The 144,179-nt window shown below is 41.9% G+C and overlaps 2 protein-coding genes across 10 annotated transcripts in view; one reads left to right on the forward strand and one right to left on the reverse strand.

Moving 5' to 3' along the window:
• The first annotated feature begins 27,742 nt into the window (after nucleotides 1-27,742).
• tle2b (TLE family member 2, transcriptional corepressor b) lies at nucleotides 27,743-103,902 on the forward strand. 4 transcript variants are annotated; one of them, XM_069522131.1, is made up of 21 exons: nucleotides 27,743-28,286; nucleotides 28,503-28,616; nucleotides 38,486-38,583; nucleotides 40,782-40,845; nucleotides 55,114-55,158; nucleotides 76,536-76,598; nucleotides 77,954-78,028; nucleotides 80,165-80,345; nucleotides 81,848-81,864; nucleotides 84,208-84,348; nucleotides 86,429-86,482; nucleotides 91,530-91,697; nucleotides 91,910-92,060; nucleotides 92,413-92,582; nucleotides 93,635-93,711; nucleotides 94,862-95,111; nucleotides 95,397-95,644; nucleotides 96,215-96,362; nucleotides 97,304-97,454; nucleotides 97,835-97,911; nucleotides 100,390-103,902. In XM_069522131.1, the coding sequence occupies exons 2-21, from the start codon at nucleotides 28,593-28,595 to the stop codon at nucleotides 100,495-100,497; spliced, it is 2,310 nt and encodes a 769-aa protein (XP_069378232.1). In that variant the 5' UTR covers nucleotides 27,743-28,286; nucleotides 28,503-28,592; the 3' UTR covers nucleotides 100,498-103,902. The 4 variants fall into 4 exon arrangements, with proteins under 4 accessions (XP_069378232.1, XP_069378235.1, XP_069378234.1 ...); XM_069522134.1 differs by having other exon boundaries at nucleotides 92,482-92,582; XM_069522133.1 differs by having other exon boundaries at nucleotides 80,168-80,345.
• Nucleotides 103,903-106,083: 2,181 nt separating this feature from the next.
• The window catches only part of tle2a (TLE family member 2, transcriptional corepressor a), a 40,757-nt gene continuing 2,661 nt past the window's right edge, over nucleotides 106,084-144,179 (reverse strand). The window contains exons 2-20 of one of the 6 annotated variants that reach the window (XM_069522130.1): nucleotides 135,008-135,171; nucleotides 122,859-122,922; nucleotides 119,532-119,576; nucleotides 117,317-117,379; nucleotides 116,947-116,988; nucleotides 116,205-116,415; nucleotides 115,818-115,834; nucleotides 114,890-114,985; nucleotides 113,948-113,992; nucleotides 112,717-112,878; nucleotides 112,161-112,287; nucleotides 110,787-110,986; nucleotides 110,360-110,439; nucleotides 109,016-109,265; nucleotides 108,463-108,710; nucleotides 107,525-107,672; nucleotides 107,214-107,364; nucleotides 106,877-106,953; nucleotides 106,084-106,709 (exon numbers count right to left, since the gene is read on the reverse strand). In XM_069522130.1, coding sequence (XP_069378231.1) covers nucleotides 106,602-106,709; nucleotides 106,877-106,953; nucleotides 107,214-107,364; nucleotides 107,525-107,672; nucleotides 108,463-108,710; nucleotides 109,016-109,265; nucleotides 110,360-110,439; nucleotides 110,787-110,986; nucleotides 112,161-112,287; nucleotides 112,717-112,878; nucleotides 113,948-113,992; nucleotides 114,890-114,985; nucleotides 115,818-115,834; nucleotides 116,205-116,415; nucleotides 116,947-116,988; nucleotides 117,317-117,379; nucleotides 119,532-119,576; nucleotides 122,859-122,922; nucleotides 135,008-135,171 — 2,298 coding nt within the window. In that variant the 3' untranslated portion in view covers nucleotides 106,084-106,601. Of the gene's footprint in view, nucleotides 106,710-106,876; nucleotides 106,954-107,213; nucleotides 107,365-107,524; nucleotides 107,673-108,462; nucleotides 108,711-109,015; nucleotides 109,266-110,359; nucleotides 110,440-110,786; nucleotides 110,987-112,160; nucleotides 112,288-112,716; nucleotides 112,879-113,947; nucleotides 113,993-114,889; nucleotides 114,986-115,817; nucleotides 115,835-116,204; nucleotides 116,419-116,883; nucleotides 116,989-117,316; nucleotides 117,380-119,531; nucleotides 119,577-122,858; nucleotides 122,923-135,007; nucleotides 135,172-144,179 lie in introns of all 6 variants that reach the window. The other 5 variants (XM_069522129.1, XM_069522128.1, XM_069522126.1 and 2 more) reach the window with 5 other exon arrangements.

Genomic DNA, 144,179 nt, shown 5'->3' on the forward strand with positions numbered 1-144,179 from the left:
AAAACTGAAAATGAACCGATAATTAAAATAACAGCTGTAAATTCTCTATTTGGAAATTCTATATATATAAACAGAGACACTGTGACTTTCTGCTGGAATCTGGAAATCATGTTCGGCTTCCTGCACGCTCTCCAGATGCCACCTCCTCACCTCAGATATTCTCCTGGTGAAAGAAAAACTCTACAAAATGTTCAGAGGGACTTTTCCGGAGTTGAAAAAGGCTTTTGTGAATCTGGGAGACAAAGATTAATCAAAACGGTCATTTAATTATTGAAGAAATTAAGAAAAAAATGAGAGGGTTTATTTCAGACTTTATTACTGTTATAAAATACCAACTATTTTCAACTACTGAAAAAAATCTGTAAAGAAAAGTCATCTCATTTTCACACTGAGGAGATAAACACTGTGATGGGGTCACACCTGGACACAAAGAGCTATACACGCACATTTAATATATATCTTATATGTATTCAAAGCTTCCCCCCCACCAGCATCATCATCATCATCATCATCATCGCTCCTCCAGCTTCACTGGGTCCAGCTCTGTTCTCTCAATCGAACAAAGTTAAAATAGTTTAGGATCCTCAGATTTAAAGAAAGTGACAGGTGTGTGTGTGTGTGTGTGTGTGTGTGTGTGTGTGTGTGTGTGTGTGTGTGTGTGTGTGTGTGTGTGTGTGTGTGTGTGTGTGTGTGTGTGTGTGTGTGTGTGTGTGTGTGAGGGAGATAGAAAGAGAGAGGGAGCAAGTGACAGAGAGCAAGAAGCGTCTTGATTGACTCATTCAGAGCCCACTCGTCTTTTCACCCTCGCTCCCCCTCTCCTTTATGGCTTGATTACGGAGATGTGCTCTATCTCTCATTACCTCCCCTCCTCCATCCCACATCCCTTCTTCTTTTTTCCTCTCCATCTTTTCTCTCTCTCATCCATCCCACTCCTCCTCCCCGCCCCCCGCTGCGCCAGTTTATTCATCCGTCCCCGGGAAAAAAGGAGGCTGTCAATCTCCGTCTGCCGCCTCTCCATCCTCTCTAACCCGCCGCATGTCCCTTCATCCATCCATCCCTCCTTCCATCTACATCTCTTATCCATCACTGTCACTGTTTTTCCACTCTCCTTCATCTTCTTTTTCTCTCACTTTCACTCGTTCCTGTCACTTTCAGACTCTTGTATATACCCCCCTCCCCTGTTCAGACCTCCTCTATTTATCTCCACTTGCTCTCTTCTTGTTCTTCTCCTCCTCTGCATTCTCTCGCTCCCTGCATGTGTGTCAGGCACATTAATGAGAAAAAAGTCAATACACAAATTTGACTTCCCATTTTTGCTGTCACAGTCTCTCTTCCTCTCCCTCCCTCTCTCTTTCTCTTTCTCCCTCTCTCCCTCCCTGTCTCTCTCTCCCTCTCTCCCTCTCTCCCTCGGCCTCAGCTGGAGGAGCAGTCTTTGTCGACACAGCTTCGTCTGATACAGATGCTCCCAGAGATGCACCATGGGAAAGTGTCTCTTGGCCCGCTTTTCTAATCTTGTCTTCTCTTTGTACTGTTTCTCACACACACACACACACACACACACACACACACACACACACACAGAGAGAGAGAGAGAGAGTATTCTCAGTGTGTTTGCGATTTTGAGGCATGTGTGTAAGTGTGCACATGTTTGTACGTGTGTGTGTGTGTGTGTGTGTGTGTGTGTGTTTGTGTGTGTGTGTGTGTGTAAACAGAGAGAGGGATGAGACCTATTCAAACTTTAATGGAGTCATATGAGATACAGCCCCCACCAGTCGTCCTCTCTCCTTCACTGACCTTCCTCATCTCCCTCTTCCTCTCTGATATTTTAATCTTTTTTTAATTTCACTCTAACATCTCTCTCTCCTCTTTCCCTCGCTCTCTCTCTTTTCCCTTCTCTCTTTCCTCTCTACTCTTCTCTTTGCTCATTTTCTATTCTCTTCATCAGCTCACCCCATTTCTCTCACTCCTCTTTTTTAGTTTTGTCTCTCATCTCCCATCCCGTCTTCACGTTTGACTCATAACTGCTCTCGTCTAATCTCTATTAGTCACTGTCTGTCTCCGTCGCTCGTGTCTGTCCCTCCAGTCTCTTTTCTCCTACCCTCCATTGACTTTGCTTTTTTCAACAGATCCCTCACTGTTTTCATTTTCCTGTCTTTTGCTCATACTTTCTTTCCAGGACAACGTTTCCTGGTGAAATTATTGACGCTTTCTCCTTTCTATTATTGACTGCTTTTTTAGAAAAACATGTGAAGGAAGAGTATGTGGAAAACTCTTAAGATGAAAACCAGGACATGTTGAGTATAGCGTCATTGAGTTCAGCACAAAGATGGAGGATCATCAGGAGTCAGCCTGTAGATAAAGATGGATGACACGTCTCTACTTTCTCCCGTTGAACAACAATTTAGCTGAAATATCTAGTTTACAGGTGCTATCTTGCACTTTTGACATCACCTCGAGAAAAGAGGACAAATAATTTCACTAAACTGTGAACTGCTCCTTTAACCTTTGACGGCTCAGGATGGATGCTGTGAAGTTTTTTTCTCGCTTTAATAACAACTAAACAGATTTCCTCTGCAGCCCACATGTCCTATTTTTTCCTCCTATTCGATTCATCTGTGATGTTTTTGTTTCCTTTCCCTCCTCTCTCTCTCTCTTTCTTTCTCCCTCCCTCTCTCTCTCTGTATGTCTCTATAGTCTCTCTCCCCCCACTGGTAATGTCGTTCAGTGTAGAGCCCTCCCCTGTGTGGTTAGTGGGCTGTTACCCAGCTGCCTCTGATACTTCCTGCCTGTCACTTCCAATCCTGGTGACATCACGCCTGAAACACACACACACACACACACACACACACACACACACACACACACACACACACACACACACACACACACACACACACACACACTCACACACACACACACTCACACACTCCTTGTCTAATACACACCATTAGGTCCATTGTATAGTCGCCTTTCCGACAGATACGCACAAACGTTCACACTAATTTTTCTCCCACACACACAATTGCAAAATGATTTGTGTATTAGTGATACACCCCAACACACAGACATACAGACACTCACTCAGCTGCAGATGCACACACTCACCGGTGGCACTTGAACACACAGGCAGTCATACATGTAGATATGAACAGGCGTGTATACATACATACACACACACTACTGGCACAGCATTGGTGTAGACTTCCCATCGCTCAAAGCCAAATTAATTTAACAAGAGCCTCTCTCTCTCTCTCTCTCTCTCTCTCCCCCCCTCTCTCCCCCCCGTCTCTCCCTCCCCCCAGCTCTATTTGTAGCCTGCCTCCCCCTCCTCCTCTTCCTCCTCCACCTCCTCTTCGTCTCCTGCTGCCAGAAGTAAAACCAGGTCTTCTCTTTCTCTTCTTCTATCCTCCCTTTCCTCCTCATCTTTGCCTCCTCCCTTCACATTTATCTTTAACTTCCTCTCTTTCTCGGATAATATGAAACAGTTTATAATTAAACACGCAATTAATTAACAGGCTACAACCACGTGTGCTGTATTAAAAAAAAAACCTCTCTGTGTATTTTCCACAGTTTGCAGATTTGTCTCTGAAGATTTCTCAACTTATTTTAAAGACCTGATGATGACATAGGAAGCGCATGAGATGTGGTTGAAAGCTCCATAAACAATCTGGTAAGTTAATCTTGATAGGTAAATAAATTTAGGATTTACTGACATCAGTCCTGGTATTACTGTAACAAACACAATTCAATTACATACATTTTAAATAAAATGTCTTACTTAATATACTTAATATATATCATAGACTGTATATGAAGATGGTCAACACATGTCCACTTCCTGCCACCATTCAGAAATGAAGCTTTAATACCCTGACACCGCTGACACGCAATAAATAACTAATTAAAAGCTTAAACACTTAAACAAACATCAGTGTGATGAGAATCGAATTACTTAATGAACCTAATATGATAGAAACCATATTTGACAACATTTTATTCAATGCATACTTTTAGTTTGGTCCATGTCCTATCTATTAACATGGAGGAGGTAAGATATATATGACATATACTGCAGCAAGCCACCAGGTGGGGACGGAGATGCTTCGACTTCACTTTAGGGGAGCTGTCATGTCGTCCATCTTTATATTCAGTCTACGATCAAATTTCTACCAGAAAAAGTGACAGTAATCTTCTGTTGATTTTCTGAGAAACATAAAATATATCAACTGAGAAGTTCTTAACAAAATAGCGTGGACGGATTGTTATTGTTATTTGATATTGTAAAAAGTACCAGATGATAGTTAAAGAGTACATCTTGCCATAACTTTATTCCTGCTGGGGCACTGATGGTCAGATCAGGCTCTGTGAAGGGGAAGTGTTTATTTTCTCTGGGGCCCTGCAGAGCTGAGTTTCCAGCCCCAAACTGGAGACTAAAATCCAGGGATCACTGGGGCTCTTTAGACTTTGTAACAGCCAGATCGAGGAGCTTAAGTCGACTCAAACAGTGTCAATTTCTGAATCACTTCTGAAACTCTCATTAAAAGATTTTCTGCATCAGCATCAATCATTGATTCTGTCACAACTCACTGTTATGTCTCAGCTTTATGGTGTTTTTCATGCTGATGTTTTCCTTTGTGTTTTCTCTCTTGTTATGAGTTTTAAAGCTATAGACGATATAATAACTAACAATTCTTTATTAAAATGAATATATGTTATATATTTTGTTAACATTTATCCAAAATGTTTCCAACAATGTTCAAACCAAAGAAAAATCCCCAATTTATATTCACAGCACGTTTCATTTTGGTCACCTTTTATTTTTGTCTTATTGCTTTACCCCGAGGCTTTGACCTTCTCTGATACAACCTCTAGGGCGACAACATGTCAGGAAGGAAAAACACACTGCTCGACCATTAGCCAGTTAGCCAGTTAGCCAGACGGCTGTTTTTTCCTTCCAGTGTCAAATGTTTGTGGACAATATTCACTATTTTAGGTTCACATCCAGACAACACCTTACCCAGAGCACCCCATGTTTACCAAATAAGGTCCAAATTTGTTGTGGGATATTATTTTACAAGTGGGCCATTATAGGCTCAAATCCATTAGTCCTTTGTTTAATTGTCGTCTTCAGCAGCAGTTGCACGGAATTATCATTATCAAGCTGTCATCAAAACAAATCTGGGGGATACAAATGAACGAGGAAAGAAAAAACTGTAAAAATGTGCATCTAAAACACAGATTACACATGAATGACCTTCTATTTGCACTGAAGAAAAGATCATACTTAAAGTGTTATTGACATGTATGATACCTGCACCCCGGGCCTACCTGTATCCCCCATGTGCCCCGGCTCTGTCGAGTTGGCACTGTTGTTTCGGGAAAGCACTTTCATCCTGATCCTCATCACTAATTCATCGGCATACGACCTCCATCCATCAGCTCTAGCTCAAGTATGAAAACACCTCGGGCTATCTTATAACATTAGTGGCCTGGCTTCCTCCCCACGCCATTAAATCCACTCTGCTTATTTTCTTTTTCTCTGATATACCTAAAAAAAATAAAACCTCCTGCCCTATCTCACTTTGAGTCTCTTCTTTGAACTCTCTTTAGCCACATCTCTGTTTTCTGCATTTTATACTTAAACTGTTACTTCTCATCTTTCTTTCGTCCAAACGCTTTCATTCAAAGCTGGTGTCTAAAGAATGTGAGTTCCAATGACAAGATAATGGTCAGCTTGCAGTTACCCTGCTCAACACAGTCGTGCTAATGTTAGATCGTCTGTTTCACAAATCATTTCCTTCTGAAATTAACCTCAAAAATTCCAATTTTGTTGATTTTCATTTTTTTTCCTCTGTTTTTCATATTGTTAATTTATATGACTCTTCTCCTGCTCATGAATCAAAGTGACAGTGTCAGTCTGAACTGCTGCGATTTTTTTTTACTCTGGTCTGTGAGAACGATTCACTGTCTTCTGTATGACTTCATAAATACATAGCTGTCGGGCTGAAAAGTGTTAGCTTCGCTCAATTGCTGGAATGCTGATTCTTTGTTGATACAGGTGTTTTCAGCTGTCATCTGCGATATGCTACCCAGTGTTAGCTTTTGCAGTCCACGTCCCAACACTTCAATTTGTGTCTGTCCACGCTGGTTCTTATCCACACGAGCATAGAGGCCGTTGGGATGTCTGTCGGGCAGCTGGTCGATGCACCAATCTGTTCACACTGAAATATCTCATTGACATTGATGGATTTAAATTCACTACAAACATTCGTGGTGCTCAGAGGATGAATTCTAATGATTCTGATAATTCCCAGATTTCTCTCCTAGCAGCAACACAAGGCTGAATTTTCTGTTTTTCCATAACATGTGGAATAAACATTTATGTCATTCTCAGGATGAATTAGAATAACTGTGGTAGATCCTGATGTTTCATCATCATATGCCATCAGCAGTTAAGAAATGTAAAGAAAATATCACAGGATCTTTAAATGTTTGGAACTTTTCAAAGTAGTTTCTCAAAAACGTCAGTCGATTAAATGAGCTTGTTTTTTTCTAAGATCTCTGAGCAGGTTCATGACCTTTTATTCATGATGGACATCAGAGATAATTGTATTGTCAGCACGTTTAAGAGAAACTGAATCTGAAAATGATTTGGCTTGGTCATGATGTACATACTTACCAAGCAAAGGTTTCCTTACTGCAGACTCCAGTTTGTTGGGGTGGGAATTTTACCGTAAAGCCTGTGCAGCTCCAGGCGTTATGTGAGCACTGTGGCACTGACAGTCTCCCCTATTATAAATTTGAGTACCATCCAAATTATTTTAAAGCTGTTATTTTAAGGTAGAATTGTTTTTGCTTTAAAAGCCACCAAAAACACAGATATTCAAAAGACCATGACAGTAGATTTTCACGACACTGCTGAACAAGATTGTGTCTTAAAACTGCATTTAAGTTATATTGATTTTGATTGAAATCTTGATGAAGTGAGCAGAAAGAGAAACGTGTAAACAACCCTGCACCATGTATTTGTAAATCTAAACCACATATTAAATATTTTTTAGCCTTTTTAAAGTTTAGTTTCAACATGAGACTGAAACAGAAAACTGAAATATAGTATACACTGGGAGCATGTGCCTGGATACATAGCATTTCTGGTCACCTGAGCAGTGAATCATTAAGGAGTACATGTGGATGGCTATTTGAATTGAATCGTTTCTCCACAGTGAGTCTGCTGCCAGCTGAATTACTCAGTTGACAGTAGTGAATCTAGCTGGCTTCAGACAGGGAGAAGACGGAAAGCTAAATTATTTACGAAACGCTCAAATTGGGCTCCTGGTCTGTGTAAATGTCTTTCTCCTTCCAATCTGCCTCTCTGCTTGTGTTGTCTTTCTTTTGCTCTGTCGTCAGTCTCTTCTCACCTCCTCAGCTGCATTTTACTCTCTTTTCCATCCTTCCAACTCTTGTCCAGTCACCCCACTTTTTCCTCTTCTGCTTTTTTTCCCTCTCCAATCTTCCCCCCCACCCTCTGACCCATCGTCTTCCGTCCTCCTCCGTCCTGCAATCTGTCCCTTTTTTCTCTTCCCTCCCTCTCTCCCTCGCTGCAGACAGGCCAGTAAATGGCAGGGTGCTGTGTGGTTGTGATGTGGTCGGGCTGTGGTCTGTTTGCACTGCCACTGCGGTTCAGCCTGCGTACAGGCCTGCTGCTTCACCCCGTCTGGACCCGGCTGTCTGCCTGGCTGGTCTGGCCCAATGCTTGACTGACTGACTGCTGCGTCAATGCATGCACAGAGACACACACACACACACACACACACACACACACACACACACATACACACACACACACACACACACACACACACACACACACACACAGACTAACATCACCGCAAGCCTGTCATAAACTATCCTCGTGTGTCACTGGAGACACAGACCAGCCGTCAGTGTCCCGTCGCTGCTCTGTTCCCAGTTTAACGCTCTCTGTTGTCTAAATACTCCGACAATACCACCAAACACCATTCATCATCCTGTAATTACAACCTGCAGAAAGCTGGTCAGCAATAAAGCTGAAAATGATTAACACGATGACTCATGGTAGTTTATGTGTTAGTCCAGCCGATGGGATCTATGATTTACAGTATTAGCGAGAGGCAGACGGCGCAGCCTGTGTGTTTAAAGTGTCTGTGTGGCTTCATGCAGCTATTAGACCAGATAGATCTACACATAGCAGAGCGGCTAGTGAGCAAAATGAAAAGGCGTTGATAAGGAAAGAGAGGGAGAAACAGAAATCTGCAGGAAGACAGAGAGTGAAAGGTGAGGTAAAGTGCAGTAATGCATGTTTGTTCACATGTGTGAGGAGGCAGGAGAGAGAGACACGGAGTCAGACAGAGAGCAGACAGAGAGGAAGAGGGAGCAGGAGGAGGGCTGCTGCCGGAGGGTGAATGTTGGAACATAGAGCATGCTGTGTTGATTTGATTAAATTCAGTTCTGTTCTATTTGCAGTAGGCCTAGTTACTCAGCTATATTTGTACAGTGCTGTCTGCCGAGTTTTAACAACACTGCCACAAATCTCTCGGAGAAGGGAGGCCTGGGATTATACTCCAAAATACACTTTTAAAAAGGATACACAAAGTTTTTTCAGGGGTGGGATTAGCCCCATTTTTCAGTTTTATGGTTTATCTATTGCTGCTGATTCTAAATAAATCCACGTGTCCCCGGTTTGCTCCTGCGCTCAGTGTGAGTACACTTTATCAATCATTGTGTGGTTTAATAAGAACAGACACCTGACACTATCAGAGACTGGAGAAATAAGAAGATGAATTGTAAATATCAACAGCAAATATTCAGCAGCTTGTGTGCACTAATAGACCAGTTACACAAACTGATTAAGAGTAACACACATGAGTTTGAGCTTCCATGTTATTTATGCTTTAGCATTAGCATGAAGCTGAGGAGCATATCATAAGAACACATTGATGTCTTGGATGTCTGCAGTTATAAAACTTATGAATGGAGCTCAGTTTATGAAATCCCCTGTTGCTAGACAATTAAGCAGCTTAGTAGAGTAGAGTGTAACATCACCCTGTATAAACTGACTCTGTGTATATGCTACTACTATACTCTAAACAACTGCAGCACCCTACCTACAGGTTACATGGACCTCACCTCTACTTGCTAACAATTAGTCAAAAGACAATTATTTTTCATTTCCTTCTCACAGTTGGTCAAGCTTGTGTGACGGCAGAAGTAGAGATGTATACATATACAGTCTAAGGTGTATGTATGTGTGTTTGTTCATTGGCCGCCTTATGTTGCAGTATATTCTCACTGTTGATTGATCCACTCTTACAGCTCCTATCCAGATTATGATATTAGTCTTTCTGTGTAAAGTCAAGATCTAGTTTCAATCGACTGTTGAATCATCTGTATCTGCCCCAAAAATATGTCAAATCATAGCTTTTGTCATTTGTGATGTGACATTTGATTTATTCCCTCTCCTGCCCACTACCTGTCACAGCCTTGTGTTTCTGCTCATCACTTGACCCAGTCAGTCGCTTCCCAGCTGCACCTCCTCTGCAACTCACCCTGGTATTTAAAGAGGGCACGTTCACAGTCTCTGACAAACTGATTGTCGTTGTAGTGTTACTCTCTTTGTTTTCTTCTGTTTCTTCTCTTGTTTGTACTAATTCTGTGCACGTTTGATTGTCTAAAGGGTTCACTGAGGCTGCAAAAGTACAACATGTTGTCCAGTTTGATAGTTGTTCTTCATGGCCACATTGGAAGGTGAGGCAAGAAGGCTGCTGTCTAAGGATATACATCCATGGTACTATGTTTTTATTTGAGAAAATATTCCCCATCCATACTTACACGCCTAAAAAACCTTATGATGTGACCACTCATGTACACATGCTTGAAAAATAGCTTGTGTCCTTCGCACGTAAGCAGTTGTAACATTGTTTAACAGCACAACAGGTGCCAGCAACACTTTTAATTCATTATCCATGTTGCGTTCTACACTGGTAGCCGAGGCTGCTGCCTGTTGTTTTCCTCTGGAAGGGGTCATGTGATAGGACCCTGGTGAATCAGCAAAAGGAGTTCTCTCTTTTAAAACCTCTAAAACTCCAGAACAGTTTGGACACCAGGCGTATCAGTAGCAGAGTTGATGTGCTTTAGACTCCTCTTACCCTTCCTGATCACTCCTCCAGGACAGTCTCTCTGCCAAAAGGTGTGTGGGATCACTCCACCAGCCTGATTCAGTGGACAACCTGGTGCACCACCTGTGCCACAGCCCCTCCAGAATCTACCATGAATACCTTTGAGGGCGTGGTTGGATGACACGCTGTAGAAAATGGTTCACTTCAACCACTCTGAACCCTTCAGACAATTGTAACAGGCATTTCATGTGAAGCACGCTGAGGCCGTCGCAGCTGCTGACAGTGCTGGTGCCCGAAAACAGGAGGCAGAACAGGAGGCTGAAAGAGGTTTAATATCCAAGGCATATGAGTTGTGTGTTAGCAATGCAACCAGTCAGTTTGTGTCTGTGTGTGTGTTTGTGTGTGTGTGTGTGTGTGTGTGTGTGTGTGTGTGTGTGTTGCACAATATCTCTTCTACTTCTGCAACTCCATGACAAAGTACAACAGTAGAACATTTAGCAGATGCAGCAGAATGATCAGTAACAAAGCAATGTGGTCTGAACGCACAGTGAGCACTGCCAGTGAAATGAGGCCTTAACAGGACCAAATGCTTCCTGACGGAGAATTCAGTGAGCAAATATTTCCTGAAAACAAAATCAAATTCTGGGCATAACAAGTGTGACATGTGAAAAGTGCTCTGTAATATAACTTATTTGAGGGAACGTGAGCAAAATGACTTCAGTCGACTTTCTTTGAATGTGTTTATGAACTTCATGGATAGACGGACGGGGCTCGGTGAGTCAGTGTGTGGATGGTGAGTGTTTAGTGGACTGAGTCAAACCAGCCAGCTCCAGTCCCACGGGACGCTCAGGCAAGGTCACACACACAAATACACGCAAACACAACACACACACTGAGCCCAGCAGACTGGCTTGATGCTCACACTGTGTCACTTTGACATTTACTCTCTGAGGGAGCGCTGCTGTCACTGTGTCACAAAAATATGTTTTATTTACTTTTTATTTTATTTATTCTTTTACAGTTTTACAAAGTAGTATTCAAATGAAGAAATGTAGAAATGTATTGTGCCCAGAACAAAATATATATGGAAACCAGAATTTTCTACACTGAGTGCTCGAAATGGTGTGTATGCACCATAGACTGTATATAAAGATGGATGAGATGACAGCTCCCAAGAGTGAAGCCAAAGTGTCACCACCTGAACACATTTTTCTCAAAGATGGTTTTGGTCATTTTAGGTAGTTCTTATCAAACTGATGTTTGTTCAAGTGATAGTTTTAGTTAATTTTGGTTTTGATTCTTTGTTTGATGCTGGAAAAACCGGGCAAAACATCATGATTGACAGCTGAGACTGGCTCGCGATTGGTCGAACACATGCACTGGGGCACCTCACTGCCATAGCTTATTATTATATTATCCCACTGATAAGATTATATTCCATCATCCAACAGAAGTCCCTGTGTTTCCATGTATTTTGGTCTGGACTTACACCGTATTTTAGTGACATGCATCCGTATGGTAACTTCACCATGTATAATTTTGATACACTTGGTATGTGAAGCACTTGGGTACAATTAAGATTTTGCAAAGTGAGATAAATAAGAGCATTAAGTCACTAAAACCTGGATGACATCTTGTTCTAGGGAAGGCTGCTGTGTTGTACTGCCTCTCTATGTATAGACTTATCTCATGCACATGAATTAATCAAAACATATCTCATGCATATAAAATAACATTCTGAGCACTCAATATGGTAAAACATGGCTTCAATATAATAATATATGTTTCTGTCTCCATAAATATATATTACAACAAGGTCATTTTTCATTTCTGAACTTTGTTTGACAATAATTTCCTGTCTAATTTTCAGAAATAATAATTCAAAGTTTACACCCTTTAGGTTCATTTTCCAAAAATATTACAAAACTGCTTTTATGTCCCCACAACGTCACATACAAAAACCCACACATTCACATAAAAGTCATTAATAAATCACACAACTTCTCTTCACGTGCCCTCTCGCATACACACTTCTACCACACAATTTATATGATGGAGACATAAACCTTAAAACTGATGAAAATGTCTTCACCTCATGGGGGACTTGCTTTTTGTCCCCATAAGAAGACAAGTAGACAGCACGCACAAACGCACCCACACACACCCTTGGTGGACCATGATGTCCCAGCTTCCTGTCAGACGGTGTCATCAGCCAGACATGGTTGCTCTGCTCCATTTATCTGAAAATATATCTGTCATAACAAGTTATTTAAAGGGTCATATCACCCAAATTGTTAGCAAAGCTTGGATAAAACTACATTTGAAAAAACTAAACCTAAACAGGCACAAACAATGTGACCATGATTATTAAAACAGGATGAGGATGATCTAGAGCTCACTGCTGATAGTTAGGAACTGAAAATGTTTCTGATGGATTTGAATTGGCCCGTCCTTACGACCAAATGCCAAATTCAGCGCTTCCTTTTCAATTCCCTGAGACAGTTTTCCATCCTTTCCACATCCTGTCCTCCTCCTCACCTTCCACTAACACACACACACACACACACACACACACAAATATTCATGTTCTTTCCACCTCATATCCGTCAGCTCTAGATTTTACAATTTCCTCCTTTTCACTTTACCCTGTCACAGATACGGTTGCCACGGAGAACAGAAATGTTGGAGCTTGAGTTACGTGTGTGGGCGGATTAAAATGTGTGTGTGCGCGTGTGTTTGGTCTTAGTTCAGGAAAGGGTTAATTTTGAGGGTTGGGGTGGGAAGCCCAGATGGAACGCTTTTAGTTTCTGAACTTAATTGGCATGACATGGCCCAGACAGTGTGCCAAGTTCTGTGTGTGTTTGTGTGTTCATGTGTGTAGCATAATGTTGTGTATATCTGTGTGTGCATAGACAAGTGATGATATGTGTGAACATTTGCCTGCAGTCACACAGACATGCAGTATGTGTTCCTTTCTGCGTGTGAGTACATGTTTGTGCTGCTACTTCTACAACATATATGAATCTGTATTGTATGTATTTGTGTGAGCAGAGGTGCGTGAATGTTTGTGTGTATATGTGTGTAGATTATTTACTGCATGTGTGCAGACATGCATGAAAGGAAATAGAGAAGTGGTAGGCGCCACAATGTAGAAGCAGTATCTGATGTCTTTAGTTCCTCTTCCATCAAATTCAAACCAGAGCCACAGCAGGAAAGCATGAACGTTTCTGTACATGTGCATGAGCTTCAGAAGTGGCTAAAGAATGAACATGATTCTCCATGGAGATGTTCACATTTATTTTTTTGCAAAATCCAGTCAAACTTCATGATGCCAGTGACACAGCAAGAGTTTTGTACAGATTTAAAAGGGGTTAGTTTCATACCATGTTGTTTTTTCAAATGTTGCTGTTGTCTCTCTATCCGTCATGCTAACCTTATTTTGCGTTGTAGGGAACCTGGAAATCAAAGTGTAGATAATATTACGCCAAGCTGTGTAAGCCTCCTACACCTTTTCAGGTTAATGATTTTAACACAAATCATTATGAATGAGAGCTAACAGATGTTGAAAGTAGCTGATGATCATGGCCACATTTATGGGAAATACTCCAGGTGGAAATAAAGTGGAATTTTTCCGAGGTGTAGTGTTGACAAATGAAATTGTCCCATCCTCATTGTGGGGGTGTTAGCTTAACTTATTTGAGGTTCCTGTTCGGGCAATTACTTTCACTGGGTTCACACAGTGCCGCCCTCCCCAGTATTATTATTATTACAGCGGCTTCCAGTCGCATGTAAACCTAACTTACCCACAATGAGGGTGGGACAATTTCACTTGTCAACAATACACCTGGTATTCTATTGGTTGGAGAATTTTGACACACCAAGAACAGAAATGAAATCTGAGATCACGGAAGCATGAGAGCATTAGCAGAAGAGCTGAAGCTGTAAACATGGAAATCTGTCCAAGCAACAAAATATCTGAGAGCAAGCGCACAGTTTGAGCACAAGCAGAACAAATCTGAGCACAAGCAGGGGCTATTTGAGAGCGAGTGCAGGGTTTTGAGTGAAAGCATTACAAAATCTAGATGTCCTGCCCTCAACCTTGAATAAAAATAGGAATAAACCCCCATAGAAGTGGAGCTACATCGTACATCTTTACAAACAGTCAGTGGTCAGCAAGAACACATTTGGGCTTTACCCAGGCAAGGATTTGATGCTCAGTAGGGACGTCAGCTGTGAGGTAATGTGGGACTCTGTGACTGTTTCAAGTTACATTCAACAATTGACTGCAAAGAAAACAAAAAAAATATGACGCCATCAAAATCTTTATTTCTGAACCGAACCAAACAAGGGTGCAAGAATTCAAGCCAGTAATTTCATTTTGATCTGTGCACTGAGATCCAGGATTACCTAAGATAAAGACAAACACATCCAGAGCAAATAACACTGCACTGACTGTGACCATGTTGCAGCAAACAACTCTGTCTAAAAAGCTAATGCTGCAGTGTCTGACAAAAAAAACAGAAACAAAGTAGAAATTGGGGCTGTAATGAGAACTCACACTTTTATTCAGCTTTGTGTGAGGCTGTGCGTTTGTCATGCCGGTCGCTGCCAGTTTCCATTACCTCGTGCAGTCAGAACCTGCTCCACTTGGGCTTGGCGCGCTCCGCTTGCACAAATGGTCTTGGCACGCTAATGTGTCGTACACCACACTCAACAAGCTCTGTGTCGAGGGAGCAGCCGTGGACTAATGTGTGTACTAGTGAGTTAGGATCACTTTGTTCCTATGAAAAACTTTACTCTTCTTTCTAACTGGTTCTCTGTCTTTCACATACATGTAGATATAAAAATAATACATGAGGAAAAAGAAGTGTCCGCGTTATAAACAATGAAATGTCATGAGGAGTTGCTTGAAGTCGCTGAGCTTCTGCATAATTCAAGAAACCATCTCTGACTGTTTCATACTTCTGTTTCTGTTCCTTCCTGTTTCCCTTCCTGCTTTGTTTGTTTGCTGTTTTTTAGCCATGCCAGCGATACGACTCTTTGTCAGTCTGATGGTCAGTCCACTAGACCAAAATATCTCAGCACCTAGGTTACTGAATGGATTAACATGATGTATGTATGTATGCTGTATAGAAATTCCTGTGGTCCATGAATCCTGATGACTTTTGTGACTCTTGAGAAACAATATGAGGATACATCTGTTTTTGCACAGTGTCCTCTTCTGAGTGAAAGATAATGACCTTGGTGCCTACCTGACTTTCCATATAGACCCCCATCAGGTCCAAGTTTCAACTTGATCATATTTTGACCAAATACCTGCAAAATTCCCATCAGCCTTAGCTGCATGTGGTGTTGGTGCTAATTAGCCAATCTTAGATAGAAAGTTAACATGATAGCATATGTTGGTTAACATACAAATATTACACTTGCTAATAATCAGCACGTTAGCATCATCCTTTTTAACATGTTAGCATTAAGCTCAAACTACTGCTGTGCCAAAGAGAAGAATTTCCAAAAAGATCTTGTTCAGTCAAAGACATTGTGCATCACACATATGGATTCTGTGAATGGGATAATTGCACACTACATGTCAAATTATGACCAAGACTTATAACTATTGATTCCGCTTATATGGTGCAGTTGTCTTTATTCCACAGCTGCTGGCTTCGGACATATCGCTGCTCACTTTTAAGTACTGGATGAAATATAACATGAATAAAGGACAAAGTAATCTTTTCTACTTGTGTTTTTGTGAGTTTGATACAGATCGAGGTTACACTGGTGTGTACGGCCTCCACGAAATGTCTCCTTCTCCAAAATAAGTTATAAGTCTTTATAGCAGCAGATCATAACAGTTTTTTAGCCATTCAATACACGATAACTCAATACATAAAGTGAAACAAAACAAAGATGTTTCAAATCTTCTTCTAAACTTTAAAAATCTAACTCTGTCTTTGATTCCATAACTTTTAACACACACACACACAAACACACACAGTGGAGTTCTGTTTGCAGTACTTGCCTGTGCTCTGTAAGGCCAGTTGAACAACAAGATATCCCCCAGGAATCTCCAAACATGGCATCATGAATATTTCAACACTGACATCCGCCATCTGCACCATGGCCAGCTCACATACACACACACACACACACACACTGATCCAGCATTCCTAACACGCATACATGCATCTGCTCTCTTTCAGTCAGTCTCACCTCTCTCTCTTCCTCTCTGTGTGTTTTTGAACGTTCTGCATCTGGTCGCAGGAACCCCTGCCAGTACGTTTTACACTTACATAACGCATTCTTCTGTCAAAATGTTTAAAAAGAGAGCGACAGGCGGAGACAGGAGGAAGGAAAATTGAGAAAAAGAGAAGACAACGTGAGGGGCCAAGGCAGAGATACCGATGTTCCAGTTTGACGAGTGATATTGATAAATCAGTAAACCATTTTTTTGCCTGTCCAGTGAGATATATTGAATTCAAGAGAAACCTTAGAGAGCGACAGCCTGAGATCGGTGGAAACTATCTGGTATGCACTGCGAACAGAGCAACATGCAGAGATGAGAGACACAACACAGTGATTCTTTGCTGCTGGATAAATGACCAACGGCCACAAAGTAAAGAGCTGCATGGATTTATCTGCCTGGTATCAGTGGAAGTGATTAAGAAAAGGGGAAGGTCTCACAGGTCTCACAGATTTACCTGGACACCTAACCTAACCCTCACACTTATGAACGACATTAGGACAAATAAATGAATAAATAAAAGTACATTTCTACATTTATATATTTCTGTATTACCACATTTTTTACGTTTATTCATTAATTTATTTCTACATTTATTTATTTATATATTTCTCTGTCCGTCTGTTGATTAGGAAAATTGGGGAAAAAAAGCCAGATTGGTTATAGCGGTGTGATCTTCTTCTTCTGTCTTAAGTTAGCCGCATATCCTAATAAACATAATGACACGTAAATAAATAAATGTTGAAATACAGAAATAAAGAAATAAATGTATAATAACAAACTGTAAATGTTTTTTTTCTATCTATTTATTTATTGAATTATTTATTTGTTTATTCTTATGTAATCCAGAAACCCTATAACCACTGACACAAAAAATAGCCTTTTCTTGACTGGGGACACAACTTTTCGTCCTAGTTGACTTTTTTTTAGCTGAAATTTATAGCGTAGCCTGTAACAGAAACACATGCATCCATGTAATGTGTGGTTGTCATTCTGACAGTATGAGCTCAGCAGGGCTCTGTTATTTGTTATTGACTTTGACTGCACCGTTAGTGAATTCCAAAAATACATAAGAATGCATCTTTGTGTGTTTGAGCGAATCATGAATGTGAAAAATGGAGCTTGTGCGTGTGACGAGAAGGAAATATTGTTAAATGCATCCCAGGAGACATATAAGCAGAGATATGATGATGATGATGATGATGATGATGATGATAGTGATGATGATGATGATGATGATGATGATGATGATGATGATGATGATGATGATGATGGAAAAGGAGGAGGTATTTTATTCACTGCAGTCTGCCTCAATTCCAGTCACACAATTGGCTTGTGCCAGAGGCAGGCTGATTGCAGAACAGTCTACCACAGCCTGCAGGAGCTGTACACACACACACACACACACACACACACACACACACACACACACACACACACATGTAAATTATGCACATGAAAATACAAATACTCGCAAACACACATGGATACTGTGCTTGCAATCTTTCATACTTTCACACACACACAGATTTATGCATGAAACATAAAGTTGCAGGCAGGCACACACAGTATTTATATTTTATACAAGAAAGAATTGAAGTCTCTGTGCGCAAGTGTCACATATAGAAAACAACTCAAATATATATAGTACATACACAGACATACAGTACATGGAAATGCCATTGGGCTAAATGGATTCATAGAGCATGTGCACTGGGAGACACATGACACACACATGGAGCTGGCTTTCTCTTATTCTCTCTGTCTCTCTTTATTCATATATGTCAAAGCAGGACAGTGACTGACACTGACTTCATTATGATCAGTTGCACAGCTTCCTCATTTCCTCACAATCTGATCTTGACCTAATTTACAGTAGAATGATTTCACCGTTTTTTTTTTTTTGTGCTCCGTTCTCCAGGAGAATTGAGTGAAATCAAAACAGTATGGCCTTGAGATTTTTTTGGGGAATCGTAACCAGTTGTGTTGTTGTCGGGGTGCTTGAGATGATCAGATATACAGTCATATTTAGAGGAAAATCATTTGCGGTTATTTACGTACTGATGTCTGCGATCTGTTCACATCAGCACACATTTAGTATCTTTACTGTGGTGCTCTGTGAGGTCTGAGCTGCAGCCGGCTTCATTTCTTTTTTGCCCTCTTTGGTCATTGGTCAACAAGCCTTGTGTCCCTGAAAATGATGTCCATTTGTGCAATGTTCAGTGCCTCACATCGGAATTGGCGAGGGGAGAGGGAGGGTGTGGTGGTGCAGCCGGTGGATGGGTGTGTGTAGCATGACTTTTGTGCAGTAAACCAAAGTCTGAGTACCATCACAGATCTGCTAAATGCTCACATTTACTCTACATTTGCACATTTCCTAACCAAGCCTCAATGAAGAGTTTTAGTTTCCTAACCCCTTCTACATTTGTTTTCCATGACGTGAATATCTCCCTCACCTCAACTATCACACGACTTGACTGACTGAGAGTAAAAAAAACCTGTGGTTGAAGATAATCCAGGCTTTTGCAGGAGCGCCCAACATCAACATTCTTGTCTGGCATTAGAGTTGAGTCATAGAGAGAGTTTGAAGATGAGCAACATGACAGCTCTGCAAAAGTGGACCTAAATCCTCTTGATCTCCCTCTCGTGGCTATCAGCAGTAGAGGCCATGAATCCTGCCTCCTCTGTGTTACTGGATGGGACACAGACCAAACTAAAAAGTTGAAGAACGCGAACCATGATTACTACTGCACAAGTTCTGGCTCTAAATGACATCAAGAGTCTAAGATGGCGGCTCCCATTCGGGTCATTGTGAGATGGACTAGAGAAGAATTGTCCGTCTTTATATACAGTCTGTGGGTTGAGTGCAAATCCAATCAATTAAACTAGGGTCAGTTGATTGTGAGTCAAGAACGTCACATTAAAAACTGCCTGGGCTTTGTATTCACAATATTTGTCCCATTGCTAAAGCTTTGATCAGAGTGTTTACACAAGATACCAACTGAAGCCTGAAGTCCTCACTCTAGAATCAGTATGGATGACCATGACGCTGAAGTCAGCACTATAACCTCATAGGTTAACACACACACACACACACACACACACACACACACACACACACACACACACACACACACACACACACACACACACACACACACACACACACACAGTGACACAGTTCTTTCCTGAAGCCAGGAGCAGGCAATAAGTTGGATGGAGCTAATTATGGCACAAAGTGTTACTGCACATGTCCCACTCTTAAGGACCTGCTAGATGCAGAGCCAGGAAGTCACACTGATCCCGCAATAACATACACAGTCACACCCAGTCACGTCAATGCATGCACAGGCAGACACACACACACACGCACGCACGCACACACACACACACACACACACACACACACACAACACACACAACACACACAGTATAGCCAAATGTTTGCACTACGAGGTCAGGAGATCTCATGTTTGCAGGCGCTTGGGGACCTGTAACACACCGCAGGTACATACACATGGCAGTTATATACGCCTGGTGTGTGTGCGTCTGCCTGAAAGTGTGTGTGGCTGTGTTTCTCTGTTTGTGTGGGTTTGTGTTTGCTGATGGGTGAATAGACGTCTATTTATCCAGTCAAACCAGCGCAGAGTTTATCCAGAGTCCCACATCATGGGGATAAGGTTTCTCCTTCTGCCGCTTCCTATTACTGAGTGCAGATGATTTAGAGCTCTGTGTGTGAGTGTGTGTGTGTGTGAGTGTGTGTGTGAGTGTGTGGGTGTTTGTGAGTGTGTGTGTGTACATTATTTTATAACAGAACAGTACAAAGTAAAAGCCAGAAACAGACGAGAGTACAATATTTGACAAATAAGTCTTTAAACTATGTTGTGGTTGAAAGCTCCAGAAAAGCAAGTAAATGTCTTATTTATAAAGTGTGTGGGTTTTTACACCAGAGGAAAAGGGGCTTTGAATCGGATCACTGGGGGAAAAGGAAAAACATGTGACGTGTGAGGCTGAAGATACAGGAATAATCATTTTTTTATATTTGAATTTCAGTTTTAATACATTAATTGGTAGATATTACAATTGAAAAACAGCACAAGATAAGCTAAGACAAGATAATCCTTTATTGATCCCCAAGGGGGAAATTTGGGTATTACGGAATAAATGCAGATACAAAGAAAATAATAAAAACAGAGTTGAATAAAATAGAACTAGGAACAACTTGCCGTCAAAATCAATTAGATCAAAAATAAAAGCACAATAAAAAAATCATCACAAAAAAATATTTTTTGTTCTGCACAGTCAAACAACAGAAACCATCTCAAACAGATACATATTTCAGAGGTTTTCTGAAGAAGTATCCTGTTTTTAAGTTCATTTGTTGTTATGTCCTCTTCAAATGAGAAGGAGAGTGTGAGTGTGCAAGCGTTTCAAGGCTTGATTGATTTTAATAATGTAAAACAACAAAGGTAAATGTCAGATTTAAGTGGCACAGTTTTGCAGTCAACAATCACAGCTGAAGAAGCAAAGATGCCACATTCTCCATGAACTGCAGCTTTAATAAGCAGGTACCACAGCCGTGCATGTGAGGGCAGGTCAGAAACATTTTGGTCATCAAAATCACTAACACTGCAGGAGATGGAGAGTGTGTGAGGTGAGCTGAAGAGGAGCAGGTGTAGAGAAAGCCACTGACGTGTTTGTGCCATGAACAATGTTTCCTTAAATAAGCAGATATACAGTCAGGACCTCTTTCTCCGCCATGCATTTTGCATTCCACAGCCATACATTCTTAAATATGACAGCATCCTCTGAGAGAGACACATGTATGTTCCCTGTCCATAAAGCTTTGGGTCAGCCTTCTGCACAAGTGAAGACAAGACAAGTGAGTGAGTAAAACGGGAGTCAGCGGGTTTTTATTTTCACTCTGCTGCAGCCACGTTGTAAAATGTGTTCAGTGAAGGGAGCGATCATGGTGGAGTGTCTAGTATCACTCTGAAATGAGACGTATGCAACAAGAACAGAGGAGATAGAGTGTGTTACAGAAAACAAGAGAAAGAGGGAAATTAGGTACAACTACATGATCAGACCAACCAGTTGTTTGAAGTGTACAAGTGTAGTTATACATTTAAAGCTTTATAGCAGGAAGGAATGAATGGAGACAGCAAAGAACGGTAGAAATGAAATGAAAGAAAGCTGCAGTATTTCTAATGAACAGAACCTGAAGGTTATGATTGTATATATCACACCTGGGTTCAGGCAGGTTAGAACAATGTTGTTTCATATTTGTAATCATTTTTAATTTATGAATGCAAAGGCCAATTTACTTATTTAAAATTGTCAGCATTGTAAATAAAGAAAAATGGTAAAATAAAAAATTCATGCAAGTAAAGGCTTTTTAGATTTTTCAGTTTTTGAAATAAAATAAAATAAAATAAAATAAAGAAACATGGTCAAAAAAGTCTTTAATTTCAAAAGGGACTTCACTTCACTCATAAATGTAGTGTTTATCTACTGTGTGTGTGTGTGTGTGTGTGTGTGCGCGCGTCTCTGTGCGCGCAGCGGGATTGACATTAACGGTGGAATTTACTGAGCATTTATGTAGCGTGACTGACAGCGTGCGTGTGCATGTGCGTGTGCAGAATAATTGGAACTTCAATGCCCACAATCCCCCACAGACTCCTCACCCCCCCTCCCCCTTCCACCCGCCTCCGCCCACACTCATTCAGCGACCGGGTCGTCTCGCGATTGGTCCGCTCGCCCTCGTGACATCGAGACCCAACGTGGGGTTTCTCGATGCGGATTGGATAGGAGGAAGAACGCTGTCGTCCAATCAGAGCGCAGAGAGAGCCCTGAGACGAGGAAGAGCTCTTAAGGTGGAACGGACGAGTTGAGGTCGAGAGTGTGTTCAGGCTAAATTGAGACGTGAGAGCATGAAACATTGACTGTTTATAAAAAGGCATGAAAGCAGAGTCTGGTTCCACGTTAGAGCTCGTTGTTGCTGTAAGAACAAACACAGATCAACTGGTCCGGTCTGATCGTCAGGTGATGTGAGAACAACGTTAAAGGTTCAGTGTGTAGGATTCAGGTTGAAGGGATCGATTGGCAGGAATTGCATATAAAATAATCCTGGTGGTGTTTTCACTCTTGTGTTTCATCGAAACTGTAAGAATTGTTTGTTTACCCTAGAACGGGCCCTTTATATGTAAATACTTTATATTTACTTCAGGAGCGGGTCCTCTCTTCGGAGGCTGCCATGTTTTTTATAGTAGCCCAATATGGACAAACTAAACCTTCTGAGTTTTTATGACATCTGAAGCTGCCACAGGTTCTCCTTCATGTTTGGAAGGGGAGTCTTAGGCGAGTGGTGTTCAGCTGCAACATGTAACTTCACAACTAAATTCTACCACTCACCTCTGGTTTTGTCCTTAACTTTATTTTAAAAAAGTTTGAATACTGCTGTTTAAGGCCTTGTGTGCCAAGATCATTATGTCTGTGCTGTACCTGTGTTATGAGCTCATTCCATTTGTCTATGTTTCAGATGCTGAAGGTGATGATGCTCCTCTGTGGATCATCTCAGCCTGCTTCTCCTCATGTTTTACCAGAGGTCAGCAACATTTATATTGTCTTCTCAATTCACTTTATCTATAGAGAGGCAACAGTCTGATAGTTTTCAGCAGCTCTTGGGAGAAAAATATGGTACACAGCTGCATTGAAAACATTTACATTAACCCCTCTCTCATGTCGTCTACCTAAGGCCACAAACTTGTCAATCACCCCTCATCATTTCCGTGCTGTCTTGATCTCTGTGCCTGTATACAGTCTATGGTTGATGTCTGTGCCTGTCTGCCTCTGTGTTTGTATGCCTGCCCATCTGTCTGTCTGAAACCCAGTGTGCAGAGTTTGGGGAATAATTACCTACGTAATCCATTTTAGAAAATTAGATAATGCTGATTAGTACAAAGGGCTATGTGGGGAATGGTGGTGATGGATGTGGTGGTGGTGTTGGTGGGGGGGGGGCTTGCACCATTGAATGACAGTGTGTGTCTGTGTGAAAAGAGAAGGCTGAAAGAGAGCTTTTGAATGAAGGCAGATGGGAAGAAGAGCAGGACAGAGAAGGAGAGCGAAAGACAAATAGAGAGTGTCAAAAAAGTAAAGGAGTCGTGCTGTAGAAATCTTTTCTGTTTCCCATCTGTGAGGATGTCTTTCCAAGGTGTGTGTGGTAACTAAGGCCCTGTTCATACTTGTCATATGACAATCATGTCATAGGTGGAGTGCGCTAAGTACATCAGTTTACACCTGACAGTAAAATCTCCACATGCATCTCGAGTGACCACTTGTGATCGGATCTCACCTCCCTGCTCTATATTCAAATAAACACGTGCATCATTGCTGTCTGCAAAGACTAATTAAGTTTTTGTCTGAGAGCGAGAGAGACAGAGACAGAGCTGGATAATGAGGGGCTGCTCTGCATGTGTTTCTACAACAAAATAAGATTTTAGACCTGTCCATTTGTGCTAATATCACCAGAGACATTTTTATAGGTATGGACCAGGTTTATTAGGTGTGAAAGTGCTCTGGTTCTGCCTCGCAACCAGTTTGTGCTGGGCTAGGCTGATGATTTGAATATGACTGATTTGGATGGCTAAGTGTTTACAAGTGGAAATTTTGAGCCAGATGGTGGAACTGTTTTTGGCAGCTGTTACTGTCTGACTCCATACTTGCTTTCTAAGAGTGGAAAGGCTGTAAGCTCAAGTTATGGAGGATTCAAAGTGTGAGATGACAAGAAGTTCAGGAACAAAAAATAATACTGGCCAATGAGGGCTACTGTTACTGGCCAGTGGGTTGTTTATTTATGTATGTATCATCTTTTAGTTTATTCCATTGACTACATCTCATATTGACACTGTCTTTAAAGGGACCCTTTCACCCTGGGCCCTGGGCATCTCTGAAGTAAACAGAGATGCCAGAGAAGTTCTAAATAAGCAGACCAGAAACCAGGTGACACTCAACACCAGCATAGAAACTCTATCGCCACTAGCGCCTCTGCCCCATGCAGAGGCTACCTGCGTACCTGCGGCGTAGCTTCAATGCCTTAGAAGACACAATCAACATTAACTCCAGGATCAAATGCCTCTGCAGTACAAATAGGTATTGATCAGCTCCAACTACGATCGTCTGATGTAAACATGACATAAACTAATTTCCACCTTTGACCTTTACTGCACTGTGAGTACCAAAACACCCGTCACCTTAAATCAAAATGTACTAACTGCAGTGGCTCAAATATTTGCACGTATGCATTTGAGGCTTTCACTGAAATGCTGCTCATTCACTTTGACTGAGGTGTCGCCATGTGTTACTGAACTGCATTGTGGTTCCAGCCAATCAAATCATGTTCAATACAAACTAGCCAATCAAATCACAAAAGAGGGTGCAGATGCAGCTGTCCAACCTGGTTTGTGTTCATCTGGTTGTGGATTTTATTTCCGGTCTACTTCTCCATAGCATTGTATTGATTGCTAGCATAGCACGTTAGCTCGAAATCCAGCTTTGCTGTGTGTTCAGTATGAAACTTTGTTGTTGTTATGGCGATCGTACCCGTACTGAGCATCAGACACACTCACCGTCAAGTGTTACCTCGATGCATATTTGTGGGTCCAGCGTTACAAAAGCATTTACCAGAAAAAATATTAACCACTCTTAACACAAGACTGCATTAGGATTCCCAGAAAAAAGCTATCTAGTGTTTGGTAATAGACTGCATTGGATAATACAGTGTGAGTATGTGACCTTAATGGAGGCTTTGGGTCTGCCCTCTGGCTAACTCGCTTGTTATCAAATGCAGTTTCTGTCTTACTGGAAACCGTCCACTGATGCCAAGACTGACTGTGTCAGATTCTACAGAGTCGGATTAATGGCCGTCTGATCAAGTTCAAAGTGGGAGCTGCTCCGGTTAAACTCATTATAGACAGCGCCAAAAGACGGCACGGCCAGACTGCTGTACTGTACATAGAAAGGCTTAAAATACCAGGTCTTAGTTGGTCCTGGTCCATTCTGGGCAGTCCTGTAAATAACATGTGCACCACAGCCAGCAGTCAAAAGTAGGCAGGCACATTTTTATCTCGCTGTAGCAGGGATATTTGTGGGGTGTTACAGTAATAATCCTCCAGATACTCGACATATTGATTTTGATGACATCTCTGGCAGTAAGTGGACGTTGCCGTGGCGTTTCTATGCTGCAGTTTTGCCAGATATCACTTCACAGTATGAGACTTGTACTTTAAGGAGCATTTTCTTGTCCTTTCTGTTGATTGGGTTTATGTAGGTGGCACTCTTTCTTGTTGGCTGTTGATTTTTATTGGTAGCTGCCCAACTCGTCTGTTTATTCCAAATAAGCCACTGTTGCTGCTGAGAGAAAAGTTCATTGAGTGCTGCTTTTTTCTCCACAAAAGATGCCATTTAAGAAGTCCAGATGGTGTAAACAGCGGGGACAGAATATATAGTGAAATGAATAGTAAATTATCATCTAGCAATAGAGAGCGGCAAGAAATACAAACTTATATCTTTGACTTTATTAAGTTTTAAGAAGTATCCCTTATGTTTGAATTGTCTTCTGTTGAGACTGTTCCATCTTAAAGCCATTGTCGAAGATTTTGTGCAAGACGCTAGCTGGTTTTCCACTGCACCATTTTAGATCTGTATATATAATAATATCAGATTAAGTACCTTCAATACTTTTGTTTGGGTCACTGACATAACATTATTGGTTTAAATATGTTGAATACAGGTAAGAGAAGTAAGAAACCAATTGATCAATAGACGTAGATTACTTTATCTTATTATTTATTGCACTGAGGATGGAGTTTGTCTTAATGTATTGATTGTATACATAAGAGGTTATACAATGTGAGGATTTTCTACAGAAACTGCTTCATTTTTATTAAGTAATTTAATTAATGCTATAAATCACACGCACAAATGAAGTGCCTCCATTTCTGATCTCCTGTTATTATGTGTTAGGCTTTAACCTGAATTTAGCAGCTCAGTCCGCAGTGATGGGGAGTAGTTCTGTGTTCTCACGAGATGTATCTGGGAGGAATGGGGTGTAGGTGTCCAGCATGTGTTACATGGTTCTCGACAAACATCTGGATGCGATATAAGTTTCGGATCTGTGTGTTTACACCTGGATTAATTTGTAATTAAGTATGATTGGATAGCTACCCAATCATCCAGGACACATCTCAATGCGAGGTGTAAACTGGGTAATAAACGTATCACTCCAAACAACTGTTATGTGTGTATGTATTTGTGTGTTTCTTTGACATACAGTAGGCTACCTTTGGGGACACATTTCAGATTTAGGACCAGATAATCGAGGATATAGCTGTGTCTCTAAAGGAAATGGAAAGGACAGATTTTTGGACAAGTTGTAGTAATGGTTAACATAACTGTGCATTCACATGCTCCCTGGTTGTTGGTTAGACTTTGATGTGTTCATGAGCTTTGAAGTCAAATGTGGAAAAAAATCTGGGTGCTGTAAACAAAATGGCTAAATGTATGTACAACATCTCGACACCTCTTTCCAATGTTTATATGATAATGAAGGGCACGGAAAAGGGATCGGGTGTGAGAGGCAGATAAATAATTAAAACCTCTGCATGTCAATTTTAAAAACATTTGTACTTGCTAGAAAATGGCAATGAGATGGATGTGCAGTTTGCAAAAGACAAGAGTAAAACATCAGATAAGTTCGCATTAAAAACTATGAAGAGCCAACTGTAGGATTATGCTAACTGGTTTATAAGTGATGAGGTCAGCAAGTTGTGTACTAATATTTTCGGAGTGGTTTCAGGTAGCATTAACGAGATGTTTACCCAGTTGGGAGCCAATTTGTCCGATTATTGCGACAGCACGTGAAAGCACATAGTCTCCAGTAAATGAATGCAGGTCTATGTAATGTCCCCAAAAGTACGACTACGACAATGTGTGTGTTTGTGCTGTGTCCACATAGCTGTCATGAATTTGCGTGAGTGTCGGTGTATGCGTACGTGTGTGAGTGTGTGAATCCCGATTCATATCAGTTTGAGCGTGAGTCTTTGTGCATGACTGATTGCTTTCTCTGTCTGACCACAGTTGAAAAGAGATCCATCTCCATCCTCCCTCTGCCTCTCTCTCTCCTCCCTCCCTCCATCCTCCCTCTGCCTCTCTCTCTCTCTCTGCCTCTCTCTCTCTCTCTCTGCCTCTCTCTCTCTCTCTTTGAGTGTGACTGGGTGTCTCTATCTACTCAGTTCTACCTTAAGAGGAGCTTTAGCAGCCTGTCATGTTTGTGTTGAAGCCAACAGGCACAATATATTACAGTCTAGGGCTTGCTGCTGAAAAGCCCGCTGGATCCTCCACTGACCTGCTGTTCTTTCCTGCTTTCCTCTCTTCCTGCGTTTTTTCCCCTCCACATTTAGATTAAAAACAAAGCTCTCTCTCTCTCCTTATCTCTCTCTGTCCCTTCACCCCTCCCTCCTTCTTCTTCTTCATCTTCTTCTTGTCCTCCTTCCTCTTCTGTTTTCTGCGGCAGTAGTTAACGTTGAGGCTTCAGTGCATCAGAGGAGGAGGAAGCAGAGACTGTTTGGACGCGTGTGTTTATGTTTGTGTGTCCTGCCATTGGACGGCCGGGTGAAGGGGGCACGAGGAGGAGGAGGAGAGAGGAAGAGAGAGGACTTGCCTGGATGACATTCTCTGTGTCATGTCACTACGTGTGGACCTTGACTGATCACAGGGTGAGGAAAGAGGGAGAGACACTGAGAGGAAGACAAGGAGGAGGAGGAGGAAAAACTGAGACTTTGGTTTACTGGGAAAAGAAGAAGCAGCAGCAGGAGGAGGAGGAGGAGGAGGAGGTAAAGTCTGGTGCTCTGTGTAATCATTACAGTGTTGGAGAAACCTACCGACGGATTGAGAGCTCTTTAGCTGTGTGTCAACAGAGATTCTCATCAGAAGACAATAAGAATATAAAGACGGTGGAAAAGTGAAGACTGCTGTGTCCAGCTGAGGAGCAGAGACTGGACTTACTGATAGAGAGTGTGTGTGTGTGTTTGTGTGTCTGTGTGTGTTAGACTGTGTAACCGGTGGAGGGCAGAGGAGTGGAGGGCCAGGGGACTAACCTGGCCATCAAACGGACTGGCAGCCTCTCCTCTCCTGGGATCATGTACCCTCAGGGCAGGCATCCGGTAAGTACCTCCTTATGTCTCTTTCTCCTGTCCGTCTCACTCTTTTATTCTTCTGTCTCTCCATCTCTCTCCATGTCGGTCTCTGTCACTTTTTATGTCTCTAATTTGCCTTGTTGCTTCTATCTCATGTCCTCTCTTGCTCCCTTTCCCTTCATGCTTCTCTACTTCTCTTTTCTTGTCTTTCCTCTTTTTACTTTCACTTGGTCTCTTCCTCACATGTCTCTCTGCTCCTTGGTCCATGCTTGAGTCTTCATGTCTTTCCGTCATTTTTCATCCTGTCTCTTCTCTCTCTTGTTTAGATATAGGGACTGTACTGTAACATGAGGAGTGAGATGTGAGGGGAGGGGGGTGTTTGGAATAAGAGATTCCCTGTAATGTACACACACACACACACACACACAGTCGTGTTTCCATGGCTTCAGAGGACATTACATTAACTTGCGTTGATTTCCTGGAGACTTAATCTAACCTTAACCACCGTTACTACTCGTCTAACCCAAACGCTAACCTTAACCCAACCTTAACCTCACCATAACCTTATTTTTCACCATCTTAAAGAAGACAAGTCCCCATATTGAGACTGTTAAAATAGATTTAGTTCCCCACAACATGAGCAATATCTGGACCACACACACACACACACACACACACACACACACACACACACACTCACCAACACCTTTGTCAGCTGCAACCAGGGGCCTTTGAAATCTTGTTGAGGGTTAACCGTGTAGGTGGCATATAACTGAATCTGCACTTCTCATGTGTACATTTGTGTCCATTAGTGTGTGGTGTGTGTGCACAGTGTGTGTGTAGAACTGTTTGTGTGCATGGCAGTGTGTGTGTGTTTGTGTGTGTGTGAGAGAGAGAATAGATCTGATCGTACTAATGTGTGTGTGTGCAGGTGTGATGAAGTGTTTTTACGCCTGTCAGCTGTTCATTTGCTGATTTCTGTTGCTAAGCAAATGCAAACACACACACACACACACACACACACTGACTGTTTAATTGATAGTTAAGTTCAATTTAATTCATTTTCATTACCACTAAGAAAGGTCATGAGTTCTTCCTGTTTAATACCTGTTTTAAGTCACTTTGGCCCATTCACTTCTACCCGTCATCAGCAGTGAGACTCTGCCGTTGATTTACCTGGCAGGATGAAGTGAGGGTTTAAAGAACGGGATGAATGGCAGCTTAGGCTTGGTCAGACTCGGGCCATACGTTTCACACAGGCCCCAGTCCGGTTGATATCATCACATTTTACTGTCAGTCTCTTTGTATCTGCTACAAACTGGGTCTGTGACCACTCAGTCCGTCAGCCAGCCAACCACTCACCCAGCCAGTCAGCCAGCCAACTAGCCAGCAAGCCAGCCAGCTAGCTATCACACAGAATTATGAATGACATTTTCACAAGAGGAAGGCATGAGGAATCAATTATATGTACAGAGAGAATGCTAATAAGCCAGCCGCTGGAAGAGAGGCGCCGTTCGAAACAAGAGAGAAGTGAAAAACAAAGGGAGAAAGTGAAAGATGTAAGAGGCGTGAGGGAGAAAAAAGAGAGAGAGCGACTTCTTTAAAAAGGCTTGGCTGGGGGTGGAAAGAGAAATGAAAATGAATGAGAGATGCAAAGGAAGAATAGTGTGAACATTCCTCTGTTCTCTCCTTTAGAGGCGTATCAGAGAGCTTCCTGCTGCGATCTCTGTGTTTGTGATAAAGTTCAATCCCAGATTGAGCCAAATCCAGACAATCGATAGCCTCTGTCTCTCACTCCTTATTTCTCCCTTCTGTTTTTCTCCCTCTGTCTTTTTTCTCTCTCTCTCCCTCTTCTGCAGCCCTCTGCTGCCAGTGGAACTTTATTTCTGGTGTTGCTATGAAATGTGATCTGTGTAGAGGTGTGAGGGTGCAAAGAACAGTTGTGTGTGCACACATGCATGTGTGTGTTTGTAAATTCAGATCAGGATTTCTCACTTACTTATTCTTACACTTCCTCTCGCCCCCTTTCGTTGTACCTTTTCAAGTACTTTAATCACGCATATTTCAAGGAAATAGTCATAGCAGATATTTGTCATATTTTTTTATTTTGGCTGTATTAATGGCTTCAATTTCACACAGTTTTAAAAATGCATGCTTTAGCCATTGCACTGCAAACATAATAAACTTTGAATTATTGATTACCATTATCCAACAAAAAGAAAGGTGTTAAACAATCACTAACATTAACATATCAGATGTCAGATAATTTGTGATTGAAGTCTGCTTTTGCTGCTGCACACAGTCTTAGCAGACCTTTGATCAAAAAGTAATTGATTTTTAATCAGGAGCACATTTTAGAAAAAATTCCAAGTTAGCTTTTTATATCAATGTGGCATGATCTGAAACTAGAGGACAATTAGAAGGTTGGACATTCAACACAATTATGAATTGTTTGCGATGAAAAATAGTCACAGTCATGTAAAAGATGAATACACATCACACTAGTTCCCACTAAAACAGTAGAGCTGCACAGAAAAGATGAGACTTGAGATTCTCTCCCATTATCAGAGGGGGTTTCTGCTGGAGAATTATTGTTCATATGTTCTTAACACAGAGTTTTCTCCACTTTTCTCTTGGTCACAATATTTCACTGGCTTCCTGTTTCTCCGCACTACGTGGGGGAACACTGTGTTGTCATTGGTTGCAGGGAAAGCAAAGATAATGCAGCATTTAGTGGGTGGTAGGAGCAGCTGATTAAATTAAAATGCAGCAGAGTTGTTGTTAATTAGAAATGTGATCGCATATGGGTGTAAATGGAGATCATGATTTTTATGATTAATTGTGTAGTCCTAGTAAACAGACTGCTCTCTGCTGAGTAGATTTAATGTTTCAGTCAGACACCATCGTCTACATGTAAGCTGCAGATGTGAGAGCTGCCCTGAATGCTGCTGCTTTTAACTCCTCTCTATCCCTTTGGACTTGATGAGAACAGTGTCTTCTGTATAAATAGATAAAATGTACATTCATGGCTGGTGCAGCGTTATTTTTTCTACTAGATTTTTGTGGCAAGCATTATCAGAAATTGATCCTCAGTGCTGTGTGAGTGTATACATTCTTGTATGAACAGTGCGTGTTGCCTTGTTTACTGAGTCAGATGTGTGCACATGCATGTATGTATTCTCATATTTGAGATGTTTGTGCGATTTCTTTTTAGAGTACATTAGCTCTTAAGTGTGCCTCTGTGTGTACGTACATGTGTTGCTGTGTGTATGCACCAAGTATGTGTGTGTATCTCTCTTTGTGTTCCTGTAAAAGTACTAGTGCGAGTGTGTGAGTGTGTAGCTGTTAAAGTGCGTGATTGCATCTGGAAGAAAAAGGGGAAGAGAGAGCGATGGTGGTTTTCTTGTGTGTCTTTGTGTGCACTAACAACAATAACAATAAATATTGTCCCAGTCTGACCTTGACTGTTGCTGTGAATGTACAAGCCCTTGATTGGCTGCCCCACCCCAGTGACACACACACACACACAGACACGCACACGCACACACACACACACACACACACACACACACAGGTTTGGGTTTCTCTGTACATTCATTTTAAGCTGCAGAAAAGGAAGCTTTGGCTGTGTGTACACCCACAAAGCTGTGTGTGTGTGGCTGTGTTTATGTATAGTACAAATATTCCCGCAGCTGTAATAGTTGTGGTGGCTGTAGTCTGAAGAATGAAGAACAGACCGTTTATTCAACATTCCCACAATAAAGAGAGAGAGAGAGAGAGCCAAAGAGAATGAGAGGCAGAGTTTAGTTGCTGAAGGTGTTTAATTTTGTTCCAGAGATGCGGAAATACTGAATAAAGAACTGCTCTGATGATCATTATTACACTGTCCATTAAAATCATTCAGTCACTCTCTGCTTTGTATATGTGTGTTATGACACCTAAACAGCTGCTTAGATTTTATCAGGAGGAGAGAGGGAAATGCCAAAGAATCAAGAGCTGCCTGTGTGTGTGGTACAGTTTAAGAAACGGTTTCAAAATCATGGCAATCAAAATATACAATCATCTGACTGTCTGTGTGTGTGTGTGTGTGTGTGTGTGTGTGTGTGTGTGTGTGTGTGTGCGTGCACGTGCGTGTGTGTGCATGTGTGTGCGTGCTGAGGGCTTCCTTCTCCTTTGGCCATGAGTAGGGTAACACTTTATTTTTACGGCCAAGTAAACAAACCAATGCCAAATATGTGGCCACAGAAATCACATATGCTCGGTTAATGAGTGCAGAGCCCACAGTGAGATTGTTTGTGTGTGTCTTTACGTTGGATTCTGATGTGTTTATGTATTGAAAGTGCACGGGATGGAATTTGCAAGTTAATTTCATGTGCATGTGATTGCTGGAGTTTTTTTGTACTTGCAACTGTGTGCTATTTGCTCTCGCATAAACTGGACCAGTCTTGTTTTCTGGCCGTGCGTCTCTCTTGGGCAGTTTGTTTCCCCCCCAACATTTGTGGCTGTAATGAAATCCATGTACGGCAAACAGCACAGCGCGTTGCTGTCACCTCCTGCAGATGACATTCTCCCCTTCTTTTCTTTGTCCTCGTCTTGTTTGCATTTAATTTCATCCTGCATTTCTAAGGCAACCCCATAAAATGGCAAAAAGTCAAGTAACAACAATACAGCTGCAGTGAGACGACCCCACAGAACAAGCAAAAAAGTCTGATCAGCCAACAACTTCTACTCAGACATCAGCAGCCACCCAGATTACGTCTGCTTTCTGATTTGAAAAAACAAGTCATTTTCAATCCCCAAATCCTGTGTTGTGTTCTTTTCTTTGTCATTAAAAGAAAATGATCAGAGCGAGGCTTGGATGGAGTCCAGGGTCTCTTTTAGCTGCCAATCTTTCCCTGATTTGTAATCCAGCGCTTCGTGGCTGACTGGTGAGCTGCAGCATTAACTGGATAGCTCTCTGATTGACTGACTAGTTAAGCAGTGGACTGACCATCTGACCATCCAACTGACTGACGGTCTGACTGACGCATTGTGTTTCTGATGCGTTGTGTTGCTCACGCTGCGGGGAGAAGTCGACACAGAGCTCAAGTCTTCGCACTGAGGCAACAACCAATGAAATAATGTTTAAACCAACACACAAGTTCAGATGTGAGCCAATCAAATCATGTTAATGTGTAAGAGGGGACAGGGCCAGGTGGTGAACCTGGCGTGTGCTCATCTGGTTGTGTTTTTAATTTCCTGTGAACCTCTGTGTAGCATTGCATTGATAGCTAGCATTAGCACGACTATGTTGTGTGTCCCAAACATGAAACTGTGATTGTTATGACCAGCACCAAGCATTGGTCACGCCCACCGCCAAGCATTGAATGACTGACTGTCCTCTTACAGTCTCACACACACACACACACACACACACACACACACACACACACACACACACACACACACACACACACACACACACACACACACACACACTACTCTGATACTCCTCTGCCACACTTCTCATATATTCATATGACTTTTTCCTAAATATTTCACTAGTCAATTACTATTTCATGTGCTATCACAGTGTCTGCGCCTGTCTCAGTCACACACAGAAAAAAAGGAAGAACAAAGGAGGTTAAAGAAGGAGAAGTGAAGAACAAAAGGAGAGAAAATGAAGCGAGGTGACAGAGAGAAGCAAGAGAAAATGTTTTGTTTATGGCTCTTTTGTTTGAATGAATGCGTCCATGCGTAGGCATGCCTGCTGATTCCGTGTGAACACTCATGTGTTGGTTGGTAGAAAGTGTGCCAGGGGCTAAACGGATAGACGACAAGCAGACAGATAGAATAATTTCTTTCTCAATCACTCCCAGACCTGCATCTGTTTCACAGTTACACAGCTCTCTCATGCAGCCGCTGCCACTGCTGGAAAAACAAGCAGCTGCTTGAACAGAGGACTTCCACGTGAGGGACACACAGACGGAACTGATACTCAGACAGGAAGTAGAAAAAGAACAGTGAGAACCAGACACTGTATCTTTAAGTATGCTGCTTATGCTTAGTTTATAATAATCTCTACAAATCTTCAGATCTTCCTGCCACTGATTGATATTGATCTCTTTTTTTTAAATCAATAATGCTTGTCTGTAATCAAGTCTCATAGACGGACAGACAGGTGGATCAACCTACACACACACAGGAAGACAGACACTGACAGACAAGTAATGGTTGTAGCCACTGGGTCCCACTTCCATTCTGTTATGTGATCCAGTAAAATAGGCTTCACCCGCCACTCCTCCCTTCTCCTCCCCCCTCCCCCCATAGATAATCCTTCCTAATTCTCCGCTTGCCCGTGCCAGCTCCTCCAAATTGTGATTGACTGCTGTCCCACATGGTGTTTATGTGTGTGTGTTTGCTTGTGTGTGTGTGTGTGTGTGTGTTTGTGTTTGTGCACAAGTTGTCCTTCTCACTCCCCTCCTCAGCCTCCACCTCCTAGATTAACCGGATCAGTATTGGGTTTCAGGATCCCCTATGCTGACTACACGTACACACGTACACACGTACACACGTACACACGTACACACGTACACACGTACACACGTACACACGTACACACGTACACACGTACACACGTACACACGTACACACGTACACCCACACACACATACCACAAACACATACACACTTAAACACAGGAGGCGGTCGGCTGTTTTTGGTCCTACATGATGTGCTATTGGACCTCTAACAGTCTGGGCTGCCATCTGTCACAATACAGAAGAGACCAGGATACACACACACCCTAACCCACACACACACCCTAACCCACACACACACACACACACACACACACACACACACAAACACACACAACAACAAATGTTTGCTCTGGTGCACATACGGCATGACTTGCTGATGGCTCCATCTTTGTAAACATTGCAGACGGATGCACATTTATCCCCTCAGTTTTATACTTACCTGCTGAAGTGTCCTTGAGCTAGACCATCTCCCATTGCTAAAAAGCATAAACTCATTTGCAGGGCTCAGCACAGGCAGGGAATTTCTCCTTATAACTAAAGGGCTCATTAACCTCAGTCAAGAAACTGTCAAACCAGAAGAAAGGGATTCTACAGAAATAATTCAAATAATTCCCAACAGCACACTACAGAGGACATTCTGTTGACACCAATGGTTATCACTCGCAAATCGCTTGTACCATCCTGATCTGTGACTATGGGCTTTGTCACGTGACTTTGTGCTGCTGATGTAACTTGCCAGCACCACTTTGTTTGTGTGCATTCGCATGAGTATGTGGTCTGTGCTCTCATGGCAGCAGATGGTGGGAGCAGTGTTGCCACAGACGGACGGACAGAGCACAGGGCAGAGCAGCCCGGCTGTGTTGACTAAAGCAAAGGCGGCGTGACTCCATCCCTCTCTCTCTCTCTCTCTTTCTCTCTCCGTCTTCCTCCCATCCCCTCGGTGTCAGGCGGATGAATCGTCGCCTATCTCTCTCAGTCAGTGGCGATGCCGCTCTTTTATCATCTGTCTCTTTGCTCGTTCTTTCATTTCTCTGTAAGAATGTCAGACTAGTCTATCACTCCCTCCATCGTTCCATCCATCCATCCCTCTGTCTGTCAGGTCTATCTCTCTCCTGCCTTTTTTTTGCCAATCAATCCATCCATCCCTCCACCCCTTCCCATGTGTGTTCTATGTGTGTCCTTAAAGTGGGAATCTGCAGGCTCAGTGCATTTGTTTGTGTGCCTCTCACTGTACTTGTGGTTATGTGTGTGTGTGTGTGTGTTTGTGTATCTGCGTGTGCCAGATCGCTATCTATCTGTCACCCCTCCTTCATCCCCCTCCTTCCCTCCCCCACTGAGTGTGTGTGGTGTGAATCAAGGTCAGTGGGGATCTGTTGGCAGACACCACCCCCGCCCTCTTCTATCACCCCCTCCCCCACCACCACTCCTTCCCACACCAGCCAGAGGGTTTGTGTGTGTATGAGTGTGTGTGTGTGTTGTGCCCATCCAGCCATCTAGATGTCCCCGCTACGCCTGCCTCGGCTCAGTTTAGCTCAGCTCAACTCGGCTCCGGATTAATTACTGGGGAACCCACCGCGTCTCTGACCTCCACCGTTGGACTAATTGAAATCTAATTGAATTGTGCTTGTCTAGACTAATGAAGCCCCGCCATTGAAACCGGCAGTCTTTTAGCCTTATAGCTGCGTGCCGATAGCCACCCAGCTGCACTTCAGTCACAGCACCATGCCACTCAGTGTGGATGGATGAATAGGTGAATAGACAGTTATGTGAACAGATGAACAAAGGGGGCGGAAACATGGATTTATAGCTGCCTTTGGTAGTTGAATCACTAAAACATACTTTATGTTTTGTTACTGTAAGATAAATAATTAACTGTCTACATTATCATCAGTGGCATGAAAAGTCCATCAGTTTCCTCACTATGACACATCCTTCATCACATCCTTAGCTCAAATCAAGGTTGAGCTTTGCATCTTCATCTGAAAGCTGATAGCAGCTTATTTTCAATCAGAAGAAAATATCAGAAGATATCTCACAATTTTGCGTAACTTTTCCTGCCAGCTGCTAGTAAAATGACCAGCAAAAGTTAGTCAGCCCTATACATACTTTTCTGTGGTGAGTTGTGACTTGTCTCAATGTTTTCTGTTTCATGTGATGTTCGGTAGTTTGCCTTTGTCTGATGGGTCTCCTCTGCTGAAATGTGTCCTTTCTTATTGATTCCACTGAAATGACTGTGAAAACCAGGGGACAATAAAGTCTAAAGTCATATACAGCAGGAAAATATCTGTAAAACTTACAGAGTTGCCATGTCCATGATGTGGACACGCAACAGACACAAAACTGAAAAAAACCAAACCCAAAATAATACACTGTATCAGGGAGAAAAAAGGTACGTACGAGATGTCGCTGAGGCGGGACAGTGTGGACCTCAGGATCTTCTTGGTGAGACCTGGTCGTCTACATCCTCCAGGTTAACAGTGGTCGAGTCCCACAGTGGAGGAGAAATGAGTCAAAACAAATAGGGGGAGAAAGGCAGAGGATTTGAAAATAAAAAGAATCTCATTAAAACCCACATTCACTTCTACTTATCCCAGACCCGTTCCCAAACATAAACAGCTACAGCATCAAAAAACATCCACGGTGCCCTTGTTTCTCAAACTTCACGAAAATTATGGAGGAGGGTGGCTGTTGAAATCACTTTAGACAGATAGGGAGGGCTGAGGGGGGCCCCTGGGAGGTGCTTGTTTTGTTGGGCCTTCTTTAGCTTTTAGCAGGTGAGAGACGGTGCCGTGATTCCCTATAAGTTATTCATTTGACGTTTCCTCCCTTCTCAGCTCTTTGTAGGCTGGAATACATTAGCAACCTGGCAGAGTGGAGAGGATGCTAATGTGGAACGGAGGGAGAGGCAGAGGAGAGGAAGAAAGGATGGGGGCAGTGAAGGGAAGGAGGAAGAGTCATTAGGAGGAGGAGGAGAACAGAGAGAGAGAGAGGACGAGGCTTTATGATGTGTGGGAAGGAGAAGTGACCTTCCCTCTCACTTTCATCCTGGCTTTTTTCTCCCCTTACCTTGCTCTCTGGCGCACACACACACACAAAAACACACACACACACACGTTATCAGTATTGTGGTGGTGAGAACACTTCTTAACATTCCACAGCCTCTTACCCTAACCCGAACCATTAGAACTAAATGCATGACCCTAACCCAAACATAAAATCTGATCCCAAAACCCAAGTTTTAACTTTATAAAAGCCCTTTAGTGTTTTGCGATATAGATATAAATCATACAATCTCGAACAGGCACATGCACACATGTGTACCCCAGTGTCCGTTTTTAATGCTTTCTTTCTCTCCTTCTCTTTATCTTTTCTCAGGTCCCCCTGCAGCCTGGCCAGTCTTTCAAGTTCACAGTCCTGGAAACTCTGGACCGCATCAAGGAGGAATTCCAGTTCCTCCAAGCCCAGTATCACAGGTACACACAAAATATTACATTGCACACGTTACTCACACACACATACATTCATATACACTGATGTCGACTCTGTAGTTCTTACTTCCACAGAGGAGGTAATGTTTTCATCAGCATTTGTTCATTTGCTTTAAGCAGGATTAAGCAAGAACTCCTCAACTGATTTTCATGAAATATTGTGGAGGAGTAGGGCATGACCCAAGGCAAAACTTGTTCAATTTTAGAGTGGATCCAGATCAGTGGGTGGATCCAGGATTTTCTTTTCTCACTTTTATTTTCTTCATTTTAGTTGATTTCTGATTTCTCAGAAAGTAAGCGACTGATCAGGCCTGTTTTTATGACTGATATTGAGAAGTGTGTGCAATTTGGTGCAGATCTGGATCTTGTAAATTCAAATGTTGTTTCATAACAGGCCTTGTTTGTTGGATAACCAAGCAGCTTTGTGGAAGGATGTGGTGTGGGTCAGGGAAGAGTCCATAAAATCTTGGTGTGGATCAGAATCAAGGGGTGTTTTTTTCACTTTATAGGGCATTTTTCTACATTTTTGTTGATTTCTAACAATTCATGAATCTTGATGAAAAGACAATTTTGGGAGTGTGTGAAATCTTGTGCAGCTTGATTTAAGGGGACTGTTGATGGTCAAAAACATCAATTCTTTCTAATAAAGAATTTCCAGTTGTAAATCTAATGAAGAATCATACTCTTCTATTGTTTAAGTACAATATATTCTACTCTATAATTATAGAAACATCACATTGTAATTCAGCTCAGTAGAAATGGACTTTAAATTCTTGGATCTATGGACTAATAAGATAATTTGGCAGCATGTAAGTGAGGAGCTTTAATCATTATTACGACAATGGGCTGATGGTGAGTTGCAGCCCCTCATAAATAATTCTGTCTTTGCCTAAATCGATACATCACCTTTTGTATGAGGTATTCATTTTTTGTAATAAGGGAAATCTTAGCATCATAACTTTTTCTCTTCATAAGTTTACCTCAAATGTCTCTTTTCTAGTCACTGTCTTTTTTTATAGAGACACTTCCAGTTTCTCTTGTGATGTTAATAAAATGAAACAAATATATTTTTTATCTTATCTTAAAATTGAATCATCTCCGCTAATCACTCTTTCCCGAACACTTTGATTCAGTGTGACTGATGTGGATAATTAATTTATTAGTGTGTCACATATCAAACAGAGAATGATACAATGCAGCAGTTTTTCCACACCCAGAGGTCACATACGGTCACGTTATCGTATGGCTGACCAGAGGTGACCTTGGCTGAGAAAGATAAGCCATTATAGGTTAAAACATGCAGCCTCCGGCTCACACCTCAGTGGTCATGCTGCACAGCCTGCTGGGGTGCAGCAACGCTCCTTTACTGCTGCACTGATGGATCTATGTATAACAGACACGCAACGATGCAAACGCCAACTCAAATCTTTTCATGTTCATTGTGAGTGGTTCTGTAATTAGTGTACAAGCCAGAGACCATGACACCATATCTTTTCTTTATAATAATAATCTGATATAGTTTGACCTTTTTTGATAGTGTCAGAAAGGATAAAAAGAAAAACTCTGTCCCACCTCAACTGGAGAGTTTAAACAGTCCAGAACCAATACATGTTAATAATGTACATGCAGTGAAGCCTTAGCTGCATAACTGAGGTGTTTTCAGAAGCTTGCATTTGCAGAGATTTTGCTGTATTTAATCCATTATTGACCTTTGCAAAGAATTTGAACCCCGTTTGAAAATAACCTGAACTTGACCAGAGACTAAAGAAGAACCTATAACAAAAAGGCTCTGACCTGAAGCCCACCGTTCTTTGTCAGATGCTCGGTTTGAGCTTGGTATCAAAGCTCAATCAACAAAGGGATGAACACATGACACACACAGCCAGGCACCCTCCCACACACGGGTACAGTAGGTGTGATGAACTGCAGTAGAGAGAAAGACACACCCTGCTGGCTTTCGCTGCCATGAAGGTGATATATTTTTCAGTGTTACTGTCAGCAGTAATGTGGAGCCTTACTGTACGGTTAGAAATAACTTTTCAGTATCCTTACACAGCCTTAAACTGAATTTGACCTCACCACATCTAAGCCCTGTGGGAATTATAATTCATTTCAATGCATGCAAATAAAACATTTAATCTTTATGTGTGTGTGTCTGTGTGTCCTTTTTTGTCCTCGTGCAGCCTGAAGCTGGAGTGTGAGAAGCTGGCCAGTGAGAAGACGGAGATGCAGAGGCACTACATCATGGTGAGTCCAATCAAACCTTTACTTGGAGCTGTACTGTGATGTGTTACACTGAGTCAGAGTTAGAAAACTGTCTGATGGGTTCTTACGTAATTACAGTCAGGGGAGTTGTGTCTGTGCTTTTGAACAGCTGGATTTATGTTGTTTATTTCTAAAGTCATTTAGGAGTAAAAGCTGTTTCCTCTTATCTATTGTTCTCACTGTTTTCCTCTCAGTCTTTCCCCCCCGAGTCATGTAATTTATTTCTCTCATTTTATTCACATTAATAATTTGCTAAAGCAGTAAACACAGTGTACGCTTTCAAAACCCATAGAAAGTTAATACATTGAAGTCGTATCATGAAATGACAGTGTCACAATATCTCTAATAACTGTGCATCATTTACTTTAAAGAAACTTAATTTTCATATAGGAACAAAATCATGAATATATGTAACATTAAACCCAATTAAAACATTTCCACAATGCACGTATTGTACAAACCTATACTAAACCATTAAAGGTGTATCATACGTTTTCACGTGCACTGTTTATCTTGCACTCTCATACCTCTCCTGGATTTGTACTGTCTTGTTTTTTTCCACAGCCCTCTGCGTATTTTTCATCCCTGAGACCCTTGTATTTTTCTCAGTCTGTTCCTCCCGTGTCTTCCTCCTCTCTCTTACTTTTCTCTTGTGCGCTAACAGACAGAGCTCCCTCTGTGTCGTTGTATCTGCGCGACTAAAGGCTCACATGTATCGTAAGCCTTCGTCTGTGGTGCAAAACCCACACAGAGCCGACCAGAATACGATATGCACCATCTGCTAAGCTGCTCGCATTTCATAAACCTGGGAGAGCAGGCGGGATCAGGGCCGTAAGCTAGATAGACACACAGATGGATAGACGGAAAGAGAAAGAACCAGAGAGGCAGATAGACAGATAAATACAGTTGGAGAAAAAAAGGCGAGCAGACAGACAGGTCAGCTGGCAGACAAAATGAATATATAGAAGAACACAGGCAGGCAGGCAGGCAGGCAGGCAGGCAGGCAGGAGATAACACGCACACACACACACACACACACACACACACACACACACACACACACACACACACACACACAGAAACACTGTTGTTGCTTTTTTCTCAAGAGGATTTTCCTTTAAAGGTCTTTATTTCTCAGACTCCAGCTTTTCCTGATTCTAATTCTTGTTCTGTCTGATGATATAATAAGAGCCAAAAACATCAACATCGTAAGCTGTTGGATATTGTAACATTTTACATATTGTTATCTCCATTTTATAAAAAGGTGTTAACATTTATGATATAATGATAACAAAGTCAAACATTGCAGAAGTTATTCTTCTTCTATTATTTCTGCCAGTTAAAGCCAGAGTATGGAGTTTTTAGAAGGAAAAAAAACCCAGTCTTTCTGTGTCAAATGAGAAAGTTAATTTATAAGCAGAGGTCTAGTTGTATATGTTTGTGTAGCTATGACACATTCACATTCACATGCATGGTTATGCAATCACTGTTTACAAGTTTACATACATTACTCAACAAAAACTGACCACCTGATCAAATGTTGGACGGACGCCATGAGTAGTTGCATCATGCTGAGAATATTATTCAGCAGTCAAACATATAACGAGGTAGCATTAGATGACACCGTGGATTTAGTTGCTCATTCACATTGAGCAACATAGACAAACAAACACAAGTAGTTTGTGTTTTGAAAGATTTCATTCACTTGCTTGTGCCGAGCAACTGAAGCTGCATTAAAAACATCCATTCTGAGGAAATGTTGCAGTGCAAACAGAGGTCAAGCTCATCTAATAGGCTGAAAACGTTACTCAGCAAGCATCAATTCCAGCAGCACAAGCTGTCCAAGTTTAATCAGCTGACTCTGACATGTTTCTTTGCAAATGCATCACAAAATAAAGACGTCAGTAGAGTGAATGATGAATGAAAGGATACTTTGCTGCAGTGTAATTTTTACTGGTTAGATTTCGTGTGGTAGGAAAAAAACACTCTGCTTTTTGTGATTAAAAATGTATGTATGCAAATATTCTATTTCCTTACTCGGAGAAAACTATGCCTGCAGTTCAGTTTAATATTGTTCAGTTTAAGACACTGGGGTGACATTACGGTGGCTAATGTGAGTGAACAAACCATAGGTAGATATTGCTTTAAGTCTTGTAACTGACATTGCTGAGTCATTTGTTGATTCTAATGTTCTTCTCTCCTTATTCTACTGTTACTCTTCATGTAATATGTGACAGATAAACATTGAAGCTGTTTTTATTACAAAAGTCATAGGTTAACAGTAACTGTAAAAAAAACAATTTGTACCTCTACATAACTTAAAACTTTTGTTGATGATACAAAAGTCTCAACTGGTCCTCAACGGAGAGTCAGATTGAACTTCTTTTGTAAAACAGCCTCAGTATTGTGAGATATCAATGCTTCTCAAAGTGGAAAAACACCCACAAACATACACGTGCATATAAATGGCTCACTGCAGAACTCACACAAAGAAAAAACCTCAGAAGACCACAGACCTCTGAGAAAGAACCACATCTGTGATCTCAGACACTCCTCATTTTAGCTGAGGTTTCACTAAATTACTATGTGGAGCAAATAGTGTAGACTTCCACCTTCTCCACTGCAAATCCCTACCAGCCTGAGCTGATACAAGAGCAGTGGTGGTGTGGCAGCATGGATGCACTAATGTTTCTCTCCATAGGCAAAGCAAAGGATGACATTTAATCAATCTTTTTGCATATTTATTGGCCTTTGTGACCACCGCTCCTCTGAGAAACTAAGGAATGGAGAACAACCACATGAACGTCCTCTGCTGAAGTTCTAAGTCAGTTTTCAGTTAGTTCACTATGGCAGTTGGTCAGATGCTGATGACATATAAGGTTATCATTGCAGATGGCTATCACTCTAGGCTATTTAATTGAACATGGGTGCAGAGCATGGCAAGTCGTAGTGTGTGCGCAGTGCTACGCTACTTCATAGGCATAGTTCAGAAATGAGAGGGAGGGGAGTGAAAGAGAGGCTCAAAAGGAGAGATAGCTTGACTGGAAAAAAGAGCAGAGACTGTCAGACAAAAAAAACAGGGAGCTGCTCAGGGAGGGAGGGAAGGATACAAAGGGAGGCAGAGATAAAGAGAATAAAAGAGGAATGGTAGAGAACGATAGAGGCAGGAGAGAGATACAGAGGGGAAAGAGAGAAGGAGAGAAAAACGCTGAAAAGGAATGAGAAAGATGTACCAGGGGACAGAATTGCAGAGAGGAGAGATGGAGGTTTGAGGGAAAAAAAGATGCTGCGAAGGGATGGAATAGAGAGAGAGAGATAGAAAGAGGAGAGAAAAGAGTATGCAACACAGAGTGCAAGAGAAAGAGATAGTGATGTGTTTGTGTGGGGGGGCGTGAAATGAAAAAAAGGGAAGATAGAGAGAAAAAGAGAGAGAGGGTGCATGCACAGACACGTAAATAATGTGAAGCAACAACGGACTCGCTGCGCCCACAGAGGAGATAACCCAGAAGGCTATATTTAGCTCGTTAGTCCTGTCATCCATACTGAGGCCTGTTTCCACAGGCTGGGGCTGTGCTCACCACGCTGCACTGCTCCTGCCTTTACTATTCATCAGTTGTAAGCTCTTTCAGCGTAAGGGCGAGGGGTTGGAAAGTGGCGAGATGGTTGTGCAGAATTTTACACGGCTGATGCATGTGGAATTTTTGGGGAACTTTTTAACACCTGAAGATTTTTCTCTGTAAGGTGGCAGACAGAGGTTTCATTTTCATTGTTTGTGGTGTTTTGTAGTCTGACCTTTAGCAAGACTTTGGTGAGTCATTTGGGCACCAGCATAAAAACAGTATCTTCATGTGAAACTGACAATGACCCCCAGATGCCATCTGGAGCAAAGGAGGAAATAATATACAGTTGTTATAGAACCATTAAGTTTATATAGGGAGGAGGACGAGGCAGTTTAGTGAGTCATCATAATGTGTGATTTTCACCGCTCCCTTCTCATTTCCTAATGACGGTCATCACTGGTTTCTCATAACAATCACCACAGGTCTTTCCGACTCTTAACTCAGAAGTTATTTTAACTCAAGCCATTATCATAACCCAACCCTACCCAACCCGTTTTTCTACCTTAACATAGCACAAACCTTAACCTGAAGAAAGGGTGCATACCTCCGCCAACGCCAAGGCCCTACCTCACCATGTCAAACCAGTGTTTCTCATAAATGATCCAGACTGCTTCAGTTTCATAATGGACCAAAAAATAGACACTTCTCATAATAACATAATACAACACAACATAATAGATCGAAGTTGGTGTTTTCCATTGCTGCATTGTATATCTGTATGCAGCGCTATTTGCCAAATGCTTGTGCTGTTGTCCAGAAAGTTGTTAGCATTCATGCAGACAGGTTAGTTATTGTCACTTGCAGTTTTAGAAGGTGCTGACAGATCAGATGAGAAAACTCTTATAAATATCACTGTGGAAAGCAATTACAATCAATGTGTATTGATCTTAAATGTAGAGGATTTGAATTTGGCTCTTTTTCCATACAGAAAATAATAATCAGTTGTGTGATCATATACTAGTCTTATGAATACAGGTGGTTTAGGGAGTCATTGCGAAAATCACATACTAGATGCTAATGGTAATCAGGGAATAGAGGTAATTATGCTGAAAATGTCCATAATTAATTGAACTATTGAAGAGGACATACAAAAGGCAAAATGCTGATGTTAGCCAATACCTGCAGTTGAATTATATTTACTAAAGAGCTGTACTTCTCTATCCACCACCATGTACACAGAAGGTGTTATTTTTGCTCTGCTGCTAGAAATCTCCATATGGCACTAAACTTTTCAAAGTTGGTAAGTCTATTTTCCTCGCATTTACCACTTTAAATCTAAAACTGCCAATGAGCAAGTTTCAAACTTTTCACACTTTTCACAGAAATGATGCCATAACCCTCTCAAATTGCTCCTGTCTAAGGATTGTTGCTGCAGTAAAGCAGCACAGTCAGGTTTGGATATACAGTGGTGTATTTGTATGGTTGGAAGACCCACTCCCTCAGCGTTTTGGACAGAGTATATGTTTTATGTTGGCTGCTGCGCTAGACTGGCCCATGTGTTTCTTTGTGTAGAGAGACACTGGCGGTATGTAACGTCAGCGGTGGCTGCAAACACACAAACATGGAGTCACACACGTTGAGAGTGTCTGTGGGCGTCTTGCTTTTCTCTAGCTTTTGTATTTATAATTCATGGCTCTCAGATTTCACTGCTCCCCTTCATCTTGGAATTCCACTGTGTATTTTTAAGGTTGCATTGTAGCCCTGGTTAATCAGGGGGCGTGGGCATGTCGGGCACATTCTGACACAAAGTGCAAGCATGAATCCTGCCTGGGGTGTTTTTGGGGAGTTAAAAAAAAAAGCTATTTCCTTAAAGTATTATTACCAGAAGGCACCTGTCCGTAGCCTGATAATCAGACTGAATTTTCATCTTTTCTAGTTTTAAATCTCTGAATAAATCTGAGATATGAGTTATGATTCAGAGGTTTGGGGAAAGCGAGACATGTTTGCTTACCCTCGTTGTGTATATTGGATATTTGATGTTTGCTCAGCTTGCAGTCAGCACCTGCAGCTTTTTACCTACCTGCTCAGTGTGTGAAACTGATCCAGGAATGGGTAAAGACAGTCAAACCGAACCTACTATCAACTACAGAGACTTTATTGTAGGACTTTCTGCTGTGGATTCCTGATTTATTGATTTATTCTTCTGCTTTGATCACTTACTTGACATTAACAAAGACTTCTACCCTCCTGTAGAGGGTGATAACAGCATACAAAAGCAGTTAATCATTAATATTATGACTTATTATTTCAAACTATGTCTCAGTTGTGTCTCTTATTAAAAAAAACGGTCTCAGTTTCTTGGTTGTGGACTGAAACAGATCTTTTTAAACGTCTGTGATTGGTTCCATTTGCAGAACAATTTGATAATATATGTTTCTGCTTTCCTTGTATGAATTTATCATTTTAGTTTATCATGGCTTCGGTGTATTGTCTCATGCCTGCCATGCGGTCATTTGTTGGAACGTGTGTGTGTGTGTGTGTGTGTGTGTGTGTGTGTGTGTGTACATATATCTGTGTCCATTCACTACATCCCCTCAGGCAGAGATGAAATGGGTTTGTACGTGCGTGCATCTCTGTGTGTGTGTATGTGTGTGTGTGTGGATTAATGCGGTGCTCTCAGCCTCTTACTCCAGTCCCAGCTCATCTGTCTGATTCAGCCTGACACACTGTGTTCTCTTTAGCAACATTACAGTCACAGACTGCTCGAAAAAGAGAGGAGAGAGAGAAGAGGGTAAGAAAAAGGGAAGGAGAGAGTGAAAAAAAATGAAGAGAGAGAATAGAAGTAATAAGGCAAGTGAAGAGCAAGACAGGGACACTGAGAGAGGACACAAGGGCATTGGCAGAGAGACAAGGAAAAAAAGTAAAAAGAAAAAAAAACTGAGAAAGGACACTGATGAGGAAATGAAGGAGAAAAGAAAGAAAAAGGGGAAAAAAGACAAAAAGAGTTCATATTATGACAGAGCAAAGGAGATGGAGCAGGGATTGAAAACAGAAGAGATGAAGGAAAAGAGATGCTGATAATTGGAGAAAGAGAAGAAGAAATTAAAGTGATGTAAGAGGACAGGAAGGAAGAAGGATTGCTCCTCTCTAAGCTAAACGTTGCTCTCTGATAGTGGGAGTTGGCCAGGGGATTTAAGCAGGGCCAGATGTAGGGAAGGATTGAGTCTGTTTTAAGAGTCTTAAACCTGTCTGAACTGTCTGGAGCCGGAGAAACAAACAGGGCTGGCATAAAGATGGACAGGGTCTCCCCCCACTCTATGTACACACACATATAAACCCCTTCACATTCAAGGTCAGTATCTACCCAGTTGTTCTGGCGCTGCCTCTGATGAAACTGGCTGCAAGAGAAGCTGCAGTGAGGCTGAGTGTCTGCCGTGACTGATTTAGTCGTCACCCGCTGACAGGGCACAATGGAGGAGTCAGAGCCTGCTAACCTAACCTCTGATGTGGGTTAGCGCAGCATGCTAATAAATGTTTTAACATCGGTGGTATGTGTGTGTGTTTAAGTGTGTGTGTGGGCAGGCGGATGAAAGAGACAAGCTCACCCGAGAGACACTGACGAACAATGCTTTGGTTTAGGTTTTCACATCCACACCTGCACACTCGTATAAACACACACGCACGTGCACACACACACATGCACACACACACACACACACACACACACACACAGGGAAGAGTAAATGCAAGCTGCTAACACACATATTAATGTGTTATAAACAGGCTATAAAGCCACACATGCCTAAATGTACAGTTGCACACACACATGCATATGTCCTATTTAGATAAATCACCTTGGATTAGACCCACTTTCTAAAGCTCATTTTAAAGTCTGCCAGCGTTCTTCGCAGAATGCATAGAGAGATAGAGAGAGAGAGTGAGAGAGAGAGAGAGAGAGAGAGAAAGAGAGAAAAAGAGAGAGAATCTGGCACCGTTGTCTGACACTCTCTCAACACCAGGGAGGTGGAGGGAATGAAAGAGCAAACACTCCCTGAAGAATGGAAGAGTGGAAAAGGAGGAGGGAAACACGAGATTGAAGAAAGAAAGAAATGGAGGGAGAGAGAGAGAGAGAGAGGAAAGGCTTGAGAGAGAGGAAGAGAGAGCGGCTTGTTGAGAGAAATGCAGGAATGCATTTTGCCTGTGTTGCCCTGATGATGACAGTGCAGTGTGTATGTTATTAGTGGCAGATACACGTTGGATATGGGCTATGTTCAGAGGAGCGGAACATTACAGTGCGATCAGATAAACAAGAATCACACTGCAGCCTAATTTATCTGAAGTAACCTGTCTGCTGAACTGACACGGCGAGCCCGAGAGGCAGGCAAAGACATGGAGAGATGATAATAATGTCAGTGAGTGAGATTTAGACTCACTATCTGTGGTGTATGGGCCAAAAGTATTTTGAACATTTTAAACATTTAAAGTTCCAGAGAGTAAAATTTTTGCCTTATTACACATACATTTTTATAACAAATAGCGCTGCACATGTAAAGTTTTAAAAAGCCTAATATGCAGTTTTTCATTCAACAAATAACACTGCTGAAGCTTGCAGACTCTTTTCATATGTGTCCTTGTTGGAAAAGAGCAGCATTCATATATTTCTTTGAGTCAAATAACATGAATTCAGCCAAGCTAAATTATCCAATGTAATCTGAATCATAAAATATATTGTAATTTAAAAAAACATATAAATGCAAGATCTGCAGAATATATTTAACTTTTAATCTGACTTTTGATTATTATTATTTTATTATTATTATTGTTATACATATTGTAAATACACAAAATGCAACAACCATCTAGCTTTTTATATTACTTTACAGCTCAGTGAATAATAGAGCCTGAGCAATATGGATATTTGGGGCCTGATGTGAGTTAAAGTTAGTGAGTAAAAGATTCATTAGCGGATATATATAGAGCTTTTGCAGGGATTACTAAAATGTTGTTATCAAACCTTTATGATGAATAAGATTTACAGTTTAACCATGAACTTTATCGTAAACAAATATAAACAATGATTATAATGATTACTGTTATTTGTATTTACTGTGTGATGCATGGTGTTTTGACACCATTGATATTCTCCTAACATCTAACGGCAAAATGCATTTTGTGAGTTGTAATCCAACACATACTCGTTCTCTTTCTATACTGTCTGGGTGGGCAGTGCTGGGTACTCTTGGTAAGTGATGTCACCCAGCCGGCCGAGTGTCCTTCCACAAGGCTTAACAAATAACACTCACGCACCCAGGCACACACACGTCTACCACATGCGATTCGCAATCTGCTACTCACACATACACACAGCCGGCGCAGATAAGAGTTCTTACAGAGTGCTGGATGAGAACACAGTGTCACAACAAAGGGATTATATAAGGCAAAAACTTCAGGCGTGTGGGGGTGGGCGGGGTGGGCGATGGGTTAATTGGAGTTTCGGGGGGGTGCAGACAGTTAAGAGAGGAGGGACCTATTAAAAACTGACTACAACAGACAATACACATAGTGTAGCACCACAATTTTAACTACTTTATGCAGTACAGTTATTACTATGCTGCAGTGTAGAGGACAGCAGTTAATACTGACCCACACAATACAATACCGCACTGTATCCCATTATATAACCTTCTATTGTTGTCTATATGACTTTAACGTGTTTGTGTTGCCTTCAACGTGAACAGTAATGTCAGTAGACAACACTTAACTACACTGTATCTTTGCTTTAAGTCATGTACTGAACTCTGGATAATCTCTGGACATTTTCTGGTGTGAGGAGGCAAATGTCTGAGTGAGAACCTCCAGACCTTCTGCAGAATTTCTTCTGCCAAGTAAAACCTAAATGTCAGTTGAAATAGCAGGAGACCCTCTGCAGGATCCCCCACAAGCGAGTGTTGGTGATGTTTCTAACTTCTAAAATAAAAGAATACAAATATCTAAATTCTGCGGACATCCTCCTCAAGTTTAAGTGTATTTCTGAGTCACACAGTGTTGAGTTGTAACTGACAATTGCTGGTGAGTGTTTACACACCACAAGGCACAGTTGTGACTCCACTACAGTCCAGACCAGACTCCCATAGTGTTGTCACGAGAGTGCTGTTCAGACTGTAAAACAGAACAATAGTCACTTCACTGCTGTCTAGCCTACACCCACAGGACAACTGTTACTATATTCCATGCACTTATTCTATTATTTTCCACCTCTTCACAGGAAAATTTCACTGTTCCAGTCTGAATTGGTTGTGTAGTTAAAAGAGCAAATGTCCAGCTGGAGCAACTTCAAGCACCGTAACTGAGCGATGTTGAAACTGGCTTGGTCATATTACTCAGTCAGCTTCTAGCTTCCTGTCACATGCTGCTGTTTCGAATCCTAATAACGTAACACCTCTCTGGGTCTGACAATCGCTGCTCTGTCTTTCTTCACGCTGAATGACGTAGGATTAAATGAAAAACCCTCTAAAATGTTTTTCTGTGCTGTCCCGAAGGTGACGATGGTCTGTATCTTACCTCGCAGCATTTCAAGTCAGCGTTTAAAGAAATTATCCTGCGGGGACCAATAACTATTTGCAATCTCATATTGTTATCAGCAATATGGGGCTGTAGTTCTCAAGTCGCAGAACAATGAGGTGCATTTGCTCAAAATTATTTTTGACCTCCTGCTATGTGGGGAAACACTTTGACTTGTATGAAGCCCAAAATATTGAAACGTAATCTTTATATTCTGTAATGGTGGAAGAAATATTCAAACTAAATTTAATTAAAGCTTAAATTTAGCCAAAAGTAAAATGTACTCTAATAATGCAGCATTTTATGAGTATATAAATTATATTGTATTTTATTATTATTTGTAATTGCAAGAGGTGTTTTATTGGTGGAGGTGAAGCTAAGTTTAACTTACTTTTGTACATCTTTTACCATTTTATAAATACTATAAAGAAACATTAAATAGGTTAAAAATGTTTGTATCAGATATAGGGACATTTGAATTGGTCACTTTCTATAGTATATGTCAACACTTATATATCCTGAAGAAATGCAATATTACTTTCTACTACAGTGTCATCATTTGACCATATTCTCTATTCATGTTTGTCTACCTGACCTATACTTGTCGACAAAATTCATCTCTTATGTGAAACTGTCACTGTTCTTTTATTCATGACTGTTCCCAAAAGCTAACCGTGTGTTTATTATTGTTACCATGACAACAGGGGTCCAGTACACTAGCTGCTGGTACGCTCCTATGGCTCGTATCTGAGGTCAGGGATGGGCGACCTATTTGGTCATTGAACTTGGAGGAAATTACTTTCTACTGTTGGCATATAGACATAGACAAAAACATTTGTGTGCAGAGTTTTTAGAATTCACACGTAGCTTTTTTTTTCTTAGCCTTTGCCTTGGATTCTCTAACTTGAGAGATGCATAGCTGAAGAAAAATGTCTCGCTACCTGACTGAGGTATGCATTGACGTGAATGGCATTTTTTAATCAAACGGTCTCAATGGAACTTGATGGAAAGCGACTGAACGCCTTCACCACTACACACACACAGTAGCAGCATCAAGGCTCCTTAACTTTTACTGTCGCAAACGCAAACCCACTTGCTCCTCCTCTGGCTCTACAGAGCAGTGTCCCATCATGGCTTTGTTAAATTTCTGTCCTTCTGGTTATATGTAGTCAGCTGCTTCCTTTTAGTCCAGAGTGGGGAGCCATTGAAGTGAGCTATGTTCTTGCAAGGTTGCATTCAAATGCTAGGGCCTTGGTTTTTAGCACTAAGCCGTCAGTGTAGTGGGCAAAAGTGAGACACTAAATGTAAAGAGGATGTTAGCGAGGAGGGAATGAGAGAGGAGCGAGTGCAAAAGAGACACGGAGAGTAATGACAGAGAGGTGGAGAGGCTGATGGGAGAGATGGAGGGAGAATTAATAAGGAGAGACAGACAGGAATTGAGTCAAAAAAGATGGAGAGGGCCGAGGAGAGGTGTAATGATGGAGATGTGAATAGAAGGGCTGATGAGAGATGGAGACAGAGAGGGAGAGAAAGATGGAGAACAAAGAGAAATGTCACATGTCTTTCATGGTGAGAGGGCTGGAGGAGAGGCAGACATGGAAACACACAAAGAGCAGGCTCAAGCATGTTTTTGGGTGAGGGCTTAAATATATGTGTTTCAGGTGTGTGCATGTACTTGTGTGGAGTGTGTTCATTTTTTCATGAGAAAGAGATTACAAGATTTTATATATTTTTGTGTACTCAAAAAACATATTTTGTGTGTGTGTGTCAGTCAGGAATAGAAAGAAAGGAACAGAGTACACAGTCATGAGCTCGACAGGGGGAGAAAAAGGAGAAGATATAGACACAGCAGTTGACAAGGACGAGAGAGAATAAATACAAAGCGAATGAGCCAAGTAGAAAATGAGAGAGCATGAAATGGAGAGAGAACATAAAGGAGAAAGATGATTGATAGAAATGAATGAAAGGAGAAGGGATGAGAGAGTAGAGTGTAAAGGACGGAGACGAAAATGATACAGACAAAAAAACAAGGGGAGGATAATGGAGAGACCGGAAGATTATTAAAAAAGTGAAAGAAAGATAATCGGCAGGAAAGGTGTTGACAGCAGAGTGAGTACACCAGAGGAAGTAGGTGCCAAAGAAGTGACAGGTCGCATCGAAGGAACAGCACATAGCAAAGGAACGTTGGATGGATAGAGGAATGGATAGGTGGATGGATGGTTAAATTAGGGAAAGACCATGGTTGTGAAAAAAAATCTTTAAAACTGACAGCTTGGAGCTCATTGTGATTAATTTTAAGTAAGGGTAAGAGGAGGCCAAGGATGGGTGGGAAGGTGGGTGCCCAGCATAGTTAAATGAAAGGAACTAATAGAGGAAACACTTAACTGTTAAATAAGAGTGATAGAAAGATAGTTAATTTGTTTAAATGCTTAATTTTCTGAACTAAAACTCAAATACAAATATTCTTTTTCAAACCAAATGTTTGATGTTTACCTGGGAAACCCTGACGTTGCTGCTGAAGCAGCAAAATATGTGACACCATGCAACAGCCTGAGGGACAACAAGAAAAACTAAAATCTGCCACCTTTTATTTTTATTTATTCTCAAAAATATATCTATTCCTCATCATAAATATTCCTCATATTCCTCATATGCACTCACTTGTTTTTCTTTCATTACAGTACAAGTATTGTGTATGTTATGATTTTTACTGTATGTGGTTTAGTGAAGGTGGCGTCTGCACCTAATAATGTTCATAGAAATAACTTTAATTTGAATTTAGATAAATGGGCGCGTGCACGGATCGAGACAGACAAAGATAGCCAGTGAGTAAAATAGGACAGGAAATAGACTAAGGAGATGGACTGAAATGGAGAGTGAAAGAACATCTGACAGCAAGAGAGAAAGAAGGAAGGGAATAACCAGAGAAAAGGAGGGCAGAGAGAAAAGACAGAGTGACAGCCTCTGAAAGAAAGAGATGGGAGTGAGAGGGAGGAACTGTAAGAGAAGGGGAATAAATGGAGAGAGAGAGAAGACAGTGATAGAGTGAAAACTAACAAGAGAATGCAGAGAGGAAGCGAGTCAGTTGCGTCTCACTCTCATCATTCAGAGCGTTGCTCATCTGGTGGCAGAGGCTGCCTTTGTCACCTTGACGGATCCTTGCTGTCTGTTTGCCACTCGCCACCAACACCATTACAGCACATTACTGATGTACACACACACACACACACACACACACACACACACACACACACACACACACACACACACACACACACAGAGGAGAGTGAGTAACAAATTCTTCAAGTGAACATGTGCGGAGGTACAAGGCATTTAACAAGCTCAAAATGGGTATGTTTGATTTTGTGCTATATATCTCTATCTATATGTATACTATATCTATCTGAAGTGCAGTCAGGCAAATAGCCGACTTAAGAAAACAACAAATATTCACATTTAAGTAACTTGAACTTGTGAACTTAACACAAGTTCAATAACTTCAACAAGAAACTGACATAAAATGGTTTGTCTCCCTGGGTTTTTTCAGACAGTTGCATTTAAGTATATAAAAAACGGTTGTGTAAAACATGTCAGGAGTCTGTGGACAAAACGGTTGAAACTATTGTTTTTCTAAATGTTTGTTGAACAGGTGGTTTGATAAAGTATGTAATTGGCCTTTTACATTATTTTGCGCTGACATTAACGAGTGTAGTCGTCAACTTGAGTTATCTTCACTTCACCTGGTTCACTGCCTCCACTGCAGCCTCTGTGCTGAGTGTGAATTAGCAGAGGGGCAAACACACACAAACTTGTTGCTCTGTACACACGCTCGCACGCACACACACACACACACACACACACACACACACACACACACACACACACACAAACTTGTTGCTCTGTACACACGCACACACACACACACTCCTCTCTCTCTCTCTCTCTTTCTCTCTCTCTCCCCTCACTCTCACTTTTCTGTCTTTCAGTAAAACCACAGTGACAAACAGCAGCATATGCAGTGACTCTGAGCAGCAGATGTTCAATGGGAGAAATTGTGTAAGACTGAATGTTAATGTGCTCCGTGTGGAAAATGCTAAAGAAGCTCTTTCATTTGTGTTTGTCTCCACAGTACTATGAGATGTCCTACGGTCTCAACATTGAGATGCACAAGCAGGTAAGAGACAGTTTTTTCTTCTCATTGTCGACACGATGATGCTCCTGTGTGTGTGCGGGTTGTGTGTCTCATTTTCTGTGTAGTAGTCAGTGGGAGGAGGTGAATGTGATGCACACAAACTTTGTATGCCTGTGTGTCATTACGTGTGGGTGGGTTTGTATCATATATTTTCTTGCTGCTGTCCTCTTTTATGTGTGGTGTTTATGCTGTAGTATTTAGCCCAGGGTTGTTGTCAAGCATATAATACATGTGTCACTTAATTTAAACTACATTAGCAGGATTTGTTTCAGCTTAAGCCTGTGTTGCCATGATGAGAATGGGGGACTTGGTTGAACACTGAGTAATAGATGGCTGGTTTATAACATTTATGGGTCACTGCTCAGACTGCAGCTCACCTCTGTGTGCCTTTCAAATGAAAACAGAAGTCAGGAAATACAAGGAGAGTTGGTTTTTTTTGCACTTTATTGTCTATTTATATCGATTATTTCTGTGTGCAGTCTCTTCCATTATTATCAAGCAGAACAAGTGAGAGAATACTGATGTTAGAATGGATAAATAGTAATACTATTAAACCAGCTTGTACAGATGGTATTCATAGATATGGTAAATGTTTTACCAGCTATTACAGAACAATGTTGACAGACTAAGTTTAACTCTAGATGTTTAGATATTTCTGAAAAGGCAAAGGTCCGCTTTGTTCACTTACTGCTCCTAAGTTTTCCTAGTTGGCATTAATATAAAACCTTTCTGAAAAAATTTATATTATGTTGGCGGTTTGTTTATAAATTTAAGTCTATGAACTGGATTTTCTCCTATTATTAACCAGTAGACCACTGCGTTTATGGTGAATGCTTTTAATGTTTGTGTATGCAAATAAAGATATGGAAAGATATGGAAAGAAGATGATGTTTATAGATACAGGCAAACAGTCAGATAAATGGATGGACAGACAGACAGACAGACAGAATAATTATCCAGTTAAATGGCAACTTACTTAAAGGTGACTGCTTCCTCTCTCTCTCTCTCTTCCTCTCTGTCTGTGATGCTAAATTGCTCTCTGCAGTTTACTCAGACACTGTCATGGAAGAAGAAGAGATTAATTTTCTCATTTTACAGCAAGCACGGCCCAAGATACACATTTGGAAATCAGCTCATTGTTTGAAACGATCTTTGAAAACACCTTCAAATGAAAGGCTCTGCATTCTGCACTTTAACCTCATAATCATTGTGTCACTCTGCTATCAAAGTAATTACAGCACAGAAAGATCAGTCAGTGGGGTTCAGTCCAAATACAGAGTGCAGTGTGTACATGATGAAGTTATGTCCAATTACTGGCTGAAGAGTCTTTGCTGTATCTTTAGTCTGATGCAGTTGTCATTTGTCATCTAGCGCCCATGTTGTTTAGATGGCAAATATACTTGTGCCCATCTGAGCGCCCATGAGCCCGTTGGTCTTAAAATGAGGTGTGGTCATTGTTGGTGCATTTCTATCTCAAGGCAGCAGAAAGAAACTGACCAGTGAAGAACTGCGGTCTTATTTCACTGTTGTTTTAATGGCACCTTATGTTACACACACAGCGATTTGCAGCAGTAATAATGAATGAAGTCATCTGAGAGGCTGTTTTCCAATCTGGCAAATCCACCAAGGTGCAGGTGCAACCTGCTTTATAGTGCAGCTCTTTTGAACCATGTGTCTGGTGCAGCAACTTTTTTTCTACTGTTAAACTTCTACAAAAGTAGATTTAGACTCAAATTAAATGCACTGGCTCCTTGTGATCTGAACCATGCAGTTTGTTAAAATATGTCCAAACATCTTATCAGCTTCAAATTAACAAAACAAGATGGTTTATACATCCACCAAGGCCCAACGGTCCCCATATGAAACCACATTCAAATTCACTTTTCATCTTTTTATTTGGTTCTGCACACATTGCACACATAGTCCCCTACACATCGAATAATACTCTGAGAAAACAGAAATCTTACAAAATGCCCTATCCCACCATGTTAAAGAATGAAATAAAAAAATCCTGGGTCATGCCCCACCCCATTACAAAATTTCATGGAAATTGGAGTAGTTTTTGCGTAAACTTGCTGACTAACTAACAAACAAAGAACCCAGATGTAAACTTTCCTTGGTGGAGGTAAAACTAGAAAAGCAAACGATTATAAATGTACTTTCTTAGATCATTCAATCTGTGACAGAGATAAGGCAACGTCTGTGAGACATGGTGCGATTCAACTGAGATAGCATGTAGCTCGTAATTTACCTTGATGTAATGTTTAATGTAAAGAGAACAAAAAAATGCAGGTTACTCAGGAGTATGTCAGCATAGGTCTGCCTTCATCTTCCTTTCTGCTGCCTCAGATTGGATTTGAAATGTTATGCTTGAAACAGAAAATCATCATCTCAGCTCTTCATTCACATTCAGCTGTGAACTCATAAACACAAGATGTGAACCACTGCTGAGGGCAGGAAACCCCCAAAAGACTTAATGTTGAAATAGATGCACTGCAAAAAAGGCATTCCACATACATAATTTAAAAAAATGACTGGCACAGTTTGATTTCTAAGAAGATATATTTGAAAGAAAGGGAGAAAGAAAGTCAGAACAAATGAGAGAGAGAGAGAGAGAGAGAGAGAGAGAGAGAGAGAGAGAGGAGGAAAGAAAGAGACCTGAGCATTTATTGGAAGAGTTTTGTTGCAAGCTGCTGATCATTGCATCCTTAATATGCCGATAATCATATTTTGCAGCTATTAACATTTCCTTTTAGTAAAAGTTAATATGTAGTAATATTCAACTAAAAATGGTAAATTTTGTCGATTCAGCCAAACCACCAAGCAAAATGAGTGCAAGTTGTACTTTAATTCCAAGAAGAGAAACTATTGCCCAGCAGTCAAGAGACAGGAAGGGAATGGAGATAAAGAGGGAAAGAGTGAGAGACACAGGGAGAGAACAGAGAAGGAGAGAGAGAGAGAGAGAGAGAGAGAGATATCTGGCAGCAGAGACTGGCAGAACTGGACTGTCAGCTCTTGTCGCCAAAAAGAAGAAATGGACTGGGGGGCTGGCTGCACCTCTGAGAGATGGAGAGAGGAGGAGGAAGGAGGGTTAGATGACAGAGGGAGGCCAAGGAGGAGGAGGGGAGTGTCGAAAATAGGAATAGGAGGAATGGAGAGAGGGGAGGCAAGGGATAGGTGGTGAGGATGACAGGAGACCAAAGGTACAGTCAGGCCAATAATTGTTAAAAAAGAAAGACAGAAATGAATGGGAAGAAGGAACCAGGGAATGTGTGGAAAATGTTTGAGCCACAGGAAAGAAAACAGTATATAAAAAAAAGGGATAAGAGAAGAGCTACAGACACGAGCTAGAACAGATACGTGGTAAAACTTACAGTATCACAAATAGAAAAGGAAACAAAGAAGCAAAAATTATCAGAAAGAATAAAAAGAAGAAGGAATGGAGAGTATGTCATAGAATATAAAATGAAGAAACCAACATAAAAAGGATAGAAAGAAAGCAGAGGTAGCATAAGAAATTTGAGGGGGAAAGAATGGACAGGGATAAGCCATGAAAAGAGAGGTTGTAGAAAAGAGGACGTGACAAAGGGAAAGGCGATGGAAAAGTAAGTGGGATGGTTTGAAAAAAAGAGAAAGATCATTAAAAAAATCGAGGACTCTGAAGATATAAGAGACCGCAAGAAAAAGCACGGGAGAGAAGAAAAAGGCAAGTTATAAGAGAGAGGGGGGGGACGGAGAGATGGTGGTGGTGAGAGAGAGGCTGGAAAAAAAGTGTGAGAGCTGGGATGAGAGGAAAAGAGGGGATGAGATTAATTGAACGGATGAAAGAGAAGAGGGTAAACAGGAAGGATGGAGCCTTAGAAGAGACGGATAAAGACCTCAGAGAACAGATGAGGGGGAAAAAAAGAGATGGAGGGGAAAATGAGAGCCCAGAAAGGAAAGCAATGGAGGGAAAAGGAGAGAGAGAAGGGAGGGGGGCAGCCTGAGAAAGAGAGGGATAGGAGAGGGAGAGAGACATCAAGGGAGGGAGGGGAGCTTTGAGTTGCAGTCAGAAATAATGAATCATGAATAGATTTAACAGTATCTGCTCTTATTTCCTCTCCTCCTCCTCCTCTTTTCTCCCCCCCAGCTTCCTCCTAACATCCTGTCGAGATCACTGCTATTGCCTCTCTCGCTCTCTCGCTCCCTCCGTCTCTTCCTCTAACGCACGCTCTGTCATTATCAGTGGCTGGGCCATCTCATGTCCCGGCATTAATTGAGCTGTAACAGTCATCTCCTATACCCCGTCTTCCTACCCTCTCTTTGATTCTCTCCTCCTTTTCCTCCTCTCTGTCTTCTACTCTCCCTCTCTCTTTCGCTTGGTAGATTTCACACTTGCTTTTTATCTTCAAGCCCCCCTCCTGCCTTCACCTCTCATTCGCTGTCTTGATCTCCCTTTCTATTCCTCTCCCTTTTTCTCTCCTTCTTCTTTACAGATGATTTTATCTGAACTATATGAATGCAGAAGAAAGACAACATCTCTCCCCCCACCTCCTCCTGCGCTGAGCTGTACGGAGACATTGAAACACACGCGCCATGCATGCACACGCCACATTATCTCACTTGGTTCACTTCCATTATCATATAATATCATATATAGCTGTATCCCCAGGAGGAGGGAAGGAAGCTATAAGGACTTTACACTGCTCCCTGTGGTTGTTCTATATTCATTGATATAGCACTTCTGGGGCCGGGGTAGTTATTGCCTCTATCCCCGACGATGTGCCGAGGCACAGCATGTATATCAGCGGCTTTATAATGCAGACACGTCCTGTGGTTGGTGTAGGGATATGATGATGTTCACGATGCACGGCTGTCGGTAGTGTGGTGAATAGACTGAGGCAAAGTTATATTGACAGCTGAATCTAGCAGAAGGATAACAGGATGATGGTGGGAGGTGAAGGAGAATGGTAGCTTTGTTAGATGTGTCCAACAAGACTAAGGGGCAGCCCAGAAACTTGTGACCTGAGTGCAGGCTGGGAAAATCTAAAAAAAAAAGGCAGGAAGTGAACGAGATATGATTTTCCTTCCATCAGCAGTTCAACTTCAAAGGCCGATTAAGACGCCAAGCCCCCGACTGCTCTGTGCTGCAGCCACAGCAGCAACAAACAGCTTATCTATTCTTATCTATCATCAACATTACAACTTGGTGCATTTTTCCAAGTAGTTCACTACATAAAATAAGGAACTTGATTAAGAAGGACCTGGGGATAGTCAGATCTATTAATGTTTTAGGTAAATACAAATTTAGCGACCACACTGCTCCAGCCACCTTCATCATGACTAAAGGTGTAAACAAGCATTAGAGCCTCATGTACCTGTTCAGAGGCATTAATACTTGTGGAAACTGTTGCATTTACATACAGATATACAACATTTGTATTGTTTTTTCAATTAAAATTACCATCCACTGTTTATAAAGATGGGCGACACTTCACTACTTCTTCCAACTATCCAAAATGAAGCCAAAATATGTCAACGCTGAGATCTTGCGCTGAGGAAGTCATTTAGAGGCAAAGTCTGCTCAGTAGCAATCAGGGGATGGAGCCAATACACTTGGTCTACATCTAATCGCTACTCAGTCGCAGCTGTCAATCACGTTTCATCCCATTTATGTAGCATCAAATAACTGTATTAAAACCAAACTCGCCAGAATAGATCAGAACAGATATGATCTTTGAGAACAGTTTATGTGACGTTTTATTTTGGTCCATGTCCAATCCACTAACATGGATGTGGTGAGGTTTATGATCAATACTACATCATGCCATCAGAGTGTGAACAATATACTGTCTTCACTTATGGGGATCAGTCATGTTACCATCTTTATATACCATCCATGCAAAATACCAATTAATATGTTCATATATATATATATATATATATATATATATATATATATATATCTTTATAATTGCAGCCAATCACAGATAGCATGTTTTAATTTGCTTTGCACTCCTCAAGGCTGTGATCGATCACAGTGAATAATCTAATGCAGTGTCTGGTCTGAATGTTCAGGTATGATACTATTTTACTCACCTCGCAGATTGAAATGACATTGGAGTTGCAAATGATATCATATTACTTTCCTCTATCTTTCAGTGAAATGTGCACACATACACACACACTGTGCATCTTCATAGCTGTATGCAGCAGTGAGGTCCATTATTTCTGTGCTGGGATAGCATCCCCTGTATACCCCTGGGGCCAGCAGCAAAGCTACTGGGGCAGCATTTCAATAACTGCCTAGGTAAGTGTGTCTCAATGACTGGGACCTGACAGTGCATGACGAAAAAATAGGGAGAAAGCTGTAAGGTTTCAGCCTTATACTGCCACTGTTATATACAACAAACCAGCTTCCTCAAAAAATTAAACACCATATGTCAGTGTCTTAATTTTAGCTGAAAAGGAAAGAGCAGTGCATGAACATTGCACGTTGCATCACACAGTTACACTCCTCAACAGTAATTCACCAGTCTTATCACTGCAAACAGGAAAATCCTGTCTTTGACTCCAATTTGAAGGAGTCTGTTTTGTCAATTCAATATTATTATGCATGTACAATAATTACAGCTTTTAGGTGTGTGTGTAAATGTCTCCCCGGTTTATTTAGAAATCGATATCGCAAGGAAGGCTGCCTGATGGCTAATTGAAATACTGTGGACATAAAGGTTAAAATCCTTCAAACAAGATGTGCTTTTTACATAAGGTTACACACTGAGCAGCTGTGACACCTATTTAGATGTGCAGGAGAAGCTGCTTGTAGGCTGTGGCTGCCAGATACAAGAGGATACCCAGCAACAAGGCTACTGGGCAGCAAGAGCACGATAGAGACTATATAGCAGGTCTCTGGAGACGTCTGTGGAGTTGAAAGATGGGTCATAGTTAAACTTTTAGTTCTCTGTATAACGTTATAGTTTTCCAGGTGGTTAGGACATATGCATATAAGTAGAATAAAAAAAATGCTTCTTAGTTAAACTCATAAAATAAAATGCTGTTCAATTATATAAAAAGTACAATAAATCAATGATACAGTTATATGCTAAAGCACTCATAATTCTATTACTATTGACAGTGAAGTAATAACCAGTGTTGATAAGAAAATAGGAAATAAAGGAATAAAAAAGCAAAGGAAAAATTATGAATAGCTAAATACTGAATCCACATTCTTCTGTCAAAACTCCCGACTAACTGAATATTAAATAAATGTTTCCAAACCATAACAAAATCTCAAGCACTCAATCAAATGGTAGGATATTGAATTGTTTGAATGTCAAAATAAGTCTATCAGCACTTTCACTCGGGTGCAAGTCATCATAAATTTCCTGTAACTTCCCAACACCGCTTTGTATTGTCAACTTAATTCTGCCTCTTTTAGATTCAGCCACAGCAGGAGAAAAATCTGCAAGCACCGATGTCCTTAATTGTTTTGTCCTTTTTATGCTATTGATCTCTCTCTCTTATGTTTTTGCCCATTCATCGTTTGCATGATTGAAGTCTTTGTTCAACAACCCAAGGGTATTGGGCAAGGGTATTATTCTTAAACACTTTTTAACAGTGAATAATACATTCAATCTGTGAAATCAAATATTATAAATACATTTTTATATCTCAAAATTAGTTTTGCATGTAAACAGCTCTGAATTAAAACTCCTGGACCCTTCAATTACATTTTTTATTCAATATCTCCATAATAATTTAACAGACAGAAATGTGGATAGTGTTGAGAGATAGCATGACATTAATGAAAGGTGACTATGTGTCAGGACGTCCTTGAGATTGATATCAACCCTCTTACTAGTCACTAATTTGGAGCCATTTTAGATAATAAGAGAAATAGATAAAGCACTGAAAATCTGCAGCTGGAAATAAACAAACAACATAGGACTTGCATAATACTATATATATCAAACTGGTTCTTACTTAGGGGGCTTTACTGCTACCAATGTCAAGTATGGGTCCGAAACCTCATTGAAATCAATACTAGTCTAGATATTGAAGATGTTTTATCATTTCTACAACCGCATATACTTACTTCATCCGAGAATGAAAGAAAAAAACACAATATTTAGAATTGTCAGACTCACATACTATAGACAGGATATTATAATGGTCAGTCTTATCATATATACAGTGTTCACATTGTGTATCAGAATGCTGGATAGAAAGAGTGTGCGGTTCACAGACCAGGCAGCAGGATATTATAGGAAGCTGTGTTTGATAGTCAGGATGCTCGGCAGCCAGACTGTTTCCCCTGTGGACTCCTGAGGACAGATGAAGCAGCTGGTTGTCCTTCCTTCCTGCTCCCTCCTTTCATTTCACCACCACACATATGAGGCTGACAGTGTGGGAGTATGTGTGTGTGTGTGTGTGTTTGTGTGTGACAGAAAAGAGAAGTCTTTCTTTTGCACTCTTTTTGTATAGTACAGTCATATCACAAAACAGTCGTGGCATTTTTTCTTTGCAGTCATACAAATGAAAATAAAAAAACAAACCTTTAAACTGTGCTGAAAAGAAAGTGAAAAGTTAAATAAAAAAATGATGAGAAGAGAGTGAACATATTGAAGAAGTAAACTGAGAAAATGAGTAAAACAGAAACAGGGACTGGGGAAGATTAAGACAGAGTACAAGCAGACGAGGGAGATCACATGAGGGAATGTTTATCTGTTTGTGTTGCATAAAAAAAACGGTGTGTGTGTGCATGAGCTTATCTTTCTGCCTAATTAGCCCGAGCTGTCCGGCCTTTTCATGCATGTGTTTTTGCACATGTGTGGAGTGTTTGTGAGCGTGCATATGTTGTATATTTGGCTGAAGTTGTGACCTGAATCCTCATCTCATTTGGGAGAAGAGAGAGAGTTAAGGGGAATGAGAGAGAGCGAGGGAGCGGCAGTGAGTGCGAGCAAGGGATGCCTTCATTTTCAACTCACCGCTTTGGTTCATAATAGGATTGGGCTTCTCTCCCTCTTTCTTTTCTCAATCGCACTCTTTCCATCCCCTCTGTCTCAATTTCTTCCCCCTCTCTGTTTTTTCCACCTCCCAGTCAGTTCTGTAATTCTATTCCACACTTTTGATTTGAGATGTTTTTTTCAAACTGGTTTCACTTAAAGAGCTGGATTAGGACAAGTCTGCATATCTGGGTCAACTAACAAGCTTTGGAGAGGTCAAATGACAGTGTGTGTTTATGGTATGTGTTTGCACTCCCACTGATCAGTGGTGTATGCAGTCCCTCTTTGCACATGTAGCATCTGTGCCATGTGTTTGTGTGTGCAGCTTTGATGTCTCTCCCTCTCTATCCTTCTCTCACTCTCTCTCCTCATACAGCATGTGTGTGTATGTATGTGTGTGTGTGTGTGGGGGGATACATACATGTGTAACAGAGCTAATTTGTGAATAACGAGGCATAGAGAGAGAGCAGGAGAGAGTGTGATATAACACTTTAGGAATGATAGAAAAAATACTGAAAGATGAGATGAGAAAACGAGTGATCAAATTCTTGGGAGCTAGCCTTTTAGCGTAATAGCTTTGTCACTCTGGCAGAGGAGCCCTGTGAAAATACGACTGTATTGGATTATCTGTGTGTGTGTGTGTGTGTGTGTGTGTGTGTGTGTGTGTGTGTGTCCGTGTCCCTACGAAGGACAGTTTGATGACTCGGTGGTAGGGCTAACGTTAGAATCAGTTTGAGGTTATAGGCGATAGGGCGTAGAGTAAGGGGTCATGGTTAGGCATTTAATTGTGATGATTTAGGTCAGGGTAAGTTGTTAGAGAATGCATTATGCCCTCATAAAGATAGAAGCACAAAGATGAGTGTTTGTTTGTATGTGTTTTTGTTACCTCTTCAGTAACAGTAGTCCTCATGGGGACTAGGGCCTGTCCCTTATCAAACAAAAATGACGACAACAGAAATACGCAACCGAATGAACACACTCCAGGTCAACAAGCGCCTCCTCTTTCCAGGCTCATTTTAACAGGTGATGTCAGGCAGGACTTGTTTTTGAGATAACGTTGCAACCACAATGCAGTTCGGTAAAGTATGACATCATCCCATTCAAAGTGAATGATCAGCGTTTTCGTTGAAACCTCCAACATTTACCTGAATCCCGAGTTAGGCATATTGGTAATGTTAGGGTTAAGCATTAGGTTTTGTCTAGACTGTCCACAATGAATGGAAGTCAATGCAATGTCAAAGTATAGCTGCTCAGACTTAGCAGTTATATGTGCAACCATGTTCTATGACCAGTGTCTGAACTGACAGATAAAGAGCCAGTACTCAATATGCTGCTGGCTGAATTTATTTTTGGTACACAGGCAGGTTCAGTGTATAGTACATTCCAGTGCATATGAAATCTGTGGCTGAATAAAATTACATAAACTCAGTGTCATCAGAATCTGAAACCCAGGCCCAACAGTTCCCTTTAATTCAATCAAGTCGCACCAAATTTCACACACTCATAGATATCAGTTCCCTAAATAGATCCATTAATCATGCCTTGGGAAATTAGTGAAATATCTCACAATGTTAAAGTGGAAAAAAAAGTCAAAATTCAATTGGTTCTTCCCTGACCCGTACTGCGTCTTCCCACCAAGTTTAATGGAATTGAGTAGTTTGTGTAAATTCTGCAGACAAAACAATAACAAACAAACAAGCGCAGGTGAAAGATCTTTCAAGGATTACAGTTTTCTTTTTATACCGATGTTCATTTTGCCACACAATGTATCCTTTTGTGATATTGGGTGAAATGTGTACAAAGATACATTTAGCCATTAGTTCTGTGAGTCCTATTGAAAATATTTCATCACTTTGATGAAAGATTTTACTATAATAACGACTACCACTGTGGGCATAGGCCATGTTTCCAACAGTGAGGCCAAATGAAATGTCATTTTGAAATATAGTGGGTAACCATAAAGAGGGGATTCTCAGTGTTATCACAGGTACAACTGCCTGTACCCTTGGTATGATTTGCACTGCAGCAAACAATTGAGGTTAGCAACAGGGGTTGCCACAGTAGCAGCTGATTCCAGTGGTGGAAGGATTCAAAGATCTCTTCTTTAGTCTCTGTGAGTTCCACAGAGGTGCAGTTGGTTCTTATTGCTCTTGGCGAGGATCCCTTGACTTGATTTGAGAGGTGTGTGAACTGCGCCTGCATTCACCAGGACAGGAAGTATTTCAAAAGAAATAACAATTCCAATGTGAGCAAAGGTCTGATTTCCCTGTACTTGGTGTGCAGTCCAATTCAAGCACTGTACCTGTGGATTCAAAGCGAGAAACTGCATCCCAGTGTGTGTGCAAGCTCCAACGCCTCTTACACAAAATCAATGAAATAGGTCATAACAAGATTCATTAGTCTGTCTTTGTGGGTGTTTGTGTGCGATGTGCACATGTTTTCTTTTTACATGCGTGCATACAGTGCAGCCAGTCTTGCTACTCTGTGTCTGATTGCATTGCAGAAGACATGAGTTTGAAGCCGTATGCAGTCTGTCAATGCAAGCTGGTGAGCTGGCACAGTGTGAATATGACTAATGGCTTAGTGTATAATATAGACAGAGCGAGAGAGGGAGAGAGTCAGAGAGAGGTCTAGTTGGTTTGAGAACTACAACCCTGACTGTGAGGCACAGATTTTGTGTCTCACAATCACATGCTCTAGAAAGATTCCCTGTGTAGGTGTACAGTAAGACTGAGTGTGTAATTGTATATTGCAGGGGGGCATTCATAGAACATGCATCTGTGTCCTTGCATACAAGCTTATATGTGTGTTTGTGTAAAGTCATAATTAGAACATGTCTGTAACTGTGCTGGACACCAATGTGTGTGTGTGTGTGTGTGTGTGTGTGTGTGTGTGTGTGTGTGTGTGTGTGTGTGTGTGTTGGATGAGTGAAAGTGAGCTGTCTGCCTGTATTTTTCATTCTAAATGTTTCTGCTGTCTGCTCCGCTTCTTGTATCTTGTATTGGTTCTGCACTGAAGGTTGAATCTGTGTCTTTATGTGCGTGTATCTGACTGAGGAAGTGTGTGTTTGTGTGAGTCTGTGCACGTGCATGCTTGTTGGGCTCATGCTGGGAGGGTCTGCACACAGCTCATTGTTTGTGTGCTCTATGCTCTGTTTGGATTGGTTCTGTGTGCCCTTGTTATGTTTGTGTGTGTGAGCGTGTGTGTGTGCCATTATTTTTGTGAGCATAGTATTCTGTGTGTGTGTGTGTGTGTGTGTGTGTGTACACGCGTCTGTTTGGCTTTCGTGTGTGTGTCTCTTTGTGTACAATTCTTAGGGTGCTTCTGTGTGCGCGCCTTTTTCGTGTTTTTGTGCGCGAGTGTGTGTTCGATCCTCGTGTGTGCTTTGCTACTCCCTTTTCCTCTCTGTCTTGCTTTTTCTCTCTTTCCCTGTTTCCCTTCCACTCCTTCTAGAATAGAGGGGCCATCAATCAGAGGCAAGGGGGATAGAGGAAGGGAGGAAGGGGAGGAGGAGGAGGAGGAGGTAAAAAGGAGAAGAGGAGTTGGCTCAGCGCCAGGGAAGAGGGCCTGGCACGCTGCCCAGAGGAGAGAGAGAGAGAGAGAGAGAGAAAGAGGGCGATAGAGAGACGAAAAAACAAGACTGAGCAAGAACAGAAAAGAGAGGGAGGGAGATTCTGAGAGAGAAGCAGGGCAAAGAGATAGAGCTAGGGGAGAGAAAAATGAGAGCAAATGAGAAGGAGGGCAGAGAGAGAGAGCAAAAGAGCAAGGCCAAGTGCATTGAGGGAAAACAGAGTGAGAGGACACAGAGAGGGAGAGGGAGAGAGATACTGGGGAAGTGGAAAAATGAGCCAACAGAATAGAGAAAGAAGGAGGCTGATAGCATGGAGACAGAGAGAGATAGAGAGAGATAGAGAGAGATAGAGAGAGATAGAGAAAGAGAGGAGGGGGTGCAGTGTAGAGATAGAGAGGAAGCAGGAATGGCTGTTTTCATTCAAAGCTCTGCGCCTTCCTGCAACTTCAATCAGTGGGTGATTAGTACGTCACTGGCTACAAATATTTACCTCAAACTGTTCACAGAGGGGCGAGCAGGCCAATTAGAAAGCAGAGGACAGTGATAAGCTCCAGGATTGTGTTTGCATGTGTGTTCATGTGTGTGTGTGTGTGTGTGTGTGTGTGTGTGTGTGTGTGTGTGTGTGTGTGTGTGTGTGTGTGTGTGTGTGTGTGTGTGTGTGTGTGTGTGTGTGTATGTGTGTGTTTGCATGTGTCATATGTGCCCACCCTCTGACTCTTAAGAATAAATGAAGGATTCTGCAGCCATAGAAGCATGACAGCATGACTTTATCAAAGTCACTGCAACACAAGCTGGATGTAAAAGGTAGTTTGTATCAGTTATGACGCAAAATTGTGATGATTCATAATATTTGAAATTTCTATTAACTAGAGAGTGAACTATACACAGAGAGTGAACTGTATACAGAGAATGAATGGTTTGTGTTATTACCTCCGCCAAGGAGGGGATCTTTTCAAATGTGTTGTTTGTTGGTTAGCATTCTAATTCAAAAACTACCGATCACCCTTGAAATTGTGTTCCTTTGAATTTTTGGAGCAGATCCATATAAATGGGCAGATCCAGGATTTTTGTTTTCACTTTAACGTTGCTAAGTTTGAGGTAGGCGCTCTCAAAATTATCATATAATCTTTTTCTAATTTTAATTTTCTAATCTAATTTTTCATTAATCATTTCTTATAGCTAAAGCTAAAGATGATATTAAATCCAAAGTTATGCGACGATAAGTAATGCATCAAACTTTCACTTTGAGAAGGTGAAATTTGGAATAAAAAATTAGTCAAATACATTTGAAAATTTACAAATAAGTTGTTACTGAAGCTGTTATTAATGTTGAGCAAGTGCTGACCATAAATATTGCTTTGTCACCATCGTGATATGTACGTGTGTAATAAATGAGTTGAATTTTAAAGAAATTATTGGATTTACATTCACCCTGCATTCACAGATGGTTTTTAGTACAAATACAAGCCTTAGCTGCAGTGCCCGAGCCAAATGAACCAGACAAAAATATGCAGAATTTTCTCTACTGCGTACTTTATGGACTATACACACTCTCTCTCTCTCTCACACACACACACACACACACACACACACACAGGGACAGCACAGAGGCAGCAGTGGAGAAGTGAAGACTTTACTCGAGTTGACAATGATTCCCGTAGCACTGTTAGTGTAATCAAAACCTATGTGAGTAAAAAGCCAATAAGAGCCACTCCTTCATCACGCCACCTGTTCAACAAGATTCAAACACATAGAAAAGCGATATTTTCAACTGCTCCCATCCACTGTGGTTCGGAAACAGAACGATTTCTGTATGTACTCTGTTCAATTCATTAACCACACATCCTCACATGTCTGTCATATTTTTGTAAACTTAAAGCTACAGCAGAAGCAGCCGCCTGCTCTCTGGCTTAGTTACCCGCAGGCGATGAATCCACATCAGCAGCAGAGGGAGGACGGAGGAGATGACCGATAGTGACTGATGTATCAGAGAAGAACCAGAGAAGGTGAACTGTATTGATAACATAAGATAAATAAAACATTATATGGCAACAGCCTGATGCAAGATCCTTCACTGCTTCACCACTGCAACCTCCATATGAGCTCGACAGGAACTTGAACATACAAACTAAGATGTTTGTTTGGATTTGGTTTGATTTTGTAAATCCTTTTTGTTCTTTCAAGGTAAAGTTGACTTGGCATGTATCCTTCTCTCCATTAGCATCATGCTCCACATTGTGACTGTGGCAATCATGCACTTTGAAGTTGTCTGACTCAGCTGGAGTCCTCTGCAGTTGGAGGTGAAGCACTTTGCTCCACAGCTGCTCATCCTGTTTCTAGAGCTACATCCAAGGAATCAAATCAGCGATATCTAGCTGAGAGAGAAGGCAGAGATGTTTGTCGACAATTGTTATAGTGAGAAGAGGGGTATCGCATGCACACTGACACACACACACACAGCAGAGCTCCCCCATAAAGCTGGCTCACTCAGACATAGTGGTACTCAGAGGCTGGCACAGCTGGCAGCGCCCGAGCACACTGGGCACCGTCTCCCTCCTCTCGGGCCAATCTCGAGCCCACGCTCATCACATTCAAATTCACCGAGCTTTATTGGCAAGATGAACGTGGTCACTGTTGCTTTGCCGTCATGCTGGGAGACCAAATACAATACTGATCTTTCACAGGGAAGCAGCTTCCCCAGTTGTTCCAGTTCAAGATCACTTTAGAGTCAGGAGTGAAATGTTGAAGGAAAGCAATTTTTTCTTTTTTGTCGGTTCATCCCACCGTTTGAGTTTCATGGTCTTGATTACGTTACATACGAGCACTCATACATCACTTTTTACACCTCCTACAGGCCTGCCAGCAGGCTGCAGTTACACAACGCCTTGCCATTCCCAACATTTGAGAGAAAACAGCTGGGGGGCAGATCCTCCTCCGTTAAGACCCCCTTCCTCGTAAAAACAATCTTTGCCTTTATCAGAACAATCAGACGCTGGCATGTTAGTTGAGGAAAATTCCACATGCAGAAACAGTGTAACACCATCGCTCTGTGGTGGGTACTTTGTGCGCCTGTCTTTCCTAACTTTTTGGTATTTTTTTCATACCCTCCACCTCACATACCTGTTTCTATGTCGGTTCTACATTTCCCAGAATGCCTTCACTGGAATGTGTTGCAGTAGTGCTGTGGGTTAAACATGTGGGTGGAGAGAGAGAGCAGGAGCAATGGTGATAGAAATTGCAAAGTAAGTGCAGGAGAATGATTTTTTTTCCCAGTCAAGAAAAATAGTAGAATTATGCCTCTCATGCAACAAAAGTGTCTGCACTGCATTCGGCTCAACTGAGCTGAGTGATGGTGACGGGATTGGCGCTTCTTCTACTCTCATGTATTTTCTGTATGAGTGACTGCTGACTGCAGGTTAAAGTTAGGGTCAAGGAATTAAATTACAGTAACAGCAAATATGACCTTTACTTTGTATGTCTAAACCTGTATGATAATTTCTGTCAGAGGTTTCTTTGTGATCATTTATGGTTGAGCAGATATTGCAGAAATTCAAAATTCATTGATGACGTGCGGTAGAAAATTCAGTTCCTGTTATTTCTGCTGATACCACCCACATTTAAACAATTTTCTTTTCTAACATTCAGATACAATTTTAGTTTTTTGCATTTTCATTTGCAATCACTGGTCTGTGCAAAATATACAACACTTGCCCACACAAACCCACAAACATGTGCATGGACTCTTTTCCTATTTACAAGTAATGAGAATCATTTGCTTCATGTTTTACATGTTGAAGTCGTTGTCTGTAGAGCACAGGTTTGAATGGAATCAGTCAAGTGTAAATACATATAATTGTGAATGAATGAATAGAGACATTATTTTAGATTGTGTATATACATATATAAAATACTATTACTACTAATAATAATTATTATAATAATAATTATAGTTCTTTAAGAATGGTCATGGACACTTTACATATAGGTAAAAATCTGAAACAGAAAAATACCTAGAAATATAATTTTTTTCATTCATTATATAAAATGTTATTTTTTATGATCCTTGACAATGTACTCATTATAAAACACAACAGTGTGTGTGTGTGTGTGTGTGTGTGTGTGTGTGTGATATGTCTGTGTGACGGCCTCTGGTACAACTTGTCTTTTTCCTACAGTTTATTCCTCCTTTATTCTCTCCCTGTTTCCATTCCTCCATCTTTTTGTCTTTGTTGCTGAGAATAATTTGAGGGATTTTTGTTCTTCTGTATTAAAAGCTGTTCTGCTCCTCCTTCTCTCTCATCTACATTTTATCTCTGTTTCACGTGTAGCCTCTCTCTTTCTCTGCTTCTCTCTGTCCCTGTGCCAACTGGCAGCGAATCTGCCCTCAAGTGTTTATTGACCAGGCCCCCCCCCTTCCTTTGTATCCATCCCTCCATTCATCCCTCCATCCGATCATCCCTCCATCCGGCCAGTCTTTGCCAGTACTCGTCCTTTGTGGCTGCGCTTTGGCAGGGCTGTAGAACGAGACTGTGCTGTGTTGTTTCTGACACCTGGCCCGGCTCGGACCACTTCAGCTCAGCTCACTTTCACTCTATTGTAAAACGCACCGGCTGCCGTGCAACCAGAATGTTGAGTCGGGGGGATGCTGATGTGTTGTTGCAGACTTATACATTTATGAAGCATGTACAAAATGATTCTATGTATTAACTGATATTTTTTTAAATAACGATAAATCAAAAATAATGTGATGTAACAGAGCAAAACATACTGAGAGTCAACACTTTGCAGCTTCATGCAGCTTTAGGTTTGCTGTTTCAATCACAAGTTCTCATTGTAGCTTACTACAAATTGTAATTAGCAGCCAAAAGCCCAACAACATACAAAAGATAGAAGTGCAAGCAGATCCTAACATTTTTACCTCCGCCTAGGGGGTTATGTTTGCATTTGTGTTTGGTAGTTTGAAGTTTGCAGGGTTACTCAAAAACAAATTAACCGATTTCCATGAAATTTTGTGGAGTGGTGGGGCGCAAAGAAGAGCCCAGTACATTTTGGAGTGGATAATGATAAAAGGGCAGATCCAGAAGACTTTTTAAACGTTTTTTAACATTGTGAGATAAAGCCTTGGAAGAATGCGCTCTCCATGTGCCCTTCTAGTTTTAAAAACGGTTTCAGTTTGTGGCTAAATTATTATAAAATTAATCAATATCAGAATAATAATAATCACTTGAAGTTCCATGAAGCAATTAACTAATCACTCCATTGTTACTAAGTAAAGTTGTGTTTTACCTCAGCCAAGGAAGTTTTGTTTCCATTGCTGCCTGTGTCTTTGAGCAGGATTATCCACTACTCAACTACTCAATCAATTTCCTTGAAACTTGGTGGAAGGTTGGGGTATGGACCAAGAAAGAAGTAAGGAAGCCGATTCAGGAATTTTCTTTCCTGTCTTTACCGTTTGAGAACAGGTGTAATTTGGTGCTGATCTGAATGCATGTGATCTCAATGCATGTATATATGGTAATAAAGTGCAGAGTTAGCTGTGGTGGAGATATGCAAGTGCCCTTCTTGTTGGATCTTATTTAAGCAGTGCAAAATGGCTGATTTGTCTTAGGCAGTAAGATAGAATTGAGCAAATCCTTATTAAATCTGCACTGGATTTGTATTTGTATTTGTATTTCTTGTATTTGTGAAGCTTTTATTCAGAGTTACGACCTATTTAAAAACAGTTAATGAAAGGAGCTTAATAGACACATTGTTCAGGTCAGCTCTGTGTCTCTGTTCAGTTGTGACATATGGTCCAGCTCCACTCCTGTCGGATTATTTTTTTTTTCTTACCAAATCTGAGCCAGGTCATTTGAGGACATGGAGAGAATCTGATGAGAGATATAAAACTGGGGGGAACAGTTCATGTAAAATCAATATAATACATCTAAGTGAATCAAAGGTATGTGTGTATTGCATGCCTTGTAAATTCACAGTTTTACCATTTGTCCCTGGAGTCACATATTTGCATTGAAGGTTAGTCTTCATCGATCGTGAGCCTTCCACTTTTTCAGTGTTGAAATATTTCAAAAGATGCTGTTCTTGAACTGTCAGTTAACTGATCCTGGAAGCCTTTGTCAGGGTTGGGCAATGTGCTGATTGAATTGCTGCCAGATTGCAGAGACTTTTACCAGATAATCTCAATCCTCAAACTTGAAGCTGCAGGTTAATTCCAACGAGGGAACAAATCTATTTGTGAAGGAACCTGTCAAGACAAGATTTTGACAATTTTCTCGCATTACATTTGGACAATCAGCTTTTTCTCTGTAACAGCCACACATCAATGGAACAGCCTGCCAGACGAGGTGTGGAGCTGCAGCTCTATCACCACTTTCAAAGCCAACCTGAAAAGTCTGGTAAAAGCTTTCTCAGCTCTGCACTTACTGACTTTAACATTCTACCTCATGGTCTTGATGACTTGCCTTTATTTGGCTGTGTAGTTTTGTATTGAGCATCGTGTGTATTTCTTCTTGTGTAATTTTGAATTCTGTTTCTACCTTGTGCTGTTTGTTGTTGTGTTGTTTCTTTGTTCCGATCATCTGAGGAACTGTGATGCAAATTAGTTCAGTTATATTCTGGTACAGTGCATCAAATGGTGACGTCTCATGTTTGAGCTTTGTACTGTCCCCTTGAGATAAATAAATAAATAAATATAATTGTATAAAACAGTATAGCTACCAGATAATAAAACAATGGCATTTATATAGTCTAAAGATCAGCGCCAACATAAAAACAATGCATATGATACAGGTGTATCCTTGACCAGAGAAGTAAACCCATGAACGTGTATTTCTACCCCACTTGCACACATTTTGAGACTAAATAAACGCCATACAAAACCAGCACAGTTGACATTTAGGCGTACCTCTGTTGGGATCATTATTAGAGCCCGACCGATTTTGAGGGCACGATACCGATTTCGTTTTCAGACCCTTATGACAAAGAAATGTAATTGAAGAAATGATAAACTATAGTTGAAAAGAAAACACAAATGCAACCACATTTATAGAACTGGAATTAAGAAAATAAACATATTTTATGTATACAATATAAACAACAATGCACATCTTCCTTTATTATTTAAACTAAAAGATTTCACATCGGTGCATATCACCAAACATAAACATAGATACTGATGTGTCACGAAAGGTCTTTATTTAGGTGACTTTTACTGGTCAACCAATAATATCATTGTGTGTCCCAACCATGTGACTGCCTCATTTTATTTAGCTATTATCTTGAGGAAAAAAAATAAATAAAGGATCGTCAAGCAGACTGATCAGGGTTTCAAAAGATACTTGTTGAACACATCGACGTTATTGTCAATGACAACAGTTTAGTACAGACACAAAAAGAAATTTGGGGGTTTGTCTGTCAGGTTCGTCACTCTCTCTCACTTTGAGAGGTCAGCAGACACACACACACACACACACATGCATACACTGACATGTATGATCTGATGAGGCTGTGTTTGTCCTTGGAACAGTGTTGTGTGTCTGGTGATAGCTAGTGCATGAAGTCATGATGGGACTGGCTATAACTGACAGGTTGGCTGATTGTCTGTGTGTGTCTGTGTGTGTGTGTGTGTGTGTTTGTGTTTGTGTGAGCCTCGATTTGATGGTGCAAACAGCCTTGTCAGTCACTGCTTCGCCCTCCACCACCTCCCCCCTTGCTGTCTTTCTCTCATCCTCTCCAGTATCCTCAAGTGCCAGGAACATGTGTTAGTGAGGATAGAGGGATACAAAGCAAGGGTGAAAACTAGATAGATGGAGGGAGAAAAAAACTGAAAGGAATATGAGTATGCTGGTGGTAAAGTGTGACAGCAAAGTAACAAAGGGGAAAAAAAACATAGAGAAGGACTGATGTTAAGAGGAAGAAAAAGGCCCTTCTGAGGGAAAAGAGGGAGGACAAATTAAAACGGAGAGACAGAGCATAATATAGAAAAAAAATAGAAAGATGGGAGGAAACGAGACAAAGCGACCGAGGGAGGGGGAGGGAGAGGGATGAGGATGGGAGGAAGAGGATGAATAGGGTAATAATGGCTCAGTGTGAGAGCTGTTGTAGGAAAAGAGAGAACGGCTGAGTGAAGAAGAGAACAAAATGAGGCTGAGGGCACTCAGACAGATAGAATTAGACACACCGCAGAGGTTCAGTGTGTGCGTGTGTGTGTGTGTGTGTGTGTGTGTGTACAGGCGGCTGTAATCTGTGGATGGTTACTAGGTTTGCCAGGTGTGTGTGTATGTATGTGTGCATATGACTGCAAGAAACCTGAGAGCAAGATGTTTTACACAATTTCCTGTCCAAGATAAAGCTCTTTTATAGATTTTACAAGTTTGGAAATGGACAAATGTAATGGCACTGAAGAGGTGGAGAGCTGGAGAGAGAGGTCTTCCGCTCTTTGTCAACATGTGTGTGTTTCCTTCATGTGTTTTTTGTGTGTTTGACGACTGAAGTGTAGAAAGGTGCGAGCTAAATGAGAGTGTGATGGTGCTAAAAGACCACATGATGATGCCTGGGGCTGTAATGCTGCCTCCATCTCTTCACCTCTGCTGCTGCTCGCTCCCACGTTTTTCTTCTCTCTGACAAAACTTGTCGCTCATCAAGAGTGAGTTTTAATTCAGCGACGGCCTAATGTGCTGTAAAGATGCATCATATGCTCTGTGTTCGTTGTGTTCTTGTTATCTTACGCCACGCGACACACAATCATGTATCCCTCTCTGCTCTCCTTCTGTTTCTACCCTCTCGTTTCTCTCTTTCCATCGCAGGCGGAGATTGTCAAGCGTCTCAGTGCCATCTGTGCTCAGATCATCCCCTTCCTCTCTCAAGAGGTGAGTGTCACACTTACACATGTACACAAAATATGCACACACGCAGTCAGGAGAGGGATACTCACATCAGGCTTGAAAATATTTTTTGCATTCAGGGTGGTAAATAAACCGGATTATAACATATATGGTAGAGCAAGTTAAAATACAGAAGTTTCTGTTTGATAGAGGAAAATAATTAACATATGTGCATCAGGTTGTATTAGAAAATAATATTATTGAAACAAATATTGCTTTAATAGTTTTTAGTTGTGACAAAAGTGTATCAATTTTAAATTCAGTTTTCAGACTGTAGTTTATTATAGTAGATTATATTTGTGCTTTCAAATGCACTGATTTTTAATTTACCGTACTGACTTGCTGATTGATGCAGATCTTTTTAATTTAACAGATTCTGCATATTACTGAAAACACAGCTCATTAACTTTCAGTATTTTCTTGTCAATTACTTCAGTGGGCTTTTCATCCCAATTATTGCAGCTGCTACAAGTCACCCTCTGTTCAAGAAGCAAATCTATCAGCAGATCTGTTGAAAGCTTCTCATCACCCCTCGTCAATTTCACTGAATGTATCATTATTTCATCTGGCTACTTTTAAACAGACAAACAGGAATGTCACTCAGAAGGGTGCATATAAGGCCAATCAGTCCCCTTATGAATCCACATTTAAATTCACTAGATTTTTGTTTGGATCTGCACCAAATTTCACATACTCAAAAATAACTGTTCTTTAAACATGTCTACTTTTTTCATCAAGGTCCATGAACTATTCTCTGAGAAATCAACGAAAACGTAAAAAACTTACAATGCTAAAGAATTTGGAAAACAAATTCTCGACCAAAATTTAATATTCCCTGACCCACACCACCAAGTTTAGGAGTAATATGTCCAGTAATATTTGCATAATAAAAGCAAACATAAATTCTATTGCAGATCAGCGGCTCCAATGCTCACCTGGTTGAGAAGGCCACCAATATATTAAGGCTTAACCCCTCCCCCCCTCCCTGCAGCAGCTGCAGGTTCATTTGTCGCTGTTTGCCAAATGTCTTCCCCACTCTCTGTCCCTCTTTAAGCGTAAAACTGTCCTAATGCCCAGAATATATCATTAAAATAAATACTGCACATGGGCAAAAGCACTCAGCTCAATGGAGCTGAGATCCATTTTTTGTTTTTGTTTGTGTGGATATTGTTGGCGTATCCATGATTATGAACCAGACATTGAGTTGATTCACATTGTAGAAGCAGAGTTTGGATGTTCTAACACTTTTTTCAGGTCCCGTAAAGGTTCCTGCTGTGTGAATACTGACCTGACACACAATGTGTGTGTGTGTGTGTGTGTGTGTGTGTGTGTGTGTGTAGCACCAGCAACAGGTGGTCCAGGCAGTGGAGAGAGCTAAGCAGGTCACCATGGCAGAACTCAACGCCATTATCGGGGTGAGTCACTTTCATTCGTCATGACAACAAAGACGCACACACACACCTTCACACACATTAAGCATGTTCCAACCAATCTGACCCTGAGGTGTGAGAAAGCGTTGATGACATCATTTCATCACTGGTATATAAATATGGAGATCAGAAAAATGTATCATCAAATAGGTGAAGCATCAATGTGAACAACCCCCTGGATGTTTAGTGTTTGTGTCTCAGGTGGTGATGTTGATGGTGAACATTCATTCAGGCAGATATTATTTTAGAAGCTAATGCTGGGAACCTTTGATGCCATGATATGAGTGAACATGGCTAATGGACAATATCAAAGTGTTTTCCTAAAAATTAAATAAAGAATTAGTCTTTGAAGTATTCTGTTTATTATGTTTAGGGGTTAGTGTTCACTGAGTAAAGTTCAGATATGAAGAAGCGTCTCATCCAGAAGACGTATTAATACGTTGTGGGAACAGCCCTGCATATTTGCATCTTTTTTGAAAATGTTCGACTTACCTGTTTTGAAGAATGTAAGTTAACTGCTCGTTAAGGTTGGGGGCAGCAATTGACAATGCTCCCTGCTGCTGGTAGTGTTAGTAAGTAATGTTAATAAAGAGAAATATATTGAACCCCACATAAGGTCAATATACTTCTCTATATTAACAGTAGGCTTCTTTTAAATGTGGTGAAAGCGGAAGATATCAGTGATTATTATCGATTCTAATGACACTTAAGTTCATCAGAGCACAGATCACATGACTCACAACAGTGTGAAGTCCAATATATTATTACAACCCAGTTGTGTGCTCTGGTACCAGAATTTGTCTCTGTTTAATTTAATGTGAATCGGTACTCTGTAGTACCAATCTAATCCGGTCGGTACCCTTAAATCTGCCCCCCCCCACACACCCGCACACAGACATACACACACACACACACACACACACTGTAGGTACACACATACAGACACTGTGAGGCTCCTGAGTGTTGTAGTAGATGGGGCTTTCCAGAGCTTGTCAAAGCACTGATCACATTACTGTCTACTTAAAGCCCTTTGTTCCTCCCAGCATTACAGACACTGCTGTCACTAATGTGTGTGTGTCTGTGTGTGTGTGTGTCTAATGCACCTAAACACAGACACTGCTTTTGCTTAGGTGTGTGTCTGTGTGTGTGTGTTTGTTTGTGTCTTACACACCAGCTTGACAAGACAACACATGAAAACACATCATAATGCTCCCCTCAGGATAATAGCCTTTCTTTATCTGTAGCTGGCTCTTTGCTCTCCTCTCTCTCTCTATCCTCATCTATCTCTTTATCCTCTCTCTCTTTCTCTCCCTCCCCTATGTGTTTTCATGTTCCGTCTGGATTTTCTCACCCCTCCTTTTGTAATCTTTTATCATTTTCTACCTCGTTTTGTGTCCCTGTCCTCATTTCTCCTCTTCCATTGTTTTTGCTCCGTCTTATCTTTTGCTCTCTGTGCCACACACTTTCCGTCCCTCTTCCTTCCTGCGCTCATTTACCCTCGCTCTTTCTATTTTCTCTCTTTGTTCATCTAATACTTCTGCACTTTTCACTGCATCTACCATCATTTCCTTCTGTTCCTCCCCATCGTTTACTGTCTGACTCACACATTTTCCTTCCCTCTATTTTTCCCTCTCTGCCTTTTCCCTTGGCTTCTTTCTCTCTTTTTCCTCCTGCCTTTCTTTCAAAATAAATCTCGCTCATCGCTTACTTTCTCCACTTCTTTCCCTCACTTCTTGGTGTCCATTTCCAATTTCCCTATGAATCCTGAACATGTCTTTTCCTTTTTTCCTTCTCTCCCTTGCCTCTTTCTCATCCTTGGTATCCATCTCTTTCACTTCTTTTAATCCAATAATCTCTTTCCCATCCTAACTATCTATTTCTATTTCTCTCTCACTGTTGAGCTCTCTACGTTGATTTCATTATATTCATCTCCTCTGTTCCTCCTGTCTCAAGTGCAATTTTCCACCTCTATCTTTCCTCTTCTCAAATCCTTTTGTACTGTTTTCTTTTTCTACTGCTCATTTTCTATCTCTCTCTTTTTTAACCACCCACCTCCCTTATATGATACCATCCCTCCCCTACCCACCTCCCTCCCGCTCCCTCCTTTCCATGTGGCCACAGCAGCAGCAGCTCCAGCACCTGTCTCACCACGCCCCCGGCATCCCCCTGACACCACACCCGTCAGGCCTGTCCCTGGGCGCTGGAGGATCGGGGCTTCTGGCGCTGACCGGGGCCCTGGGGGTCTCAGCCCACCTTGCATCCAAAGATGAGCGCAACCACCTCGACCATGAACATCTTCGAGGTAAAGCACTGTGGACTTTTAATCCTTAATTTTATCACTCAAATCATGATTTTATGTTCTGGCACCTCAAGAGACACATTCAGGATGAGCAACAAGATAAAAAACTCTTTCATAATATTTCATAACTGCTTGATTGTCATTAACCCAACCCAAAGTTCATTGAAGGAATATTTTGATTGTTATTAGAGAAACTGTTAAGTATTTACGGCAGTATTTGACCCAGAAAGTTCAAATGTTCTTAATTTAGACCTTAGAGGTGTTTTCCTTAAAAGACTCTGCAGCCCTAAAGTAAATCAAAGTTGTTCTGCAGTGAAAATCTGTATTTTGTTTCAGGTCAGTCTACACAAAATGTTTCATTATTGAAAATCAATTACATCATTGAACCTTTTGAGAAGATGTTTCGCAAGTTCAATACAAGATGTACAGTTACAAACTCATAATAGCTGCTTTCAGACATGCACTCTGGATCATCTCCTGAAATTATCCGGAGGGGGTGGATGTGAGAACACAAATGTTCAAGTCAGTTGCTGTGGACAGTTTCTCCTGCCAGCCTCTTCCTAGTCCATGTGAGAAAACAGCAGGGGTTCTGCGGACGACTCTCCCCTGTGATGATGACGTTTCTAACACGCGACAGAGTTTGTTTCTGAAAATGGCTAATGAAAGCAAAAGATATCACACTTTGAAAAATTCTCTTTCTTTCCTTTTAAAATGTTTGTTTTACTGCACGTACATGTGCATGTGTATTCCAGTATTTTTATTTCAGAACAATCTGCACAAAGCTGCAGAAATAACAATAGATCATTTTCTGGTTTTATGGTAAAGCTATAGATTTCTTGTGGCAAGCAGTTTTTTGTAATTTGTACAGCAGCTCACCTCTTGGACTCATTTTGAACTCCCTGCCTTAGATCGCTGTCATAATGTGGACAGACGTATTCATGGCGCTTGTGTAAATGCAGCAGAGACTCTTTCTCCCAATGAACTTTCCTTCACCCTGATAGAATATCTTATCTTTGCACTCTGTTTCAGGCATTGAGCCAAGAGAGACTTTCTCATGAATAAACTGAAAGCTAGAAAGACGAAAAAAGAAAGGGGTAAAAAAAAAAAGGAGGAATGAATGAGAGTAGAAAGGGGGAGAGATAAAGAGATCAATGTGTTCATATTGGCGTGTTAAGCATCTGTGTGTGAGAGCGTTGCATGTCTGCAGCTGTGTGTGTGTTTCTGTTCCTACATACGAGATGAGAAAAGATAGTGAGCGCTGAAAGAGGCAGCAGGGGAAGACAGCAAGCTTTGTCTGGTTGGGAACAAGGGAGGGGAGACTGAAAAGCACAATAGTGGGTCTGTATCTTTATTAGAGAAGAGCAGTCACAGTTTGGTGTAACCTTGGCTGACGAGGGGAATGTTGTTGTTATTATCTGGACTGACGTCAAACTTTCTTTCTTTTCCCCTTTTCTCCTTTCTTTTGTCTCTACTCTGCTCTCTTCCCTGTCTCTGTCCCATCCCAGAGGGAGCACCCAGCAGGGTGAGTAGTTGTGTTTGTGTACTCCGCTCTGAGATTTGTGTGTGTATGTGTGTGAGAGAGAGACAGTGATAAACCGAGGGAAATTGAGACGCACTGTAAAATGGCCCCTAAAAAGGGCTGTGCATTGCTGGAGTTCAGCCAGGAGCAGCACAGCTCTAACACCAGCACAATGGCTGCTCAGTGCCATCAACCTTGAGCTTCTCAAGGTTTTCTACATCACACTAACATCTGATCTCACTGCATTTCCCTGTTATCTGGAGGAAAGTACAAACTGAGTTAATAGATGAACAAGCGTTTGTTTATCAGCGCCACAAATGTTCCTGTAATCTACAAGATTTATAGAACAAATGAAAGGATTAAAACCCGGTTAGTTTGTAATGATGCCCCAAACACCAGTTAGTGTCTGAAAGAAAAACAAATAAATTAGATACCAGAGCAGAAGTTCTTCAGTATTAAGTCACCAGATATTTCCGAACAGCGAATGCCACTCATTTCAATTTAAAGATTCCCAACAGAACCTGATCTGCAGTATCACTAAACATTTGCATTATTTCATTCATGCAGTGTAGTGAAACGACTGAATGACAAAACCACAGTGTTCAAACAATGACAAATATCAGACTTCTAGAAAAACCTGCTTTTCACAATATACTTAGGCTCTTTTGTATTTCCACGTCATTTCTAGTGAAAACTCAGAAAAGAGTAAACAAGCAAAGACGATGAAGTGATAACACATCTCTCATAGTCGAGAGAGGAACAAACTTATTTTGTCATAATAATCTGAGAAATAAGTTCCCAGCATGGGAAAGTTCATAACTGAGGGACTTCAAAAAAATCACCCCGAGTCAAACTGAGTGAGTAAGTGCAACATGCAGTGAAACAAAAAATGAGCAAGTGTTCATCTTGCCTCACAGGTTTGCTTCATATTTCATGTCACTGGAGTTAAAAGTCCCTGATAATCGCCATGTGAATTAATGCAGTGCAAATGGGGTGATTGAAATTCAGTGGACATCTACAGCTCATCCTATTCTCTCTGACTGCAGATTACTTGGTGAACAGTGTTGTACTGAACTGGCTGCAGTGAATCTCAGTCATCAGTGTATCTGTATAACACAGAGAGAGAGAGAGAGAGAGAGAGAGAGAGGGAGGAGGATGGTTAGAGAGTGAAATTGGAAATAGGAAGAAGAGAGAAACTAAAAAGGACAATAACTAGAAAAATAAAGAGGAAAAGGTTTAAAAAATACCAGTAAGTCTTTGTTGTAGCTTTTATTGCAAAATGAAAATGATTTAAGAGCACCACTGACTTTACTCTCCCTCCATCCCTCGCTCTCTTCCTGTTCGCAATGAAACCCTCAGCATAATTTAATTGCCAAACACAATGCTGATTGTTAAGCACCAGGAAAATAGTTTTCACATGAGCTGGGGTTTGTGCAGAACTTAGCCAAGCATTACTGTGTTTGGGAAGGGAGGGGGAAAAGAAGGGGGCTGGGGGAGAGATGCATATCAATTGGCATTTGTTGGAGAGCTCCGCACGAGTAAAACATGTTGGAATTTTAAATGGAGGGGTGTAAAAAAAAAAGGGACAGGGGAAGTCAAGAGAAGCGAGAAGAACAAGAAAGAAGAGAGGGAAGTTTGTTAAGCTGCACTGAGGTCCATTGTGCAGTTTCTCCTCTCCTCTGTCAGCACTCCTTCCTGTTGGCCCCGTGGGCTTCTTCCTGTGTGAGTCATTGGTGTGTTAAGCCCTCACTGTTCTTGTCCTGCCCACATGGGGACAGAGAATGACAAGTGGCCCTTGCCGAACCTCTGGCCCCTGCCCGGACGCAAAAAACAACACAATGCTTTAATCGGCTTCTCTGAGTCCTGAGCACCAGGCCGGGCTGTAGTGTAAATTTGCCTGCACAGCTTTATTGCCTCATAATGAGAGTCATATTTTACATGAGGGCTGGTGTGTCGAGGGGAGAGCACTAATTAGCTTTATAGTGTGTCCTGTGTGCTTCTGTGGCTACGTCTTAACCTGTGCTTACGTCTGCTGTACCTACCGTAAGCTGCTGTGTGTGTATTATCATGTGTGTTTTTATGGGGATCTTTATTAATGTGTGTAATTCTGCCTGTTTACCTTTCCTTGTCTGTCCCTGAGCTTATGACTACAGAGTTATTGTGTACTTGTGTTCATGACCTGTACAGTAGCTTGAGTGGGTGTGTTTTTGTATAAAATGTTAAAATTATAAAAGAAAATGTGTTTTTGTGTCAAATGTACATGTCACATTTTCACTGCCTGTCTTTGCTGTGATAGCTGGAGCATGGCGTGTTCATACTTCCATTTGTGTCCTTGTCTTTCTCCAGAGTAAGTCAGTGTCATCAACAGACAGTCAGCCCACTGAGGAGCGGCAGGGCCCATCAGGAGGCTACTCCTCCTCACAGGGAGGAGCTGAGGCCAAGAGGAGGCGCTGTGATGACAAAGAGCCTCTCCCACCACACTCCTATGTATGTGTTCTTATACGATAAGATAAACCGAGGCTACATCCATATTACCACATTTCTGTTTAAACGTATCAGCTCTGCTACGGATATGCCTGGTGTTCACACTACTCAAGTTTTAGAGCCAGTGAAACAGAGATGTTTGGAAACGTTCCTGGCCCAGTTTTATTTTGAAAACTCCAGGGCTGTGTTTTAGTCTCGATTTACTGAAATTGAAATGTTTAGAAACGATGACGAAGACTCTCTCGACCGCTTGGTGATTGCGTCTTTGCAGTCAAGACATAGCCACCGCTGATTCGTTAGGCTCTGATCATGTGACCCCTTTCCAGAGGAAAACAACTAGCATTAGCCTCTGCAACCAACGTAGAACTCCACATTGACAATCAGCGAGTGTCGCTGACCATGTTGTCTTTACTAACACCTTTTGTATAGTTAAATTCTGTATTTTGCAATGATACAAGTGTTAGCATGTAGGACACAAGCTATTATTCCAGCAATCTGCAACAGTTCCTGTGTCCAGTGGGATGAGCATGCCTTCCTGTTTACACCGGCATGCACACATCCAGTGTAGTGAGTGGTCATGTGATATTCGTTTACAGGTGTTTTAGTGTGGACGGGGATTAAAAGTGATACAGAGCCAAAATGCTCATGTGGACTCTGATCGTGTTAGTTGTTTTTAAATGAAGATGTGGTAGTATGGATGTAACCTTAAAGGATGCCTGTGTAGATGCCAGAGTTGATGCAGCAGCACTTGTAGTTTACAGCAAGAAAATAAGCAAATGAACAAACAGTTTAAAACATTCAAACATGCTTCACATAATTAAAATGCTGTTAGTGTATTATTGATGTGTATGTTTTCATAATCTTTACAAATCAGTTCACAGAAAGTCACACATACACTGAAGATGTTACTTCATGTGTGTGCACATGTGTGCCCGTGTGTCTATGACATTATAGGCCACATGGGGGTCGGGGCCCTGCAGCCAATCAAGACTCTTGTTTGGTTTGGATGGGTCCAAAGGGGAAGAGCAGGGAGCCAGAGGCGATGTAATGCCAGAAGAGAGACAGCCAAGGCAGATAGCTGTAATGAATTAGATGGCTGTGTGTCTCCAGTCTGCAGGATTGATTGACACTGGGAGTCTGTCTGTGCAGGACGGCCTCCAGCTAAATTAGTTTGGCATCAGCAACAGTCCAAATCTTCACATTAGTTCACAGCGAGAACAAGCACCGATAGTTTCCACATTCCGAATGTTTTTCCTCTCTTTCTGTCTGTCGAGCCACATTATGGCTCCCATTCCTCTCTGTTTGCCTTCAGCTCCTCTGTATTGCTGTCTGTCTCTTTATCATTGTCTCTCAGTTTCCCTGCTTTTTCCTCTCACTCTTGGTATTCTCCCTGTTTTATTCTCATTTTTATTCTATTTCTCATTTCTAAATGTCTTCTCCCTCCTCTCTCCGTTCTCTCCCACTGTCTGTTTCTGTATTTTCTGTTTCTAGGAATAGGCAGTAGACCTAGCCCTGTTTTGGCTCTGTATAATTAGGTACTGATGTCACTCCACACTGATGTCAATAGGAATATCAGGCCATGATCACATCAAAGCGCTGTTGCCATGGTAACTAAGTGCCATCGTTCTCACCCCAGAAAAAAAGGGAGAGAAAAAGCGAGAGATAGAGAGATGGCTAGATGGCTAGATGAAGAGGAAGAAATGTGCCATAGATGGAGAAAGCTCTATGTACGTGTGTGTGGGGAGGGGGGGGGGGGGGGTGGGGGGGGGCAAAGTAGTTTGCTTATGAGGGAGATGTTTGGTAAAAATATATGGTGGTTTAGAGTATCTTTGTTATATGTTGCATGGTGCGCAGACAGTAGAAGAAGCAAAGAGTAGCCACTGATATTGATATTTTGACCTGTTGTGTGGACTTGTGTGTCTGTGTGTGTGTGTGTGTGTGTCCATCTTCATTTTTAGTTAAGTTATCTGTGTACACATGCATTGTGTCCATGTGGGGGATACAAAGAGAAAAATGCATGTTCTTTTAATAAATATTGAAAAATCCTCTATTTGAACCTTCTTCTGTCTGTTGTGCTTCTCAGGACAGTGATGGGGACAAAAGTGAAGACAATCTTGTGGTGGACGTCTCCAATGAGGTAAGTTTCCTGTCTCATTGAAATATCCTTGTAATTAAACATAGTTATAATCTGTTTCTTTATATGAGCAATGGATCACATTGATACATGGATATGAAAGGAGTCACTCATCAAGATAAAACCACAGAGGAATGATCTCTGCCCCTCAGCTCTACAGAGCATTATAGTAGCTTCAGCAACCAGCTAGTGAATACTGTGCAGCATTTCGCATCTATAGAGCCTTAGGACATGGTGGAGACCAAATCAGAGTCAAAACAAGAGTGACTATTGGAATTGTATTCACCAAGTGGCAAGAAACGTTGCTCCATATCTGGTGCATGTGTAAGTAAGCATCTTGCTAACATCTGAGGTGAACACCTATATCGCAGATGTATTCTTTTGAGTAAGTATTATTAAGAGTAAAAGGGATCTAAATCAAAATTTGTCTTAAAGATGAAAATTAAATGTATATTAGGTTTGTTGTATTCAATTTCTCAGCAAACAAAGCTGTTATAAAATGACAAAGCAAATTGCACTTAATCATTTAAAATCTGTCAACCAGAACAAAACCTCAAGTGGTTTGGGTTAGTTTGTCTGTTGGTTGGTTTTCATAATCAAAGTCATAAATCTCACAGAAAGAAATTTCTTCATCACAAAATTGTTTCTTCTGACTGCTTCAAAATATTCCACCTTTACTAAAAGTGTTTACTCATGACCTCCACTATGGCAGATATGTAACTCACTAACAGAATTTGCACTTTACTCTTTCTTCCCCTACATCACCTCTCAGTACGCCCTTATGCAAGAGTTGTTACAAAATCTATCTTTGATTTCTTTACAAGCCGCCTTTATACGACAGGAGTTCTCTGACTACTGTGCTGCAGCACACAATGAATAAAGCATAACTCCAATGTTGGGAGGGCCAGTGCTGCTTGTGGGAATAACTATAAATGTACTTGGCACAGCTTGGAACCACCCTCTGTCCTCTGCATAACCCTGACTGTCTATAGTTCAATTTCACTTTGTGTGTGCAAGTGTCTGAAGTTTTTAATTGAATTTAGTTTGATTTTACAAAAATATTTAATTTCAGTTTCCTTGGTAATTTTTTTGAAGGGATTTGCTCTTTTTTCTGTCCTTTTTTCCCTCTCTATTTTAATATTGCACACAAAAGAAGAACCTGTCTGGTGTAAAAGCAGAAAAAAAGGTCAGGGAAAGGTTGTCCTCTGGTGAATTGTATGTGTGTATGTGTGTGTACAAGCCCTGTAACTCAGAAAAGTGTTTTTTGCGTCATTAATCATACGGTGAGAAAGTAACAAGATTATGTCCACCAACACCAAACCGAATGAGGATTTCCATAATTTGCGTCATCAGCTTGTCCCGTCCTTAATGCTGTCACCTAGCAACAGAGCTGCAGTTGGACACAACAAGAAACTTTTGATGTCCCTTGTTTTTTTCACATGTGAACCTTTAGCTATTTGGTTGAGTTGAAACCTTAAAAGTTGTCGTGTACCGTCGCCATTATCTCTGAAAAGCAGTTTGTCACTGAAGCGCAATGAATCCCGGGATATGTTGGCCCTGAGAAGGATCCATGTGTTGGAGTCTTTGTTGCTCAGTGATGGAAGGACACATTTGATTTGTCAGCTGCATTTGTTGGAGCCTTCGAAATGGGACAGTGCAGCCTTTCAAAGTAGGCGGCCCTGAAATGGGACAGAGTGGCAGTTGCCCTTTGCTAACAGACTCAGTATAGACTTAATTTCATAATTCATTTATATTATTTTAGCTAATTTGCAGGCAGTGATTATTATCATTTCATTTATTCGAAATCTTACACTCTAGAGGGGCTGAAACAATCATTTGCATTATTCATATCATCTTTATTTTTCAGATCAGTAGATTGATTATTTGGTCAATGAAATGTCAGAAAACAATTATTGTGCTGGAAAAAAACATCCACTATCCTAATACATTGATTTTTTTCATATTTTAAATTCAAAGGCCAAGAAAAGCATCACTGTAGTTGAGTTTTTGTTGAGCTTGCTTGTTTTAATATCAGATTCACCTATAGTAACCTTGGTGTGTTTGTGTGTGTCTGCTGTGTGTAGTGAGTGTGGATGTGGAAGAGATGTGAAATGAGTCAGCAGGTAAGGAGCTGGTTCAGCTCTCTGCAGCAGTTTCCTTGTAAATAGGAAGAGCTGCAATGTAAGCTCATTATCAGCAGCCGCTGTTTGTGTTCTCCTCTCGTCAAGTGTCTGTCTGAACCAGGGCTGGGTGATGATGACTGAGCTGACATGTCACAGTGTCTACGTCACCATGACGATTACACAGGGGGAAGGGGGTTCATTATTATCAAAGTGGTGTTTTCTTAACTGACTGACTGAAGGCTATTTAGAGAAATAGAAAGCAAAAAATGAAATTGAAAAAATAACTATCCTCAATATTATTATTTTGCAATAGTCTGAAGTTAAAAATACTCCTTGCAGAAAGGTATTTTTCTAGTCTCGTTCAGACTGAAGTGCTTGACCGTCACATCCCTTGTTTTGTGTTTTGCTGGATTATCCACTTTGGATCTTCACCATTTAAGTGGCATGATATTCATGGAAGACAACAGAGTGGCATCCTGGTTTACTTTATCCTTTGTTGAAAAAAGCACTCGTCAATAGTGCAAACTTTTTCTGAGTGGTGCTTTCAAGCAAAGGGAACTTTTCTCCTGCTGTCATTTTATTTTCATGTCCTGAAAGATGATACAGTACAATCAAAGGCTATTCAGTGTTTGTCAAAATTGACTTTGAGCCAAAGTTATACTGAAATGATCTCTCAGGCATCGTTGTATAGATTCACAGACATGTCGCATCGCCTGACCTGAATGTTGCTGTGGAGGGAATTTAGTGGGTTGTGTTCATAAACAGCACTTGAGCATGTTCAATCTCGAAACCCTTTACACTGCTTTACTACAGTTTCCGGGCTGAACGACATGTATCTCATGGTTTGGTGTGCAACAGGCTTCAAGGTACGTTTTCTCTCATTTGGTGGGTGTGTCTGAGCTGTTGCCCAATCAGCAGCGATGTTGAAGATGTTAGAAGCAGTTATTTCCAAAGGCAAAACAGAGACTGTAACATCAAGAGTAATTAGGGGTATTAAAACATATTAACACTTGTGTCCTGTACCTCAGAATGGCCTTCTCATCTGCTGTAGTTGTAACTCCTGCGTATTGTAATGACACACCACATTTTGTTTAAATGAAGATTTTGTTATGCTTTGCTAAACGCAGCCCTGACGTTTGATGTATTCTTATCTGAGAGGTGAACTTGCAATTCCTTTAAAATGAACATTATTGATAACTATACTAGGTTCAAACTTGTGATTATTACTGTCAACCATCAGTGATATGGCGCAACCCTATAGTCCAAACTCACATTCATTAATCCTTGGTCCACACATTTGTTTTCTCATCTACCTCGTCTGTATATGTTTTAGTTCTCTTTCCAACCTATTGAAGCCTCTACCTCTTTCTTCCCTCCTCTTTTCTCTTATTTGATAACTGAAGTCTGTTTCTTTTAATATATGCAAAGCCGTTTATGCCCCTGGAATATTTTAGTTCTTTAAATACTTCACGCAGTGTACAAAAATACAGAGTGTTTTATCTAAGCCCTCTGTATTTTGATATTACACACAACAGCGGAACTGGTCTCTTGTGTGATTTGGAAACTGGTACAAAAGCAGAGAGGGAAAAAAATGACAAATGTGGGTAATAGCAGAAAAAGGGAAGGGATCTTCTCTGGTGAATTGTCTGTGCGAGTGCGTGTGTATGTGTGTGTACATCACTTTTTCCGTGTGTGTGTACATATGCGCAATTTACCTGTGTGTGGTTGTTTGATGATCTGTGTGTGTGTGTGTGTGTGTGTGCGCGCGCGTGTGCACACGTAAGCACTAAAATGTCTGTGCTGAGCAGCGTGACCCAGTGAGAAATGCTTACTCCGCCGCTCTGTTCTGGGAGAGGCAGCACTGGCTCAACAGTGGAGGCTGTGGGTCCAGTGATAAAAGCAGCTGTAACAGCAACATTATCTCCAGGTCCATACACGACTCAACCAGCAACAGTGACACTCCACTGTTTCATGTAATATTCCCTGAGCTCTGAATCCTCTTACAAATCACATGACACACTGTGACAGTGGAGGTTATTTTATATCTGTTGCATAAGAAACAGCAACATTTTCCTATAAATAAAATACAATTTATTTTGAAACTATAGCCAGCTGCTATTACTGAGTAAACTGTGTCTATGGTCCATTAAAGCTGTTACACATGCTGGAACACAGGGAGAGATGTTTATGTGCAACTGCGTTTTCAACTTAAATAGAAGATATGAGACAAAATGCAGAAAGAAAATGACAGAAAACAGCCCGGCATTAAGAGATATGTGGAGCTATATCCAGATAAAGGGTTAGCTCCAGGTATTTTCTTTCACTTTCTTTATTATTGTCAGCTTTTTTCAACATTTGCAACAATTTCAGGGAATAATTCATGGGTCTTCATGAAGAAAATTTCTGATATGAATGAATGTGTGTAATTTGGTGCAGATCCAAATTGAATAAATACGAATCTAGAATTTAGTGTGCGCACAATTTATGCCGTAATATTTAGGCTGTAATATAGGAAGGATTTACAACTCTGGACACTGTCACAATGATTTAATCTTTTATAAACAGGGTAAACATTAATTATATATTATAAAATAATCAGAAATTTGTGGTTGTGTGCTTGAATGGTTGGTGTAGTACCAATGTGTAGGAAATGCTGTGCAAAAACACCATGGTTAAACTGTTTATGAATAAAAATGTCAGTACAATAAAAATAACTGCAGCCTTTGTATACGCGAATCACTTCTTTAAGAGAAAACACGATGAAATGCTGCAAAGTGGACTTCGAACCTGACAGACCTGAATTCAGCACCTTGAGGGCCGAGACTCAAATTAAGCCACAAAGTCGTCACAGCAGTGTTTGACCTTCAGAGGCGGAAAAACAGGGCAGAACTTTAAATCATCTTTTTCCATTTGTCTTTGTCATCCAGGAGCCGAACTCTCCTGCAGGCACCCCTCCTCACTCCCCACATGGGAATGGTTTAGACCGGGCCCCTACCTTAAGGAAAGAGCTGCCGGGCTCCTCGAGCACAGGAGAGGCCCCCTCCACCCCAAATCCCCGCAGCCCCACCCCAGGCAAGGCCAAGGACCCTTCACAGGTAAGACAGATAGAGAGACAGCAGTGTAGGGATTTACTGCTCTTTGCTCTTTGCTGATCTGCAATATTTGTTTGCTTTTCCTTCATTCTGACGTGTTTATTTTTCTTTCTCGATAAAATGGTGTTTTTTCCACTTCATACTTTTAGGTTGTCTATGTCCCATTCCTGTTACACATGATGCCATCACTTATATCCCTTAACTTTTCTCTACAGATGGATAAGTCCCAGTCTCCACTGTCTAAGTCTGGCACCCCGTCCCCATCCCACCGTGAGGCCCTTACCCCAGGAGCTCCTGGAGCTCCTGGTCCCAGCACCTCCTGCCTTCGTCTGGTCAGCAAAGCAGCCGCCAGTGCAGACCCTCTCGGTAAGACTGTTAACACCAGCAAGATTCAACACCCTCTCTCAGTTTGTGGTAATCTGTCTTGAAGTTTTTGCATAATCATTCTTACAAAAAGTGAGATTCACACCTGACTAACTTTGTGCTCTTGAGCAAGGCTCCTCACAGCTCTCTGCTCTTCTGTAACCAGCAATGAAAACCATTGTTATACTTAAAAGCTCCCTGGTTTGACACTTTGGGAATAAACAACTATAGTTCACAGACAGAAAGGTTATCCATTCTTCTCAGCCCCCCTGTGACTGTGCCTGTGTACTGTGTACTGCTCCCTCTCTTTCCTTCCATTCCTCAATCCCTCCTTCCTCTTTCCCTCCCTCCCTAGCTCTCCGCAGTCCCATGTCTGTGCCCCCCGGTTCATACCCAGCTCATTTTGGCGTGGTGTCCCACGCAGGACTGAACGGGGAGCTGGCCAGCCCAGGAGGTTTTGGCGGGGCTCTAACTCTCTCACCACAAATCAGTGCGGCAGCCAGTGCTTACTCCCGAAGCCCCATGGTGAGTAAAGGCCAAACTACTCTTCCCTGTCAAGGGTTTGATTTATCGTTCGGTATCAGGTCTAACCTTCTGACTGTCAAAGCATGGCCTCAGAGCTAGATGAATGTGTTCTGTGTTATCAGGTAGAGTTGTGCATTCATTTTACATCCGAACTTATCGTGTTTACATTCTCTGATTCACTTTGATGATGAGCGACAGTCAGAGAGAGAAGATTTGCCGTTAAATGTGAATCTGGATCAGAAAATGTTATCTTGTGTAGCACATGTTAGTGTCAGAACAGTCACACACTGCAGCACAGTTTTCAGACCAGATCTTTCTCATATTCTCACTCCTGTGTTTTCAATCTACTTTGTTGTAAAATGATTTTGGTGCAACTTGCTTTTAGTTAGTTCTTTATCAAGCCATCTGGTAGTCCATTGATTATTGTCTGACAATAATCCCTCTGGGGGCAATGACCAGTATTTTGAGGCTTCTGGTGTAGACAGTGAATATCTTCATCTTTCGTTCACCATTTACAGTCCAACTAATCTCTTTTACATAAATTTTTTTACGCGATACATTTTGTAGGTGTGGGTCCAGACGTCACTTTGGCTAATCTCTATTAACAGCTAGCTTCATGCTCAATTCAATTGAATTTTATTTTATTTGTATAGCACCAGATCATAACAAACATTATCTCAAGGCACTTATGTCGATACCTTAAAATTATAGAGAGACCCATCAGTTCCCACAAAGAGAAAACACTTTGGTGACTGTGGAGAGAAAAAACTGTCTCATTATTTTGAAGAAACCTCCAGCAGAAGCAGACTCAATGTGGGCAGCCATCTGCCTCGACCGGCTGGAGCGAGCAGAATGCAGATACATTAAAAAAACTCAAGCTGATGCATTTCAGTCAATATGTCTCCACACCGACTGTGTACCTACTAAAATATTATTGGTCAAACTGTTATGGAAATCAGGTCCCTACAGATTATTTCGTACTCACATCCAGCATCTGTCTATAGAGATTATTGCCAAGCAACTAATTGTGTCCACTCTTTTGTTCCCACCAGGTGGCGTATGACTCTCGATCTCACCTTAGAGCACCAGGGCTGCCCTCCTCTCTGCCTGGCTCCTCTGGAGGAAAGCCGTGAGTTTTAACCTCACACACTTATAAATACATTTATTGTAGCATGTATACATGAATTGAGATTCACTATCGGGTAAACTGACAGTTCATTGACAGTTGAACAGTGGAGGAGTGGGTGAAGTGTTCGAGTCCACAAAACACTTTTGGTGTCAGGGGTAAACAATGTTGCAGCCACATCCAATACAATAGAAGTAAACAGGACCCCTTCTTCAGACGTAAAAAATCAAAAGAATAAAAACACAACTTGCCTCCATAGTGCTTGTCAGGTGTCATCCAAGTGTCTGCAAGCCCAACATTCATATTTGACTCAAAACGGCATCATCATCATCATACACCATGTTTTGAGCCTAAAAGTCAACTATCGGAAGTGGCAATGCTAGTGGATGTGGCAATGCGAACGCACACCCCGAGTGGACAGGAGTGTGTCCGTGAGAATGTGAACGTGCCTCCGAGGAGGATAATTGAGGACATTTAAGCTGAAAACACAGTGTAAATTTAAGATTGAAACATGTGATAATTGAGCATAATAATCAATCACTCATGGATGGGAATCCACATGAGTGTTTCGTGTTTTTATACAGGACTTTTCAATGGTCCTTATTTACTTAACGGCACCTGGATACCTAAGATACTGTCCAGACCTTGTTCTCCAACACAACATGCACATGTTCTCTGGCCTTTGCCAACTGAAGGTTATATTTGTTTTTGTCGTTTGTTGTGGAACAGCAAGTCACTTATGCTGTGCTAATTTGAAATCATAAACCAGCCTCGCCTTCCAACTGCTACAGTATCGATCAGCCATTAGCAATGCCACGCTGCCTCTGCCCTGTAATGCAATCTGCCATTATGCATTCCTGCCCACGGCCACTGTGGGACAAGTTATTGCCAGAATTGTGGCAAATATTGTGGAGGCCATTGTGGTGGCATCATACTTCACAACTTGCAGTTTCTTGACTTATGTGTAGGTCTTCTACTTGCTCTCACACATTTATTGATTGATACCTTGTCCTACCTGTCTTCAGCCCATTTCTCTTGCACATCAATCTCCTTCCTAGTACCTATCCGTCCAAATTCAGGTTATTTTTAGCTCTATAGATCTGAAGTATTGATTTATTTTTTTATGTTCCCTTTCCATCTCTCTTCTCTCCAGCGCCTACTCGTTCCATGTGAGCGCAGACGGCCAGATGCAGCCGGTGCCCTTTCCCCCCGACGCCTTGCTGGGTCCGGGAATCCCTCGTCACGCACGTCAGATCCACACCCTGAACCACGGGGAGGTGGTGTGCGCCGTCACCATCAGCACCTCGACACGACACGTCTACACTGGAGGGAAGGGCTGCGTCAAGGTGTGGGACATCAGCCAGCCGGGCAGCAAGAGCCCCATGGCCCAGCTGGACTGTCTGGTGAGACCTGAGGGAGGATGAAAAACAGAGACATACTTGAGTGTTAAAAATAAAGATGGACACACTGATTCACATATGAGCCAGACAAACATGTTTGTACACTATATTCAGTGTCGTCTCTCCTCCTCAATTCTGATGACTGACATCATCAGAATATCCTCTTTCTTTTCCACAACGTCCTCAATTATATCATTATCTGTCCCATGAGGCCTCACACACTGTCTTTGTGCTTAATACACTTACAGCAGCCATAATCTAATTGGCTCTCTTATCTGGTCCAATCAGAACAGAGACAACTACATCCGCTCCTGTAAAATCCTCCCCGATGGGCGAACACTGATCGTTGGCGGGGAGGCCAGCACGCTGTCCATCTGGGATTTGGCCACACCAACCCCCCGCATCAAGGCGGAGCTAACGTCGTCCGCCCCCGCCTGCTACGCTCTGGCCATTTCCCCTGACAACAAAGTCTGCTTCTCCTGCTGCAGCGACGGCAACATCGTCGTCTGGGACCTTCACAACCAGACGCTGGTCAGGTAAGAGAGGAGAGAGAGTGAGAGAGGACAATGGAAGGAGGAAAAGAACATAAAAAATGTCGGTGTCTTACAAACACAAATAGATTGTTGTCAGGAGAGACCACAGAGGGGGAGAGGAGGCAGGCTGCAGGATGTGGAAGCACTTCAGCAGAAGAAAATAGAGGAATGTCAATAAAATATGGAAGAAGAAGTGAGGGAGGGGCAGTCTGGGGCCTCCTCAGGTAACTGAAGGGTCAGGTGAGAAGCGGGGAGGGGGTTAGCTAGCTATAGGGGATATGGATGGGATGAAACAGTCAGAGTTTGGCAAGGTAGGGCTAAAAGAAAGAAGGAGAACGGAAGGGAAGATTGTGGAAATGCAGAAGGCAGGAGAGAGTCAGATGTGGGTGGTGTGAGGGCAATAGGGGCCATGGGGAGGGAAGGATTAAAATACATTTGGTCTGACATCTCCGAGAGAAAAGAGACAAAGAAACACCCAGGAAGTCTGTAGAGGGAGTGTGTACACAGGTGTGTGTATTCATCTCTGAACCTCCTGTGTGTGTGCGTGCGTGCATGTGTGTGTCCTCCCTGCAGGCAGTTCCAGGGCCACACAGACGGAGCGAGCTGCATCGACATCTCCAACGATGGCACCAAGCTGTGGACGGGGGGACTGGACAACACGGTGCGCTGCTGGGACCTCCGAGAGGGACGGCAGCTGCAGCAGCATGACTTCACCTCGCAGGTACACACACACACACACACACACACACACACACACACACACAATCTCACACACACACACACACACACTCTCACTCAGATAAAAATCAACATCTAACACGTAAATCACTTGGACCTTAACACATGTACACACACCTAATTTTTCTACTTTACAGGTACAGGCACAGTACATCACAGGGTCATAGTGACATAACACACACACACAAACACACACACACACACACACACACACACACACACACACACACATACACACACACACACACATAAATCTACCACAAGGTTCACCTCACAAATAAACTTGCACTCACAAACACACACATCATGACTTCACCTTGCACGTATTGACAACAGTACACAGAAAGGCATATACAAACAGCATGATTTCACTTTATAGATTTAGACGCACACACACACACACAAACACGCACACTGTCTCTCTCACTCCTCACTGTCACAACAAAGCTATAGAGTTGACCACAGTTGTCAGATGAGTTTCGATCCACCGTGTAATGACTTTCTCTCTCCCTCGCCATCTCTCTTCATCCAACTCTCTCCCTCCCTCTCTTGTTATTCTCTCCCAACATCTCTCTCTTTATTAATTCATTTTATTTTTACCTCTACTTTGCATTTCAATCTTTCCTCATTCATTTTTTTTTAACTTTCCATCATCCTTCCTCTTTCCCATCCTCACTCATCATCTTTATCCCTTTTCCTTGATATCTTACATCCCCTCATTCCTTCATCTGTCCTCCCTCTCTTCCATCCATTGATCTCTTTCTTTCATCGACCTTATCTTATTTCCTCCCTCATCTCTCTTCACATCCTCTGTCATACCACCTTTGTTTTCATTTCTACCCCTTTATGTTCTCTCCATACCCCCTCCTACTCTGTTTTCTCTCTTTTTACTCTCTACCTTTGTTCGCTTTCCTGCATCTGCAGATCTTCTCTCTGGGCTACTGTCCGACAGGCGAGTGGCTGGCTGTGGGAATGGAGAGCAGTAACGTGGAAGTCCTGCACGTCTCTAAACCTGACAAGTACCAGCTGCACCTCCACGAGAGCTGCGTCCTCTCCCTCAAGTTTGCCTCCTGCGGTACGGACACACACACACACACAGTTGACTAGTTCACACTCCACGATCTTTAGCCTGATATTCGAGTCACTGATAATATCCAGAAGTCACTGTCAAAAGCTCCACATGGGAGTGAGATCTACGTTCAATGCACAGTCACACATCCTTCTCAACAAACGTCGAAGGAGGCACAACAATCACATGACAGTGTGAAATATGAACTACACAGCAATCCAAAGTCCTGCTGTGTGAACTTGGCATTACTTGGTTCCTAAATGTTTCAGACATATTTGCTCCTATTGTATTGTACATTGTATCGTTCAGTATATTATGCTTCACCCTTTTCCTTTGTTTAACCTGCAGCACCGTCTGTGTGGGTGTGTGTTTTTGTGTTATTTCAGGAAAGTGGTTCGTGAGCACAGGAAAAGACAATCTGTTGAATGCATGGAGGACACCATATGGAGCTAGTATTTTCCAGGTGAGTTCGCAGTTCAATGCTCAGAAGATGTTTACGATATGTGTGTGTGTGTGTGTGTGTGTGTGTGTGTGTGTGTGTGTGTGCGTGTATATGTGTGTATATGTATAATACATACTGGTATGTATAAATATACATGTGTGTAGTTGGGTCTGCAGTTAACTGCTTTTCAGTGTAGCTGACGCTGTTGAAGTGATCTTGGCTTTGTGTCATCTACACAAATACACACACACAGTCGCACTTACACACACACACACTTAACCCTCGAGGCGTAAGATAGCAAAAGATGAGTGGGTTCACAGGGATAAAGGTTACGATAAACATTATTGTTTTTTATTCTCGATTTGTTGATCCAAGGTGACTGGCAGAGGTTTATCAGAGAAGGCAAACTGCCACACACACACACACACACACACACACACACACATTTACACCCACACACACACAATTCAATAGGTCTGTTTGAGGAAATGTTGAAATATGAATATACAGGGATGCTGTATTTTTAGCTGAGCCAATTCATCTGGGTGTGAATGAAACTGGCGAAGGGAGATGAAGAGTGTGTGTGCATGTTTGTTTGTGTTTGGGCTCATTTTCATGTCCTGGTGGAACTGAATCCATGGGGACTTGTGTCAGAAATTTAGTTCCCCACAGGTACCGGATGCATTTTGTGAGTTAAGACCTGGTTTTATGGTTCTGCATTTATTTGTGGTGGTTAGGGTAAGGGGCTAGGGAATCATGTCAATGAGTGTCCCCACAGAGAACGTGTGTGTTTGTGTGTGTGTGTGTGTGCAGCAGGGTTGGCGGCTCCTTTCTGTCTCTGTGGACCTGAAGGAGAATGCTTTCTATCTGCTTTGTTATTCTGATGCCAAACGTTTCTTGTGCCAAACAGCTCCCTCCTGTCATTGTGTTGTACAGAGCTGCTCTCTCTCCTCTTCCCCCTCTTTCTGGTTCATCACCGTTCTTTCCATTCTCTCTCTCGCCCTCTGCTCCATCTTCACTCATATTTTTTCTTTTTCCCGCTTTGTCTCCGCCTTCCTGTTGCTTCTGTGCTCACTTATATCATCTCTCTGTACCTCTACCCTCTCTTTCTTTGTCCTTGCCTTTACGTTTTTCCCCGTTCTCTTTATCCAACCCCCAAACTTCACTTTCTCTTCAACCGCCTTGTCTTCTTCTCTCTATTATCTATTTCTTATCAAATGAGCTTTATGTCAACTTTACATTATTGGCCTAGCTACACATTACTGAATACGAAATCATGTATTTATATTAGAAGCAAAGCATCACAAGAGGACAAATCTCCTTAACAGTACAAATAGTACAGACACATATAGATGAAAACAGTGGAACAAGGGAGTGTCTCTCCTGAGTGTTCACTTTGATTGAGTCTGATTTTGCAGCCAAGAGTTTTGCTGATTTTCCATAATGCATTAATTGGTTGACTCATTTGTATGAAGGGGGGGGTCTTGATTTGCTCTGTGAGGCTGCTGTTGTATTAGATTTGTTGTTGTAAGTTAATCGATTCGTGAAAATAGTTAAAAAGAGCAGCTCTTTCTAAGTTTGCCATGTACAGTGTCTGACTAATAGACTGTAAATAGATGGGTGATGAATCTCATAACTACATTTAGCTGATTCTGAACCTTTACTCTCCATCCAAACTCATCCTTTGGCTTGTCTGTGCGTCCCTCTTTCTGCTTACTTAGTATAATATTATGGATCCTGTGTGAAATGGCCCCTCACCGGTGGCTGGATGATTGACAGCCCTGCTGTGCCTGTAGCACAAAGGCAGGGAGGGGATGCGAGATAGGGGAAGAGGAGTTTAGAGAGGAGGAGGAGTAGACATGAGAGAGGGGGGGACAGTGAAAGCAAAGGAGGAAGACAAGGAGGAGGAGAGTCTGGGAATGGAGGAAGGAAGATAAATGATGATAGAGCAGTGAGAGGAAGAGGAGAAGGAGGAGGAGGAGGAGGAGGAGGAGGAGGAGGAGGAGGAGGAGGAGGAGGAGAGGATCATCTAACGCCAGGTGCCCGGATCTGGCTTCCAGACAGACGCAGGGAAAAAAGAGGGAAGATTGTGCATTTTGCTTGTTCATGTAGACCATCAGTCTTGTGCTGCTACTGATGCTTAAACCTACAGTTAATGAGGCTGCATCTCTCCAGAGGGAGGGAGGGAGGGAGGGATGAAAGAAGAGAGGAAGAGCCTCACACTGAAGCAGATGAATGAGTCAGCGTCCTGGAGCTGTGGAGTTGTCTGTTTGGAAATAATTGCCGACTGTTTTGAAATGCAAATATGTCTTGAATGATTGAGTATTAAGTGATGACTCATATCTTTTCTAACATCTCTCTCTGTGTTTTTTCCTCTCCGTATGTCTCCATCCATCTATCATCACATCTCTCTCTCTCTCTCTCTCTCTGTCTCTGTTTCTCTCTTTCTCTTTCTCTCTCTCTCTCGGGTTTGTGCCCATGTCTCTCATACACCCCCAGTCCAAGGAGTCCTCATCTGTGCTGAGCTGTGACGTTTCCCCGGACGACAAGTACATAGTGACAGGCTCTGGCGACAAGAAGGCCACGGTGTACGAGGTGGTGTACTGAGGGATGGGACGAGATGGGGAGGAGCAGGACGGAGACTTTGGGGGGGTGATTGAGAAGATGCACCCAGTTGCCAACTGCTCCAAATCATCAAAACATCATCATCGACAGCAACTCTGTCTCAGTCCTCTTGAGTCCTTCTGACCCTCACCCCTAATACATCTCCCCTCTCCCCCTTTTTGCTGTGATATAAGCTACTGTGGAAGCTCCTTAATGCCCCCTCCCCTGTTCCACCTTCCACTTTGAGCCCAAGGATGAGGCATGATAGCGTACAGAGAGAGAGAGGAGAAACAGCGAGATAAGAAGGACAATGGAAAAGGGCAGTGGAGCATAAAGATAAGGTCGGGAGGAGAAAGGAAGGAAAGATGAGGAGAAAGCGAGAGTGCGGAAGGAAGAGAAATAAAAGGGAGGAAGAGGAGGACAAAAAAAAGGAGGAGGAGGGAGGGAGGCAGGCTAATTAGGGCTGTTTCCAGATTAAGAGCTCAGTGGAAGGGAGGCCCCCAGAGGAGGCGTGGAGCGGCACTGTGGGAGCGCCAGCCAGGAGCACTGATACCACACAATCGATTCATTAGCCAGACAGTGAAAGCCTTAATGAGGCTGACGCCGCAGCTTGCTCTCTGCAGCGAGAGGTGTCAGGAGCTGGGGAATGATGACGCTCTGAGATGGAGGGGGCCGCTTCAGATATCCACATACATGAAACATAGACCGTGCTCGCAATACACACACACACACACACACACTTGGGTACACCCCCTTGAGGTAATCGTAGGAAGAGAGAAACACACACAACACACAGAGCACCCAATTAAACATTCATCGCCGCACTCCCCATCTCACTGCTTAATATCTATTTTATTTCTGCCTGACAAAGGCAGCGTCTAATGAGCAGCCGAGTCAATGGGATCCTCCCGGGGCCCCGAGACACAAACAGAGAACATCAGCCGAGCTGTTCCCTCTAATTCCTCCGGATTGTTCTCCTGACACCGGGCACCGCTCTCACTCTCATTACAGGCACTGTCAGCCGGATGACGTAGCACCGCACTGCAACTTCACTGTAAGGCAAACAAGAGGGCAAATTAACACCACCCTACCACGCTGTCATCAGCAGCCAATTTCACAGCGACTAATCCGACTCCTTTCAAACCTCATGCAACACGTGTCTGTTTTTATTCACAGATGAGATCACATGTTTAGTGGAGCTGTTATTTGCATCACTGCCTGTCTGATAATGAGCCAGTGTTCAAAGTGCTCTGGCCAAATCTTTGATAAGCTATTAATCGATATTAGTTGAAATGCTCAACACCTTAAAGGAAAAGTTTTGTTAAATATTCTTCTTGGCTTTCTTCCTGATTTTTAGATGAGTAGACTGATACCACTGTCATGTATGTATGCAAAGTATGAAGCCACTGCTAGCAGTCTGCTCTCTTAGCTTAGCATAAGGACTGAGAAACAGGTAGCTTAGTGCTAACTGAGCCAACAACAAATTCCAGCACATCAATGACTAAAACTAAAACAAATACTAAAGTGTAAATTTTACAAATCACCAACTATTTTTTGGTCAACCCCAGTTGCCTGGCAACCACATAAATGGCCCTAACCACAGACTGTAAATAAAGATGGACGACACGTCTCCATTTCCTCAAAGATTTAGCAGAAATATCCCAGATAAGGGTAGCGCCATCTTGTACTTGTAAAGTAGCGAGATATGTATGCACTTGACCAATCATGTTTCAGGTGTCAATTATGATGTTGTACCCTGATTTTATAACATAAAATACCAAAATAAAAACCAAATAATCAGTAAAAGCGAGTGCTTGTACTGATTCTCCTGTGTGATAAGAACCACCTAAAATGACAGAAATCCTCTTTAAACCATTATTTGAGTTTGGTCCATGCCCCACAAGCTAACATGGAGGAGGCAGGGTATATTACCTATACAGCAGCCAGCCACAAGGGGGCGAACAGGAGGATTTGGCTTCACATTTGGGGAGCTGTCATGTTGTCCATCTTACTTATATCATGTCTCAATCTGTGAGTTTTAGAGGTGATGCTAGGAGGATTTTTTATTTTTACTTTTGGATGGAGCCTCTTCCAATCTGTGTGCTGAGGTACGTTAGCTGTTGGCTTCATACTTCCAGATATGAGAGTGGACTCAGTCATCTCATCTTACTCGACACAACAAAGCAAATGAACATATTTCCCAAAGCGCCACTTTTTTTCCCTAAACCTTTTTTTTATTTTGAATGGTCCTTGTATCAAACTCTAAACTGGCGGGCAAACAGAATATCAGAGCTCTGTTTCTGTAGAACATGTGTCACCAGTGTGCAGACTAAAAAAAAGGCACTTTTCAAGCTTTTTGTATTACTCATTTAATTTCAGTATTTTTTATGAATAGCTCATCTTATGTAATGATTTGTTTATGTACTAGGGGGTTGCCTATGACTGCGTTTGGGTTCGGGGGAAGCAAACAGAGAGGGACACGCTCACACATGGAAACATATGACAAAAAAAATGTTTCTTTCTGTTTCTTTTTTTTTTTAATCAGTGTATTTTTATCCTTGGTGATGTGCCAGACAGAGGATTTACAACATCAGCAAACCCATGTGAAGAGAAAAAAAATAAGATCCTCCATTTTGGAGAAATGTTCCTCTGTCTACTGTTTGTTGTTTTTGTTTTATTACACCTTTTTTCAGAAGTGGTAGTGAACGTACTGTTTCAGTCCTAACTGTGTGATTATACAACATTTCTGTTGAGTCTGGTCATTGGCTACGACGACTCAGAATTAGCCATCAATGAGGTCCAACTTGTTTCTGCATGCTTGTTGCACTACAAGTCCACCTCTGCTGATAGAACCAGATCCATCTGATTTTATTACACAGGTACAGTGAATGGTCTCATATCCTCTGTTTTACAGAAGGAGGAATCGTTATCTTACATCTCAGTATGCAATTTAGTGAAGCTGTAAAAAGATTTTGGCGAGACTTGTCCGTGTCCCTCGATAACGCAGGATATAATCACGAGGGACTTCTGCTTTACCAGCAAGGAGTAGAGATCATCTGTACAGTTTAACACCTCCGCCTGTCTCTTTCCCGTCCTGTCAGCCACAGGCAAGACCTCAACAACTCTCATACACAAGCTTGTATACTACTCAGAATGATGCTGTATAATGGCTATGCATTTGGTGGTATAGCGTGAATATTTTGGACATTGTATTTGATACTCTTCTTTAACCGTCACTCATTTCTCTCTCTACCTGCCTCTGCTTTCTGTTCCAACTGATAAAATATCACATTAAGTTTCTCTTCTTTTTTTAATGCACTGTGTCATCCCTCCTGATACATTTCCTTATGTGCTGTACAAGAAAAAACTATGTGTGAAAAATAAACCAAACTTGTGTTCATCCTTTCAGGCGTCTCCTGCATTGATCTTTTCAGTCCAGAAGACATCAGTTGGTCCATCGCTTTGATTCAGTGACTTGCTATAACTTACAGCAATTTAATTGTGAACAGTGTCACCTGATCAGTTTTGAAACACTGGGTATCTTACATTAATTCGCAGAAACAAAAAAGTTGCAAATTAGTGATCAGCACAGGTTTTTATTGGGTCTTAAAGAGGACTTCTTGTATTTTTCAACCTGAGACATGTGTTATGTTGCCAGACTCTTAGACAAGACCTTAAATAATAATTTGAGCCTTTTATTGTTGAATAAAGCACTTTTAGTGGACATTTTGTGGAGTGTCGCAGTTGCCCCATAAGATTGCACTGTAGCCACTGCAACCAAAACCAGTGTAATGGAAAACTTATGAACTTTGCTTGAACTCTTCCCTATGTCCGATCAATGCTCCTGTGTTGTGTTCAACAATAACTCACAAAGAAACACAATTGTGCTCGCATAAGAGGAACTGTCTGGCGTACGTGCAGACGGACGATTAGAAACTAGACAGACACTTTTTACATTTTTACCCTTAACTATCCAATGCCATGACTGTTGCTATGCACTTGGCAGATGTAACCTCAGAGTTCATGTCCTTTCTTGATGATGCTCTTGACCCTGATCTTTGCAGTAGCAAACTTCTTCTTTCATGCAGAAGTAAGAGCAGACAACTTCCTTTGTTAACCAGATTACAGATGGCTTCAGTTTTACATGCTATTACTCAGAAACCGTTGTCTCTTATGTTTCCTGTTTACCTGACTGTATAAAACCTTCTTCTTTCCCTATTCGGGGTTGTTCCACTCTGAGCATTCATGCTGAGAGTGAAACCCAGAGCCCTATTAAAGACTAAAAGATAATTCCGGTCTGAGAAACTCTTTATTTCACATCTCAAGATAAATTTCCACAACACCAGCTCAAGGTAATTTCTTCATGTTTGGTAGAAAAGATTCAGTTGGACTCAAAGACGAAGTGATTTGATTTTGGCAGTCAAGGGACCTCCAGGGAATCCTTTTATATTTGGAGAAAAACTTCACTTGGAAACAAAGATGGAACTAATTTGATTTTAGGCCTTTGTGACCTCACAAAACATGTTTTTGCCTCGAGAGACTTCTCTCAAATTTGGTACAAACATTCATTTAGACTCATGGAGTAACTGATTGAACATGATATCTCAATTCTGCCTCTATGGAAGTTCTTCCAATTTTTTTTAGTCTTCACTTGGAGTCAAAGATTAATTGATTAGATTTCAGTGGTCAAAGGTCAAAAGTCAATTTGTTTTAAAGGAGCCTTAATTATTTATTACCCACAAAAATGATTTCCATTAGACTGAAGTGCATTTTTCCCATAGTTCTCTTCTCCCTCAGTTAAAGCTTCTTGTCACAGCCAAACAGTCACCACTACACCCATCATTATTAAAGTAGTTCCTCTTTGGTATAACCATCCACTTTATAGCCTGTTATTATAATTTAAACAAATATTCAACAAATGGTTTTGATCCTTTTCAACAAAAGACAAACACAATAACTGATGACGCTCCACACCACATCCTCTTGTCTCAAAGCAAATCCAAGTCACAGCTCCTCATTTGCCTTTACAGAACTTTATTTACACGTCCATATATAGCAAGGTTCAAGGTTCATCATGATGCAGTTGTGAAAATCCCAGTCTGCCTATATGTGCCCTAACAAATACAATAGAAAATCACATTTAATGTTGAGTGTTAAAGATGAAGATTGCGTAGCAGAGGCCACGTCACCGACACTGGAGAGGGGAACACTTGTTGCGAGATGTTTGAACCGAATTCAGCTTTCTGTCCTCCGGGTCGTGAGTTTTTTTTTTTCTTTTTGTTCCGGGCTGGTTTCCTTAAAAAACATCCCCAGATCCTGATCTTTGTTCTTTAGTGAAGAGAAAAACAAACATCAACAGGAACAAAAACAAACTGAGTCTCAGGACGCTGTAGAGGAAACCGAGCCGTATTCTGTCATGTATGTTCTGGAGATGATACAATCATGTTGCTGCTAAAAACTTAACCAGGAGAAGAAGAAAAAAAAAGCTGGAACCTCACAGCAAACCATCTGCCACACATCTGCTGCCCCGAGGACCAGGCCAGGCCAAGCGCACCCAGCCAGGGACGTTTTTTAATTCTTATTTTCTTATTTTTATTTTTTATTTTTTAAACAGCAGAATACGGACTGTATTTTTTATGACAAGTTTCCAGCCCTCCTTGAACCCTCCCCACACTTCATTCCCGTGTGTCTTTTTCCTCATGGTGCCGTCCAACAGTTTTGCGAAAAATTCAAAGGCTAAAAAAATAAGTTTTGCTAATTTCTTGTTTACTACAGAGGTTTTATTTTGTTAAAAAAAGGGAGAAAAAAAGGAACAAAACAAGAAGTTCTTTGGAGGAATCCAACATTTGCGCAGCTATAGACTAACCAGCGTTCTCAGAGCATTAAAAACAAAGTTCAGAGTTTGTTTGTCTTTTTTCCAGAGATGTGACTTTGTGCCCCCTCGCTCCTCTCTCTCATTTCTTTCACAAACGTAAACAAAACAACAAAGTACGAGTTGAGTGTCTCTTGTTTTCCATGCCACCGACGCTCTGTACAGTCATTGGTGCAGGAGGGAGATTTGGCTCCGCCCCCCAATTATTAGTTTTAATTCTTCAGCCAATCCGTGTTCAGTAGATTACTTCGTAGACTGTCGCCTTCTTGTCCCCGGAGCCGGTGACGATAAACTGGTCATCGGGGGAGATGTCGCAGCTGAGAACCGACGAAGACTCCTTAGACTGAACATGGAGACAGAGGAAGAAACAAACAGTGACACACATGCAACAAAAGAAACATCAATATCGTTACTTCAAAGCTTCTAGTCTACAGACCCTAAAAGTCATATTTCATTTGGACAAAAGGTGTTTACAGAAATGTGTGAATAAATGTGTGCTCGATGACGTACCTGGAATATGCTGGATCCGTAAGGTGTCCGCCATGCATTCAGCAGGTTATCTTTGCCTGTGCTCACGAACCATTTACCTACAGGATGAAACACATACAGCCATCAACAGATAAAGCCTCTGGGGAGGAGAGATATGGACGAGCCAGAGAGGGAGAGCTGCTCTTGTAAAAGAATAGAAGAGGTGAAAAGAAGCTGTTTCTGAATAATGAAAAGGGCTGAAGATTTGTTCTGCTTCTCTGTGATTAAATACCCTCAGGTAGTGTGATGTAACCGAACCATCAATCTCTTCCATGTGTACACGAGGTGAGTGTGTGCGAGTGTGTGTGTGTGTCCGTACCGCAGTAGGCAAACTTGAGGGAGAGGACGCAGCTCTCATGGAGGTGCAGCTGGTACTTGTCAGGTTTGGAGACGTGCAGGACTTCCACGTTACTGCTCTCCATTCCCACAGCCAGCCACTCGCCTGTCGGACAGTAGCCCAGAGAGAAGATCTGCAGATGCAGGAAAGGAAGGAAGGAAACAGGAAAGCGAAGGGAGAAAAAAAGGTGGAGACCAGTGACGTATTAATGATCATCAACAACATGTCAGCCTATTAGTCTGGACTGAAGCGCCCGAGTGTGTGTGTGTGTGTGTGTGTGTGTGTGTGTGTACCTGCGAGGTGAAGTCATGCTGCTGCAGCTGCCGTCCCTCTCGGAGGTCCCAGCAGCGCACCGTGTTGTCCAGCCCCCCCGTCCACAGTTTGGTGCCATCGTTGGAGATGTCGATGCAGCTCGCTCCGTCCGTGTGGCCCTGGAACTGCCTGCAGGGGGCGAGCAGTTATACACTAATTATACTACTAATAATAATACTTAACTTTGCACAGAATTACACTGAAGGAAGGATGTAAGTGTCTCCACCACAGAACAGTCCCTGGGCAATAGATTAAAATTGCACTGAAGTATAATCATTACAGGCTATATCAACAGATATTGAAAATAATAGAGTAAAACACAGTTTCAATTAAATAACATGTCTTCACAAGAGAAGTTAAATACTTAAAATGTCTTTATATCTCCTTATGACTACATTACAGTGTGCTATAAAAATAATTTATGTTTATATACTGCTAATTAATGCTAACTAAGGAGACGTTAAATATTACCCTTTATTGTTGTGGGGACAAGTCTTTAGCATCAATCACAGCAGTCATAGCCTAAATTGTGTGCCTTGATACATAAATGTATTATATGTATTAGCAGAAACAGCATTGAGTCATGCTTTGTGATTGGCTGCTAACGATGTTATTGGTAGAGATGTGATGTTAAATTCTCTGGAACATACACAGCCAATGAAATGGTGCTTTTAAAAACACTCAGAAAGAAAATGAGTGTTATAAATGGAAGTTGGCTCTTTCTCCTTGTTTAAACACACACACACACACACACACACACACACACACACACACACACACACACACACACACACACACACACACACACACACTTAACTTCTATTTATCACTCTGTCCTCTCCTCCTTGTGATCTGGCTCATTCCTCTGTCTGACAAGAGGACACAGATGGTCACCCCCTCCCCTCCCTCTCTCTCTTACCTGACCAGCGTCTGGTTGTGAAGGTCCCAGACGACGATGTTGCCGTCGCTGCAGCAGGAGAAGCAGACTTTGTTGTCGGGGGAAATTGCCAGAGCGTAGCAGGCGGGGGCCGACGACGTCAGCTCTGCCTTGATACGGGGAGTGGGTGTGGCCAAATCCCAGATGGACAGCGTGCTGGCCTCCCCGCCGACGATAAGGGTCCGGCCGTCGGACAACAGCTTGCAGGAGCGGATGTAGTTATCCCTGTTCTGATCATAATAAAAGGACAAATATAAACTTTTATGCTCAGTGATATGTGCTGTGGTTCACTGTAATTGATGACAAGGGGACAGGAGTACGAAGTTAAGCATACTGCTACAGTACTTTCACAGCAATAAATGAAGATGCTGCAGGATTTGGCTTTAGGACAACGACACAAATCTAAAGTGAGTTCTTATGTGTGAAAAACAAACAGTATCACTTTGGTCGTAAAGCAACATTATTAGACACAAACAGACTTTAAATAGGAGTCTACAACAGCCAAACTCTCCCCCCCTCCTCCCTCAGGTCTCACCAGACAGTCCAGCTGGGCCATGGGGCTCTTGCTGCCCGGCTGGCTGATGTCCCACACCTTGACGCAGCCCTTCCCTCCAGTGTAGACGTGCCGTGTCGAGGTGCTGATGGTGACGGCGCACACCACCTCCCCGTGGTTCAGGGTGTGGATCTGACGTGCATGACGAGGGATTCCCGGACCCAGCAAGGCGTCGGGGGGAAAGGGCACCGGCTGCATCTGGCCGTCTGCGCTCACATGGAACGAGTAGGCGCTGGAGAGAAGAGAGATGGAAAGGGAGAGAAAAAGGATAAATAACAGAGATTAAAGGCTACAGCAAAAACACAACATTAGACTGACAAGTCTGTTTCTAAACATTGAGACATCGGTGAACTTTTCAGTGAGTGAGAAGAATAATATCAATGTGAAACTTCGATGAGCAACATATAAGACGGCTTAAGTTTCAGAGCTTATGTGTCAGACACAACCTGCGTCATCTACTCTCTGTATCAGCCAGGAATTCTTTTGAGGAAAGAGAGAGAGACTAAAAACAAACATTTAATAACATAGTCTAGAAAACTGGAATAATATTGCTGCTTTTTACATTATCACGATGTACTCCTCATTGAAATAGAGCTCAACAGCAGTAAAAATTAAAATCACATTCATTTTCTAGAGAGATTTTCCTCCTCAGCCAGAATATCAGACTTCCCACAAGCTACAAGACTGTGAGACGATGCTATGCTCCTGTAGAAAACACAAGTCCGAATGATATAATCTGTGTTTTAAGAAAATCGCATTTTAATGTCAAGAAGTAACACAACGATGTTCACCAGGACCATGTCTTTGGAAAGGGATCGCAAAGGTATATGGGATGTGCAGTTCCTTTACTCTTAAAATAATTATGTGCACAGTCTTGTACCTTTGCTTTTTTTCCATTTAAGAATTAATTATTTTCTTCGAATGAAATGTTTTATGGTCACGACTCATATGTAGCTGGTCGGACTGGTTCCAGGCTCAAAACTCCTAAACCACAGCCATTCTAAATGTCATTGTGAGGCTCTATAATATTCTCAAAATAACAAAGTTATATACTATATGAAGTGGAGACAGACATGGGAGGCATATTACTGTTTCAAATAATATTGTCCACAGATCACATAATTTTATAAAATGAACTTTAGTTTTGACCAAATTAAAACTAACAACTGAAGAAACAAATCAGTGTTTATTGAATTTTTAGTTTTAATTTCGACATCTTGTTTGGAAAATCTTTTCTTTTTTTTCCTCTGTTAATATTGAAATCTGAGCAGAGCGGTTGCACAGGTGAAGATTCCAGTGATAGTAGGAAAGGAAGAAGAAACTCACGGTTTTCCGGAGGCAGCTGACTGCAGGCTGGCAGGAAGCCCAGGGACCCTCATGTGTGGGTGTGGAGATTCATAGCCCACCTGGAAGAGACGGAGACCCTGAGTGTAAGAAAGACTAGGAAAAAAAATACCTGGTTAAAGCGAAAGAGTGAAGAAAAGAGTATTCACTCATAAAAATGGATGATATCAGATGAGAGATTAGAATCCAATGAGATCATATAAAATCATAGAGACTTTTCAGGAGCCAAGGTCACAGATTCTTAACGATAAATAACAAGACAACCTCTCCTCTTCTTCCTCCCCTCCTTCTAAAATGCGTATGAGTATAGAATATCCCTCGTTCTGCCCTCTGACAGGCTTATATGCTGAGGTATCACATATGACAGTGACACTACAAAGATAAATCATATGCAGAGCGTCGAGCTCACCACAGGGGACCGTCCGTAGCCAGCGGCAGCAGCTGCCGCCGCTGCTGCTGCAGCTCCGTTCATCTGGGGGGAAACCAAGTGGAGGCCTGCGCCGTAGCCCGCCGCCCCGGGCAGGTCCCCATTCACCCCTGGAGGCGGCAGGCCAAACGCCCCCGGAGGGTACGCTCCCTGCACCGCTAGAGGGTTTCTGAGACCCAGAGCTGGAGGAAGGACAGAGAAAAGACAGAGTTGTATTGAAGAGAGTATTGTGTTGTGAATTATTGAAGTGAAGAGATTATTGATTGAGGCAGAGACTAAGGAGCGTCAGTAACTCAGAGAGCTTCAGATAAACATGGGAGAGAAGATGATGCAGGTTTTATTAAGGTGACTCCCTGTGCAGGACCTGTCAGTATGTGAGACAGCTGAGACTGACAGGCTGTGAACAAGCTACTGCAGGAGGCAGGGAATCACCAACTGCAGCACTGGATCACTACTGACCCCTGCTGGCCACCATTCCATCCTGCAGCAAGGCACTACCTCCGTGTGCGTGCGTGTGTGTGTGCTCACATAAGTTATCCTCCGTATCCTCCTCCAGCGCATGTGGCTGCATCTATGGGTGTGTGCATATGCATACACAATGGCGTGTGAGTGAGTGAGAGAGAGCAGTGTGGGGGCTAACAGGTGATGTGAGAGAAAGAGATACACTGGAATAGATGGAGGCTCATTATGAAGCAGCTCACAGTCACAGTCCATCACCTCTCCTAATCTTTCCATTTAAAAAGTGAGGCGCACTGAATATTTTTGCCCACAGCTGCTTATTAAGTCCAGATGGTGGTCGGTGGTTGGGGAGCTGGCTGACACCCATACCAACTACTGCAGCTCGCCGTTGATAGAATCACTACATGCAACAAAGCCAGTGGCGGGTGAAAAAATGTCTCTGCAAATACAGGTTCAGGTTTTTTATATGATCCCTGCGAGCAGTGCGAGCTTTCGTCCCCTGAGGAAAACTGGAGACATTTGTTTTTTTGGTGTCCTCAGGGATGTCAGCAAAGCTTACAGCTCCACCTCACATCAAATTTATTTGACTATAGCTGCTTTCAGACATGCACATACGGGCCAACGCCACTGTCAGTGTGCTGTTAACGAAAACACGTGATCTCCAGAGGAATTGATTTGTTACATCCTGCCTCTGTCTTCTGCGCCACCCCTCATCTGAACACTCTGAGATTTCTCAGTTGTTGTGAACGGGTCTGAGCAGAGATTCTTCTGCTGTGTTTTTCATGTGAAAAAGGCAAGTCCAGACCCCATTCTCTGGAGTTCACGTCTGTTTAGCAGCTTAGAAAATACAGATGATTTGTTCCCTTGAATAAAAGCTTGTGAGACTTGCGATCTTACCGAGGGGGTCGACACCAGGTTTGCCTGGGACAGGTCTGAACTGTGGCGGTCCACTGGGTCCTGGGGTGTTGGACTCTTGAGACATGGGGGTCCCTGGCTTCATACCTGGAGTGCTGGATTTCTCCCTCTGGAAAAGAGCAGAGAAGAAAAAGAGAAAAGTTAATAAACAGAAGAAGGAAAAGGAAATATCACTGGAATAAAAAGTGATATAAAGAGACTGCCTTTAGATGTGAAGGGAAAATATAACGGTAGAGCAGCAGCAGAAGAATGGCAGAGGAAAGCACACAAACAAAAAGAGAGAATGACAGTAAGAGTGGGTGAGGGCAGGTGGAACCTGGAGACTGCTGTGGGATGTCAGCAGTTCACACTGAATGTGAGACAGATGTTGAATATACACCACGATAACTCCAACATGAACTGTTGACCCCAAACAAACAACAGAATACAATATGTGCTGACAGCATGAAAACACTGATGTCCTGTGCTGTCTTCCTTATGTCCATGAGCGGTCAACTTCACTGCACACGTGTGAACTCATACAGATGTGTTTGTTTACCTGTGGGGGCTCTTTGCCGCGGGAGGGGGAGGGGGCGCTGCTGGAGGAGGCCAGGGAGGTGGGGCTGGCCTGCGGTGGACCCTCCTTACGAGACTGGGGCATCTTGTCCAAACCGTTCTCTCTGGATGAGTAGGACTGCACGCTGCGTGGGGACGACGGGTCCTGAATCCAGAACACAAAACTTTGTGAGATTACAGTGTTTTTCATCATTTTTATTGATTTCTCAGAATATTTCATTGGTTTTGATGAAAAACAAACTGGCATGTGTGGAATTTGGTGCAGATCCCAACTCAATTTTGGAACTGGTGAATTTACGTGTGGTTTCATAAGGAGACATTTGGGCCTTTACAGAGGTATGCACTCTCTGAGTGCTATTCTTGTTTACTTGTTTTAGCTTTGAAAAAAACTTTGCTTATTTCCTCACAAGACGTTCACCATGTTTCTCTTTATTCATATTTTAACTGTATTTCTTGCTGTAATCTTTTCTCAACTTCATTGGCCAATGTGACCATTGAGAAAAAATTACCTCATGTTTGCACCCCTGTTGGTTTGTTTGTCAGCAGAAATATGCAAAAACTACTGAACGTCTTTCAACAAAAGTTGGAGGAAGGATGGAACAGGAGCCAAGAAAGAATCTAAACAAAGGGATATTTTTTTTCACTTACTTTAACATCAGTCTTTTGACATTTTCCCCCAATTTCCCAGGGAATGAGACGCGTTAAGAAGGCTGATATATATGTATAAGTGTGTGCGATTTGGTGCGGCTTCATTGCATTTTAAGGGACTTTTGGGCCTTGGCAGAGGTATGTGCTCTACTGATGTTGCTATTCTAGTTCCCCAAGTGTTTATAACATCTAACACAAAATCAGGCAGTTAATTAAATCAAGCAGGTGATTTCCAAAGTTGCAGTACTTTTAGTATGAAACTCTGGTTTTATGTGTACAGAATCACTTCCAGTTTATCTTATGCAGAGTGGATATCATATATAAAACCTAAACATTAAACGTTGAGGTGATTTAAAAATGCGTGTGACCTGCTGTGAAGCGCATGTTTGTCTGTGTATTTATGGTTGTTTATTAAGAAATGAGGCCGGGCAGAGGTGGATGAGGACGGGAGGAGACTGTTATTGTTATCATGATTATTCACATGGTCCTTCTGGGCATGTTTACGTGATGTATGCAGATGGAAGCGGTGAAGTGAGGCCAACACAGGCCGGCAGCCGCCTACTAACCTCATCCACCACCAAATTATCATCACTCTTATCTGCATCGCTGCCCTGTGAGAGAGAAGAGAGAGTGAAAATTAGATATTCTGCTCTGCTGTATGATGCATGTAGGAATATATGCATGAACACACAAGAAGTCATACAAGCACACAAAAAGTTATACACAAGCAGAGGAGAATTAAGTCATAATGTTAGGCTACTTGTCATGCTATAAGGAGAATGTACCTGTTGCCAAAATTAGGAATGTGGAGCATCTGTTTGTTATACTTTGTAAGTCCTGGCACCACATTATCATGAGTGCCAGGACTTTGAAAAAAGATTTATAAGAAACTGAATTTCAAAGAAAGGATCCACACAGACTTTTTTCCCCATTAAATTACAACTTTATTCTCGTAATATTACGACTATATTCTTATATGACTTTCATCTCAATTACACTTTTAATCTCAAAATCTCAGAATGGCCCTAATACTCAGTCGTAGTGCACAACCTCATGCATTTGAATGTTTTGTAAAAAAAGAGCTTTCATTTCTCACAGTGCAAATAGAGGGAAATTAAACAACCTATCTTGACATTCTATTACCTGAGATGGTTGATTAAACACAATGGACAAGTGTAATTAATCTTACATTTATACACTTGTAATTTGTTTTAGATGTTCAGCTGGACAGCTGACAACCTCTTCAGCAGAGTTCATGTTTTTAATGTTTCAGGTAGAACAAAGCAGAAATAAAATGCATTTCTCAGACATAATCAACATCAACATAATCCCTCACCATGCTCAACATATCTAATCTTCCACAATGACACCAATAGTGAAGTAATGGCACCAGGAAGTGAGACTATTTTAATTATGATCTGAAAACTCCACTGCACAGACACCAGTGCTTGAGTAAAACTTTGCCCCAGTTACTTAGAAATTTCACAGTTTGATGAAAGCGTCCTCACATAGTCCGTCATGAACTCCTTCTCATCAGCTTTCCTCTTCTTGCCATTGCTGAGGTAGTCTGCTGAGCGACCCTTATCCCCGTTGGACAGCGAGCTCTGGAGAGGGAGCAGAGGGAAGTGGAGAGGGTGGAGTGAATTGAGAAACGAGTGAGGCAAAGAGTAAAGGGGAGGTGTGCAGGGGGGCACAAAGAGGTGGAGGAGATGAAGGCAGGAAGGTGAGAGGAGTAAAGAAAAAAGGGAGTGAGGGTGGAGAGGAAGGAAAAGGGTGATAATGAGGTGAGAGGGACGGCAATAAATCACGCCAGGCTCATAAGCTACAGAGATGAATGTGAAAGAATATCAGTCTGCATCGATCGTCGCTGTACGAGTCAGAGGGAGAAAGAGAAGGTTTCAAGCTTTCTATAAAGCAGCAGATTTAAGCCAATGAGATATTTTAGAAAATACTCAGAGCTGCCAAACCCTGTGTACTTTTAGCTAACGCAGCTAAAAAAAGATAACACAAAACTGGTGTGTAAAAGTGGTGTTTACTAAGGCACATGCAGTGATACAAGGCCTGATGACTTTTTGCTCTTTAGAGCTTCTGTCAACAGCTTTATTTTATTTTTTATGGGCATTGTGTCTTTATTAACAGAGAGTTCAAGTGTGCAATGGGGAGAAAAGATGGGGGAGCAAAGAGCCGAGGAAGAACCAAACCTACAGCTGCTGCAGGAGGACTCCAGGCTATCAGGTGAGATAGTGGTCACCACTTTATTTTAACTTTGATCTGTGATGTTTGAATAAGTTTCTGATAATTTCAAAGACCTTTCCTAGAAAGAACCACTGAATGTAGAACTAGTTACAGGGAAAATATTTACAGGGAAAATATTTCATCCATTGGTGAGTGTGTGTGTGTGTGTGTTTTTTAATTGGTGTAGTGATTTGTACTTACTGGTCCTGCTTCACGGTCTGTTCATTCCAGAAAACAGCACCGAGACACATCCAGGTACCAGGCCACAGGACAGCCAATGCAGATCAGGGGACATGGACACAAACACACACACACACAAAGTCCAAGATTATTTGTGATCACTTTACATCTCTCGACAGCTGATAACTCAGTGGAAACAATGTCCCTGAGGAGTGTTATTATCAGCAACACACTGTGCTTTGCCAAAAAGCCAAAGCAAAGCCGATCATCAGAATCCATCGAGCCAAACTCCAGTGATTACTCTGCTTCAAACCCCAAAGACATTTTCATCTTCAAGTATCCAATCCAGCTCTGAACTTGAGTTTTGCAAAAAAAAAAAAGTAAACAATATTTAAAGGGATCCTGTACCTCTGTGGTGCTCTGCAGCAGCAGCAGCGGCCGCTGCTGCCTCTAGGTGGGCTCTCTCATCCTTGGCAGCCAACTGAGCCCCCAGAGCCCCGGACAGGGCCAGCAGGCTGGATCCTCCGCCAAGTGCCAAGCCGGGGTGGGGCAGTCCTGATGGGTGTGGGCCCATTGGCAACCCCTGGGCATGCTGGGAAAGGTGCTGTGCCTGAAGCTGCTGCTGCAGAGATGCAGAAGAGATGAAGAAAGAGAGAGGGGAGACAGGAAGAGATTTGGGTGACTTACGAGCACTGACAGAACTAGTTTGACAGGAGGTGAAAAGGAGGAAGGAAAGGAAGGGAACCAATTGCTGCGATGTGCACGAGAGGAGAGACGCTGCGGTCAGGGCAGTGGATCTGCAGCCGGATCAACCTGATGGAAACTAAACTAAGAAATGATTAAAACTAATGTTTTGTCTCAATTCCAGTGAATCTGCTTTTAAAATTATATGGACCCATTCTTTAATTTTGATCATTTAGGGGGCTGAAAAGAAAAGAAAAAAAAATTTAAACGATTTTGAATCTGAATCCAATTTTTTAAAAATATCATCCAATAAATAGATTAATTTTAATGTGGGCCACGGGATAATTGCCTCAATAAAAGGTAAAGGAGGAAAAATAAATAAACGGGAGTATAAGTTACACACGCTATGAGGCAGAGGGGGGAGCCCACGTACCCCTATCGAAGCATTTAGCTCCCCCATGGTCACCTGTTTGGCGCGTTCCATGGCCTGGACCACCTGTTGTTGATGCTGTGGAACAAACCAAAAGGTCAGTGGAGGCAGGTGGATTCAGAAAGAAATATTATGACTGGATATTAACAATATTACATTTCTTAACTAGAGTGAAAAATATTCTCAATATACATTTTTCACATGAGAATCTGCAGCCATTTGGTGATCGAGGAAAATTAATGTGCTTTTAAGTTCTGTCCATCTGTGTCTGGTGTGAATGTGAATTATTGATAAATGTGTAGTTTGCATGTGCGTGCCTTCTGTGTGGGCTGCTGTCAGACAGGAGAGAGACAGCTGAATGCTCTGTGTGTGTGTGTGTGTGGGTGTGTGTGTGTCGGTCCCACACCTCCTGTGACAGAAATGGGATGAGCTGAGCACAGATCACATTCAACCGCTTGGCAATCTCCGTCTGAAAGAGAAAAAAGATACTGTCACTTTGATGAATAAACACACCCACAACGACCAGATTGAGGATGAACAAACAAAAAGACACGCACACACTCATAAAAGGTCACACGCACACACACACACACACACCATGAGCTGTGGCCTGTTTCTCCCAGGGCCAGTGTGGTAAATATTTCAGCTGCTTACATCTGGTCCATGCAAATGGAAACTCTGCCAGGGAGTTTGGCTAAAATATTCATGGACAGCATCTGCTGTGGCCACATCCAGCCCACACACTGTGTGTGTGTGTGTGTGTGTGTGTGCGCGCACACACATTTGTTTCTGATGTGTCCTTGCATGTCTGTTTGTGTGCTCTTGCACTTGCTTTTGTGTGTGTACGTGCAAGTGTGTTTCCTGCTGGGGGTCAGTGATTCTTGCTGTGGGTGTGTGTCTGTCTCGATCTGCTCTACTACACAGCCAACAGCCAACTCTTCCTCTCTTCCTCCCACCCTCCTCATCATCTCCCTTTCCATCTCTCTCTATTTATCGCTCTTTCCATCCAATCCCTTGTTCCATTTCTCCCTTCCCAGTATTAGCGCCGTAATCAGTGTAACAAATGCTGCCATGTGATGTTTAACAGACACACACACACAAACACATTTAGCGGCAGGCCCAACAAGGCCGTTAGAGCCAGTAATGATATGCATGCAGAGATCATGACAACATCATTATGGCTGCAGGCTGTTTGTCTTCTTGACAGCTAGACTCTGCTCTGAGTGTGTGTGTGTGTGTGTGTGTGTGTGTGTGTGTGTGTGTGTGTGTGTGTGTGTGTGTGTGTGTACGTATATATGCACACTACCCAACCCATTCTCTCTCTTAAGTGATTTATTGATGCCAGACTGAACTTCCGCCCCCTCCCTTTTCCTCTTCTTCCTCTCTCACCCCCCCCCCTCTCATTTCTCTTGCTTGCCCACATCTCTCCTTCCCTCCACTCTCCATTTTCAGCCAGACATGAGTGTGTTCCCCCCTCCCTCCTCTGAATCCATCGCCCCCCCCCCCTCCCCAAGGGAGACACAATGATTTCTTGTTAGAGAACTCCAACTACTAAATGACATCTTCAGGAAAGAGGGAGAAAGAGAGAGAGAGAAGAGAGAACATGAGCAATCGAGAGGAGGATAAAGAGGGGAGGACAAAATGAAAGGGAAAATGAAAAGAGGAGGTGGAGGGAGGAGAGGAGGAGGAATAGGGCAGATTGGGCTGAGGAAATGACAGCTAGTGAACGAAGGATGTGGGAGGGAGAGGAGAAATAGACAGAGAAAGAAGAAACAGAAGGAAGGCGGGGGAGGGAAGAAGAAAAAAAAAGAGATTGGGAGGTGGGATGGGGGCGGCGGAGTGGCTGCAACGGTGGCACGTCAAAAGTGAAGCGATTGAGATGGTGAAATGAAATGAGCGAGGGAGAGGGAAAGAAAGAGAGTAGACAGCAGGAAGGCAGTGACCTGATTTAAAGTGAAATTCAGCATGGACTGTACTGTATGTCTGCGAGGAGGGAGGTGGAGGGAGGATGTACAAATAAAATAAAAAAAGATGCGGGGAAAGAGAAATCGGTGGAGAGGAGGGGAGACAGAGTCAGGGACGGTGAAGAAATGGAGATTAAGAGAGAGAAGCATTAAAAAAGACAAGCAATTGAAGGGAATGGAGAAAAAGAGGAATAAGGGACAGAGAATCAGGGCAGGAGTGGGAGGGATGGGTGGATGGAAGGAGGGAGGGAGGGAGCACAGGGGCAGTAACAGACAGGGATTTATGACGGACGGATGAGTGTGGGGGGGCTGATCTGGAAGCTTGGGGAAGGAGTATTTTCATCTGTATGTGGAGAAATGAATTCTGTTTGTGGATCCTATTAACGCCTCCACATCATAACAGCACTATATACAAGTCCACCATAGAGGGGACTGATGGACAGAGGGACAGAGAGACAGACTCTTCACTGAAAAATATTAGTTACATGGAGTGAAGCTGATGGGAGCAAAAAGAAACGAGCTTGTGATAACAATGCAAGAGTATAATTTAAAGCTTTAGGAGCATGAGGCAAGAGGGATGAAAGAGAGGGCAAGAGACCTTAAAGACAGGGGAGAGAGAGAGAAAGAGAGAGGGAAAGAGATGTAGAGTTCACTCACCTGTTTGTGCATTTCAATGTTAAGGCCATAGGACATCTCATAATACTGAAATACAGAGGAGAACATCATTTAAAACAAGTGAACATTGATGAACTGTGTGTGAGTGCTTTCATGTGTGGAGAAGATGAAGCTGGAGGTTTTTTAAATAACTAGAATAAAACAGAAATAACAGCGAATAAGAAAAGGATCAATCCTAACCCGATATATACTGGACAAAACGATATTGACCTAATTCAAAATTCTCATTATTTCAATTATGGTGTTGACATGAGTTGCAAATAGAATATTCCATTCATATTCCTGTATACATGTGTAGCCGGATTATGACTCATGTCAACATTGCGTCCACTACATTGTGCACCCAATGTTATTTTGTCAGTTTTCAAACCCCAACCTGAATTAGCTTTAAGAACAATGCTGTTTATCATTTGAGATGTTTTCATTCCAATTTAGCAAAAGCTACAACTCTGCGAAATGGAAAAACTTTAGAGCGGAATCATTAGACCTCATAAAAAAAATTGGATGTTAAATTTAATTGTCATGTCCTATAAACATGATGAAGTTTGGCAATTTAAAATGCAGATGTGATAAAAATGATTGAACACAGAAGTTTATTGATGTTCAAAATGTTCTTATTGTCAAATCTCATGTTGTAAAAACCACCTCACTATCAGTCCCATGTTGTGGTATCCAAATATTCACCAACACAGCAAATATGTATTAATCTGCAGCTAAAAGTATTTCCCAAGAAAAGCAATATTTACTCCTGTTTAATTAATATCTCCTGAAACCTACAGTACTGCAGCACCCTGCTGTTCTACAATATTGTTGCCTTTATTTGTTTGCTGTACATATTGTTGTGTTTGTATTGCCAGTCTTATCCTGTAAGAAATAAAAAGTTATTTAAAAAAAAAAATCATTGAATTTCTCTTGATTTTGGATTTACACAAAACAATATTTGACATATATTTTTTTTACACCAATAAATTCAACAGTGTGAGCCCTGAGCCTCTCACAAAACCTATGCTCCCAGCTTCAGACAGTGCCAGGCTGAGCATGTGCACTCTGAAGAGCCCATATGTTCCTGAAAGCACATCACCACTAATTTCACCTCCACTCCGCTGAAAGTCAATGGCTCTAAAATGACCCGAGACACATTATGGAAGCCAGGAGTCCACCAAAAGTGTCACCGGGCAGCGGAAGGTGTCCGACTATTGTAATAATCAAGTCTAATGAGAGCTTTTTGACTCCAGCCTTCATCCTAAAGTACAAGGGAGCTTGTGAGGAATGCAAGGAGGAGCTCCGTCTGTCTCTCTACCTTCAGGGATGGATGAAAAAAGAGAGCATTTTAAAGTCAGAGGCTTCGAGAAGTGACAGGCTGACATTTGCTTTTCAGCGTGGCTGGTTGTGGAGAGATAAGATTGGCAGCTGGGCAGCCATAACAGCCTGGCAGGATGGGAGAGGAGATGGCAGGGGTCCTCTCTCTCCAGACATCTTTCCTGGCAGTTAGCATGCATGTGTGTGTGTGTGTGTGCGTATGTGTGCGTGTGTGTACGTTTCTGTGTAGGTGTGTGTGTTTGCGGCACAGGAGTGCATCTGTGTAGGAGTGTGTATCTATGTGCTTTGTGTGCATGTTTCCCTCCGAGAGTGTGTGTGTTTTCAGCAAGTGTGTGCCTGCTCCTCTTTCTGTGTGTGTTTGTCAGTGTGCCTTCAGAGAAGACGCCTTTCCTGGCAGCTCTGCTTGGCAGTTGGTGTGCCAAGTTTTTGCCTGTTGCTTAGCAACATCCAAACTCCCCCAAATCATCAGCCAAGAGAAGGAGACCTGGCCTGTGCTTCATGCCAGCTACCCCCTCTCCCAATCACTAGAAACTTCAATCCCTGCACTGGCACCGTCTCTGTGCCAAGATTACCACATAGCTCCGATTTGGCATGGCTGCTCCTGGGCAGCCCGCACTCAGTCAGCTGTGGCTGTGTGAGATCACAGGTAAACTAAGGCTGTAGGTTTGCAGATGTAAAAAACAAAGAAGGACAAAGGGTGTTGGCCTTTTCTTTACCCTAAAAAGCTTGGCCGATAATGTTTCCTCTATAATCACACGGCTCCCAGCATTCAGAGCCTCTGACTGCAGAGAACTAAGCTCAGAAACAGCAGTTGAGCAGAGAAACTGTGTAAACTACATCTAATAATTCCAGAAATCTCTGTCTGTCTGTCTGTCTGTGGTTCTCTATCTCTAGAACCGTTCGTCTTATCAGGGGGTCAAAGGAAGTTTTGGACACAGGAAACCTTCAATATTAATAAAGTTTGAATAAACTGGTGACAAGCACTTTGTAGCAACAGCAGCTTGGACTCATCAACCTACATGACGTTGTCAATCCCGACAATGTCATCACAATGACGGTAGAGGTCACAACAACGATGACTGATTGTCCAGTTCAGGGTCCAGCGTACTGAGTTGATCTACACTGAACTTTGAATCAACAGGTGAACAGCAGCAGTGGCTCCATGGTTCTGTGGATTAAATCCGACAGCAGGCCTTTACTTGCCATGGCTCAATCACTGCAGGTCACTTTTACAGTTTCAGAGATCAAACTGAGCAATCAGTATAAGCACATGTCAACAGTCCATTCCTAACAGGCAGGTTTAGAATGGACACTGCCCAAAATCTTAGGAAGCATTCTGGGATTCAACCCATGGTCAGATGTTCTTCCTCCACCTTCAGTGATCAGATGCAGAAGCATCAAACTTTAGGAAACTATCTGCAATGAGAGAACTGATCATGTGATCAGACAAACACAGCAGAGTTGCGAGGGGATGACTGAAAACCAGTGATACAGTTGGACTTAATCAGTGGGCTGTGCAACTAATGACAATATTTATGACCAATTTATCTTGTGATTACTATCACGTCACAATTTGAATCTAGAAAATATCATAAAACATCCAGATGTTGGAAGCCAGTTTTTAACATTTCAAAGTTTGATAGTCACATTTGGGTTAGAACCAGACGAGTAAGAGGTTCTGCGCACGGCTCTGAACAGATGGCACAGGACTAAATGTCTCAGACACAAAAACACTTGCAAACACAGATGCAAGACTGCACACCCATGTAAGTGCTATTTATTCTGCATCTTATAATGTGTGTGTGTTTGTGTGTGTGTGTGGTCTTGTGTGTGGGGTTCTTGGTGGGTGTTGTTTGGCAGCTGTTAGCAGATGAAAGGGATTCAGCGGGCTTGGCACTGCAATGGGTATGAGTGTATGTGAAGAGACATGGCTTGGGTGTGTGCTTGGGTGTGTGTGTGTGTGTGTGTGTGTGTGTGTGTGTGTCTCACCATAACATAGTGTCTCTGAATCTCAGTCTTCTCTGTAGCCAGTTTCTCACACTCCATTTTCAAACTGCAACAGGGAGAGACGAGAGAGAAACAATAAAATGGGTTAGTTTTAATTTGTATCATATTACAAATAAAAATACACAATGCAATTAGCAAGATTTAACAAATTACTCTCTACACCTCCCTCTCTTTCCCTGTCACACTCAGTTGGGGAGGGGGAGCAGGGTGAGTGGGGGGCTGACAGCCCATTATCACCTCAGAGCAGAGCAGAAATAGACGAAGTCACGCTCGGAGCCTGAAATGCAGCCAAAAGTGCAGGCAGGCACATCCAAGGTGTCTCTCGCTCGCTCGGGGCAATTTTCAATCTATCCACGTGCGCTCCACTCCTCGTTTTGTTGCTTCTCCAATTACCAGGCCAGTCTATCTGTCTGCACGTCTGTCCGTCTGATCGTTCCCCTTTCTTTCTCCTTCGACAGCACACTTTGTCAAGTTGCATTTAAGTCTTGAGTTTCTGCTTTAAGTGGGATAAATGTGGCAATTCTGTCGGAATATACTTTTTTCTACTTCAGTTTAGTCTCACTTTTTATGTCAATGACATGAGCCATGAGTGTGGCTCAGACTGTTGTCCCTGTACAGACCTGGTATTAACATCTGTCTGAAGAGATGCGATCACAAGTGGACAGCTCTGAGTACAGTTCACACCTGGCATTAAAATGTGTCTCCTGTGACGACTTGTGATCAGAGTTCACTTCCTGCTCTATATGTAAATTCACATGTAGATCATTTCTGTTTCAAAGGGCCAAATTATTATGTTTTAGCCACTCTGACTATACAGCTGTGCCCATTGTCAGTGAGCTCGTGAGTGAATCAATGCACCGTGTGCAGTTCTGCTAAATAACAATACGAATTTACTCACTTGAAACAGTACAAAAATAGAAAATCTATATTTGTAGTTGTAGAAATTCATCAATGCATGGGAAACACTGAGAAGCGCTCTAACACTTCATTATCAATCAATCAACCAAATTTTATTTGTTTAAACCCTATTTACAAATCACAATTTGTCTCATAGAGCTTAACAAGGTGCAACATCCTCTGTCCTTAACCGTCAACAAGAGTAAGGAAAAACTACCAAAAACCCTATTAACAGGGGAAAACGAGGAAAGATCAGAGAGCCATGTGTGAGGGACGGACAGAAGTGCAATAGCGTGTAACTGAACACATTAACAAATTACAATATTTACAACATTGATTAGAAGAAACCGTTTTTAACAGAGTGTGTCAATGTTTAAAGTATTTATACATTAGAAAATAAAAAGATGAAGGGAGCAGCTATTACAATCGAGGAGTAATTGCCAGTAATGGTGGAATATGTGAGACATATTGTATATCAAGCAATCTTGTCCATTGAGCGGTAGACCACAAGTGGACAGTTCATGTGTGGACACATAGAGGATGTATTTGATCTGATCACCCAGACGATATACAGAGGTGCTCTGGGACGCATGTGGCCAAATTACTTTCAATGTGTAATGCAAACATGTCCTGGCCCACATATGAAGTACCGCCTACTCACCTCTGACCAGCTACAATTTAATGAGTGGAAAATATTTTTTCTCTCGTCTATTCCTAGACATTGATAAATTTGTGGCCCCCACCACATGTTGACCACAAATCAGCCATCACATTTTTTTCATTGCGTTAAATCAAGTAGAGCAAACAGAAATTAAGTACGTTTGTTTGCATAGAGCAGGGAAGTGTGATTCGATCACAAGTGGCTACAGGAGACTCTTGAAGAGACAAATTCTAATGCCAAGCTGTCCTCTCGCGTGATCGGATCACCTGACATGGACGTTAAAACACGTTCAACTGTAACAGCCCTCAATCAGGAAACATTTGCGTTCATAATGCAACAAGAAAATGGCCACATGCATCCCAGAGCCCAGACCAGCTCTGATTGAATTCGGATCAATTTAATCTAAAATGCGCCCTTAATGCTTCTGCGTTCACAGCTGTATACTTAGAGCTTTCCACTTTTGATCCAATCACCCAAACAGGTTAATACAAGACCTGAACAGGGCCTGTGAGCAAAAAAGTTCCATCAGAGCTACAGTGAAGCCTGGTGTGAACGCTTCTTGACACACATATCAGTGCATGCACATAAACACACACACCTCTGAGGTGATAGCATCCAAACATCTCCCTCGTGTAATATATATCTGTCTGTCCTCTGTGTCTGCTTGTCTCTCCTCACACTAAACAGTCCCTTGTGTCTTCTAAAACTAGATAATGCCAGTGGCTGAATTTACACAGACACACACACACACACACACACACACCGAAATGTGTTCAGGTCAAGCATACAAACACCTCCCTTGTTACCTCTGCAACTCACTCCCCACCTCTCTCACCCCATCTCCTCTCACTCTCTCACAAACACACTCAGAGGTGCACACTGTGCTCCACCTCCAACTCCGCTCCAGAGAGGGAAGATATTTTGGGCCCTCTGCAGTTTACACCGACTTGTTTGCGGGAGGCAGAAAGATTGATAGAAGGGGCTGTTGTAAGGCGTGGTAAGGTGGGACATTGGAGGTGGGTGAATGGAAGTGGTGGTGGTGAGGGGGGGGGTCGTTTGGAGGAGGAAAATTACAATATGATTAATACCGCAACATTACCCCCAGCCGCAACAGGTAATAACGTTCCCATCCGCTCCCCTTCTCCAGCGCTGCGTGCACACACACACACATAATTGACTCATTTATCATTGCCAGCCAGTTGAGGAGAAGAGGGACGAGGGCGGAGAGGGAGAGACGCAGGACGAAGAGTGGGAGAGGTAGGTGGTGGTGGTGGAGAGAGGGGACGAGGATTAAACCCCCCTCCTCCCCCCACCCTATAGATTTTATTACAGTGGAATTGCCTCTCAGCAGAAGTCACTCACAGCTGGGCTGAGAACTAATGTGACTGTGTGTGTGTGTGTGTGTGTGTGTGTGTGTGTGTGGCCAGCATGTTTATCACGACATAAACTTGGGATGAGCTTGGAGAAACAAAGCAATGACTACACAAACACACACTGGTTTGTGCAGCTATCCCTGTTAGGACTTGACTTCCATTCATTGTGGACAGTCAAACCAAAACTTTACCCTTTTACCTTAACCATGACTCATTTCATGCCAAACCCTAGATTGGTTAGGGTTTGGCCCTAACCTTAATCTAACCACAATTCACATCTTAGCCTGAACCTTAACCAGGAACTCAGAAATTAATTTTTGGTCCATTAGGCTTTGGTCCCCATGAGCTACACTGGTCCTGACAAGCTCAGTGTTTATAAGGTCCTAGAGATACACAAAAACAAGTACACACACGCTGTAGAATTCCTATGTTTATAAATGTGTCACTGAAACTAAAATAAGATTGTAATTTTAGTTGTCATTAAAATTTGATTTGTCAAATAAAATATAAAATAGTGACAATGGCCATCAAACATTTTGCTGTATCTGGTTCGCAGTCTAAAAACATTAAGATTCGTTTATAAGTAGCTAATACTCACTAAAAGGCAGGAACAAGAACGTTTAACAATTTCGTAGGAAAAATTACTCAAACAATAAATCAATAATTGAAACTGTCTCCAGTCACTTGAGCACAGCTGAGCACCTGAGATGCAAGTTGTTCAGTTCTCTCTTCTCTGACCAATCTATGATATGGCCAAGCCAATGAACAGAACGTTCTAATAATGAATGGAGTAATATTAATGTATTTGTCACAATTGATTTGCTGTCTAATTATTCCAGAGCTTTAAACATGATGTTGATGCCCACTGGTGATGAATCCATATACAAACAGGTTACTGATATAACATAATAACTCACAGCAGGTATATTTCTTTTCTTGAAAATAATAATTCAGGGCAGAAAGTAGCAGCAGTCTGAACCATGCTGTCTCTATACCCGTAAGAAAGATCTGTCCTTTGTTTTTGGCATATCACTCCAGATATTGCACAAGGTTGGGTAGCAAATATAAACACACATGCACACGCGTGTGCACACAGTTACTTCTTGTGCTTACAGGAAAGACCCCAGGGTCATTCTTAGAAAGCAATAACCATTCCCCACAAAATGGACTTCTAGAAATGAAATCCGGTGTGAGTGTGTGTGTGTGTGTGTGTGTGTGTGTGTGTATATGTGTGTATGGTCATGTGGGGATATTGTTCAAAACCACTGTTGTGGGGACATTTTGATCATCAAAACATTGAAGGGCTGTTTGAGGGTTAAGACTTTGATTGGAGTTAGGTAAGGTGTTAGGGTTGGGCATTTAGTTGTGATGGTTGAGTTATGGGTAAGGGGCAATATACAAGTGTCCTCATAAATGTAGAAAGACCAACGTATGTGTGTGTGTGTATTTGTGTTGCCATTGTGTGAGTGTGGGAGCACAAAAGAGCTGGAGGGGGTGAAGAAAATGAGGGAGAGAGGGGAGGAGAGCGGTGTGCAGGAAGTGGGTATTTCATGTCGAAATGATTGCCTGTAATAATTAGTCTTTGGCTCAGCACCATTTACTGAGAGAGAGGGAGGGAGGAAGGGAGAGAGAGAACTACAGGGAGGAAACAAGATTGAGTGAGCGAGCAAGAGAGAGAGAGAGAGAACCAACAAGAGGGAAGGAGATGGAACTGTGTGTGTGTGTGTGTCTCCGTGTGCTCAGTTCCTCCAATCTTTCACTGGCGGTGACAGGAGATAAGATGATCAGCTGAATGCGCTACAAATCTGCAGCCTGCCAGCCTTTAGACAGCTCTGTCAGTGCAGCAATGGTACTGAACACACACACACACACGCGCACAGCACACAAATAGACGTGTGTGTGCATGAGCACTAAAGCAACATTCACTTACAGCCTTAAACTTCATGTATGTAGACACATGAGAACACACACACACAATCTCATACAGTATTTTCACCCACATGTACACACAAACCTGCTAAATAAACACAGGCATGAACACACACACGCTCGAACAAGAGCCTACAGACAGCGAAGCGTCTAATTAAGACCCTGCACTTAGTAGAAAATGTGCAGACTGCCGTGTTTGAAACAGGCTACTGGGTATTGTAAAAATGTCAACTCTCTCCACTGTTGGTTTTTCTTCAACCCATTCCATCATTGATTATTTTGCAAAAAGACTTTTATATATTTTTTTTCCTATCAAACATTTGTCTGTTTGCTGTTTGCAATTTTTTAGTCTGTGTTCACAGAGATAAATCTTTAAAGGAACATTCGTTTTCGTTACACAAAAAGCAGCAGCAGCACAGTAAAAACAGGTTTGTGCCAAATGAAAAAAAAAAATCTTGATTAAATACCATCAGCCGCATAATTGATCTGTCAATATACAAGTAGAATTACTGAGCTTTTAGTAAAAGTAATGATGCAAAAAAAACTGTCATGTTAATCTCCTCCAGCCAGTTGTGTGTCTGGTCTAAACAAATACACACTGCAGGGCAGAGGAGATGGAGGTGTGAGATGAGGGCAGACTGGTTCCATGAATATAAAGGATTTATGACATGACGTTGAATATTTAACATGTGCTGGTTCCAGGTTTATAACTGACTTTGTAGTGGTTTGCTCAGTCCTCTCCTTTGTGATAGTAGCCTTTATACCTTTGAGCTTTTGACCGGTTCTTGAATAGTGCAAGTAATTAAGATTGAGGCTAATTGAAGACTTATAATTGGGGAAAAAAGCTCAATGCACACTGAACTATGCGTGCAGCACTGACCATCTACGACTGTCAAGTAAAGCTGGAATCAAGTACTTGACTATAATTCATTCTCTTATAATGTATTTCCCAATATGATATAATTTAAAACAATTATTAGGTCATGTATGTGTAAATGACTAAATTAGGCCTTTATCTTACCGAAACAAGCTTTGTGATAAATCATGTCTATATTTCCCAAAACAAAGAAACAAAACAACATTGGTCAAATTTTTCAGAATCAGGGTTGATACCAAACAGATTCCCTGACATGCAACAACCTGTTGTTTTCGAACTCTGATGTCTGCGGGGTATATTCTTGACCAAGCCATTGATTTTTTTGATCAATGAAATGTCCATCACTATTTCCCAGAGGCCAAGGTGACGTCTTCAAAATTCTCTTTTAGTTTGACCATTCAAACCCCAAATTTCAAGAATGTATTAAACTAACACAAGACACACAACAGCAGAATACTTGACAGCTTTGCTTGATGAAGGATGAAAATGATACAATCTCAGTTTTGAAAATTGTTCCAGTTCTAGCTTAATTGAATTTCATGCACAACCTGCTTATTATCCTAATCATTATCAGAGGATGTCTTTTATCCTCAAAACATTTCTGTCTACATGCGAAGCAGAAAGCACATAACTTATTGATTCTCAAATGTAGCTACGATATCAGACGGTTTCACACAAATACAAACCAACAAGCCAGTGAAGACGCACGCACGCACGCACGCACGCACGCACGCACAAGCGGCATGTCTTTTCAGTGTCAGGACCATTGAGCCCTCCAGGCTCCAGGTATGTTCACTTTACATCTCATTATTGATCAACCTTTCCTCACCACTCCTCTGTAAAAACCGTCAGATTCTCTCCACCTTCAAAACCACACAGAGACACACAGAAATACACAAACACACACTCACCAGGGACCCACCCAACTCGCCTGTGTACTCTTTCATCATCTCTCAAGGGCATGCATGAGAGCAAACACACACATACACACACATACAAAACAAAGCCAGGATCTCGTCGCACAATAGCAGGCCAACCATACCTCTCACTGCTGCCAGACTCGCTGTAAGCTCCGCTCTTTGATAAATGTCACACACACACACACACACACACACACACACACACACAATTAGAAGAGGGAGTAGTTGTATCACACAAACCAACCCACAGCGCATCTATAAACAAACCACAAACCCTCAGCCCTCCCTAAAGCAAATATAATTTCGTCATTTGGCCAGCGACAGACAGGCAGTTAAACACAGAGGATTCCTGACTACTTTATCTAATTATATCTGTGCACTCACACACAGCCTATCTGGATATATTCAGTTCACACCATGTCAGTGCACGCCATTTGACTCAACAGTTCAGACAATACTCAGCTTTGGTGAACTGAAGCTTCCATTAGAAATGAAAACGTCCTTTATTGTTATTAATGTTAAAACTGTTAACAGAGTTAGCAACTTGTCAAATGCAGAGTGTGAGAGAGTGGAAACAACTTTAATGGGCATTTGCAGTTTTGTGAAAAGTATTGGTGTAACAGTGGCACAAAACTGGAAGAAGACGTATTAGTTTGGAAAATTGTGAGTGCTGACGTAAAAGTTAATAAAACAACACAGACGTGAATGATGAGCAGTCATTAACCTGTGGCTGGTTTTATTTGAGCTCGACAAGAACAGTTCTCCACAAGAGAACTGCACATGGTCAGTTTCAGTCATCGCTCTTTCTGCTCATTACTGCAGCAAAATTTATGTGTGTTTCTGTCTATAGCCTATACCACTGTGTAGTATTTTTGGCAGGGACGAGTGGAAGGACTCCAAGTGATGAGTGTCGGCATGTTGGTGGTGAGTGGAGAGCCTATCTTCTCCTCCAGACCACACGCACCCACACCCACACACACACACACCCACACCCACACGTCTGTCCTTAACTGACAATCAGGATTTCGCCCAAACGAATGAACTATAACTATCAGTTAAACAGTATACGCTATGCTTTTACATTTATTTATGGTAAATAGTTTTCGTCGACCTATTGGTCCGTTTCACTCAGTGTGTGAATCATCATATTAACAATGCTGCTATTTGCGCATTAAAAATATACCCTTGTTACAAAGAAATTGATTAATTGATATTTTATAATGTGCCAGGCACTGGTCCATCCCAGATTGTATGTTTCAATGCTATCGGTTAAGGTGTGGTTGAGCAGCATCAACCCCCCCATCCGCTCCCAGTGAATCCAGTGGGGGGGATCCCCTGCTGTGTTCTCACATCAACTTCTCCTGGATTACTACACACTGTATAGGAGGCCAGTATGGACAGAGTCTATAGAAACTGCGGAGCGTCTTACTTGGACATTTGTGTTCACATGTGCACGTCCTCCAGAGAAAATATGTCCAGTGCATATCTGAAAGACACATTTTTGACTAATTGAAAAGCTTCTCCCACTGGGGACAAAAGCTGCATCCCCAATTGGGAAACAGCAGATATTTGTGGTGGGTGGTTACGGTTGAGTGTTAGGTTGGCTAACCTTAATGTTAGACGAATGGTGGTTATGGCAAGTCTCCATTAAGTGACTAAAAGTGTATGTAAATGTCCCCCAATGACCTGCGACTGTGTGTGTGTGTGTGTGTGTGTGTGAGTGTGTAGAGGCAGAATTACAGTAATGAGAGCTCTGTGTCAGCAGCTCCTCCCGTCTCTCCTCAGTCTGCTGATTAGGGCCTGTTTAGATAGTTCACTCACACACACACACACAAAAATCAGGGCCACTGACCCACCAATGACCCTCTAATTAATTAACCCTTCCCTCTCTTCTTCTTCCTCGCTAATCTTTTTCATCCCTTCATTCCAACCACGCACACACCACCAAAAGCAAACAAGGGACACACAAATTTAGAAACACACCGTGCCACCCACCCATCCATTCTCACACACACACACACACAGTTGCAGCTCATCAGCGTTAATCCCTTCTCAGTCTTTTTCCTGCCATCTAATCCAACATCTATCAGAATCCAGCCACCTTCCCTGCAACTAAGCCCTGCTATTTCTAGACAACATCTATTTGTGTGTGTGGAGATAATTGAGGCCCGTAAGTGTGTGTGTGTGCAAATGTGTGTTAAGGGCATGCATCAGATTGAGAGTGGGTCAGTGTGTGTGTGTGTGTGTGTGTGTGTGTGGGAGTTCGGGTCATGTTTTCCCTGCAGGGTGAATACGGTAACAAGTGGGTCCGGTTACATGAAGGTGTAGCCTGCGATCAGATGTGGATCTGTGTCCTGACCTGTCTGCAGTTGGACTAAACAAGGACACCGATAATCCTTCTGACCACTACACGTCTGCTCCTTTCTGCTGCCAATCGGACTTTTTTTAGCATCACATTTGTTCAGCAACTGGCATCTGACGGCTTCTCAGAGTTAGGACCATTATAGAAAGAATCTTATTGTGCTGATCACAAAGGTAATGGAAAAACTCATTTTTTCTACTATGGATGTTTAATGAGCTGAAGGAAGAATTACTGTAGTGGTAACGACAAGGTTTTTCCTCTATTTAGAAAATGGGGTGCCAGTCAGAGTCCAGATTGACAGAAAAAATATTATTAATGAAAACGAATCACTCTGTCAACCCACACAAAACAATAACAATGAACCAGTGACAAGAAAACATCACCCCTAAACAGCACATTCAGAAGAAAACAGGCAGTACACAATTTAGTTCCTGCATTAAGGTAAATATTAAAAAGCAGCAAGCACAGCAGAGTGAGTGCAAATGAGAGCGTGTATTAAATCTTTTTCGTTTTCAAGCCCAATCCCCAAAGTCGGTTCCACAATTTCCCAATTTACATTTGCTAAAAATGTACCATGTTCTTGTAGGCATGGGGATAGAGTGGACAAAATATTAGAATCACACACGGTTAAACAGTAGCATCACAACCTGCAAGGATACATTGGTTATTTTTTAATGACCAATGATTCCTTAGATGTCATCATCAAACCTTAATGACAAAGAAACACAATTGAGGCTTGATAGTTTAGGATTAAACTATACATTTTATTATAAATAACTATATAAAATGAAAAAAAAAGAAAAGCAAATATATCAAATAAAATGTTATCAAGAAATGCTACACTTTGCTACTGCTATATTGATCTGGCTCTACATTTTTTGATTGATGCAAGTAAATATGATCAAGTGTTTTGCTTTGCTTCAATAAATCTCCTCACAGATCTCCTCACAGAGAACTAAATATCTAAAAACAAATGTATTCACTTTTTGATTTTCTTTTTATTTGATGATGCTCTCATAGGGAAAATTTGTGGCTTTGTAAATATGACTGGACTCGAATCACAAGCTTCGACTGTGAAATGTTCACAAATTATGACCATATCAACAAAATACCACAAAAAAACCCTTAAAATGTTGGATTATCACCCAATCTAACACTAATGCACAGTTTTCAGTGGAAGTTGCTTAAAATGAATTCAGAATCAGAAGGAAGCAGTATCGTCATTACTCCAGCATGAGCAGCTCAAGTTTACTGTCATTTGTATGTCAATTATAATTGAGCCAAACTTGTCGTTCCAATTAACATGTACTCATCTGCCAGAGTAAACATACATCCAACAGTTTGGTGTAAACATATCCATTAAACACTCTCTGTTCCAACAGTGTTTGCCATTGTTATGGTTACAGTGTTAGTTTTCAGTTGTAGTCATATACAGAGATTTAATCTGCTGTGTTATTTTGTGCTCACAACAGTCTGTGGGCTGCTGGAGAGGCCTGTAGCAAGGTTAAACAAGCTTTCCTGGAAACCTGAACCAGGCCTGCTACAACAGCACAATGTGGTGTAGACACTGGGAGACGCAGATGGAATCACAAGCTTGCTCTTGCTCCCAATCGTGTTCTTAATCTCATCATGAATTTATTGTTTATCCTGCTCCCTGGTTCTTAGTACCTGGAGAGGGATGCTCCAGGTGTTTTGTAACAAGAGGTGTAACGTTGAACTGCTGCCAGAGGAGCTGATCACACTGTTGCAACCAACAGATCCCGAGATGACTCATGTTTGTGAATGGCTCGGTTTGCCTGGGTCAGTGCAGCTCAGTTTAGTTCGCAGGGACACTGCAGACACTTTTGGGCGTTTTAATAATAAAAACAATTCAGAGGGTGATAACCTTGGGTTTCCATCCTATTCACTGAGCACACATGCTATTTCCAGCAAAATTCAATAAACATCCAGATAAAAAGCACAAAAGATGTCAAAGAGGTGGTCACAGCTTCTAGTGCAGTGTTGGATAAGTGTGGGCGTGTGTGGCAGTGGTTCATCGTTTATGTGGTGGGATGTCAGGAGACATCAATACATCCATATTTTTTGTAGATTCTGGGTTAAAATAATTTGCACAAAAAGATTAACAAAACACCCCCACAATGCTCCTAATTCGCATCTTTACATACCGACATCGATAAACTAAATCTTCTGAAAAAGGTTGTTGTTTGTGGGCCTCACAGGACTGAGTGAAATGATTATTATTAGAATTTTTCCTCAACCTTTGACCCATCATCATTAATCATCAGGAAATACCATCCAAAGTAATACACCCACAAAATTTACACACACATACACACGGGTAAAAACAAAACCCTGCTGGTGCGGCTATGCTGGCGAGCAGGGTAACAACAAATACAAAAGAAGTTTAAAGGGGGACAGAAAGGAGGGAGGGGAGATTCTGGCCAGTTGAATCAAAGCTGGATGAGAGACGAGTGAGGGGGTGGGTACTCTGTGAAGGTGTGCCAAGGGAACAGAGAGGGAGAGACAGAAAGGAGAGAAAGAGACTGGGACAGAAGAGCCAGCACAAATCCCACATTCAAAGGCATTCTAGGCACATTCCTGCACATCAAACACACCACAGAGTCCAGAGTCATGCAAAAAGAGTGGCCAGCATTATATACATAATATATGCATACTTCTTTCCTGAAGGAAAAAAAACTGCACAAAAATATATACACATCTGCAGTGGTCCAGAAAATCGGAGCCAAGAAAGTTAGTCAAAACATTGCATAGCTTTGCGTTATCTCAGTCGGAGATCGAGTACATATGTGTGTGTATGCATGTACACATGTAAGACAGGAGAGCAAGAAAGGACATGAAACACAGTGTGTTGTATCTGGCTCAGATTTTGCCTCAACGCAATGCAGAGTCATCTGGTAACACGCTGCAGCAATCAATCAAAGACAGTGCACATTCCTGCAGGTAACTTTATAACATGAATGGAGAATTCTCCCTGTAGTAAAAAATATTATAAACTGCTGTGCACAGTTTTATACGAGTGCTAACCCTTTAAATTTAAAGTCATCATGACACAATATGAAATTAAAAAAAAGTAAATGTAAAAAAGTAATACCTGTGGTACTGGGTCTGCAGGAACTGAAACTCCTCCTTGATGCGGTCCAAAGTTTCTGGGTAGGTTAGTTTCAGTGACTGGGGCGCCCCCGATGCTGCCGCCGCTGCTGCAGCTGCAGCTGCCACCACTGAGGCAGAGGACCCAGGGGGCGGCTGCAAAGGGGCCTGAGAAGAGAAGAGATATCATGCTTAGTAGGAGAGCAAAAGTAGAAAAAGATCACAGTTTGTACCTCAGGTAAGGTTTAGTACGCTTTCGGTACAGCAAAAACAAGAAATACAAACATTACACAACTTCTTCTTTTTTTCTTCTTTTTTCAAATTTGCTTACTTTCAGCATGTCTTTAAAAAGGTGTTCTCGCAATGGAGTATGGCCACTTATCTGCTTACCTGTGGCATTTTTTTATTAGAGCGTGGATACCAGACGTGGTCAGGCTGTGTTCGGAAAAACTCTAAATGATAATCAGGTCGGTTCGGTCATGTTGACTGGGTTAGCTACTTCATTTCGTACACTGCATGTGCCTTTAATCGTGGCAAAAACCACCAGTGTTAACATTTTATTTCAAAATTGTGACAACCTACAAGCAGAGGGAGTGATTTTCTGTGTAACAGGACTTATTTGATGTCGTAATGGAAAAGCTCCACTCAAGCTGTTTCAACCATGACAAGAAAATATGTACCTGACCACCAAATCTGTACACGCTTACCACCATGGCTGTGGAACCATTGTGAGGGGCTGTCTGTTATAGAGACACTGTCCTCACTAGCAGACGCAGATGTCAATGGGTCACCAAGTTGGAGGGGGAGGGCGGAGTGTACAAGAGCCTCTTAGCCAAATGAGCACACTTTGTCTTATTTCAAGTCTGAGTAGAAGAAAGACATAAAAAAAAAAAAAAAAAAAAAAAGAAACAGAGCAGTGGGAGGGAGAGAAGTGGAGAAAAAGGACCCCATCGTGGCTGAAGACCCCTGCCAACCCCCGTGCTTAGTCTCCCTTCTCTACAGGGTCCAGAGCAATTAGGAGACTACAACCACAGAGGTAATGCTGCAGGACAGGCAGACAAAAGGGGGCTGAGAGCCGGACTGGGAGGGTGGTGGGGGCTGTCCGTCGGTCTGTCTGTTTGGCTCTTTGTCAAAATAACAGAGAGCAGAAGCTGACTGGGCCTGGAACAGCAGGTTCACATGCTTATCAATGGTGAATATGACAGTGAGGCAGAGTGATAGTAATGTACCGTAATTTTCTCTTGCAGAGAGGCACTAGTCTTAATATGACTGTTAGTTTAATGGAAGCCAGTCAGGTCATTGATTCAAAACATGTTTTGCTCTTTTTCAGTCTGTGATAGGAAAAGGAAACTTTTTTTAGAGGTCATATCAAGATTAAATGTTTACAAGATAATGAAACTTTGTTAAAACTTAATTTGGCTAAATGGTTTAATCGATAAAACCTTCAGCTGTGTGAAGGTATTTCTTTTATTTCATAATCAAGAGTTCTATGAATGAGCCTGTGAGGTTTGTGAGTTTTTGCTGCATTTTTTATTAATTTTTTCACCGAATTATTAAAAAATTCCACATTAAGCTTTCTACGGAGCTGGAAACTGAAAGAATCCAGTTGCTTGTGTCTTACATTCCAACAGCCTGTACATGCAGCTTTGCCAACCACTCTGTGAGTTGCCCTGCAGCAATATTCACCATTGGAGGGTGGTGGACGAGGGCAGCTCATGTTTCTTTAATATGCATCCATAACTGGTGGCCATGTAGCCTTTGTTTTAGAAGTCCCTCTTGGCAGGTATGTTCATTAGGCCAATATTCAAACCGAGCCTGTTCGTACATTATGAAAAAACTAACCCAACTATGAATGAGGAAGAGTTTCTGTGTCACCTTTATTTGAAACATTGCTTTAGTTTCCAAGACCTGAGTCTTGACCTTGCATATGATGCACCATCCACCTTATGCATCATGTAATAATCTTCAATGTCAGCTACAGAGCCTCCATTCAAAGAATCAGAGTAGAAACACAACAGGAGATATTTAACTGCAATAACATTAAATCAAAGAAGCTGTATCAGCCTTCAGGCTCCCTGACTCAGACTCTTTGAAAACTCTATGAGATGAATGTTGAGAAAACAGTTATACACGTGGGACACAAAGGTCCAAGAGATGTAAAAATAAAATCCTGATTCTTACACTTGTGAGGCTTGTTGTAGTGGTGCATTGTCGCTCAACTAAACAGTCTACAAGTTACTAACTACTCTACAAGTCAGTAATCAATAGGTTTGAGTATGTGGGTAGGAATAATTTATTTTAGTGTTTTTAAAAACATCTCTCATCTTAATGTCCTTGGATTCAACAATGTCAATTTCACATTAATATTAATTAATAAACAACTTAATCAAAACACCACTCAACATTGATGCCAAAAAGAATGTGTTGATGACGAGCAGAGAGGAGATATCTACAGTCTATAGCTACATTCACAATATATCATTTAAGTTACACAATTGAGTTTAAAATGAATCAGCCCCAACAGGAGCATTTTTGCGTTGTTTAAGAAGTAATCGCCACCCTGAGAATGCATATCACATGACCATTCAAGGACACTTGGCGTGAGTGCCAGTCTAAACAGGAAGCAGATCATCTGTAGATATTCCTAAATTGCAGAAATGATCGCAAACAAGGAAAAGCAGTGGTGACAAATTAGTGCAGGGATTTTCTTCTTGGACCAACAATGAGGAGGGACTGTTACCAAAAGCTCTGCATTCACTGTTAGTCAATTTTCCAACCAGGAAGCAAATGTGGGTGACTGTGTCATCGTATGAATAATGTCTCCTTTTCTGCTCATCCAGGTCCAACTTAATTAATAAAATTAAGTTGGACCACGGTTTTTTTTTAACCTTCTTGCCATTTAGGGGCCCCAAAGACTTTAGGTAGGTAAAAGGTAAAATTGGACCAATAGGATGAGGCGAGACAGCCAAGTGTGGAAGCCAGAAATAAACCGAAAAGATAGAGAAAGTGTTGTAAAAAGGGATGGAACTAAATAAAAAAAATAGGGAAAAAATCTAACTTGGAAAAAAGAAAAGAGAATAAAGAAAGGAAAGAAAGAAAGGAGATAGGAGAGGGGGCTGTGGCCTCATTGTTCCTCTTTCTAACAAGCTGCTCTCAATCTGTCGGCCAGATTCCCCTCCTAGAGCACAGACAACCACACATGCACACTCACAACCACACACCTCTTTTCCCTTGCATGCACAGCTCCACCATTATGCACACTCACCCCCACAAAAATACACATGCACATTTTGTGCACACACACACACACACACACACACACACACACACACACACACACACACACACACACACACACACACACACACACACACACACACACACACACACACACACACACCCTCCCTCCTCTTTCACACAACACACACGCACAGAGCAATTACTCTTCACAGGAGGAAAAAAGAGCACCAAGGCCATTTTATGGGAGGATGGAAGGAGAAAGAAAGAAGACTATCTTTCTTCTCTTGCTCTTTCATCACTCCTTTTAATATTTTTCAGGGGTTTTCTTTTTTCTTCACAGCCATGTTGCCAGAGGACAGGTGAGAGATGGGCCAGAGCCTTCCGCTGAAATGGATGATGCTAGTGAGCCTGTCTATTTTCTGATGCTCACAGGAAGAAGGAGAGGATGTATAATAAGATATATAATATTTGTATATTTTAGGTGAAAGAAACAAACGTCTCTTCTCTGTCTTGGCCACTCGGGATATAACACACAACCCCAGTCTGCTCGTGAGGAATTCTGTTGTGATGATTCACACCAGACTGGACGCATGCGACAGATGCTGCCTTGAAACATGGGCAAAGCGTAGATCATACCAACATACAACCTCTTTAAAGCACACATGAAACACTGCCATTAGTCTGATCTAACTCCTGATCTGGCAAAAAGCTGAGCAGGCTTTAAAGTGAGAGGTCAGGTCGTTGCGCTGACCTGTTGACCTGTGGAAATGAGTCTAAACTGAGCCTCACCTGATAATCCCACAGTCAGTTATTCCATCCCTCTTGGCTTGAAAGCAAACAAGAGACATGCCGTCTGCCCTTGAACAAAGCTTACATAGGCTGAAAATCACAGTTACACAATTACAGCAGGATCATTCCGTGGCTCTTACCATCATAAAAAAACAGGTGCTGTAATGCTGAGGGAGGACTGCATGAAGCGGGTCGGCCTGAGGAAGAAAAGCTTCTCTCCAATAGGATGATCTGATTATTTAACTGTTTAGGTAAATCAGCTGGGGGGGGGGTTCTCACGGGCACTGAGCAGCAGTGATGTGTTGTTCCAAGTGTCAAGACTGTCTGTCCCGATCCAGAAAGCCGAGGAAGCTACAGGCCAACAGTCAGGGGTTAAAGGTCACCTTATTGCACAAGGTCAATGCTGAAACCCCAGATATGACCCTGTTGCATCAGATGTACGCACAAACACGTTCCACACTAATCTCTCTCTTATCCCAGGAAGGCACAAGTCAATTGCAATGATTAAATGAGGGCCTGGTGATGAGGGGATGAGAGAGAGAGCGTGAAGGAGTCATCTACAGGGATAGAAATTATTTAAATCAAATCCCACATCCCTTTGGTGGGATAGGTTAGTGGAGACAATCTAGTATGGCTGTTTTTAAGCATGCTAGCCGCTGCGCAACAGCCTAGAAGCCAAACACAGCATGTAACAGAGAAGGGTACATGTTCTGCACAAACATATCCACGGTCTCGTGCAACAACATCCATGAATGCAAAGATTCGTACACAGACAAATGTAAGCATCTGAGCACAAACTTAATTCCGATGTGAATGAACCACTACAAGTGTGGCATTTATTTCTAATTACACTGCAAGCAACAAACCACTATGACCTCACATCCTTGCTCCAACCCCCTCCTACCGCCATTAAAACAACATGCATACACACACATGCACAAAAAAACAAGACTGCTCTCTTACACATGGGCCCTACACACCATGCGGATGTGTGCACAACAGTTTTCCACAAATATTTACAAGCACACGTGGACTTGATTGAATTCACACATGATAGCTGCTACGTCAATAACGATGGGAATCCACAAGGTGGGTCTCGATCGTTGCTGCCCGCACTGACCCACAGTGATACGTGGTTTTTCCTAATGGAACTAAAATGGGGCCATCACTGTTATGATGTGGTTGTGCGACCAGGGGAATATTGGGTTCACTAAAATGAACAAAATGTGTTTTCTTATCAAGGCTGCAGGGGATGCAGGGGGGGAAGAGAGATGACTGGATGATTTCTCACAGTCGCCTTCCTTTCTCTGCCACACTGCATAAAGCAACAAAGAAAGAAAGAGTTCTTCAAAAAAACAAAAAACTTGAGCAGTTGCCACATTCTTGTTTCTTTTCTGCCTTTCTGCATTTTATATGCTGAATCAAATTTTAGCCAGAGAATATAATTTATACTAAAACTAAACAAAAAAACTAAAACAAAAAAATAGTCACAAGTCAACATGCAATTTTGCTTGTTAACACAAAAAACTAAGAGGTTTCAACAGCTCTGTGAGACTAACTATGACAATGCTAACATGCTCATATTTAACATTTCCTAATTAGCCTACAGTCTATCTAAGTCTGATGGGAGTATCATTAGTAATACAGGCATTTAGTCATAAACAAAGTGTGAGACAGACGAATATTTTGCCCTCATGATGGCACATGATAAAGATGTATTAAACCTGTTAAGAACATAAACTGTATATAAATATGGACAACATAACTGCACTCTTGATTGCCACCTGGAGGTTGGCTCCAGTATAGGTCATAAATCCTGCCTCCTCTATGTTAATGGTTTGAGCTGGACCAAACTAAAGTCAATGCAGAGTTCAAATAAATTTTTCCCAAAGCTGATTCCTAGAATTTTATGTAATTCTTATCAAATTATTCAAGTGTTTATTTTTTGCATGAGTTTGGTTTTAATTATGTATTTGATGCTATTAAAATGGGCCGAAGCAACATAATTGAAAGCTGAGACTGACTCATGATTGGTCAAGGGCAAGTATTGACAGATCCTGCTACTGTTATTCCACCCCCTGATTGCTACTGCGCAATGTGAAAGGTGGATACTCTGGATAGTTACAGTCTATGATAAGAAACATAAATATCTAAAATGTTATGGTGGTCCATCAAAGAATACACCTAGCAGCCGTTAAAATGTTTTAGTCTAGACCAAAATGAGGGAATGACTGGCCAAGCGGCAAACGGTCACGTTCGTTCCTTGACGCCACGCGACTGCTGTGGCTAAAAATATCTTGCCGAATATTGAGATCAGTTTGTTTTATTTGTTTCATCTGAGCTCGATCTCCCTGTCTCATTCAGCTGGGAAGATGCTGTGCTGCTGCCTCCTTCATAAAGCTCAGCCCATTAGTCAGGCCACTAATTACACTGCTTACCCACAGAGTCAATCATCAGAGTAAACACCCACCAAGCTCTCTCCTCTCTCTCCCTCTCTCATTTGAATACCACCAAGGACGCTGTGACAGGAGGTCTAACCCAGGGTAACATTACTGAATGTGTGTATCACTGTGAATCCACCCACACATGCCTAAAAACTCACGTCCCACTCTCCGAGGGCCAGGAAATGTGTCAGTACACAGTCATCAGAAGGGTGCCTATTCCTATTCCAGAAGGACAGTCACCATTCAACAGCGTTTTGCATTGTTAAAGCACCGTGCGGTGGAGAAGGAAAGACACAGGTCCAATTTCTTAAACCCCCCCCCCCCCCCCCCGTCAACAAATTTGCAATCTGCGTGGCTGCATGCGAGAGAAATGTGCTCGTAATCTCCCAATGATTTCTGCACTTAGAGGGGAGGGGCTGCCAGGCACCTGTTTCATTAGCGTCACCCCCCACCCCACTCTTCTCTCCTTCCTCCAGCAAGCCCCGTTATTCAAATTTCCCTGCTGTCAGCCCACATTAGCGAAGAGCCACAGTTTGCCTGTCAGCTGGCTTAATTGCTGGAGGTGCCTTCTTTTATTAGGTAACCCCCTCAGCTCATTTGTTCCTTCCACTGAGGCGCACCTCCACAACAGCTTGTGTAAACCTGAAATCCCTTCAGCCTCGTTTCCTTCATTTTCCTCTCTCCCTCCCTCGGTCTCTTTCTCTCGCTAATTTGCTCCCGAGTATAGCAGGCGAGCTCCTGATCGATAAGACACTCTCCCCGCCGGACAACAGTGGTGATAAAGAGCTAAAAGCATGCTAGGACTCAGGAAGTGTGTGGTGGTGGTGGTGGTGGTGGGGGGGGGGGGATAAAGAGAAGAAAGCATCTCCATCTCAGTCACTCATTTGCTCTCCAGACAACACTCTGTCTCTTACCTGCCTTTATTTAGCTCACTGACCAGATTCATTTAGGAAGACGGCCTCCTAGATGAAGAGACAGGGCATGGCCACGCTTGGAAGTAAGTTGAAAACACATATTTTGGCCCTGTGTGCTATATGGCCCCGATTCAGATGGTTTCCTACACCTTTTGTGCTAAAACAAGAGGGAGGCAGAAAAAAGGCTTTTCTAAAAATGCATTGATTCTCAAGTTATCTGAGACAACTGATCATGACGTGAATCTGCCTTTGTTTTGTGGTTCCCTCTGTTCTTCAAGCTTCATGCAAACACAAACCTCACAATGGCACTTGGCAGAGGAGAAGTAAATAGTGGGGTCATGTGGGCTGCATATGCCCGGCGCTTAGCAATGGTTAATGGCTATTGTTGTGGCAGTGAATGATGAGCACAGTAACAGTGCAACAGCGTCTACTCGCACAAGTGTTGCTGGTGCTCGGATATAAGGTAAAAACCTGTACTCTGGCACCTTAGAAGAGACAGAACTACATTTTTAACATCATTATTAATTATCAAATTGAATCCACAATATTTAAAACAGACAGTGTATCTGTTATAAATATACCACAGCATACTAAAACTGTGTGTGAATACAGTAAGAATACTAGTTCAAACTAAGTTGAACTCGGAAGCCACTCTGAAAATATATAATGAACGTTTATAATGGACGGTCTTGGTTGGAAACCAAATCAGTGTTTAGTCAGACAGTAACAGCACGATGCGTTCTGTTCCCACTAAAAGATTATGAAATGTTATTGTAACAGAAATGAACCTTTGGCCAAACCACATAATTAAACAAGGTTATCAATACTCTTTTGCAAACGAGGGCTACATTTTTTAAATAGCCATTTTAAACCAAGTGGTCTGAAGAGGATGAGTACGGAGAGCATTGAAGGGAATTCAGAACAAGGCCACGTTAACATCATGCAGAGTGAAAAAATGCCTTTCATTCGAACGATGGAAGTGTGCTAATGTAGTGGAGGCCATCGAGGGGGTGGGGACATCCAAAGTAATGTTGCCTCATGTGGCAAAAAAGTTTAGTCTCTTTAATGTGACATCAATTTTCATTCAACTGGACACCCCAGGTCTTATTTCGTTGTCACAGGTATATGAAAAAACACAACCTCAGAATTGGACCCTCTTTTCAAGCTGGACTTTTTTTTTTTTTTTCTTAAACTGAACATGCATTCACAGTTGTTTGCCCTGCATCATGTGGCAGTGTTGAGGAACGTGTTGTCTCATGCGTATTTAACTCGGTTAGAGAAGAAGCTGAACCAGATTCGACTATTCTGTCGCACAATGCTGCATCTTTTTGGAGACCTTTTGCAACCTCCTCTCAATGCACCCCTCAGCACAGTTCCCTCATTGAATAGATAAGAAGGGCTGCATTTTTCCTACACAGGGTGAGTGTCTGTCTAAACACAGCAAAACTGATCACCTCCCAATAGTAGCCTCTTAACAAAACCCGATATTTTGATAATCTTTTACAGGCCATGTCTTAAAAAGCACTTGTGAGGTTTATCAATGTCACAGTTTTCTCCTTGTGAATACATGTCTCACCTTTATTTCAAGTGGGTAAATTGTGTCATTGTCAACACAATTAGCATCATTAGAGGCTAAGAAAACAAACGATATATACTAACGATACACTTTTATCTTGTACTTTGCTTTCTTTTTCACTTGTGGGTGTGTCGGCAGTACAGTCTGGTAGTTTCTGTCACTAATGTGGCAGATTTGAAAGAACACTAACAACCTAAGAGAGCCAGCCATGTC

Source organism: Paralichthys olivaceus, chromosome 3 (assembly GCF_024713975.1).
Source record: "Paralichthys olivaceus isolate ysfri-2021 chromosome 3, ASM2471397v2, whole genome shotgun sequence".
NCBI lineage: Eukaryota > Metazoa > Chordata > Actinopteri > Pleuronectiformes > Paralichthyidae > Paralichthys > Paralichthys olivaceus.

Bases quoted from the DNA above. Each gene is read 5' to 3' on its own strand.
- tle2b (XM_069522131.1), top strand. From the start codon at position 28,593: ATGTACCCTCAGGGCAGGCATCCG. The intron at 93,712-94,861 runs GTGAGTTTTAAC...TCTTCTCTCCAG, and splicing joins GGCTCCTCTGGAGGAAAGCC to CGCCTACTCGTTCCATGTGA. The intron at 96,363-97,303 runs GTACACACACAC...CTGCATCTGCAG, and splicing joins AGCATGACTTCACCTCGCAG to ATCTTCTCTCTGGGCTACTG.